The following is a 137175-nucleotide window of genomic DNA, read 5'->3' as shown; positions in this document are numbered from 1 at the left end:
ATATGATATTTGTCTTTCTCTGACTGACTTATTTCACTTAGCATAATACACCCTAGCTCCATCCATGCTGTTGCAAATGGCAAGATTTCATTCTTTTTATGACTGAATAATAGTCTCTCTCTATATCATATATATATATATATATATATATATATATATATATATATATATATATATATATATTTCTTTATCCATTCATTGGTCCCATAACTTTTAAATGCCATTTCTTCATTTAGGCCTGGGAATTCCCTGTTTACTAAAAAAAAAATTACAGCATTCTAGGTTTAAGCTTGTAAAATGGTGATGCTAGGTGGAGGGGCTTGTCCCATATAAAGATCCCATCAAAATCTGTAGGGAAGTACAAGAGTGGTAGAACATGAGGGGTTTTTGTTTCTGTGTTAATTAAAAAGGTGAAAAACATTACCTTGCATGCAGTGAATGAACCAGTGGACAGGCATGGGGATATCATTACACTACTGTGTATTTCTAGGGAAAAAAATTCAAAACCACTATACCATATAGCCTTATTTCCGTTGGTTTTGCTCTGTCATCTAGAACTGTGTTGAGTCTCACATAGTAAATATAACAAATAAGAGAAGTTGCTCCAGTTTCCCAAGTGTTACATACTTTAGTTTTAGTGACCATGGTTTCAGAAATAACAAAGTGACAGCAACACCATTCAGTTTCCCCAGATATTGTGCTGTGAACCTGACCCTACTTCTTCAGAAGATATTCTATTTATTTTTGAGCAGCCTTAAATCAATCTGTCCTATGAGGTATTGTTTCAAGAGAAGTTAGTTCTCTGTGAATGAAAGTTTCTATGCACAAATAAATTTTGGGAATGAGGCATATTATATCCTCTTTCATAGTAAAGATTCTGGGAAATTCTGCAGTAAAAACACAAGACACTTTGTTTAGCCTCAAATGGTATAGTATTCTGAAGAACGTTGGTTTGGGAAAAACTGTGGTAGGCAATTCTTCACTATGCTGAACTGAAACCTTCCTCTCTGAAACCTCCTACCCTTGGTTCTTTCCTTCATAGCTAACAAGAATAAGCATAACCCCCTCTCATGTGGCAGATTTTTTGCTATTTGGGGAGAGCTTTTATGTCTCTTCAGTCATCAAGTGGATATACATCAAGTTTAAGATTCTCAGTTCTGTTAATGGGCCTTCACAGGACATCTTTCAATACTCTGTTTTACCTCTTCTGAAAAATATATTAGCCACTCTGGAAAATGGTATGGAGGTTCCTCAAAAAGTTAAATATCCTACAACCCAGCAATTGCACTACTAGGTATTCATCCAAAGGCTACAAATATAGTGATTCGAAGGGGCACATGCACCCCAATGTTTATAGCAGCAACGTCCACAATAGCCGAACTATGGAAAGAGCACCAGATGTTTATTGACAGATGAATGGATAAAGAAGATGTGGTATATATATATATATATATATATATATATATATATAATGGAATATTACTCAGCCATCAAAAAGAATGAAATCTTGCCATTTGCAATGACATGGATGGAACTAGAGGGTATTATGCTAAGCAAAATAAGTCAGAGAAAGACAAATACCATATGATTTCACTCATGTGGAATTTAAGAAACAAAACAGATGAACATAGGGGAAAGGAAGGAAAAATAAAATAAGATGAAAATAGAGAGGGAGGCAAACCATAAGAGATTCTGAACTCTGGGAAACAAACTGAGGGTTGCTGGAGGGGAAGTGGGGGGGTGGGGTAATTGGGTGATGGGCATTAAGGAGGGCACTTGATGTAATAAGCATGGGGTGTTATATGCAACTGATGAATCACTAAATTCTACCCCTGAAACTAATAATACGATATATGTTAACGAAATTGAATTTAAAGAAAAAATAAAAAATGTAGCAGTGGCTCAGAATCCCTCTTAAGATGTGATACCTAGAGCCAAATACACTTCCAGAAGTGGTCTGACTAGAAGAACTAAGATCAGCCTTTCTCTAAACCATATACTTCTGTAAATACAGCCTTAGGTAACATTAGATGTTTTTGGCATCTATACCATAATATAAGCTTAGATTCCAACCAGATGGTTGCCTCAAATCTCCAGGTTTTAAGAAAGCTATTGCTTATCCAAATACATCTTTGAGTTCCACTATGTGCCATTCACCAAATTAAGTACTGGCAAAACAAAAATGAATAATATACTCTACCTGTGTGGGAGGTTACCTCACTTATCTTTACTGACTGTAAAGATCCTACAAAGTACAGAGGCCTTGAAGAAGTTATGGTATATTGAGGAAGAAGAAGAAGGACAGTATTACAGGGCTGCAATAACATTTAAAGAGGTAAAGGATGCATTTAGCAGAAGCTATGGACCAGATGATGTGTGCCTTGTGATTATGGTAAGACATTTTGATGTTATTCTAAGTGAGATGTGAAACCATTGGAGGTTTAGAACATGGGAATGACACAGTCTGATTCTACAGTTAGGGTAACTCTGGCTGCTGAGTGGAGAATTGTCTGTAGGCAGGAGGGAATGGAAGCAGGGATTCCAATTAGAAGACTTTTGTAATAGTCCAGGCAAAAAACAATTGTGACTTGGACAAGGTTGTAGCAGTGGAAGTAGGAAGAAATGGTTTGACTTGGAATTGAACTTTAAGTAGGACTGACATGATTTGAGTATGGTTTGCATATATGGTTTAAAAGAAAGAAATCAATGTTGACTCTTAGCTTTGGGGTCCTGAGTAATGAGGATGAATGATGGTGCAATTTGGGGGGAGTAGGAAAAGTAGGGTTAAGAGTACTTGTGGGGCATAAAGTAACTAAGAATTTTGTTTTGTGTATGTGGAACTTCAGATGCCAATTTGGTGTCCAGTTGGAGATGTTGAGCTGGCAGTTTCATGAATCTGAAGTTTAGTTAAGAGGCTGGAGCTGGAAATATAAACTTGAGAGTCATCAGTATATAAATGGTATTTAAAGGAATGAGATTTGATGAGATATCCCAGGAAGTGAATGTATACAGGGAAGAGGTTCAAGGACTAGTACTGGGATTTTCTAATATTAGAGGTCAAGAGGTATATGAGTCTAGACTTAAGTTATATTACAAAGCTGTAGTAATCAAAACAGGATGGTACTGGCCAAAAATAGATACATAGGGGCCCCTGGGTGACTCAGTAGTTAAGCGTCTGCCTTCAGCTCAGGTCATGATCCCAGGGTCCTGGGATCGAGCCCTGCATCAGGCTCCCTGCTCGGTGGGAAGCCTGCTTATCCCTCTCCCACTCCCCCTGTTTGTGTTCCTTCTCTCGCTGTGTCTCTCTGTCAAAAATAAATAAAATCTTAAAAAAAATAGATACATAGATCAGTGGAACAGAATAGAAAATCCAGAAATAACAATTATATGGTCAACTAATCTTCAACAAAGCAGGAAAGAAAATCCAATGGGAAAAAAACAGTCTTTTCAACCAATGGTGTTGGGAAAACTGGACAGCAACATGCAAAAGAATGAAACTAAACCACTTTATTACACCATACACAAAAAATAAATTCAAAAATGAATTGAAGACCTAAATGTGGCACCTAAACTGTAAAAATCTTAAAAAAGAGCACAGGCAGTAATTTCTCTGACATTGGCCATAGCAAATTTTTCTAGATAGGTCTCCTGAGGCAAGCGAAACAAAAGCAAAAATAAACTCTTGGGACTTCATCAAAATAAAAAGCTTCTACACAGCAAAGGAAGCAGTCAACAAAACTAAAAGGAAACCTATGGAATAGGAGAAGATATTTGCAAATGGCATAGCTGATAAACGGTTAGTATCCAAAATGTATAAAGAATTTATAAAACCCAACACCCCAAAAAACAAATAATCCTATTAAAAATGGGCAGAAGACATAAACAGACGTTTCTTCAAAGAAGACATACAGATGGCCAACAGACACATGAAGAGATACTCAACATCACTCATTAACAGGGAAATACAAAACAAAACTACAGAGAGATATAATCTTACACCAGTCAATGGCCAAAATTAACAAGACAGGAAACAACCGGTGTTGACGAGGAAGCAGAGAAAAGGGAACCCTCTTATACTGTTGGTAGGAATGCAAACTGGTGCAGCCACTCTGGAAAACAGTATGGAGGTTCCTCAAAAAGGTAGAAATAGAACAATGCTATGATCCAGCAATTGCATTACTAGGTATTTACTCAAAGGATAGAAATACTAATTCAAAAGGATACATGCACCCCGATGTTTATGGCAGCATTATTGATGATAGTCAGATTGTGCAAAGAGCCCAAATATTCAGTGACTGATGAAGGGCTAAAGAAGATAGTATATATACTAATGGAATACTACTCAGGCACCAAAAAGAATGAAATCTTGCCATTTGCAACGATGTGGATAGAGCTAGTGTGTATAACACTAAGTGAAATAAATCAGTCAGAGAAAGACAAATATCATATGATTTCATTTGTATGTGAAATTTAAGAAATGAAACAAACACAGAGGAAAAAGAAAAACCAAGAAAAAGACTCTTACCTATAGAGAACAAACTGATGGTTACTGGAGGGGAGGTGGGTGGGGGATGGGTTAAATAGGTGATGGGGATTAAGGAGAGCACTTGTGATGAGCACAAGGTGTTGTATGTAAGTGCTAAATCACTAAATTCTACATGGGAAACTAAATTTATACTGTATGTTAACTGGAAATTAAATAAAAACTTGAAAAGAAAAACACACATACATTTAGAGACACATAAAAAAATAAAAGAAAATTTAAAAAACAACAACAACAACAACACTTCATTGCTCTCTATTCACTCCAAAGATAAACTTCTAATTCCTCAACCAGGCCATCTGACCTGGCCCTTATTATAGAGTTTATTATAATAGCAGATGTCTCCTGCTATGATTATTGATTTGTCTACTTCTATTATACCTATCTGGGCTCATCCCCGCCACTGGCTCTTGTCAAGTTGCATACTCCCACCCTCAACAGAGATCCACTAAGATTTTCATCAGGATTTTATTGCATTTATAGATCAGTTGGGGGAGAGTCGGCATATTTACCATATTGAGTCTTCCAAACTTTGAATCTCTCTCTTTTTTTTAATGTCCTTCCTCTACTTTCTTTGTATTTAATTTGCTTTTCCCTTTCTAATTTCTTGAGATGGAGACTTAGATCATTTATTCTCATTCTCTCTTCATTTTATAATTTGTGTGTTTAGGATAGTAACGTTTTTTAACTTCATTAACTTCCTCTAATTACAACTTGAGCTGCAACCCATTAGTTTTATTTTTTGTTTTGCTTCTATCCTGTACCTCTCCATTTTCATCATATTTGTGTTTAAAATACCATTCAAATGTCACTATTTTTATAAGGTCTTCTCTAATACACCACTGAGATACCATGATTGTTGCAACCTCTCAGGCTCAGTAGTGGTCTGTTTGTTATTGGATGGAAGACATTCTCATCATTTTCTGTCTCATAGCACAGGTATGTTGCTTTGTTTTATTTCCTCTGCTCATCTGCAGGATCCTCTTAGTTTTTATATGTTGTATTTTCATTATAATCAAGTTTAAAATACTCTTTAATTTCCTTTGTGATTTCTTCCTTGACCTATAGGTTGTTTATGAATGTATCACTTAATTTTAAAGCATTTGAAGATAGTCTATATTATCCTTTTTATTATTAATGTCTACTTTAATCCCACTGTGATCAGAGAATATATTTATAATAAAATGAAATCCTACAAAACTTGTTGAGGCTTGTTCTATAAGCCAGCATATAGTCCAGGTCACTTTTGGTCAATAGTGCATGCACACTTAAAAAAATATGCATTCTGTCATTGTCAGAGGCAATGTTCCTTATTTGTCACAGCAAATGGCTCCTGCTATGATTGTAGATTTGTCTACTTCTGTCTAATTTTACTTTATATATTTTGAAACTATGTTGTGGGTGCATATAGACTTAAAAATTTTATATCATCTGTGGTGAATTGATTTTATTATTATTATGTCATGTCCCTCTTTATCTCTACTAAAGCTTATTGCCTTAAAATCTACTGTATTGAACATTAATATAGCTAAATCTGTTTTCTTTTAGCTAATATTTGCATGGGATAAATTTTTCTATCTTTTTACTTTCCATCTTTCTTTGGTTTTACCCTTAAGGTATGTCCCTTATAGGCACCATATGTTTAAAAAAAAAAATCCAGTGCAAGTCTTCCAACTGGAATTTTTAGTCTGTTTATATTTAATACAATCATTGGTATATTTAAGTTTTATCTACCATCTTTTTTTCTATTTTTTCTATTTTCTGTTCTACTAGCCTATACTATATCTCTTTTGCTTTCCTTTTCTGCTTTCTTTTTAATCGACTATTTTTGTTCCATTTTCTCCACTATTAACTTTTACTGGTTATACATTCTTTTATTTATTTTTTTTATCTAGTGATTATCTTTGGGATCATTACATATACCCTGGGCTTCTTACAGTGAATACACATGATTAATGTAACCACTACCATGGCAACTCTTATATTTTAGAACACTGTAATTTCATTTACTCTCTTCTACCTTTTGTGTTATTGTTTTTATGAATTTTAATTCTATATACATGTTGGATCCCACAAGATAATATTATTGTTTGATACACTCAATATTCATTTACATTTATTTACATATTTACTCTTTCTGTTTTCATTCCTTCCTTCATTTGCATGCTTTTATCTGGGATCATTTCCCTTCTTCCTGAAGAACTCTCTTTGGTTGCTCTTTAGTGCAGCTCTTCTGGGAATGTATTCTCAGTTTTTGCTAATTGAAAAAAAAATTCTCCTCTATTTTTGAAGGATATTTTTGTTGTTGTGTTTTGAGGGTTCACATTTCTAGATTAGTGGTTATTTTTTTTCACATCTTATATTCTGGCTTCCATTATTCTGTTAAAAAGTCAGCACCAAATCAATTAAGAATTGAAGGGAATATTTTCCCCCCTCTGGCTGCTATAAATTTCTTTTTACTTTGGTTTTTATTAGTGTTACTATGATGTGCCATGACGTGATTTTCTTTATATTCATCCTGCTTGGAGTTTGCAGGGCTTCCTGAATTAGTGACTTGATGTCTTTCTTCAGTTTTGAAAAAAAAAATTGCCATTATGTCTTGAAATATTACCTCTGTCCTATTATCTATCTATTTCTCTGTCTCTCCGTCTTTGTGTCTCTTTCTGTCTCTTTCTCTCCCTCTCTCCTTGTCCCACTCCCTCTTCTTCCTTCTTCCTGTCTCTTTTTCTCCCCTTCTGGGACTCTAATTACATGAAACTAGAATATTTCATGCTATTCTTTTTGTTTCTTCTGTTATTTTCTATACTTTGACATTCTTTTTCCTCTCTGTGATAAGAGCTACTACTGAAGGAAACTGACCTGACTTGGAGCACCTCAGAAAAGTTCTATGCTTTGACGTTGTTAAAAAAAAAAATCAACCAGCAGCAAAATGGTCAAGATCAGCATCACAGCTGCCTAGGACCACACTATAGGCTGAAGCAACAAGAGATCAGCAAAATATTTAAAAGGAGAGCTGGGGAACAAGAGAGCCATAGGGAGCTTCAGAATGCCCATTCCATTGTTTATTCTTTCCCGAATTCTCAAGCCTCATTCTGTTATCATTTCCTTTCTGTTTAGAGAATTTCCTTTAGCCATTCTTACTGGTAGGTCTGCTGATGACAAATATTCTTAGTTTTCTTCTTTTGAGAATGCCTTTATTTCCCCGTCATTCCTGAAGTATATTTTTCCTAGATATAGAAATAGGGTTAACAGTTCCTCTCTTTCAGCACTTGGAAACTGTTATGCCAGTTCCTTTTGGCCTCCATAGTTCCAGACAAAAATTTGCTGTCTAGGACATGGGCAGAATCACTTTGTATAGTCAATAAATGGTTTAATACATCAAAAAAAATTGCTGCCATTTGAACCATTTTTCTATTATAGACAGTGCATAATTTCTCTGTAACTGCTTTCAAGATTTTTATTCATTTCTGGTTTTTTTTTTGATGTGTGATTATGATGTGCTCTGGCTTGGATTTTTTTCCTTTTGGTTTCTTCTTTTTGTGGTTCCTAAACTTTCTTTCACCAAATTTGGAAATTTTACAGCCTTTGGATATTTCTTTGAATATTTTTCCAGTCTCATTCTCTTTCTCTTGTGTTTCTGGGACTCTGATGGCATGAATGTTAGATATTTTGTTATTGTGCCACAGGCCCCTGATGCTCTGTTCATTTGTTGGTATTCAGATTGCATAGCTTCTCTTAATCTGTTCCTTTATTAATCTTTTTTCTTCTGTCATCTCTAATCTACTTTAAGCACATCCAGTGAGTTTTCTTTCATTTATTATAATTTTGTTTTACAATTTCTCTTTGTTTTTTTTTTTAAGATTTATTTATTTGTTTGACAGAGAGAGACACAGCAAGAGAGGGAACACAAGCAGGGGGAGTGGGAGAGGGAGAAGCAGGCTTCCCGCAGAGAAGGTAGCCCGATGCGGGGCTCGATTCCAGGACCCTGGGATCATGACCTGAGCCGAAGGCAGATGCTTAACAATTGAGCCATCCAGGCTCCCCTCTTTGGTTCTTTTCTCATAGCTTTATTTCTTTGCTAAGACTTTCTAGTTTTTTTCATTTGTCTCAAGAGCATAATTGCTAGTTGAAACATTTTTTATGATTGCTGCTTTACAGTCCTTGTCAGATAATTCCAACATCTGAGTCATCCCGCTGACATCTGCTAATTGTCTTTTTTCATTCAAGTTGTAATTGGTTGAGGAATGAAAGTTCAACTTCCTGCTCAGTTCCACAGACACTGTAGTGGAGGAGACAGTTTTTCCATTAGTGTTTGGCTGGAGTAGGATGGGGATTGTCAAAATGTTTCATGTTCTGCTACATTGTTCTTTTTCCAGTTCTTTGGCGAGGGGGGACAGCCACTATGGAGTACATTTTTGGCTGCACCTGTTGGTAGTTTCAGCTAAAGCCTTCTCCATCCCCCTGTACCAGATATATAGAAAATAAAAAGAAACCCAGGGAATTACCAAGCCAAATCAGGAGCAAGAGTCCTGCATGGCAAAAAAAAAAAAAAAAAAAAAAAAAAAAGTTACAAAATTGCACTAATGTTTATTAGTGAAAACCTGGCAGAATATACATGGAACTGAATTCCGAGGGTACTGCATTAGGGGTGAAGGAAGATAAATTTCAATTAGGCTGAAATTATTAGATAGGTGCACTTACCAGAAACTCTGGAATCAATGTGCTATCACACAGTTGACAGAGTTATAATTATTTTCTCTTTTTGTTGTTTGTAGGCTGAAAATTCGATTCACTTCTGGCTTATGCGGAGTTGAGATGCCAGAAATCCTCTGTAGAGGAAGGAATAAACAGATTTATTAGAGAGTGGGGCGCCTGGATGGCTCAGTCAGTTGGGCATCTGACTCTTAGTTTCAGCTCAGGTCGTGGTCTCAGGGTCATGGGATTGAGCTCTGCCCCAGGCTCCCAGGCAGTGGCAGTACTGGAGATTCTCTCCCTCTTCATTGGCCCCCTCCCCCTCTCTCTCTCTCGTGCTCTGTCTCTCTCCCTCTCTTTCTGTCTCCCTCTCTCTGAGATAAATGAATGAATCTTTAAAAGAAAAAAAGATTTAGGGAGATAACAGCATAGAGTGGATCTGTCATGTATTACCTACTCAGCCATCCCAGCCCTGAGGACATGCCTGTCACAAATAACATGGAGAAATGCATTAATGAAGGTAGTACCAACATATTTGAAAAGCACCATAGTGGCTGTCTTCTGTAGGTCAGAGATGAAGGTGGCAAATACTGATATTGAAATGGGTTCTATGATTTCAATAAGGTATATGATATCTCAGGGTGGCAGAGACTAGTAAGTAGCACCAAATTATCAGAAACAACTTGGGCTGGTTACTTAAGTAGACAGAAGAGCTGGTGGGGCAATCATAATGGTTTGACTCACAGGGATATTTGGAATTAAATAAATGATCATAGGGTCCCCAGTGCTGAAATAGGAAGGTCATCATGTTTACCTAGGTAAAGAAAACTCCGTGGAGTAAAGGCCCTTTGGTGAGCATTATATAGGACACAAACATTCTAATACTCTGAATTCATTCTGAGAGATCCCTTCACATACCTTTTTCTCCAGACCAACTTGTTATCAATTCTCATATCATTCCTTTCATGTCCCTGACTGTGCTGCCAAATCATTAGCCTCTATCCATGTATTACTATAGAGCTGCTCCTTAGGCAGCTTTCATTTGGGCAAAATGGGCAATGAGGTGTCATGCTTAGGATTCTGCCCACTGATTAGAATTACGTTTCCTTTTTTGCAGGGCCATGAACTTGGGGGGGCTGCTGCATTGCAGAAGTCATCACCAACTGTCATACAAAACCATCTACAGAATAGGCTCAGATTTCTTCTGGCCATAGAGAGCACTGCATGTGGCTTAAGCCAAGAATGAGAGCAGGATGGCAGTGCAATGGGAATAGACGCACCAGGATTAAGAGCCACCTGCTCATCCAATTTACACTTGCTCAAGCTGAGTCCCAAATATACCACATGATAAAGGAGTATTGCTGGACATGACTGATTCTATGGCTTGGTAGATAAAACACTCAATTCATGTGGGGCAACTGGTGTTCCATAGTCAAATGAGTATTCAGTCTCTACCACAGCCCAGTAGCAAGCCAAGAGCTATATCTCAAAACGAGGATAATCACTATTTAAAACAGGCGTGATTTTGCTCCAAAACCCTATGGGCCTCTATGCTGAATCTCCTATCCGAGCTTCCAGAGTCCATAGCACATTTGATCATGGATATTTTAAAAACCACTGGGCTCGCTGGTCATAAAGAGGGTGACCATATAAACTATCATCCAAACTAGGACAGTCTTGAAAGTGAAAGGAGGCACTAGTAATAAATACACTGGGACAATAGGCATAAATTAAAACTATCCTGAGATATAATGTCATTCAGTCGTAGTAGCCAAGTGATTAATTTGTTTGCTTTGCATCCTTGACCAGCCAGAGTGCACACTGAAAGGAATTCAGGAAATTTTGACAGAGAGCTCTCAATTCTAAAATATCCTGGATTAGTGGATTAGGTCATTGAATTTCAAGGTAAGACATCTTTAAGTATCCAGGCAGAAAAAAGTAAATATTTAGTCAGTTCTCAAACAATAGTATGCATGAGAAACATCTCATAGTTTGTTAAAACGGTCCTGGACTCTCTACCCAAAGTTCCTAATTCAGTAGCCATAAAATGGGGTCTGATAATTTGCATTTTAACAAATTCCCATGTGATGTTGATGCTGCTGATCTGGGACCATATTTTAAGAGCCATTGATCTACAGAGAAGAGAAAAAATATCCCCACGGACCGTCCTCAGTCTTTTCCACATCAGAATTCAACACCAAAATATAATGGGGCAACTGCTACAATATTCTAAAGGAAAATTAGACCAAGATGTGGTTGAAATTGTAAGGACCTGACAGCTTTCATAAACATGAACAAACAAGTAAAATTGCCTTTATGAGAACCTCTTGCAAAAGCTATGCAATGATGAAGTCCTGATAAGAAAAGATGAATAAAAATAACTTGGGAATGGAGAAGTTGCATGAAATATAAAACCAATACTAATTATGAGAATTATGATTGTAAAATAAATGTTATAACTGATAAAATATATGTTTATGTAGACAAACTAACATATCTCATCTATAAGAAATAAAATATGTAAATTTGAGGTTCCTTTTTTTTTTTAAGATTTTACTTATTTATTTGACAGAGAGAGACACAGCAAGAGAGGGAACACAAGCAGAGGAAGTGGGAGAGGGAGCAGGGAGCCCGATGTGATCCGATATGGGCCTCGATCCCAGGACCCTGGGATCATAACCTGAGCTGAAGGCAGACGCTTAACAACGGATCCACCCAGGCACCCCTTGAGTTTCTTTTTTTAAAAGATTTTATTTATTTATTAGAGAGCTTGAGCAGCGGGGGGGAGGGGGAGATGCTGAGTAGTTCATATCTTGATGTAGTTGAACTTAAAATGAACTCTCTCCTCCATGATATTGAGACAGGAACTGCTTTTGATTTTTAAGATACCTGTATCTTTGTATCCGTTTTGTAGAATTTGAAAAATAACCTTGAATAAAAATTATATCTTCTTTGGGTTTTTAAAAATAAATATAACTGGGAACTATGTTTACTTTGACAACAAAACCAAATCAAGAGTTGAGCAGAGATTACAGGGAATGTGAGAATGGCTAGCATTTGAAACCTGGGGTTTTAAAGCACAATGATTCCTATCTGCTCAACATTTTCTTTTGTCTTTTTTCATAATACAGGAGGGCTCTTTTCAAAAATAAGATCTCTTCAAGTGAAATATTTGAAGTTTAATGATTCTTCCAGTTTTGCTTCAATTTCCCTTTTTCTGATAGAAAAGAAAAAATTTTTAAATTAAAACTAGTATTCATATGAACACATTTTAAAAGGATTTTTTATCACTCATTATATATCAGAGAACACGTTTTGTAATGACGTTTGACCTACTATACTTAAGATTTCTATTAAGGTATAGTACGTATCATAGAATTTACCCACTATAAGCAACACAGTTTCATGATTTTTAGTAAGTTTACAAGGTTGTGCAACCATCACCATAATCCAATTTTAGAACATTTCCATCACCCCAAAAAGAAACTTCTTGTCCATTTGCAGTCAATTCCTGTTCCAACCCCAGTCCTAGGCAACCACTAACTTATTACTATCTATATAGATTTGCCCTTTCTGGACATCTCATATAAATGGAATCATATGATTTGTGGTCTTTTGTATCTGGCTTCTTTCACTTAGCATAATATTTTTGAAGTTCAAACATGTTGTAATATGTATCAGTACTTTGTTTTTCTTTATTACTGAATAGAATTCCATTGTATGGCTATACCACATTTTGTTCATCTGTTCACCAGTTGATGGAAACCTGGGTTTTTTCTACTTTTTTTGTTATCATAAATAAGACTTCTATGAACATTCATATATGTTTTTATGTAATTTCCCTTGGGTAATAACAAGAAGTGGAATTTCTGTGTTGTATGGTAAATTTATGTCTAATATACATTTTTTAATTGCCAAAAGGCTTTCAAAGCAGCCACATCATTTCACATTTCCATCAGCAACTACGAAGATTTCCATTTCTTCACATCTATGCTACCACTTACTATTGTCTGTCTCTTTTATTATCGTCATTCTAGTGGGTTTGAAGTGGTGTCTCATTGTGGTTTAAATTTGTATTTTCCTAATGATAATAATATTATATAGAACATCTTTTCATGTATTCATTAGCCATCTTTATATTTTCCTTTGTGAAATCTCTATTCAAATCTTGTCTATTTTTAAAAATCTTGTCTTATTGAGTTGTACGATTTCTTTATAGATTATGGTTAGAAATATTTTTATCAAGGATTTGTGAGTATATTCTCTAAGTTTGTGGTTTGTATTTCTATTTCCTTAATGGTGTCTTTTGAAGTCAAAATTAAATTTTGATGAAGTCCAATTTATAATTTTTTTCCTTTAAGGATTATGCTATTGGTGTCAGATCTAAGGACTCTTTACTTAATCCAAGGACACAAAGGTTTTCTTCTATCTTTTTCTCTAAATGTTTTACAGTTTTAACTCTTACATTTAGACTGTTATTCATTTTGAATTAATTATTTGCATATGTATGAAGGGTCTAAGTCCATCTTTTTAAATGTAGCTATCCAAATGACCTAGCACCATTTGTAGAAAAGACAATCCTTCCCTCACTGTTGCCTAAACAGCTTTGTAAAAAGTAAAAATATCAATTTACCATAAATGTAAAGATTTATTTCTGGACTCTCAATTCTGCTCCACTGATCAGTATGTCAGTACCACACTCTCTTAACTACTATAGCTTTATAGTACATTTTAAAATTGGAAGGTATAAGTCCTCCAATTTTGTCTTCCAAGATTGTTTTTACTATGCTGGGAACCAGGATTACGTATCTGGACCAACTCCCACTTGTTCATGGTGTATAATTATTTTTATGTATTAAGATATTTGGTAATACTCTGTTAAGGATTTTTGCATCTAAGTTCAGGAGGGATGTTTGTTCGTAGTTTTCTTTTTTTTTTTTTTGTAACGACTTTTGCGATGGCTTTGCACTGTCCTTCTTAAATGAACGGGGAGTATTTCCTCCTCTTCTGGAAAGGATTGTGTAAAGTTAGTGTTAATTATACCTCTAAAGTTGTGCTACAATTCTCCAGTGAGACTATCTGGGTCTGGAGATTTCATTTCAGAGAGCTTTTAATTGAAAATCCGATTTCCTAAGGTGGCAGCGCTTGTGGTGACTGAGCAGAGCCCATGGACAGGATGTTGGTGTTGGTATTAGGAGACCCACATATCCCATATGAGTTTGCCAGCTAAAAAAACTCCTGGTGCCAGGAAAGATTCAGCACACTCTCTGTACTGGAAACCTTTGCACCAAAGACAATTATGACTATCTCAAGACTCTGGCCTGTGATATTCATATTGTAAGAGGAGACTTTGACGAGAATCTGAATTATCTAGAACAGAAAGTTGTAACTGTTGGGCAGCTCAAAATCGGTTTGATCCATGGGCATCAAGTTATTCCATCTTGATTTATTTATAACTTTTTTTAGAAACTTTTATTTATTTTTTATTGTTATGTTTAGTTAGCCAACATATAGTACATCATTAGTTTTTGATGTAGTGTTCAACAATTCATTAGTTGCGTATAAAACCCAGTGCTCATCACAACACGTGCCCTCCTTAATACCCGTCATCCAGTTACCCCATCCCCCCACCCCCCCTCCCTTCTGTAACCCTCAGTTTGTTTCCCGGAGTCCAGAGTCTCTCATGGTTTGTCTCCCTCTCTTGTTTCTTCCCATTCGGTTTTCCCTCCCTTCCCTTATGGTCCTCTGCACTGTTTCTTATATTCCACATATGATTGAAACCATATGATAATTGTCTTTCTCTGCTTATTTCACTTAGCATAATCCCCTCCAGTTCCAACCATGTTGATGCAAATGGTAGGTATTCATCCTTTCTGGATGGCTGAGTAATACTTTTGAGTTTGTCTCTCTGTATAATTTTCGTAGTGGTTGCTGTGGGTGCTACTTCTAACGATGTACTGGTATTTACATTTATCACTTTAGATGAAAAATAGAAACTTCACTTCCATTTAGGTCTCTTTACCTTTCCCACCTTTAAATATCATAGTTTTAGTATTAGTATTATAATTTTTGTTTCAATAGTCAATATGATTTATAAAACTCATAAGGAAATGAACTGTCTATTGTATAGACTCATATTTCGTTCTATTGTTTCTTCTTGATTCCCAATGCTGTAAGTTTCCTTTTGTCATTTCCTTTGTTTGAAGAACTTCAGTCTTTTCAGGATAGGTCTGCTAGTCACAGAATCTTAACTTTCACTCATCTATGAATGTTTTTATTTTCCCTTCATTCCTAAAAAATAGCTTTTCCTGATAATTACGGTTAACAGTTCTTTTCTTTCAGCACTTAAAAAACATTTTGTCATTTCCTTCTTCATGATTCTACATAAGAAATCCACTTAAATTAGTGTTTCCTTGCAGAGAATGCTTTGTTTTCTCTGGCTGCTTTCAGGAGTTTTTGTCCTTTTTTAGAAGTTTAATTATGATGTATCTTGGCATGGATCCTTTAGGTTTATCCTGTTTGGGTTCATTCAACTTCTAGGTTCATTCAATCTCTAGGTTTGTGTCTTTCATCAAATACAGGCGGTTCCCAGCCATTATTTCTTCAAATACTCATTCATCCCTAATTTTCTCCTCTACTTTCTGGGACTCTGATAATATTAGATATTTTGTTACAGCCTCATAGGTCCCTGAGACTCTGTTCATTTTTTCCAGTTTATTTTCTATTGTTCAAATTGAGTGAATTCTATTGTTCTGTCCTCATGTTCACTGATTCTATCCTCCCATTTCCACTCTACTGTTGAGCCCATCTGGTGAGTTTTAAATTTCTGTTGTATTTTTCAGTTTTATAATTTCCTTTTCTTTTTTGCATAACTTCTATTTCTTTTTTGAGATTTTCTATTTTTTAAGAGAATTTGTAATGATTGTTGCAGTATTTTTATAATGTCTGCCTTCAAATTCTTATCAGTCAATTCCAACATCTGACTCATATCAGGTTGGCATGAGGTGATTTCATTTTTCATTCAAGTTGTGCTTTTCTTGGTTCTTGGTTTGTATCCTGGTCATTTTGTCTGTTAGGATACTCTGGGTCCTATTTTAATATTTTATTTTACAGGAAGTTACTCTGCTAGGTTCAACATACAAGTTTTAGCCTACTTTTGCAGGCCATGATTCCAATGGTAGTTTAATTTTCAGAACGTTTGTGATGTTATGCTGGTCTACTTGGTGTATTTGGTGCTGGTGGGGCTCACTGTGGTCTCTGTCAGTGCTGCCTGAGGGGTCAGAAGGAATTTCCTCTGACTAGGTTGCCAGATATCACTTGGTGAGGGAGGGGTGTGTAGAAATCTTTCTCTTGGTGTTCCCCTGCTACCCTAGTTAATCTGGACCAGGGAGGAGAGCATCAGTTTCATGGAGACAAAGTGGCTTCCAGGCCTAGGCTGCTAGCTGTGACAGGTCCTTTTTCCTTTTTCCTGTTTCCATAGTCAGACCTACTATCTCTGGGCAGGGGAGGAGAGTCTCTGGCCCTTGGGAACAAAGAGCTTTCTCAGCTGGGTTACTTGCTTTACCTGAGTCTCTCTTACTGATTCTTCTTACTCACCACAGTATCTCTCTATGGAAGAGTCTCTGGCCCAGCAGGGAAGGATCGTACTTCCCCCTGGTCACTTATTTTTGGCAGGGCTCCTAGACGGTCCCCATTGCCTGAGGTTGTCAGAGGGACTCCCACTAAATCCAGAGGGAAGAATGAGCTACTACCTTCTCTTGCTAGGTGGGAAGTTGGAAAATGCCAGCTCTGGGTGGCTCTTTTTTTTTGGGTTGGGGGATTCAAGACACCCTGCCTCTGTGTTATTCCTCATGTCCTGAGTTCCCAAACTACCTTGCCTTCTTCTTAGCATTCTTTAGAGTTCTCCTTTGCCTGTTTCTTGTGCCATTTCCAGGGTTTATAAAGTTATGCTTAGTGGGGAGGAGCAAGGAAAAGGTCTATACCATCTTGTCCAGACCAGAAGACACTCACCTACTCAATTTTATGTCTTATCTGTTAAAATTTTTTATTTTTGTTTCTGTTTTGCTATTTTAGACCCAGTTACATTATAGACATCAAAAATCTGAAAGAAATCTTTGCCTGATGCACACATTTAACCTATTTTCTCCAGATGTAATTAATGAGGCTGGGGGGAAAAATGAGTGTCAACACAACAGGATCTAAATTGAGCTTAAGGCCATATACATAAAGATACTGTTGAGGAACACACACACACCCCTCCTTTCAGACCATCTCCTAACAATCTGCTCAAGAAGCATCTCTACATCAAGCAAAAATGGATTCATGAAACCACCAAAGGGACTGGGGAAAATGGGAGGGAGTGGTGGAGCTTACTGTAGAGAGGGCATAGCCCTGTCCTCCTGGTGTTCTCTGAGTGGCCACACCTACCTGGATGCTTCTGCTTGGGAAATCTCAACTCTGCAAGGCTGAGTGGTGCCAGCAGAAAGGTGGTTCCAAACTATCCAAGTTAGCCTGGCTCTTCTCTGAGCTTTAGTAGGGAAGAAAACTCAGTTCAGTCAAGTGCACCAAAGTAAATATTTATTTGGGACAGAATCCTTAAGCCAGTACATTTCCTTTCAAATTTATTTACATACTGTGTTGTTCTCAAGAAGCATTTAAAGTGATTTTAATGGATACATAATATATTCGGATATATAAATTAGATGTAGGCAAAAAAAAAAAAGCAAGAAGAAAACAAGGGACAGGCATAAGTTTGGTGCAAAACTGCTTCTTAGTGATTTTCTACACTTACATAAATAACCCATGAGAAGAGAGTACATCACTGTGCCATCTCTGACTTGACCCTCGGGTCAAGCTGGATCATTCCAGCACTAAGGACTGGGAATGGGTGCAGCAAGGTGGACTCCTAAAATGGAGATATGCTATAGAGATAGAGACAAGTTCCCATGGAAATTTCCATATTCAATAAATTTCCTGCACCTGAAGCATGTTTGATTTCTTCTTAAAGATTCCTGAATTCTCACTTTGAGAATGGCCATAGTTCTGAGCTCTGTCACCTAGTTGAAGACTCAGGCTACTAAGTTCCTGAGAGATCACATACCAGTTAGGGTCCATGACAAGTCAGACACTCTAAATGTGCAGAGTGTGAGCCAAGGCTAACACGACAGTCATTAAGTCCTCCAACTCTTGTTTTTAGTATTTTTCTATTTTGTTCTCAGAATCTAAGCCAAAACTATAAGATAGGGACTTGCAGTGTCCCTCCCGAGTCAGCTGGAAATCTGGGAGATGCTGATGATGCAAGGGAGCTGAGAAGTAGCCAAAGAAGTAGTGCTGTACCCGGTGGCTAAATGACCACACTCCTTCCACTATGGGAGCTGCCTCTCTCCTGGGGGATAGAACACAAAAGAATCCGGTCAGCTGGAATCTATTGTCTATGCACACAACATACAGGGTGCACTTGATTTGGGTGCAAATCCTAGGTGAGTGGTGGATGCTGGGGCAGCATAACTGAATCTAAAAAATACTTCTTGACTCCTCATGAAGCCAGTCTCTTCCCCAGGCTTAGGCTTCTCTTCTTTCATATAGAGCCTCCCTCAAATACCTTTAATGTTTGAAAATTTCTTACAGTCTCATTCACTTTGCCTCCTGCTGATTTTAACACCTTCAAGTCTCCCTTAGACTGAAAAAAAGTACCGTCCATTCATCAGCCCACCTCCCTACCATTTGTTCATGAAGACATGGCCCAGTTCTTCTTTTCCTATTCATAGTGTCCTGAACCATTGCTTCTCAGCCCTTTTCTAAAAAGTTGAGCTTCATACCTTAGTATTTCTCTCAAGTTATTTTTCAAAGATCATTATCTCTTTCTGACCAAACTCATGCCTTTTCTTCAGAAGTTAGTACACTTGATCTTTCGGCTTTTTCAACTTGTTCTGTGAGGGCAAGGACTGTCTATATTTCTCATATTTCTCTAACTATGTATCGTAGGGGATCATTTCTAAGTTTTCAATATCTGTAGCTGTAGTCCATGAAAGTGACCTTTCTTATCCTATTTGAAATGGCAAAACAAGGTACCTGTCCCAAACATAGTTAAATGCATTGTATATGTATATACATTCATGTTACTATAAAAAAATGTGTTTATCAGGAAAGTGAGTTTTAGGGGGCATGGCTTCTAATCAAAATGCTATGGGATGAATATTCTCTGATACAAAGGAAGGGAACGAAAGGGGACAAAAGGAACTTATGCAGGGCTTGCTGAAGGAAAACCTAGACATGATCAAGGAATAGGCATTGTATTAAAAGTAGAAGATTAAGTATACTGAGCAAAAAAAAAATTTTATTAAATCAAGTCAAGAAAAATGAAAAATCTTGGATTCTCTACCGAAAGTTTGAGTTTAACTTGGAGAAGAAGGAATGCAGTAGTTTTCTCTTGTATTAGAACAGGTAGGTATAGACCAAGTGTGCAACAAACCAGAAATGTCTTGGGAAGCCCTTTCTTGTAGGGCAAGATTGGAAAGAAAGATAATCCATCTGAAGGAGGCCAAGAACACAGGGGCAACCCAGTCTGAAACTATAGGAGTTTAAAACTTGATATTACAGTTTCTTATATTTCTGAGGTTGCAGCCTTTGATAGAATGAAAAAAACACCAGACTTGAGGTCAGATCTCTGCTGGAATCCCGATTCTGTAGTCAAGTGGGAGATTCCTCAGCATAAGTCCCATTTTCTCGTGGGCACTCTGCAGAGAACAGTTCTTACCTATTTTGGATGGAAGCCCTTGTTCCTCGGTATCTATTTGTTAAACATTCTTCTTCACAGAGAAGGTTCCGTGTAAGCCAAAAGGTTTTTTGATTAATGCATACTGCTCTGAATATTTAATAAAGTATTTTTAATAAGTATTTCATAAAAAGTTATGGCAAAGCTGTAACTGCTGAAAGCTTGATTTAAGAAAATGGTGACAACATTTACTAACTCAAGGAGCAAACAGAAACTTTGTTGTACATAATCAAGGATTGCCATCTAGTGGCCCAATTGTATTATAAGTTCTGAAGTTAACTGCAAGTTCTGAAAACTTCAGAGGTTAGGAAAGTGTGTGGGAAGTGTCCAGTCCCACCGAGGAGAGCAGCAAAAAGTAAGATTTTGGCCCTGGAGACTTTTGCTTCACTGGAGGCATCAAAATTCAAACTATAAACAAAAAACACTGTGCCCTTCAAACCAACCAATCTAAAGCCAGCCATGGCCCTGGGTCTGTAGTCACTCAGAATATGAGCAGACAGTGGAATGTAATAAAGTGATAACTCTTTGGGAGATAAGCTTAGAGAAATCCAAAACAATGAAGGCTTTCAAAATTATCTTGAGTGAAATCTTTGCGTCTCATGAGCAACTTTACAATAGAAAATTTGGTTTGCTTGTGGTAGAATTAGTGGTGTGTACATCTTAATGATAAAGGAAGCTGTGATACTTTCAGAAAATGAGGAAGAAATAAAGTTACCAGGAAGAAATATAGCAGGAAAACATCATTGCCCCAAATGATTCTTATTTCTTTCAAATGAGGCAGCATGAAGTTGCTGAAAGGGTAAAGGCTTGAGAGTCAGAGGGCTATCCATCCTGAAATTCTGGCTTCACTGCCTATTGGCTTTGTGACTTCGAGCATGATACCCGATCTCACTGAGCCTCACCTGTTGTTGCAAAGATTAAATAAATAAGGTTTGGAAAAGGCTTACCCCAATGTCTGGAACATAACTGGTATTCCTTTTACCCTCTTCTCACTTACAAGAAACCACATAATTTCACTTAAAGAGAAGAAAATGAAGAAAAACTTCAAAGAAGATAGGGTTTGGATTTGGGGCCCAAAACTGTCCTTCAAATAACATTCTTCTCTGTTAAAATGAAGATAAGAGACAGTTTAGTCCCTCTCTGACTAAAGTAGCAGCAGTTGTCCTGGCTTTAACTGGTTCCAGGTGTTCTTTCAGGATGCAATTTTCTTATTGGTAACATAGAAGAAAGAGTTGGATCCACTATAAAATGAAGATAACAGTACAAACCTCATAGGTGTTGTGAGAGTTAAATGGGATATGGCATCAATGTCCATAGTTAGGTACCATTTAGTAAGAATACTACTAAGTTTCGTTGTTGCTGGTTTTTGCCTCTCTCCTGGGACATCTGTTGAGGAAGGCCATTATTTTAGAATTGCCTGCAGGCCTTTGCTACCTTCCTCATGAATTACTCTCTCACCAAGGCTCTATTCTAGAAAGGTTAGCACTATAGTTCCCATAAGGTGCCTGTTTCTTTGCATACTCCATGCCTGTGATTAGTTTTTAAACCAAACACAGCAGAACTTGCATTTTCAAATATCCTTGAAAGTATATGGGAGACTAAAATTCTTCCTACAATATTCTCTACTCTGGGAACTTCCCTCAGAGCCTACTACATATCCCTTTATCTCAAAGGAAGCAAAACAGAAAAGGATTTTGGTCAAATAGAGAAATAGATTTTCATTTAAGTTGGCTCTGAAGGCAGTTCATGAATATTTGTGACTGATGGCAGCATAACTTTGCAAAGTGACATAAGGGAATACAATTGTTTCAGTATATCAATTATAAAATGGTTTTTTAAGTCACATCTTTAAAAAAAATTTAAGGCCTAAAAGGCCTATAATCCCTCTTTGTGCCCCTTTTAGGCTAGTAATCTATGACTGGCACCCATTAGCCCCTTGCCTGTTTCAGAACCCCAAAGTTTTGACCCATATTTGAGATATGAGGTTTTTTGTTTTGTTTTTAATCAGTTTAAGGATTCTTTCTGGGGGTCTCACAGTACCTCATCCTCGAATACAAGGCCTTGCACACTGACTTGCAGCCCCCAAAAGTGGCACAAAAGTCCTCTGTCAGGCTGTACGGTCTAATTTGGGGTATGGAAATAGGTTCACTAAATAAAGGCAGGCAGCTATGACAGGAAGTAAAGCCTTAGCCACGAAACCTGCATTTAAGTCTTAGCTCCACTGCGCACAGGCGCTGAATTATTCTGAGCCTCGTTCCTTCATCTGTGAAATGGGGGAACCCTGCCTCACGAGACTGTGAGGAGGGCTGGTCTGGGATGAGGAGGGCTGGTCTGGGATGAGAAGGCCCTTCTTTAAGCATCAAGCATTGAGCCCTCCTCCACCCTCTGCACACACTGGGCCCCTTTTAGCTCTGACAAGAGGTCTCACCATGCCCACCAGGCAAGCTCAAGGAGGAGATACCCTCATCGGTGGCACGTGGGGTGGCCTGTGTCAGCTGGGGCCAACCCCCGCTCTGCCCACACCCGACCCTCAGCAGGATGCCCCAGGCTCACCGAGCGCCTCTCCACACTCCCTTTTTTCCTGCCATTCTTGCCTGGCATGACATCCAGTGACCGGTAGCTGGGTGGCTTCTCCTCAGGCCAGTTTGAGGAGTATGAGCTGCGGCGGCGGTGGTTTCCCCAGCTCTGGGGCCGCCTCTCCTTCTCATCTTCCTCAGAGCTCCAGGAACTGAGGCCAGAAGGCAAGGGAGGGGAATAGCTGCGGTGCCTGCGCCTCGGGTGCCTCTGGGCATTCTCCCGGGGACTGGGCCTGCGAGGTCGGTCTGGAGAGCGGCTCCGGAGAGGTGGGTGGTCGGGCCGCCAGCGGGCCTCGCTTGATGAGGGGCCGTCACTGAGGCTGTCCCTGTCTGACCAGGGCGCAGGTGACCCGTGCAGCCAGGAGCGGTGGTGCCTTCCCCTCTGAAGTCGGTTCAGCTCCCGTCCCTCCAATGCCCAGCGGTTAGGCTCCCAGTCCTGAAGCTCCCGGTGGAAATCAGAGTAGTGGGCCTGCCTTCTCCTCTCCCTCGGATCCCAGGGTCCGGGGGGAACTGGGGTGAGCCACTCCTGGCGGGAGGAGTTGCCGGTCCTCCGTGAGGATGGCAGGTCTCTGATCAGTGGGGGCAGGTGGATGATTCTGCGCTCCACAACCTCAGAGCCCAGGGAGGACAGCATGCTGCAGGCTTGGCCAGATATGGCTTTAAGGTCAGGGGGCAGAGGCTGGGCTGGATTGAGGTTCCGCAGCTCTTTCTCCAAATACTCTAAGACACCATTGGCGATGGGAGGGTGAGCAGCGGTCTGGGTCATTGGCATCTGTGGGAGGCTGGATCGCAGGGACAAATCTGAAAAGAAACAAGGATCAGAACATGCAGAACTGCTGGCCCAAAACATGCTCCTCAGAACCAGGGCACCAAAATGCCACATTAATCAGCTTGCATCCATCCCGTCCCCATCCTCAATCACAGATACCCACTATATTGGCCACTAAGGCCCCGATATAGCCCTTGCACCTACCCCTGCCCTCTGCCCTCTCCCACCCCAAATCTCTGGCAAGGTTTACCTCGCTGCAGCAGCGGGTTCATTGGATAAGATGAAACCTGGGAGCTCCTGTCCGCCCCCCAGTATAGGGGTTTTTCCATCATCTGAGGGCCTAAGGCCCGAGCCTGCTTCAGGTAGCGGTGGCGGGCCAGGGCTGCAGGGGAAAAAGGAGAAATGCAGACCCTCAGCCAGGACAAGCCCCACACCCCCCACTTCTCTTCTCTCTACCCAGCAGCCTTGCTAAGAGGCCAGTTTCTAATCTATCTTGCATAGAAGTCAGAGTTAAAGGGGCAGTAACCCATCGGTCATCTGGCAAGGAGCTGGGAATGTACGCCAGGAAAGTATACCTATAATACCTGCCTTCCCAGCCTTGAAAACATTGCATCATCCTCCCATTCCCAGGTTCACCTAAGATGTAGGTAGATACATGGATATTAGTAGGCCATGAAATCTCAGGTCCCAGGCCAACAAGGCCTTCAGCCACAGGCCAAATATAGAAGATGCAGATGCAAAGGACTTGGAGGGGGCTGCCAGAGAAGCTCAGGGCTCCCTGCTCAGAGTAGAAAAGGAAAACAAACAAAAAAGGATGTAGGTGCTGAGGTCAATGGGCAGAACTATGGTAAAGGGAAGGAGACGGAAGAACCACCAGCCCTTGCGGGGAGGAACTAGTGAGAGGGAGGCAAGAGATGTAAAAAGCTGAAGTAGATCACAGTAGATCCTTTCAACTCTTCTCCTTGTCTCAATAAGTGTTGGGATTTTCCCTAAGTAGGGGGAATTTCTAAAGGGTGCAGCGAATGCAGAGAAGGGAGAAAGGAAATACTATCTCCTTTCAGGACAAAGAAAATCATGTAAAAAAGCAGCACAAGGAACCCATACACGTGTCACTGCGGTACCCCAGGAGCAGCTAGTGTGAAGCACACAGTCCTCTCCCCTCCACCCCTGTGAGTGCAAATTAAAAACAAAAGCATTTGTTGGTTTTGTTCGTGAATTTCTGTTTTGAGGTAACTGTCTCCCAAGGTCTCTGTCTATCCATGCATGCAGGAAATGTACTTGCATGTTTCAGGGCAGGAAGTGCCTGCCTCAGCCCCTGGCTTGACACTTTCACCTCCTCCTGCATTCCTCAAGCCCTGTGGCCACCTCTATAGCAGCAGGGCTCTGCCTCTCTGAGGCTTCTTCCTGGCGCAATAAGAGGACAAAAGACAGGTATTCTGGCCCCTACTGCAAAGGGTCGGGGATTTGCTGAGGCCAACAGCTGAGTGGCCATCTGGACCTGGTGGCTCTGGTGTGAAACACACTTTAGCACAAGTGGTTGCAGCTGAGCCCTCAGAAATGTCTGGAGCTGCAGCCCTGACAGGGCATCACGGCCTAGCCTGGAGGAAAGCAGATGCAAACTTAGAGCAGCTCACCCAGCTGCCACACCTTCAGGTGGCCAGCACTCCAGACCCTCCACGTGCTCAGCACCTTCCTCGCCCTCTTGCTAACCGATGCCTCCCCAGCTCCCTTCATGTGCCACCATCCGCACACATAATGCCCTGCTTACTTCGCATGTGTCAGTCACTTTACCTAAGCTAACTAATCCTCAGAGCAATCTCTTGATGTGGGAATTAGATGAAGAAGCTGGGTGCACAGAGGTTGGCTTCCCAGTTCAAGGTCCCATAGCTGGTGATGGACAGAGGTTCCTCTCTGATGCCCAAGCCTGTGCTCTTTCCGCCAAATCACTGAGTCCCCAGGCTCTCCTATATTTCTGTGATGAAGCAAAGCAAAGCAAAACAAAACAAAACAAAACACACCTTCCACAGTGGTAACTTCTTGCTTTATTTCTTTCCAACTTGGCTCCACACTTCAAAACCCACTCCAGACTAGTCTCTGCCTCTAAGGCCTGGGGCATCTGACTCCACTGGGAACAACCCTACTTGCTCCCCACCCCTCTAACTGAATCCTGGCCACTTCCTTCCCCTACTCCCCCAATTCCATAGTAGACAAAGGGAAAGTTGGGCTTACTCCTTGTCCCCCAAACGACTTTTTTTTTTAACAAACGAGACCCTCTGCACAGATAACTCCCTAGAGACCCTTCCAGAGCTTCTATTAGCTTTCCTGTCAAATTTTCCATACTCCAGAGATTAACCCACCTGCTCTCTTCTTAGTTGCCACACCCTTTTCCCCAGGGCCCCGCCTTTCCCTGATGTAATGGAACTGTTGAGATGGGCGTGGAAAACATAGCCTCTGAGCTTCTCCCTGGCCCTCTCGTTCCATGGGGATGTCAGGGTTTTCTGCTGTTCACCTAGTAGGGAATCAGGCAATAAAAGAAGAGACATGGAGAAAGTAGCTAAGCCTCAAAAGACTCCTAATAAGCTATCTCTGAACCTCAGTGGAGTAAAGTCTGCCTTGATCATGTTAAGGAGCTAGTTAAAAATACAGATTCCTGGATCCCACTCTCAGATACTGTCCTTCGGTCTAGTGCAAAGCAAGTGCAAATTGTGTTTTTGACAAGCTCCTTAATACGAGTGCAGGACGCCCAACTGGAATTGACTATTGAGGATTCTCAACAACCTTTTGAGAACTATGGTCCTCAGGGTTAAGTTTCCTTAAATACGAGCTTTGAGGGTCAGATGGACTTCAGCATGAATGAGCGAATTTCCAGGGCCTCTGGGCCCAGGCTCCTTCTCTGTGAGCTAAGGACAGAAATACCTATTTCATAAACTTGTGAGGTTAAATGAAGCAATAGTACACGTGCCATGCCTAATAGATGACAATCAAGAGACTGTCATAATAAATTATTGTAATTAAGTCCCTTCTTTTGCCTTAGATCCCATAGGAAACAAAAGTACACATTTGGAGACTAGACCACCAAAGGCCTATTTATCTTCATTTCTGAGGAAAACCCAGGGCATATTCTTTAAGACGTCTCTCCCGTGACAGGAATGGCACAGCACCTCCCCCTCCTCCAGAGCCCCGGGCCTCTCCTTGCCTGCAGCCAGCATCACCCGTGGTGCCTGAAACTTGCCTGTAACTGCTTCCCATCCCTCACCAGCCCCTCTCCACTCTTACAGAGCTCATCCTCTACCCTCTTTCGACCCATCGTCACACAGTCCTTTCACCTTTTCCCATACTACCAGTCCCCTCTAACTTGACTGGCTAGTCATTTCAGTGACATCCTTTGGAACTTCCTAGAATCCCGTGCCCTTGAACTCTTACTATTTTGGCTTTCGCTTCTGGCCCCGTGCTGCTAGTGCTGACTGCACAGCCAGGCAACTGACCTCACTCAAATAGCGCTCCCCAACATGGCTTCCCTTGACTGATCTATCGAGCCCACTTCCCTCCTCTAGAACAGTTTAAACATTCCCCATTTCTCATGTCTTCCCCTCCCCGTGAACTCTTGGCTGATGACATCATCTTGGTTGAGGGAGAGAAACCAGCCCCGGGCATGGAATCAAGAGACCTATGTCTAGTCCCGGATTTGTCACCAACAAGCTGTGTGTGACTGTGCTGAAGTCTTTCTAGGCCTTACTTCCCTCAGCTGTGAGGGGGATGGGGAGGTGAGTGACATAGATCAGAGATTCCCAGTGTGGCCTGTGGCCTACTACAGGGTATGCTTAGAGGTTCTGTGGGGAAGATGGCCAGTAATCGATCTAGTGTTCAGCTTCAAGAACTTTCATCTTTAAGTTCCACTGTGGGTCGTTTACCAGTACTAAGTGAATTATCAAGGGTTACTAAAATTTGCTGTCATTCTCATTTTTCTCCTCCCTGGTTCTAGTAACTCACTGGAAAGTGGGACCAAGTTAGGGAGGTGGGCTGTGGTCAGAGAAGGTCAAGAAGCACTGACATCATTCTCAAGCTCCCTTCTGCCTCTAGACTTTTGATTTGCTGAAATCGAGACAGGTTGTATGAGATTCCCTCAGCTTCCTGCCTTATACTTGGACCATCCCCCACATTTGAATGATTTTCTCTCTCCAGATGTCAGGCTGCCCTTCCTTTCCTTTCTAAAAGTAGTCCTCCTTCCTTCGTACGCCTGATGTCACTCCTGTTGCATCTGCTCAGTGATCATCTCACTTCATAAGGCTTCACTTTACTCATTTCCTACTGGCCTTGGTTCTTTGCCTACAAATATGCTTGGGGTTATCTTATTCTAACCAACAATCACACACACCCCTTTCCTCATTCAAGAGCTCTCCGTAACAACTTCTGCCCCCTCCATGTACTCTCTTCTTGTCATCAAAATTCTCAGGACAGTCAGCCACAGTAACTCACTCTGAAAGTGACCTCATTTGCTCCAGTCTAGGGATCTTTACTTGTGGCCTGCATTTCTTTATGTTACCAGTTCTTCTGAATGAACTCTAACCACTTAGGAGAAACCACTCTCCCCAAGAATCTGTTTATCAGCTTACTGAAACAGTGGATACATTTATCATTTGTGTTGGTCTCATCCCCAGGCCTGCCTGTTTTTCGTGCTCCACGGACCTAGGGATTCTAAGAAGGCATCTTGGGAGTGATTTTTCTCATCTCTTCTTGCATATTACTACTCCGGTGACAGTGACTTCTCCACGGCATCTCTCCCAGAGGCTCTTGAAAGGTAAGGAGATCCACAGCCCAATATGGAGTTCTCTGCTATTTTTCCTCTCTTTAAGGAGGTCATTGTATCTCTGCCAAGCCCACTGTGATCTCCACATAGAGGCTGTGGCAGCCTCTACTGTGTGAAATTCAGGCACTCATAAGTCAAATGAACCTGGATTCAATACCATACTGTCAATGCCACTTACTAGCTGTGACCACTCTGACCTTCAGTCCCCTCATCTGTTAAGTAGTGATGATATAGCCTTCTAGGGTTGTGAGGATTCATACAGGGAAATACATGCAAAGGGCCTACGCATGGCAGACTTCCAATAAAAGTTAGTTCTCTTTTCCTGTAAGACAACAACCCCGAAACACAGGACTGAAACCAGATGCAGGCCATTGACCTTCTTGACATTGTAGATTAAGTTTTGTTTCTATTTTAAGAGGTAATTCCTTATCTTTTCTTTTAAAAAATTTCTGTTCAAATGATCCAAACTGATAAGAATGATAAGAGTGATTATCTCTGAGTGCTCAGATTAGTCTTTACATTTTCCTGAATTTCTCAAATTTTCTACAATGTAATACGTTACTTATATCATCAGGGAAAAATGTTATTTTAAGAACACAAAACTCCTGGGGTGCCTGGGTGGCTCAGTCATTAAGTGTCTGCCTGCAGCTCAGGTCATGATCCCAGGGTCGTGGGATCCAGCCCCGCATCGGGCTCCTGCTCCGCAGGAAGTTTGCTTCTCCCTCTCCCACTCCCCCTGCTTGTGTTCCCTCTCTCACTATCTCTCTTTCTGTCAAATAAATAAATAAAATCTTAAAAAAAAAAAAGAACACAAAATTCCTTCCATTTAAAGCTGTTGATCCCACTCCATCTATTTATTAAGAAAAGATTTTTTTAGAATAATTTTCTACAAAAAAGATTGGCATTCCACAGCCAAATTTTTTAGGACATGTCATAATTCTGTTTTAAAAGGTCAAATTTCAGCCAGAAGAAAGATCACATTAAAAGCAAGGTCTTCTGCTCTCTCTCTCCTTCATGAAACCTTCTTCCTTCATCTAAAAAGAGGTTCTCAAATTGTGGCCCACAGATCAGCAGCATCACATCACTTGAGAACTTTTTGGGCATACAAATTCTCAGGCCTACCGAAAACCAATTAAATCAGAAACTCTGGAGGTGGAGCCAGCAACTGAGTTTTAACAAGCCCTAGGTGATTCTTCAGTTTAAGAACCACTGCTTTAAAAACTCTCTCCTCTATCTGTTCTTTTCAAGTCATCTCCAAGGGGTGGCTTCCTCTCTCACTGCTACATTCAAACCACCCACTCCAGCCACTCCATGTCGGAGCAAGGTGAGTGCTCAGCAAATACTGAAGCACAGGCCACTGAGGAAATGCCATCAGTAGGCAGAACCACTGAAAGGAGGCCTTAAGCAGGCTAGGATGTAGACAGGCAGCAGTCTTCCCCCTTGGGTCTACAACTTCCTGGAGCATCATTTTCTGGGTGAGCCTGTGATGGGAGAAGGGCACAGAGGAGACACTGGAAGGACCCAAGGTGTTGACCTGGTGTGTGAAGCTGGTCTACTTGGGACAGCAGTCTGCAGCATCACCCCCTCCCACTGCTCGTCCGTCCGCTCTCACCTTCCTCAGGGCAGCAGCAGCGGGCAGGGCAGCAGGGGCAGCGGATGTAGCAGCAGCAATGCTGAGGACAGCTCTGGCACCAGCACACCCCGATCAGCAGGACCAGGAGGAGGGCTCCCAGAATGATGAAGATCACTGTCAGCCAGTCTGCAGCGGAGACGCCAAGAGCAAGCTAACGAAACATGCCGGCAGAATGCTTCCAGGTCTAACCTCCTAGAGGTCTAATAAATACAGCTCTTGATCTATAGGTTACGTTAATCAATATAGTGGCAAAAAAAAAAAAAGTTTAGCTTTGGTAAGGGACCTTCAGAGGTTGGCAATCCAGCAATAACCTGGGCTTGCTTGCTTCTGTTGTTGTTGTTGTTGTGTTGTGTTGTTTTGTTTTTCTGTGTGTAAAAGTGTCACAGTGATGGGGTGGCTAAAGAGAAAGCTCCAGCAGCACTTACGCAGGACAATGAGCTTCACCTCCTTATCTGGGTCTCCTGATGTGTCCCCGGGAGCCTCAATGGTGCAATAATATACTCCATGGTCCCACCACATCACTTCATTAATCACCAGATCTGCTCCTGCAGGGAGGGAGGGAGAAAGTGCCAGGGGTTAAAGGAGAGGGCCCTGGTTTCTGACCTGTGGCTTAAAGACCCAGCACTGTCCTTCCACATCCTAAGAGGGCCCCTCGTAGTGCAGAGGAAAGCCTCAAGCCCTTTCATTGAGACCCTCCTCTTTCCCCAAACAGTACAATGATGGTAGAACTGACCATTCATTGAGCCCTACCAGGTATCCTGAAAGGATTTTGGACATCAGCTCATTTCACTCCCACCACAGCTCTCTGAGTGGGTGAGGTACACACTACACTGTCTCCCAGGGATATAACTTTCTCTCACAGTCATATAACTTTTGGTCATGGATGTGGTCATCCAGAACAAAGCCACTATTTCCTATCCTCTCTTAAAGGTGGACATGGACACACAACTCCATTTTGGTGGACAGAATGCAAGCAGAAGGGTCACATGATGGCTCCCAGGAACTTTCCTAAAACATTTTGGGAATATTTTTGTCCTTCTCTTCTTCTTTTCTTTTACTCTGTTATCTGGAGAGCAAATGTGATGGCTGCTGTCTTGGACCGTGAGGAAGAAAAAGACTTTCTTGGTGAGCTGGAGCTTGGGCCTATTCCTGAGGACTTAATGGAACAGAGCCACCACACTAATTTTGGACTATCTACCTCCAAATTTGTACATGAGAAGAAATAAACTTTATTGTTTAGTCACTAATATTTTGGGCTTTTGCTTACTCACAAACTCGATACCATCCTGATACAGTAAGTATGCTTATTAGCTGCATTTCAGATGAGGAAACCAAGACTCTGGGAGGCTAAGAAACTGGCCTAAGAACAGAGAAATAATGAGTAGCAGAGGTAGGTTCAAATCCATGTCTCTCTGCTGCAACGCTGGTGCTCTTAACCACTAAGTTCTAATGTCCTTTCCTAAGCGGGTGGAAAACTCCACAGCCTGGGTTCCTCACCAGCTGTGAACGGATCCCTCTGGATCTTGGAGGGACAATTTAGAAGATGAAGTTGAATAAGCAAGGATGAAATGCCCATATTTTAAGGGTAAATGTTACTCGATGTTCAAGAAAGGAATTTCAGTTTTCATGAGCACCAAGCGCTGGGCTACCTCATTAAGATAAATGAATGGTATGTTCAAGTTTAGTAAATGCAACAAATTTTCACTGAAGACCTTGTGTGGGTCCAGCTCTATGTCAGACCCTGAGGAAGATCTGCAGAGGAACAAGACTCATCTCTGTCCTAAAAGGGCTTAAAGTCCAGTCAGGGGCATCAGGACAGCCTCCACATCCCTGCTATTTCATCCACAGTAGAGTGCCAGGGGACATCTTCAAATTCCTTTTTAAAAACCCTTAGCATTATAGACTTGCTCCTGCTTACTTAGCAAACCCATCTATAATTCTTCATTATCTGTTTGTTAAAAAATATTTATTGAGGAAATGAAACAAAAATGCAAGGTCATGCACCACTGGAGCTAACTTCAACTTCTGTTTCCTTCTCTTTCTACGTCAATCTCTACGATTTTTTTCCTACCCATGATTTTCCAAACACACTACCTTTCCCAGAAAGAAGCTTACCCCAGAGGTGGAAGAATGGTGAAAACGCTTTGGAGGAAATTCTCTCTTAATGTTAATGTGCATTAAAAATCTGCCCCAATTTTTATTAGAGACAAAGATTTTTTTTAGGGATATCACAGTAATGAGGACATTCAGATATGTTGATATTTTAAATAATCCAAGAACTGACTTGACATGGTCATCTCAAAATGATGCACACACAGGCCTAAAGTGTCAGAAAACAAGGGCTTCAGGAAGTCATGACAAGTATGGAGGTAGAAATAAAAACCAAGGGGAAATACTGCTTTCCCATGGGTGTAAGGGAGAAACAAGAGTTTGATCCAAGGGTGACTGGGAGTAGAGATAGTGGATGGTATTACTCAGAATTAGAAAAAGAGAAAAGTGGGGACTGTCACCTGTGGGGACTTTCATCCTTCAAAAACTATAAAGGAGGCTTGCCAGTTGAAGAGAGTTTAAACTTTGGAGTCAGATGAGGGCTAATTCTGCAGGCTCTGGGAAAAGGAGAACCACCCTGAATCTTTGAGAATGTAGCTAGAGACCAGAAAAGGATAGATGTTCCTTAAGGCCGAGAGTTTAAGGGCTGGCTTGGGGGAATCAGAGATCGCATGTAAAAGAACCAGACTTAACTATTACAGCCAAAGTATTATACAAAAATTTGGAAGCAAATATTAAATTGGCTCCCTTTAAATGATCTACCTTTAAATGGTCATAGAGCATTCACTGATTTCCTCACATTGTTGCTACAGGTACCGAGTGGCCTGCTTCACGTATTCTCCCTTCTTTTTCCCCTTTTAATCAGTAAATATTTATTTAACACTGCATGTGAAGCTCACTGAAACAGGCTCTGAATTTTGTGCCAATAACCCATCACGGCCCTCCTGGATTACAAGATAGGAATGTGGGGCGCTAGCCCATCCATCCAAAAGTGCCCTCAGTGATCGTAACTAAAGTTCACTGCACATTTAATATTTGCTAAGTGCTTTATGCATATCATCTCACTTAATCCTGAAGACTCTCCAGGAGATGGGTAGTACTACGGCAAGTCTCATTTTGTAGAAATTGAGGCTAAAAAATTGAAGGGACTTGCCCAAGTTCACATACCCTATAAGTGCAGAATGGGGACACACACCCGAGTCTGAGGGCTCCAACCACCAGTCCCTGTACTAGGCACAAAGAATAAGTATGCTTTACACATAGCTCTTAGATAACACATTTGATATTTACTTCAGTGTACAGACACAGAGACCATTATGTCCACCTTTCAGATGAGGTAACAGAGGCCAGGGAAAACATCTGCTACTGGTCCAAGAGCTAGCAGGTGGAAGCAGCAGGACACCCAGCCAGGTCTTTAGATTCTAAGGCTAATGCTCTTTCCTCTACCAATGGGCAATGATGGTCTACCTGGTAGCCATCTACTTGGAAGCCCTTTAGACATGTACAACAGGAGTGGCCAGAGGGAAACTCAGGGGCCTGGGGTTCATGCAGGCCCTGAGAGCAATTTATGGGAGGGAGCGAACAAGCCTGAGCCACACCTCAGCCATGAAAAAGCAAAAGAAACCACCCACTCCCAGACCTTTAGCCAAAGCTGTAGGACATCTTCTCATCTAGAGACCAACTTCCAGGGGAGTGACTTCAGATGGTGGTAACAGCATTCTATGTATCTGGCACTTTCCTCAAACAAACACAAAACCAAAAAAAAAAAAAAAAAAAGAAAGAAAAAGAAAGAAAAGAAAAAGGAAAATCCCCACAATGACTCAGCCAGGCCCAGGCCCGGTGTCTGCACCTCTTGCCGCCCCCAGATCCCTGCCGCCTTCCCCTGCACTCACGGTTCTGGATGGTGATCTTGCGCTGCCGGTAATCCACGCCCAGCACGGGCTCATTCTGCCCCCGCCTCTGAGCCACAATGCGAACCTCCCGCTGGCTGTCGCTGCAGTCATTGGATGGGTCCTGGCCCAGGGATAAAGCCGCCTGATAAGCTGAGGAAAAAGGACACAGCTAGGTGTGGAAGGACACAGCGATGGGAATTCCCACGGAGAAAGGCGCCCTTACTGTTCCCTGGAGCAGGGAAGCAGGGAAGCTTCTCATTTTTATTCTGAGCTCATGTGTCTACTAGGAATCTTGCTAAACATGAAGATTCTGATTCTGTGGGTCTGGAGTGAGAATCTGAGAGTCTGCATTTCAGAAGAACTCCCAGGTGATACTAATGAACCTCTGAGCAGTAAGATCCAAACCCCTCTCAAAGGTCACCATTTCCAAATCCTGGCTCCATGCTCCTGTCTCCCATTCCAACTACCCTTGCTTCATTTTTGGTCACCCCAGATTCTGCTCCTATAGGGCTCATCCACCTGCCCTTATAATACATTTGCTGGTGGCAAATGCTTACTACCCTGGCCTTTCCTCCCTTCCGACTTTATCTGAAGAGTAACCCCCTGGAAATCATGCCTTGATTCAGAGATGTGTCTTTTGGGGACTATGCCAGGTTCTGTGGGTGACTCAGACATTCAGGTATCGGGGTTCATACTGTAAGACATTAGTCAAGGCTAAAAGAGGTAAAGCTGATGCCTCCCCCTTTTTCCTCACCTCTGGAAGCTAACTTCCTTCCTACAAAGACGGTGTCTACTTGTACTCTCAAAATCTCTACAAGGGTAATCGTCCAGGGCTGACGGTGAGGATCTGGGTTCCTTTGTTCCTTGAGAGAGGTAGAGGTAGACAGCTAAAAAGAGCTTTGGTTCCAGGGAGGAGAGCTGACATGAGTGGGGCGGCTGCTACTGAGAGGTAGAACTTGGCTAAGTGTGTGTGTGTGTTGGAGGGGGGGGCATTGTGCAGCACTGAGAATGTTTTCCCCGGGGGCAGTGGGCTCTCGCTCACTGGGAGAGTTTCCTTGGCCACTAGGAAGGCTGGCCACAAAGGGGAGTGTGGCAGTGGGTGGTGGGGTGGGGGATGTTCACAAACAGCCACTCCTCAGGGTCCTGGGGGATGTAGGAGGCTTCTTGTCCACCTTCTCAGGTGGTAAGGGGAATGGAGGCGGACTGCATACTCATCTCAGTGCGCCGGCATGCAACCAGGAATGGACCAGGAGGCAGGACTGGCACTGCCTTTTATTTTTTTTTTTTTTAAGATTTTATTTATTTATTTGAGAGAGAGAGAATGAGAGATAGCACGAGAGGGAAGAGGGTCAGAGGGAGAAGCAGACTCCCCGCTGAGCAGGGAGCCCGACGTGGGACTCGATCCCAGGACTCCAGGATCATGACCTGAGCTGAAGGCAGTCGCTTAACCAACTGAGCCACCCAGGCACCCTGGCACTGCCTTTTAAAAAACTTAATGTCTGAGCTACCTACATCTTTTTAGAACAAGGTAGGACATAAATCTTAAAATAAAATAGTATGTGACCTCAAATAAGTTACTTCATCTGTCTGGGTTGTTTATTTATCTATAAAATGAGGGGACTGCATTAAGTGACCTTTGTGACTCCCTCTCAGAAGGATTTGTGGTCCTATGCCCTGATGGCCATGCTTCACAGAGGGACGTGGGCTGAAGGAGGAGGGACTCACATGCAGAGTAGTAGTCAAAGATGGGGTCCTTGCAGAAGGACTTGAAGCGCCACGTCACCACGACATCCTGGAGCTGGGCAGAGGTGGTGTAGTCACATTTGAGGACAATGGAGGCAAACAGGGTGACATAGCGCTCTGTGTGCTGGACCGTCACCAGCAAGGACAGGCACCCTGCAGCCAAGAGCAAGAGACAATGCTGAAGGCACACTATGTCTCTGGGAGGTGACCTACTTCTGTTCATGGGGTAATAAAAGCAATGCAAATAAGCAAACACACTGGCTGACTAGTTGGGAGCTGGCAGGCAGAGTGGGAGGCAAAGACCACACAGACACCCCGGGAGAAATGGGGGAGAGAAAAAGCAAGGATGACTCATGAGGATCTCGTGATCCATTGACAGCGTTAACATATCCAACAACAATAAAGAAACTATATTAAAAGAAGGCCTATGGACAAAGGACTGATTTCCAAGATCTATAAAGAACTTCTCAAACTCAGCACCCAAAAAACAATCAAGTCAAAAAATGGGCAGAAGACATGAACAGACACTTCTCCAAAGAAGACATACAAACGGCTAACAGACACATGACAAAATGTTCACCATCATTAGCCATCAGGGAAATTCAAATCAAAACTACATTGAGATACCACTTTATACCAGTTAGAATGGCAAAAATTGACAAGGCAAGAAACAACAAATGTTGGAAAGGTTGTGGAAAAAGGGGAACCCTCTTACACTGTTGGTGGGAATGCAAGTTGGTACAGCCACCTTGGAACACAGTGTGGAGGTGCCTCAAAAAATTAAAAATAGGGCTACCCTATGATCCAGCAATTGCACTCCTAGATATTTACCCCAAAGACACAAATGTAGTGAAAAGAGGGCCGTATGCACCCCAATGTTCATAGCAGCAATGTCCACAATAGCCAAACTGTGGAAAAAGCCAAGATGCCCTTCAACAGACGAATGGATAATGAAGATGTGGTCCATATATACAATGGAATATGACTTAGCCATCAGAAATGATGAATACCCAACTTTTACATCAACATGGATGGGACTGGAGGAGATGATGCTAAGTGAAATAAGTCAAGCAGAGAAAGTCAATTATCCTATGGTTTCACTTATTTGTGGAACCTAAGGAATAGCAGGGAGGACATTAGGAGAAGGAAGGGAAAAATGAAGGGGGGGGAATCGGAGAGAGAGATGAACCGTGAGAGACTATAGACTCTGAGAAAGAAACTGAGGGTTTCAGAGGGGAGGGGGTGGGGGGATGGGTTAGCCAGGTGATGGGTAGTAAGGAGGGCACGTACTGCATGGAGCACTGGGTGTTATACGAAAACAATGGATCGTGGATCACCACATCAAAAACTAATGATGTATTGTATGGTGACTAACATAACAATAAAATTAAATTAAATTTAAAAAAATAAGTAAAATTAAAAGGGGGAAAGGAAAAAGAAGGTCATATAGTGAGCTTGCCAATACACGTATATATTTTTTCATGTTACTTTCTTTTAAAATGTTTCCCCACTTCTTCAGGGAAGTTCAACAGGCCTACGAGGCCAATCAGGTCTGCCTTCAGCCTTTCTCTGCTGCCTCATCTCCCTTATAGGCCCACCTCACACTCAGGGTGTCAGCCACCCTGAACTTGCTCCATTCCTTCCCTTGGCAGGATCACCATCTTCTCCAGGTCTTCCCACGTGTGGGCCTCTTGGCTGGAGCACTCTCCCGGAGCACCAGCCACCACTCTCTTCCCTTCATGAGGCTAATTACTATGTATTCCTTAGGTCTTCAGCAGCACCCTCACCTCCTCCAGAAGCCTTCTCTGACTGCAAATCTGGGAGAGGGGTCTCCCGTGTTTTCCCAAAGTGCCTCTTCCCCGAGGCAGGACATTTCACATGCCTTGGTGATGGCCAGTTAACTGCAGGCTCTGAGAAAGCTGGCCGAGTCTGTCTCTGACTCACCGTTAAAGCACAACCTCACACTGTACTTGTCACCTCCTTGGCACCCAACAAATGTTTGTTGAATAAATAATGGAATGAATGACCAAGAATCCATTAACAGTAGAAACTGGCAGTACAGGTGGTCAACATGAGCATAAAATAAATAAAAATGATCAGACTGTGACAAATTTTATTAAGAAAGACTTGAGGGTGCCTGGGTGGCTCAGTTGGTTGAGCGACTGCCTTCAGCTCAGGTCGTGATCCTGGAGTCCCAAGATCGAGCCCCACGTCAGGCTCCCTGCTCAGCACAGAGTCTGCTTCTCCCTCTGACCCTTCCCCGTCTCATGCTCTCTCTCTCTCTCTCTCAAATAAATGAATAAAATCTTTAAAAAAAAAAGACTTGAAGAAATTAAGAATTTTTCTTCTCTTTTTTAAGGCTCCTTCTCCCTAGCCTCCAAAGCTACAAACACACAGCTCCAGGTCTGCCTTGATGAGGAACCTAGTGGCACAGAAAGTCAGGTGGCACTTTGGCATAGTCAGAGGTCCACACATAACCAACACCTTAGAATGTTCCTATGTCAAGATGGTCTTTAGGCCAAGTTACAGGGGATCTTCTCATGGGAAGTTTAGCGTAGAATAATAGTACTCAAACTGGAGCATGCGCCACCAAGAGGACTTGTAATGGCCCAGATCACTTTCAGAAGGAGTTTCTGATTCAGGAGGACTTGGGTGGGGCCCAAGAACTTAACATTTCTACAAGTTTCCAGGAGAAGGTGATACTAACTGCTCTGGGTACCATGCTTTGAGAACCACCGGTGTGGACAAACAGGCTTTGGACGCTGATACAACTGGGTTCAAATAAAACTTCACTATTTATTTGGACGTTGTACAAGCTATTTACTGAGTTGTTGTTTTTTTTTTCTTTTCTCCCAGCTAGGACTGCAGATTATGATACTACTAACCTCATCAGGTCCGTGAAAGGATGTAATGAGATCATTCACTTCTGGCAATTGGCATGGTGCCTGGTACGTACGCTGTTGTGTTAGTGTCAGGGTCTGAGTCTGAGTCTCTTTCCTTCCTCCTTTCCTCTATGATGAAGGCCAAAAAGAAAGGGGTTCAAGCGGGGGTTCTCTCCAAGGGAGTTCTCAGGTGGAACAGCCTCATTTTGACTGAGATACACTCACCAACACAAAAATTCAGCCGCCACCCTCACCCTTTACAAAATAGCTGGGTGGGCCTGGCTCGAAGGCCACAGCCACATGGTTCTGGATCCTGCCTCATCTTCAGGACACAGCCCTCATAAGACAGTAAGCTGTGATTATGATGAGCACATGCACCCACTTTTCTCACGTCCACAGAGAAAGATCAGGGCGCTGCTCAGGACAGGTCCTTGCCCCCAGAAATGACCCAAACTGTCTCCGGGCTGAAATGAGGATGTGCCTGTGGCAGGCATGCTGAAGAGAGAGAGGGTCTGCAGAAATACGGGGGAGACCTGTGGGTGGGGAAAACTTCATGAAAAAAGAAATATAAGCTGGGCCCTAACACTGAAGTAGGATTAAGATTACACATGAAAAATAGGAAGAAGGCAGAGAAACTCATAGTTTCAAGAAAGAAGAAAAGAGACAGATTCAGCCCTTATCAGGAAGGGGCAGTTACTTGGGGAGCCTGGAAGGAACCAACCCCTGGCTTTATGGGAAACAGAGGGATCAATAAGGAAGGACCGGTGGTAGTGACTGGGGGTGGGGAGACCGGGTGGAGCTTAAATCTCACTGAAGCATCTATTTCTAGTTAATGGGTAATCACTGAAGACTTTTCTGTAGAGTAATAGGGTAAAGATTTTTTTTTTAAGGAAGACTGTTGACTTCCTCATCCAGTTGTAAAGATCATCATTTTGAAAATGAGCCTTGAGTAGTTTGGGGGGGGGGAGGGGAAACTGTGTCTCTGCCCACTATAAGATTCCTGGAAATTAGTCCAATCAGAATGGAAGAGCCGGTGACTAGCATCTCAAGCTTAACGTGGATTGTTTTGTAATCTGCTTTATTATTTTTGCCTCTCCACTCTCACCATCCCCCTTGCTTTTTTCCAGAACTGACCTGAAACAGACCTTGGAGCTTCCGCCCAACATAGCTTTAACTGAAGAGAAGTCACTGCAGGTAAGCTTTTGACAATGACAAGGATGGCAATGTCAACACTGGCTTATTCTGCTCAGCAAATATATGGATTAGAATAGAGATTAAAACACCTATTTATGGTCTAAACAAAATCCTATATTCACACCATACTTTCAAATATTGTCTTTTACACACTAAATATGACCCCTGGGAGTAGACAATCGGCCATTTTGCACACCACAAATCTGAGACTGGAAAAGATGAGTGGCTTGTCTGTGGTTATTCATTTTCTAAGGAGGTCAGAGTCAAGATTCCACCCCTGAGCAGTGCTCTCGCCACTCTGCCCAGTTATTCTCTAAATAAAAGAAAATGTTTGGTACTCATTAGCCTGCAAACAATCGGAGTGGAGAGCCAGGCGACAACTGGCATCAGTCACTCTGGTACTGTGATTAACAACCTACATGTTCTTCATTTTGCTGAACGGCAGTTCGACATAAATAGCAATTTATTCAAAGGGCGCTAGTTAACATTATTTGTGTAGAGGTGGGAGGGCAAGTTTGCTGGGAGTCAGAGAAAGGAATGTGGTTGGAGCTAGGAGTTGCTCCGGGGGGAGCTTTGAAGATTGCTGAATCTGACACTCTGAGCGAGGGGAATGGGGACAAGGATGGTCACCTTCATCACCAAGTCCTCCCTTAGCAACCCCTCCACGAATGCCTTTATTATGGCCAATACACCCCTGCAGTGACACGACTCACCTTTACCAACGCCAGCACTGGCTTTGCAACCTGGGTGCTATTCTTTCATCCTTCTCTTTGATTTCATCCCTTCGGTGAATTCCAAGCCTCGAAATATGTCAGGTTCCCATGATTTTGACCCTACTGAGCTTACTCACACGTTCTCCAGGGGTCTGCTGGCCCCACAGCAACCTGCCCAGCTCTCAGACCTTCACCCCTGGCCTTCCACAAGAAGAGCAGGGAAGAGTCCCAGGACAAAAAGTACCGAGCAACCAGCAAACCTCTCTCCCCTTAGCTCAGCTGTTGCTCTGAATCTCAGTATCTACTGTGTGCCAGGTGATATACACACCCTGTCTCTAAACCTCACAAAACCCCTGGGGGTGGGAACAGTCCTACTCATATACATGGGCAAAGGTTTAGAGACTATAATAAGCCAAGCCCTCCCAGCTTCAGAATATGGTTTTGCTGGAGTTTTGGTTTTGCACGTTTGGGTAAACATGATCTCTCCCACGCAGGCAAGCCTGACTTTCAAAGTGGAAGTCTGGTGCTAGACTCACAAAGCAGGAGGAGTTTCCAGATTGGGAGGAGGCCAGCCCATCTCAAAGGCAAAAGCCTCCCATCCTTCTTGCCCTTTAGCCCTGGACTTCTCGGTAAAACCAACCACATTGTGCATGCGCACGATTAGGCAGGTAAAGTTTTCAAGGAGAGACTAAGAACAACAGAATGTGAGCTGAAAAGAGGAACAGATTCCAAAAGGTCCTTTTGGATCTGTGCTCTTTAAACTGTCTTCAAATTCTTATCTTTCCTTTCTATTATTTTTTGAGGCGGGGGAGCGGCAGAGGGAGAAGGAGAAAGACAATCTTAAAGCTCGGGGCTCAATCTCACAACCCTGAGATCATGACCTGAACTGACATCAAGAGTCTGATACTTAACCGACTGAGCGACCCAGGTGCCCCTCTTTCTATTCTTACGTTTCCTTCATCCTGTGGCATCTCCTTCCCTTCAGCTAACTGCCATCTTATTTCCTAAATATCTCTATCATTTTCTTTTCAAAACTTTAATTCTGGAGACTGACTTCCTAAGTTCAGATTCTGTCTCCACTCCCCCACCAGTTAAAAGACCTGACAAGTTATTTCCAAACTACAGTTGCCTCTTTATATACAAAAGTGGAATGGTAATAATATTTCCCTGATAGGTGTGTCTGGGTGGCTCAGTGAAGTGTCCGACTCTTGATTTTGGCTCAGGTCATGATCTCAGGGTTCTGGGATCCAGCCCTCATCGGGCTCCCTGTTCAGCGGGAAATCTGCTTGTCTCCCTCTCCCTCTGCCCCTTCCCCCACCACACGCATGTGTGCACGTGCTCGCTCTCTCTCTAAAGTAAATAAATCTTTCAGTGTGTATATCCACAAGAGCCAAACTATGGAAAGAGTCCAGATGTCCACTGACAGATGAATGGATAAGGAAGATGTAGGGGGCATGTGTGTGTGTGTGTGTGTGTGTGTGTGTGTGTGTGTGTGTGTGTGTGTGTGTGTGTGTGTGTAGTGGAATATTACTCCACCATCCAAGTGTGTGTATGTGTGTAGTGGAATATTACTCCACCATCCAAAAGAATGAAATCTTGCCATTTGCAACGATGTAGATGGAGCTAGAGTACATTATGCAAAGCAAAATAAGTCAGAGAAAGACAAATATCATATGATTTCATTCATATGTGGAACTTAAGAAACAAAACAGATGAACATAGGGAAAGGGAAGGAAAAATAAAATAAGATGAAAGTAGAGAGGGAGGCAAACCATAAGAGACCCTTAATTCTAGGAAACAAACAGGGTTGCTGGAGGGGAGGTGGGTGATAGGAAGGGGTAACTGGGTGATGGGCATTAAGGAGGGCACTTGGTGTAATGAGCACTGGGTGTTATATGCAACTGATGAATCACTGAATTCTATCCCTGAAACTAATAATACAGTATATGTTAACTATATTGAATTTAAAATGAAGAATTTAAAAATAAATAAATAAATGGGAGGGGGATAAAAGAAAAAAATAAATAAATCTTAAAAAAAAATACTTCCCTGACAGTGTTGTAGTAAGGACTAAATGAGATAATAAAGGTCCAGCATTTAGCAAAGAGCCTGGAACATAATAGCCACCCAATAAACATTAGCTATTATTTGTATCATACGTACTTATCTTGCCCACCTTAGAGACTGAGGCCAATTGAAAACAGCAAGTAAAAGTATTTTGAAAGAATTAAAATGATACAAATATTATTATGCAGCCATCAAAAAAACCTGAAATCTTGCCATTTGCAACACCATGGATGGAACTAGAGGGTATTATGCTGAGCGAAGTAAGTCAGTCGGAGAAAGACAATTATCATATGACCTCACTGACATGAGGAATTTTGAGAAAGAAGGCAGAGGATCAGAGGAGAAGGGAGGAAAAAATGAAACAAGATGAAACCAGAGAGAGAAAGGAACCACAAGAGACTGTTAATCTCAGGAAACAAACTGAGGGTTGCTGGAGTGGTGGGGGGTGGGAGGGATGGGGTGGCTGGGTGATGGACATTGGGGAGGGTATGTGCTAGGGTGAGCGCTGTGGATTGTGTAAGACGGATGAATCACAGGCCTGTACCTCTGAAACAAATCATACATTATATGTTAAAAAAAAAATTAAATGATACAAATGTAAACTGGCATTAAAAGCTTTTAAAGCTGCATCACTTTGTACCCTGGCAAACCCATTCAGTTTGTCTCCTCTGAAAGAGGGAGGGAAACCTGTCATTTAAGGGTGGAAACGTAACTTCAGGTGAGATATCAGAGCTCGTGGGAAGAAGGGAAGGAGAAGGGGATTCTCTGTTTCCTACCATGAAGTACTTTCCAAGATGATGCCGTTGTGCAGCGTGGGGACTACATCCCATATTAAAGTCGAAGGAAAACATACCAACGGAAGAAGATTATCTTTACCATTAAGTGCTTTGTGTTCCAAACGCATGCCTATCTTTGTATATTTCTTTATTCAGTCTGTCTTCCCTGTGTTACGTCAGAGTGGGCAAGATGTTTTACAGTTTCTAGAATATTTTATCCATATAACACAGGGATATAGCTACAAATTTTTTTTTTTTTTACTAAGAACTGTTTTCGGGGGACTGAATGGCATTTCCCCTCCTCTACACATGAAGGCTCCTGCCTGGAAGGGAGTGGCGGGCAGCAGGGATAGCATGGTCTTTCTAGGCAAGGGGCAGGGCCTGGTGTTAATTCGTGATAGAAGGTCTCGATTCTTGAATGTTTTTCACATATCCAGGCACCTATGCTCCACTAAGCAGGTTAACAAAAAGTACACAGGTCTAATCCTATCAGAGTTTATGTCTGAGCAAGCTATCTCCCCAAGTATATTTGCCATCTGTACTTGTTGCATTTCCTTAGATAACAGTGCAAATATGAAAGGAATCAAGTGGAAGAGGGAGTGGCCGTTGAGTGTGAACCCAAAGTAAGGGATGGAGAGAATCAGGAGAGGAGGAAAGGGGGCAAAGAGAAGTGGGCTGGGGTGGGGGAGGAATTATGTCTATGTGTTCCATGTTGAACAAAGGACACATGTGCTACTCTATACTGTGCTAAGCGTGTGGCTACCCTGGGGAGGAAACTCATATAGACTGAGCACTTGCTATGTTGTTAGCCATGATATTGGGTGCTTTCTTACATAGTATCTCATTTAATCTTTGTAGAACACCCATGAGATAAGCCTTATTTTGTCTCCATTTCATAGATGAGAAAAATCCTCAGGGGGGTTAAGTAACTGGTTTAAGGCCTCACAGCTAGTGTTAGCCAGCATGCCTCGTATGTGGTATGCATTAAACATTTGCTCACCAGAAGAGCAAACAAATTCACACAAGACAGGCTAAACGGCCTGGAATAAATTTTAAGCACTCTAAAAGTACAGAAAATAAATAAAGTTAACCATCTGTGGGCATGGTCAGACGAAAAAACAAAGTGTGCTGCAGGGGAGAGGAAGTACCAGAGCGCGCCCATACCACTGGGGAGAAGGCTACCCGAAGTAGTGAGGCCAGAATGAGTGAGCCTTGAAATCCAAACAAAGGCCTTTAACCCACTCTTACAAGCTATGGAGATCCTGTAGGGGTGCTTGGAGGATTAGAGTGAAGGTGGGAAAGGGGAACGCAGGTAGGTAACCTATCATGGACGAGATAGAGACAGTAGCAGACCTCAAGGCAAGGAGATGGTTAAGATGCTTAAAATAGGCAGTGTGAGGTTTATCACCTGGAATAGAAAAGAGGGCACAGATCCTGGGATTAAGAAACAGAACATGGTGATTAACAGGGTTTGGGAAATGAAGAAAGTGTCAAAACTGCTTTCCTCTGACCCCAACTTACCCTAAGATTTAAAGATTGAAAACTACAGAAATAAAGATGAGGGGTGCTTGGGTGGCTCAGTTGGTTGAGTGTCTGCCTTCAGCTCCGGACATGATCCCAGGATCCTGGGATCCAGCACCGCATCAGGCTCCCTGCTCAACGGGGAGCCTGCTTCTCTCTCTCTCCTCTCTGCTCCTGCTCTCTCTTGCTATCTCTTTCGCTATCTCTGTATTACATGATGTAATACAGTACTGGGCTGAAAGAAACCCAGGCAGACGGTACATTAATTACCCAGCATCTCATTCCATGGCATCGTTGTTGGGGCAAGATGTTTAATAAAAAGCATTTAGTTAGACATCCAAGAGGCAATCTATTTCAATTTCTGCATACCAGGATTCAATTAGACAAAACAAACTTGCTCCACGGTATGAAACAGGGGAAAGAGCCATGGACTAAAAGCAAGGATGCCAGGGTTCTGGTCTCAGCTCTCAAACTAACTCCATTGTGTCACCCTAAGGCTCGTGACCTCCCTGGACATAGATTTCCTTATCTGCAAAACTGGCCCAGAGGGGAAGACAGACAAGGACTGGCTGTGATTTGTACTTGAGTTTAGCAGAGCCCTGGGATTCTGGTGAGGTACGTCAGGAGCCCCATGGAGGTAAGGAAGGACCTGAGTGGGCAGCTCCCATCCACCACCCACACCCCACTCAACCTGAGAAGCTCCATTTTCCTATCCACTATATTGGGGATTGAGATGTCATTCAGTTTTCAATGTGATCCCACACTTTACCCTCACCGCCAAGGGAAAATTACTGGCCTATATGCTCTCTAAGAATCATGTCCCTTAGGAGTCAGCTGGCTGATTCCCCGAAGAATGATAATACAAGTTGAGAGCTGCGTGAATCTGTAAGTTAGAATGATAATACAAGTTGAGAGCTGCGTGAATCTGTAAGTTAACACCACTCTATAAACTTAAAAAAATTCACAGAAGCCCCAATGAGACACATCTTTTTGGAATTTGAGTGGAAAACTAAAGTTTCATTCCAGGAATAAACTTTGAGGCTGGATGGAGGTAACCAGAACTATTCGCCAATAACGCAAAAGGCTGCAAGTACTTACTTTAGATTATCTTAAAGTTTTGTTTTAAGGAGTAAGTATCACTTGTGTGCTCAAAGTTTCTTTTTAAAGAAAAATACTCTGAAGTACAAAAACAAACAAACCAAAACTCTGACAAGTGATCTGCCCACAGCTCAGAGCACAGGGACTGCGGTAACTTCCCAGGACTCCCTGACCTGAGAGGCTTCCTCAGGGCCTCTGGTCACACTGACCAGCTAGCCAGTACCCAAATCTGACCTAATTTCACTAATGACCCACACTCCACAACTGCAGAAACTTGGATGCTCACCAGAAGCTAGGGTTAACTCTTCTTTAGAAACAGAAGAGAATGGGGTGATGGACGAAAACGAACATACTCTCGGGTTTTCCAAAGTTCATAATGCAATTTGCAGCAGATCTTGAGAAAATCAACTTACTGGATTTTTCTATTTCATGTTAATTTGGGGACTATTTTCTACTAATTTGAATGTTATTAAAATAATATATGATGTCAATTTGTTATTCTTTTATACAGCATCGTAATGGGCATGTGTGTACACATATTTTTGTTTCTGTTTTATAAATCTTATCTATGTGTACATGTCACAACATAAACTGTATTTCTTTTTATAGTGAGAACTGTAAAAAAATGTTTGAAAAGCACTGCTTTGGCAGATACTGGAAGTAAGAGAAGAAACTTGATTTTCAGTTTGATCTTAGAGAATTTTAGGAAGTTTGGTCTAAAAATAAAGAGATGGGGGCGGTGGCGAGGGACCCAATATTTCCTGAGTAATGACCATTTTGTAGACACTGTGCTTGATCTCAACTCACCCAACATGAGTTGGCCTTATGGGGGTGGGAGGGTGGAAGGTGTGAGGGGCTCATCAGGAATTTTACCTGTTTTCTAGACGAAGAGAATTGAAGCAATTCCTCTAAAGTCACAGCTAGTAAGAGGCAGAATCTGAATTTCAACCTGAGAGTCCATCTAATTTGACTATTAATTGCAATTTCTTAGCCATAGGGGAAGGAGGAGGAGGAGACACTTAAATTGATTCTTTAAAGTTAGCTCTAAAAATCCTCCTTGGGTCTAAATCATGAGTATCATTATCACCATGGCTAACATTCATTAAGCCCTCACTGTGTTTCAGCCACTATCTTAAGTGCCTTAAAAATCTTCATTTTGCTTAATCCTCATAAAATCCTTGAGATAAGTACTATCATCATCCCTGTTTACTGCAGGCTTTCAGCAGTTCAGTAACTTGACCAGAGTCACACAACCATTCTGGATGTAAAATCCAAAGGCATATTAAATAGCTGAATGCAGCTTTTTTTTTTTTTTTACATTTCCTACACACATTCGGGGAATATATCTGCTAAAGTAGTTATTTCCTCTCAAAATGTTAGAGTCTGAAGAGTTGAAGTGTCAATTTTGCACCTATGAAATAAAAGTGACATTAGATGTTCACTTATCGTATTCAGAGAATTCAGCATTCTCTGGTTCTAAAATAGGTCATGCAGGTAGGTTTCCAGTTAAAGAATGGCAGGAAACACGACAGTCTGTATAATTTTACCACTTCAGCATCCTGGTACTAATAATGCATGGCTGGTTCCTGAACAGTTGGAACTTCATTTTCTAAAGTCCCTGTCCAGGGACACTTGGGTGGCTCAGTCAGTTAAGCATCTGCCTTTGGATCAGGTCATGATCCCAGGGTCCCGGGATCTAGTCCTGCTTCGGGATCCCTACTCATCGAGGAAGCTGCTTCTCCCTCTGCCTGCCGCTCCCCCTGCTTGTGCTCTCTTGCTCTCTCTCTCTGACAAATAAATAAATAAAATCTTAAAAAAAAAAAGTCCCTGTCCATTTAGCAGTCTGCTTATTATTATACCCTTTGGTCATAATCACTGTATTTGAAAAATGTTCGGTGTTCAATATTCCTCATAAAAATCAAATAGATTTTAAAACATTATGCTGATGATTTAAGGATTAGGGTTTATATCCTAATAAGATTTTTGTCTGTAAGGCTTCCTTTCTTATTCTATTGACCTGGATGGCGGCTGGCTACAAAGTCCTAATCTGGGGATGAGGTGCTAGGAGGCAGAGGTGGGAGTAGACCACCATTTTCTTGAAAAGGCAGCTCAAGTAGCTTCAGAAATCCCTAGCTGCTGTGGAATTTGAGCTAAACAAATAAGGCAAAGGAGAGAGGACTGTGAGAAGCTGGGATGTTTAGGATTTTGCCGTCACAGTCTAAGCAGGTAACTGCTCTGGTGGAATTTCGGGCACTTCAATAGGTGAGGTTTAGTCCATTTCCTTGTGTATCATGTGTCCAATATCTACCCTTGTCAGTTTCAGATAACTGATGGGACACAGAGCCCCCAGAAAATGGCATGAGCCAGAGGATCTTAGGAATACTGATTTTCCAGTTTTCTCACCCTTTTGCAATTCTCCGCCTTTTTTATTCTCAGCATTAAGCTTAAGCTACTGTAGAATCTTGTCTGAATGAGATTTAGTTACATCCGTGGGGTTTTCATGTTCTATCAAGTTGGTAAAAATGAAATTCTGCCCACAACTTCATATTACATCTTTTCCCTCAGAAAAATACAAGACTCACATTGGTCTGTGAGCAAACTGAGCAGACTTCCCTCTGACAACTTCGAGGTAAGAGAGCAGTTATTCCTAAAAGAAGGGGTGGGGAATGGTGAAATGAAAGACAACAGGACATGGGGTGCCTGGGTAGCCCAGTCGTTAAAGCGTCTGCCTTTGGCTCAGGTCATGATCCCAGGGTCCTGGGATTGAGCCCCGCATCGGGCTCCCTGCTCGGCGGGAAGCCTGCTTCTCCCTCTCCCACTCCCCCTGCTTGTGTTCCCTCTCTCGCTGTGTCTCTCTCTGTCAAATAAATAAATGAAATCTTAACAACAACAACAAAAAACCTTAAAAAAAAAAGACAACAGGACAGAATTTCCAAGGGAACTCACACCGTTCTGTTTGCAAGGTGGCACTACATCGTAACTGAAAGGGGCTGCAAGCCCTGCACAGTCAGTCACTCAGCTGTCCTTTCCTGATTTTACTCCTGCAGATACACACTCCTGTCACATTTACAAGAGATACACTGAGACACAAAAACCATGCTTTCCAAAGCAGACAGGGTGGGAGGGTTAAGAGAGGGGAGGGGACGGGGGGGGGTGGGGCACCTGATGGGGAGAGAACTGAGCAAGGGATAAAGTTAGGAAAGTGGGTGGATACAAAGAAAGTAGAAAAAGACGACACTGAACATGATGAGCAAAGAGACACATGGTTCAGTCCTGTAAAATAGGTTCTGAATCATTTCGAACATCCCATGATACTGAGGACGCGTTATAACCTCCCAGGAGCGACATAAATGCATTTCCGTCACCATATTGAAAACCTAAAAGCAAGCATCAGATGAAAGGGCAAGGTAATGAGGGATCAAAAGAGTTGTGCTTCCACGTTTATCAGTGCAGCTTTCGAGACCAAGAAGTGCCTAAAGACTGCAGGAGGGAGGCCCAGAGGCTCTGGGTTTCTTCCTTAGTTGCACCTGTTTGGGAAGGGCCGGGGCTAAGAAAAGAGGAAAACAACAGGTTCCCTCCCACAGGCAGAAACTCGAGCCTGTGCCAAGAGCTACCAGAGCGCGGCCCAGGCCTCCACTGGCCTGCCTGTGACCAGTTCTGCAAGGCCAGGCAACAATGGCTTCCTGTCTCCCTGGGCCCAGGGGGAGACCCAACTTTTTCCCAAGGCTCACCTGCTGGGAGCCCGGTGAAGAGCAGCAGCCAAGGCGCAGGCAGCTCAAGGCCCATGCCGGCCGCTCTCTGGCCCCTGCCAGCTCAGGGGCTCGGGGGGCACTGCGTCTCTCTTCAGCAGCGGCCGCCCCAGGACGCGCCACTTCTCCGAGGAATCCCTCCGCCTTCCCCTCTCTCGGCGCCAGGCGAGCGGAGGACTGGCCGCGGTCGCCGAGCAGGTACGGCCCCGGCTCATCCCCACCTGAGAGCGCCGGCGGCTTCGCCTCCCGCCCCGCGCCCCGCCCTTTCCTGCTCCGCCCCCCATCCCGGAGGACCTTGGCCACCTTGCCTAGCGGCCAGCGCCTCCTCCCCGGGCTGCCAGGTAATTCGTCTCGCTGGAACTGCGTCTCTTGCCACACCCCTCCCGCCTCTAGAGAACGTTACCATTTTTTTTTTTCCCCCAGAAGTTCTTGGGGAAACTTATCCCTAGCAAATTTCTTCCCCTCTTTGTAGAATTACGTGGATATAACTTTCTGGGGTGTATTTCCTACGTTATCTTTCCATCCCCTCATATATGCTTGGAAAACTTTTTCCCCCCACTAAAAACACACCAACATGAAGTTTGCACATAACGTCTGCTCAGGTTTTCTAGAAACTAAAGATGTACAGTATAAACTAGAGAAACATTTAATTTTCCACAAATATTAAAGTCATAGATGCTTATTATAGAGAAGTTAGAAAAATATAAATTATTGGAGATAAGAAAAAATCCTGCTCCCACCACTTATAGTTAGGCATTGTTAGTGTTGATGTATTCCTTGTTCTTAGTTTCCATCCCGCGTGAAGTGCAGCTCAGCAGCCCCTCACGGAGTCAGCCCTCCCAATGGCAAAGGTTCTAGGTCTCTTTGCACCAGGACAACTAGGATATAATCCAGTCTCTCCTTCCTTGGTAGCAACCCACGGGGAGGGGTAAAACACACCTGCCTTCAGGAACCAACCAACCAACCACATGAACTCGGAAAGGCACCTAAACCCTGGTCAGTGTAAATAGCAAGATATTTTATACACCTCTCCCTTACTAGGGATTATTCATTGTGCTCTCTCTCCTAGCCACCATCTTTTTCCTTGAGAAAAGAATTACAAAGATGCATTAAACATGGTTTCTGCCCCTCAGGAAGCTCCCATTCTCATCACTGCCCTTGGAAGGCAATATTATTTCTCTTACGTATATCTCCTGACCTGCTCTGCTGTAAAGGGTTCTCTTTGTTAGAGCTACTGGTGTCCCCCATCTCACTTCCTCGCAGAGGAACATCCTTGTCCTGAAACTGATTGGAGGTCAACCCAGTCCCTTCTCCCAATTTCCCCTCTTCCCCCTGAGTCTGGCCTCTAGTTCCCCAATTGGGCCTCTCCACTTTAAATGTTTTTCCTGTAGCCTCTTCTCTTCAAGAAAGTAGGAAGTAAAATCAGGCAGTACATGGCCAAAGGCAGATGGTACAGTTATGTTCAGGGGCCTTTAGACCTTCCACAGTGGGATCTCAGCACAGCAGCTGAAGCAGGATATGATGTGTGGGATGCTCCCCTAACCCCCTCCAGAGACTGTACACTTTGCTCCCAGGAACACTGTATGTATTTGAGTGTTTGTGACCCTGAGGGATTTGTGTGGCCCCTGGATTTGTAAATTACTCTAGACAAATTCTCAATCCCAGTCTAAAAAAGTATGAGCCCTCTCTTTCCCAACCCTACCTCCCATGGCCCTCAGCCCTTGTTTTGATATAAAGGTCATTTTAATACTCATCAGAAGCCAGCATTTCTCCATGTTTATTCCATGGCATGTTAATAAACAGCATATAGAAAAAAGGCTCTGTGATCAAATTCAAGAAATGCTGGATTAAACTAAATGAAACATTTTCGCAGCATTTCTCAAGCCCTTAGAGTGCTACTATACATTTGGAATGTCTTCTTTTTTTAAGATTTTATTTATTTATTTGATAGAGAGAGACAGAAAACACAAGCCAGCAGAGCGGCAGGCAGAAGGAGCACAAGCAGTGGGGAGGGGCAGAGGGAGAAGCAGGCTCCCCGCTGAGCAAGGAGCCCCATGCAGGACTTGATCCCAGGACCTGGAGATCATGACCTGAGGTGAAGGCAGACTCTTAACCACCTGAGCTAGCTACCCAGGCACCCTTACATTTGAAATTTCTAAGGAAATAAGTCATATAGCATTTTTCAACATTATTCAACCCCAAAGCCCTTTTTCTTACACATATCTTAGGGCAGATGTTTCATGGAACATATTTGGGGAAGTCCTGGAGGTCTAAACCCAACATAACTGGAGGCATACATTGAAGGCTTCTATAGGAACAAAATATGACTTTTACAAAGTAGAATTAAAAAGTGCAGTAGAATTAAAATGGCCTTATTTTTTCTTGGGATTACTCATTCAGTTGAACATCTACCTCTTGGTAGATGGAGTGAACACAGATTTCTTGGAGTGAACACATAGATTATATATTTCTCTGCCTACTACATGCATCTTTTTCATTCACCACTTATATTCTGTACCAAGCAATGTTCTAAGTGCCTTATATGCATTATCTCATTACACTTCTACAATATATATAATAGGGACTGTTTTTCTGTTATTATCAATTCCATTGATAATAATGTGGCCGCTGAGGTAGAAAGCAGTAACTCGCCCAAGGTAACAAAGCTAGTAAGTGGTGGAGTTATGAACCTCAGTGAAGCAGTCTGACTCCAGGCCTTCTGCTGTTAGCTTTACACGATACAGTCTCACCTAGGTATGCCTCAGTCTGAATTTACAACTAGTTGACTCTACTGTAGTTTGTCTTCACATAGATCATTTAGCTCTCCATGAAGTAAAACTCTTCCACTACTGTGAGCTTTCCTGGACCAGTTATTCTGCCAACATATGCCCTTGGTTCAGTAAAGATTTGATAAGAATATACATTTGGCTCAGAATAACAAACAGTTCTTTTATTGCTCAATATAGATGTAAAAATCACTTGACCTGCTGATAGGGACTGAAACGAAACTGTCTCCATATACAAAGTAACAATAGATACCATTTATTAAACACTTATATTGTGCTAGGCACTATTCTCAGCACTTTTGTATTAACTTCAATAATTCTCCCAACAACACTGAGGCAGGGATTATTATTGTCCCCATTTTACAGCTGAGGAACTTGAGGCACAAAGGTCCAGTTACTTACCCAGGGTCACCCAGCTTGTTAAGTAGCTAAGCTGAGATGCAAATTAAGGCAATCTGCCTTCAGAGGACATACCCTTTATTACTACCCTAGCCATACTCTATTTCTTTGTGTTCACTGGTCCAGAGTCTAACCACAAAGTACAGAGATTATGGTTTCATCATTTATAACCACACTTTCTAGTTAAAACTGTCATAAATATTACTGAATACTGTGTCTATATATGCATGTGCATCTCTTCTTAAGAATAGTGTGATATTTGTACATCTAACTGTGTATTTATCAAGAGTGAAAGAGAGAGGGGCACCTGGGTGGCTCAGTCAGTTAAGCCTCTGCCTTCAGCTCAGGCCATGATCCCAGGGTCCTGGGATCGAGCCCCACATCGGGCTCCCTGCTGAGCCGGGAGTCTGCTTCTCCCTCTCCCTCTGCCTACCACTCCCCCTGCTTATACTCTCTCTCTCTCTCTCTGTCAAATAAATAAATAAAATATTTTTTTAAAAGAGAATGAAAGAAAGAAAATAAGCATGTAAGTAAAAATGCTGCTCCAGGCAGTTAAACCTAAAGGGAGGCAAAAAATGAAAGTAACTGATGCCACAACATTTGGAACACATCTTATTCATTTTGTATGTCTGGCATCTAGCATAGTACCTGGCATATAGGTAGTGCTCAATAAATATTGTTGAGCTCTTTATCCATAGTTCCTGAAAGAAGTGACATGTGAGCTGAATCTGAAAGTGAACAAGACTTTGCCAAAGCAATCCAAACAGAGAGACTATGTTCAAAAATCATAGCACCAGGGAATAGCACAGCTGAACTATAAGCACTTCAGTTTTGCTAGGGCAAGTGAGGAGTGGTAGGAAAATATGTTAGAGAGCCAGGGTAAATAAAGGGCCTTGCATCACCAGCTGGAGAACTAAGACTCCATACAGTAGACAATGAGGAAGCTGTGAAGGGTTTTAAGCTGTGTGAGGCATGATCAGACTTGCATATTAGGAAAATAAATTTGACAGCAGTGAGAAGAATGGGTAAGCAAGAATTGAGATGAAATTGGAAAGATGAGTTAGGAAACTGTTACTGTGGTCAAGATGGAAATACTGAGGGCCCAGTATTTCCCAGTCACTGGTGTTGAGAGTGGAGAAGAGAAAATACTTTGGCAGATACTTAGAATGTGGAATTGACAAGATTGATGGTAAATTAGTTGTGGGAATTGAGTGAAGAATATAGGTTTCTGATTATTGAGTCTGTGTGGATGGTGATGCCATTAAAGAACACAGATATATAGAAAAGTTTTGAATCATTTCAGACACATTGTATCTGAAAGAATAGTGGAGTATCCAAATGAAACTCCTCTGGATGTTTGGACACCTTTATTAAGTGCAACTGGTTGAATGAGGTTGGTAGGAGCTGCATGCTTGATAAGGGAGGTCTGGGTCAGCAGGGACTGGGAGACCTACTTTTTGGTCAGTGGGATATAACCCAAGATACAGTTCATCTTAGAGTAGGGCTAAAAGCAGGAGGTGGTGGAATCTAGTGAAAGGAGTCTGGGAACAAATTTGTTCATTATTACTACTCCTATTCAACATTATGCTGAATCTTCTAATTAGCACAATAAGAAAATTAAAAGGCCGAAAATGAAGAATAAAGATGTTGCTATTCACAGTGTTATGATTACACGGACTACTGAAAAGAATCTATATATATAAGGACTAACGAGAGGTTGCTGAAAACAAGGTCAATATGTTAATGTCACTGGCATCTGTATATATCAGTAATATCCATTTTGAAGATATAACTTTAAAATATATGTTTGTAATAGCAGTAAATCTATAAAGTGAATAAATCTAACAATATATGTGAAATAGCTCTACGGAGAAAATTGTAAAAAGTTAATGAAAACAGTTTTCAAAGATGTAAATAAATGCAAAGATGTACCATATTCATGGATAAAAACAACTAAAGACAATAATTTTTTTCAAATTAATAAATTCTAAATATTTCTAACACAAACCTGAAAAATCTCCCCAGAACTTCACAAGATATTCCTAAAATTAAATGGAATACAGTGGTAAATAGCCAAGATAATTTTTGAAAAAAAATAAGAAGGAAGAGGGGAATTTGCCTCTTTAAATGATAAAGCTAGAGCACTTAAAACAATGTGGCACTGGCATAGATAGGCAAACAGACAAGTAGAACATAAAAGAGATTTTGGAAACAGATACCCATATGGCTGGGAACTTGATATATAACAGAGGTGGCATGATTCAGTGGGACAACCGTAAACTATTCAATAAGTGATGCTGGGACAATTAGTGTTTGTTATGTTAAAAGGTAAGATATCTCTTCTTCATACTACATACAAAATTCCAAAGTGATTAAAATCTAAATGTTAAAAGCAAATATTTCAAGCTTTTAGAAGAAAATATGGTAGATTACCCGTATGACCTTGAGAAAAAAAATGATTTCTTAAACAGAAAACAAGAAGAATAATTCATTGAGGAAGGCTGATACAGAAGACTATATTAAATTTAAAAGTTCTGTAAACAAAAGACAATAAACAAAATGAAAAAACAAACCACAAACTGGAGAAAGATATTTCCTGAGCATTTAAAAGGCAAACAAAATATAACAACCGTATTTTTTAAAAAAAAACTCCTAAAAAGTAAGGAAGCAACCCAATGGTAAGGGAGATGAATAGCCAATGCATATAAGAGGAAATCTGATTCACTATTAATTATATTAAAAGATGCTCAACTTGACTAGTAATCAGAAATTGTAAATTTAAAACAATGTTATTTCACCTGTGACAAATTGGTTAAAATGTAAAAGTCTGAGTAAACCAAGTATTGGTAAAGATGTGAAAAGTGTAAATTGGTTCAACTACTTTGGAGAACAATTTGAGAAAATATCATAACGTTGAAGGTGCATATATCCAGAACCTTGTGATTTCCCTTCTAGGTCTCCAATCTATAGAAATTCTCACTCTTGTATGCAGAGATACGTGTCAAGGATGTTGGCTGTGAAACAATTTGTATAAAACCTGGAAACAACTTTCCATCAGAGGGGAATAAGTAAATAAAATGGGGTTTATCAATGAAATGCAATAAAATGCCACTGTTAAAATGAATTAACTAAATCTATACCATGGATGAATATTAAAAATATAATATATGAATGAAGAAGTCGCAAGATACTATTTACAGTATTTTGTCAAATGTTAAGACAAAAAACAATATCATATAGTATTATGGAAGATTCATATATATGTAGAACAAAGTATAACAAACATTCCAGGGGATAGGATTCACCAGTCTTTGAGTGCTGTTACTTGGGAGAGGGAGGGAAGAGAGGTGTGGGTTAGGAGGGACTTCAGCTGAATCTGTAACATTTTATTTTTAAATATCTGAAACCAATATGCTAAAAATGTAAAATCAGTTAAATTTTATATGCTTTTCTCTATCTTTGGCATATTTTGTAATTAAAAATACTTTTAAGATAAAAAAGAGTGAGCACTGGGTACAGAATCAGACCATGTGTATTTGTGCCATGACATTTCCACTGACATCCAGTGTGACTTTGAGTAAGTCACTTATGGCCAAGAATGTTTTTATCAAATGAGAAACTGGGTGAAATAACCCCTTTGGTCCTTTCCACTTTTAGCATTCTAAAAAGGTGAGAAGGACGCGGATTAGGAAGATGTCCCTTGACTGGACAGAGGAATACAGAACTAATGCATCTCTAAGGGTAATCTTTCTCAGAGAATGGACTCTACCCATTCTAAGCAGAAGCGTAGACTCCATGTTCTGCCCAAAGCCATGCATGAAACGAAGGTACTTTAATTGCACTTTTCACACAAGGCCTAAGAATCTGGTGTTCCCAATATTTTATTATAAGGAGAAAAACTAGGGACAAATGGGGGGCTGCTTTCCCAAGGCTGGAGCCACAGAGAAGAGGTCCAAGTTCTCATAATAATGAAGGTAGGCAGCCTAGAGTTTTGCTACCACCAGAGGAATTTTTCTCTCTCTCTAGTGTTTTTTCATCTTGTGGCAAGGCCCAATTTGTTGTTTAGATTCAGAGCTTCTCTGAGATGATGAGCTCTGTCAATACACAGCTCAGTAAAGCTCAATAGGGGTCAGAATATCCAGTTCTTTCCAGCCCACTCCGGAGAATCTGATTCAATTAGTCTGTGGGGAGACCCAGAACGCAGTATTTTTCAAAAGTTCCCAGGTGGTTCTAATGTACAGCCAGAGTTGAGAAGCTAGTTGAAGGGTGAGCTAGATGAGAGAATGCCCCACATCTTGTTAGCAAATAGGGCATTCCCCAGGGCAGTCCCTAAACAGAATAATTTCCAACACATTTCTTATCTCAGCTTATCTTTGATAATTCTGCTTTGCCACCACCTTGAATGACAGAATTGGAGAGTTTCTACTCCAAAGACCAAGGTCCTGAGATATGTAACTTTTCCCTTTTCGGGTTTCTTCTCCAGGGCAGCAAGACAGACTCATGGTACCTTCACGTGGGAGTGAATCTCAGGACATTACCACCAAGCAGCTGTTTAACTCTACACAAATAACAGTCTCTCTAAGCCTCGGTTTCTTTATTTGTAACACAAGGGCATTAGGCTAGATGAGTGGTTTTTACACTGTGTTCTGAGAAGCACTTGCAGTCTGTGGAGTACCTAAGGGGTTGCCTCTGCCAGAGAGGTTGGTTTGAAAAATCACTGGATTAACTGATCCAGAAGGGCTTTTCCATAATGAACATTTGACGATTCTAAATTCTATAGGAATAGATTTATGCTACCATCAAAGTCTAACATAACCCATATGCTTTGAGGCCTACTGAAGATCATAGTTACCATCCTGGTCTAAAGCAGATATTACAAACTGGCTACTTGCATACCAAACAAAACAGACATGTTTTGTTTTTACTTGAAGAATACTTTCTTTCTTTGGCATCTTTTTAAAAATTTTCCACATTTGAAGTGTAAGACAATTCTGAAATCTGCACAAATCAGAGTTATGGCTCCATGAACTATAACAATGTAAACATATCTTTGCAGCTACCCCTCTGGGCATGTTATAGATCAGTAATGAAATGGTGATTTCAGAAGCATCTCCTCAAAACTCCTCTTAATCATTCCCTCCCTTCTCCTCCCCAAAGGTAACCACCATCTTGACTTCTTACAGTATAGTTTGGTTTTGCCTCTTTTAACATTTATATCAAGAAAGTAATGTAGTACACATTTTTGGAGTTTGTCTCTTTTGCTCAATATTAGTATTAGCAAGGTTCATCTGTGGCTTTGCATGTATCATAAGTTTGTTAATTTTTATTTATGAATAGTATTATATTGTTAGAATATAGCACAATTTATGTATCTATTGTATTGTTGATAAGCATTTTGTTTCTACTATTTGGCTATTATGAATAATGATGCTATAAACATTGTTGTAAATGTTGGAGATCCATACACTCACCTATTTTTGCTTCAGTAACTCCTGGTAAAATTGTTTGGTCGTGGAGTATGTGTGGTGATTTTAATATATGTCCCCAAATTCTCTGACCCTCCTCTCTTCAAAAGGGGGAAGCTTAAATCCATGACCCTTAAGTGAAGGCTGAACTTAATGACTCACTTCTAATGAACAGAACAGCAGAAGTTACAGTGTGTTACCTCCAAGACTGGGTCATAAAAGGCATTACAGCTTCTTCCTTGCCCAGTCTGGGGGAAGCCAGCTGCAATATCATGAGGATGCTAAGGCAGTCCTATGAAGAAGTGCTATGGTGAGGAACTAAGGCTTCCTGCCAGTAGTCATATGAGTGAACCATCTTGGAAGGAAATTTTCTAGCTGAAGTCAAATCTTCAGAAGAGCTAACATTTTGACTGTAAACGCATGAGAGACCCTGAGCCAAAACCCACACAACTAAGCTATTGTCAAATTCCTGACCCACAGAAAGAGAAAGAATATATGTTTGTTATTTTAAGCCACTAAAACAATATTGCTGTTATGCAGCAATAGATTTTCTGTATAGTAAGCATATGTTCAAACTTAGGTTTTTCTAAATTTACCTACATACTACTAATATGTGTAAGTGTTAATGTTCCACATCCTTGGCTATATTTGGGATTGACCATCTTTAATTATAGTTCTACCACTGGGTGTGTAATGGTATTGCATTGTGGTTTAATTTGCATTTCCCTGATGACTAATGAAGTTGAACATTTTTTCATATGTTTATCAGCCTTCAGGACTTTGGGATATCCTTTTTTGTCTTTGGTAGCATCTTCTGCTTATTTTTTCTATTCAGTTTTCTGTTGTTTTCTTGATTTACAGGAGTTTCTTACTGTATTCTGGATATGGTCCTTTCTGTGGTTATACAGGTTAAAAATATCTTCTCCCAATTTGTGAGTTGCCTTTTGCTCTCTCAATGATATTGTTTGATGAACAGATATTTTTATTATTTATTTTGGAGAAGTTTAACTTATCAATCTTTTCTTTTAATGTCTTTAAGATTTTAGTGTCTTATTTAAGAAATACGTGCCTTTCCTAGGGTCATGAAGATATTCTCCTCTGTTATCTCCAAGGAGCATTATATTTTGCTATTTACATTTAGATTTACAATCCACATAGAACTGACATATGAAGTAGTCATGTCTCTCTCACTCTTTCTTTTTTTTAAGTAGGCTCCACACCCAACATGGGGCTTAAACTCATGACCCTGAGATCAAGAGTCACATGCTCTACTGACTGAGCCAGCCAGGTACCCCTCCGTTTTTTCTCATACAGATATCCAATTGACCAAGCCTAATTATTGAAAATTAATTCCTGTGTTTGCTTGGGCAGCACATATACTAAAAAGGAAAGTAAGAGAGAGAGAAAGAAAGAGAGAGAGAGAGAAAGAAAGAAAGAAAAGAAAGAAAGAAAGAAAGAGAAAGAAAATTCCTTTCCCTTCTGTGCAACAATGTCAGCTTTTCCAAAAGTGAAGTGTCCATACATGTGTATATCTTATTCTGGACTCTCTATTTTCTTTCATTGGTCTTTTTATTTGTTTGCCTACCCTTGTGCCAATACCACACTCTTTTAATTATTATAGCCTCATAACAGGTCTTCATACCTACTAGAGCAAGTCCTTTCATTTCATTTTCTTCTTCAAGAATGACTTAACTATTCTCAGTCCTTTGCATTTCCATACATTCTAGAATCAACTTGCTAATTTACACAAAAATCTGCTAGGATCTTAACTGGGATTGCCTTACATCAATAGATCAGTTTGGGAGGAATTGCCATTTTTATATTTTTTGAGCTTTCCAGTTTATGAACTTAGTATATGCCTCCATTTGTTTTTATATTCAATTTCTCTCAATAATTTTTTTTTTAGATTTTTGGGTAGAAATATCATACATCTTCATGAGGCTTATTTGTAGGTATTGATATAATTTGATGGTAAATTATATCAATTTAAAAATCATTTTAAAAATTTTATTTTCTATTGTTTATGGCTGGTGTATAGACATTCGGTTGATTTTGTATATTGACCTTGTATTCAGCAAACTGGTATGTCTGGTTATTTTGGTTGAGCCCCAGAAATTGTATGAAATATATGAAAAATATATAGAAATTATTTCTGGTTTCACCTCAGAGGTATAGAGAGCTATGAAGAGAGTTGTTCCCACCCCTACAATAAGAAAATGCTGGACAAACTGCAAAACTAATAGATTCTTGAACCCTTAAGAGAATTGCTATCACAGGGCAAAAATGTAACCCAAAGTTGGGGAGAGACACCTCCTTTATAGAAGAACAGAATCAAGGCATTTGATTATCTGGGGGCAGACGCCGCCCAATGCCATATAAGCCAGTAACAAGAATAGCTGGAAAACTGTAATAAATTTTTAAAGGCCCAGTGTGGGCCAGTGTGATACAGTGAAGCCCCTGAGGGTTAGTACCTTCTTGAAGGGTTTTTCTGTGAGAACCTTACCACGAGCTCACAAGGAAAATTAAAGAAAACTCTGAGGACATTTTCCTTACAGCGATGGCTGGATGAGGGGAACTAGCAGTCATTGCCAAAACTCTGCTCAAACCCATCTATTCTATCTCTTTTATGAAACAAAAGGCTCAATCTGCAGGGATAATGTAAACAAAAACTGTATCCTTAGGGCACTGGTGGAAGCCCATTGCCACTGAGGGAGGAAAACAGGAGAATAAATGTTTACCCCTAGGAGTAAGTCAAGAACAGGTTCTGGCCCAGCACTAGGTCCAGTGGAAGGCAAGAACACTAGTGAAGGCCCACAGGTTCACGATGTCTGATGAAAACTGAAGCAATTAGAACATCAGAGAACTAAGCCTTGCCTACCCTCCTCCCCATAACCACTCTAATAAACATTAAGTAAAAATAAGAATGGAATACAGGTAGGAGAGCTTCAAAAGACAGATTATTTTGGGGAAGCAGTTCAAAGGGAAGACTCAAAGGAAAGCAGAAAGACATGAAGCCAAGTGTAGAGCAGACACTGAGAGAAACGCTCTGACAAACATAAGGTATTGCTAGAAAATTTGAAAGCCTATGGTACACTGAGGTTAACCAAAGCAACACCAAACTTCCAGCCCAACTCAACTCCAGGCAAACTTAAACAAATCCCCATATCACTAAGGGCCTAGCAAAAGGAAAGACATGCATATCTCTAAGCATAAAACATGTAGACCTCAGTATCTATTATCTTGTATAACACATCTGACTTTGAACAAAAAATCATGAGGCTGTCTTAGTCTGCTCAAGCTATCATAACAAAATACCACAGACTGGGTGGTTTAAACAGAAATTTATTTCTCACAGCTCCGGAGGCTGACAAGTCCAAGATCAGGATGCCAGCATGGCTGGGTTCTGGTGAAGAATTCTTTGTGGGTTTTAGATGAGTGCCTTCTCACGGTGTTCTCAGATGGTGGAGACAGAAAGAGAGAAAGGTCCCCAGTATCTCATCTTATATGAGCACTAATCCCATCATGAAATCCCCACCCTTATGACCTCATCTAAACCAGATTACCTGTCAAAGGCCTCATCTCCAAAGACCATCACATTGGGAGTTAAAACCTCAACATATTAATTTCTGGGAGGATACAATTCAATCTATAGCAGAGGAATACAAAATGGCAAGAAAAATCAAAATCCGAAGAGACAAAACAATCATCAGAACCGGACACAAGGGCACCTGGGTGGCTCAGTCGATTAAGTGTCTGCCTTTGGCTCAGGTCAGGATCCCAGGGTACTGGGATTGAGTTCCACATGGGGCTTCCTGCTCAGCGGGGAGTCTGCTTCTCCCTCTGCCCCTCCACCTGCTCGTGCTTCCTTTCTCTCCATCAAATAAATTTAAAAAATCTTGTTTAAACATCTTAAAAAAAAACAGACACAAATATGACATATGTTGGAACTATCTTACAGGGACAACATGCAGGATCAGACAGATAATTTTAGCAGAGAAATGTAAACTATAAACAAAAGAATCAAATGGAAATGCTAGAAATAAAAAAAAGTAGTAATAGAGATGAAAAATGCCTTAAACAGGCCCATTAGTAGACTTGACACAGCAAAAGAAAAAATCATGGAACTTGAAAATAGGTCAATAAAAATCATATAAACTAATAAGCAAGAGGAAATAACTCGAATGGGGGAAAAATAAACAGAACAGAGCAACCAAGAGCTGAAGGAAAATATCAAATGTTATAATATACATGTAACTGGAATCTTGGAGCAGAGAAAAAGTATGAGATAGAAGAAATATTTGAAGAAATAATCACTACGAACTTTCTAAAATTAATGCCATACCTCAAACCACAGATCTAAGAAGCTCAGAAAACACCATGAAGGATAAATACCGAAAACAAAACAAGAGAAACTAAAACAAACCCCACTCCTAGACATCATATTTGTATTAGTTTCTTAGGGCTAATAACAAAATATTATAGACTGGGTGGCTAAAACAACCAAAATTTATTTCTCACAGTTCTGAATGCTGTGAGTTCAAGATCCAGGTGCTGGCAGGGTTAGTTTTTTCTGAGGCATCTCCTCTTGGCTTACAGATGGCCACCTGTTTGCTGTATCTTCACATGGTCATCCCTCTGTCCATGGATGTCATCCATGGTGTCTTTTTTTTGTGTCCAAACTTCCTTTTCTTATAAGAATACCAGTCAGATTGGATTAGGAGCCATCGTATTGGCCTCATTTTAACTTAATCACCCCTTTACAGGCCATATCTCCAAATACAGTTACATTCTGAGGTACTTGGGGTTAAGGACCTCAACATTTGAATTTTGGAGTGACACAATTCAGTCTATACCAAAATCAAACTGCTGGAAACCAAAACCAAAGGAAAATCTTGAAAATACACAGGCGGAAAAAAATTACCTACAGAAGAAAAAGGATAAGAATTACAGTGGACTTTTTCTCCCAGAAACTGTGCAAGTAAGAAGACAGTGGAGTGACATATTGAAAGTGCTGAATGAAAAACTGTAATATACTTTGAAATTGGGAAGTGCGATGCTTCCGTCTTTGTTTTTCTTTCTCAAGATTGCTTTGGCTCTTCAGTCTTTTGTGGTTCCATACAAATTTTAGTATTTCAGTGAGAGTTGGCATCTTTATCTCATTCCTGATCTTAGAGAAAAAGGCTTAGGCTTTTTACTGTTGAGCACGATGTTAGCTATGGGCTTGTCATGTATGGCCTTTATTATGTTGAGGTACATTTCTTCCATACTAATTTGTCAAGAGTTTTTTTTTTTAATCAAGAAAGGATGTTAAATTTTGTCAAATGCTTTTTCTGCATTTCTATTAATATGATTATATGATATTTACCCTTCATTTCTGTTAATGTGGTATATCATGTTTATTGATTTGCATATGTTGTATCATCCTCAAAACCCAGAGGTAAATTCCACCTGATCAGGGTGTAGGATCTTTTCTTTTTTTATTTTATTTTATTATGTTATGTTAATCAGCATACATTACATCATTAGTTTTTGATGTAGTGTTCCATGATTGATTGTTTGCACTTAACACCCAGTGCTCCACGCAATATGTGCCCTCTTTAATACCCATCACCAGGCTAACCCATCCCCTCAGCCCCCTCCCCTCTAGAACCCTCAGTTTGTTTCTCAGAGTCCATAGTCTCTCATGGTTCGTCTCCCCCTCTGATTTCCCCCCCTTTAGTTTTCCCTTCCTACTATCTTCTTCTTCTTCTTTTTTTTTTAACATATAATGTATTATTTGTTTCAGAGGTACATGTCTGTGATTCATCAGTCTTACACAGGGTGTATGATTTTTTAATGTACTGCTGAAGTCAGTTTGCTAGTATTTTGTTAAGAGTTTTTGCATCTAGGGGTGCCTGGGTGGCTCAGTCGTTAAGCGTCTGCCGTCGGCTCAGGTCATGATCCCAGGGTCCTGGGATCGAGCCCCGCATCGGGCTCCCTGCTCAGCAGGAAGCCTGCTTCTCCCTCTCTGCCCCTGCTTGTGTTCCCTCTCTCGATGTCTCTCTCTCTTTGTCAAATAAATAAATAAAATATTTCAAAAAAAAAGAGTTTTTGCATCTATGTTCATCAGGAGTATCAGCCTGTAATTTTCTTTTTATTGATAGTGCACTTATCTAGCTTTGTCATGAGAGTAAAGCTGGCCTTGTAAAATGAGTTTGGAATTGTTCCCTACTCTTCAATTTTCTGGAAAAGTGTGAGGAGGATTGGCATTATTCCTCTTTACATATTTGGTAGAATTCACCTGTGAAGCCATCAGGTCCTGGGCATTTTCTTGGTTGTGGTTTTTGATTATTGCTTTGATCTCCTTACTCATCATTGGTCTCTTCAGATTTTCTATTCTTTGTGATTCAGTCTTGGTAGGTTATATGTTTCTAGGATTTTATCCATTTCTTCTAAGTTATCCAATTTTTTGGTGTATATATTTTTTGACAATTCTATCTATTCATTTTTAATTGAAGGATAGTTGACACACAATGTTACTTTATTTTCAGGTGTACTTCAAGTTTCAGTGATTTGACAAATTTATATGTTATTCTATACTCACCAGAAGTGTAGCTACCATCTGTCACCATACAACACTGTTATAATACAATTGACTATATTCCTTACCCTGTACCCTTTATTCCTGTGACTTATTCATTCCATAACTAGAAGCCTGTATCTTCTATTCTCCTTTACCCATTTTACCCATCCCTCTACTACCCTCCCCTCTGGGAACGATCAGTTTGTTCTCTGTATTTACGGGCCTGTTTCTGCTTTTTGTTTATTCATTTGTTTGGTTTTTTAGATTCTGCATATAAGTGAAATCATACGGAATTTGTCTTTCTATGTCTGACTTATTTCACCTAGCATAATACCCTCTAGGTCCATTCATGTTGTCACAAATGGGAAGATCTCATCCTTTTTTATGGCTGAATAATATTCTACTGGGCATATATACTGTATTTTCTTTATCCATTTACCTATGGATGGGCACTTGGGTTGGTTCCATATCTTGGCTATAATAAATAATGCTGCAGGGCGCCTGGGTGGCTCAGTCATTAAGCATCTGCCTTCGGCTCAGGTCATGATCCCAGGGTCCTGGGATCGAGTCCCACATCGGGCTCCCTGCTCGGCAGGAAGCCTGCTTCTCCCTCTCCTACTCCCCCTGCTTGTGTTCCTGCTCTCGCTCTCTCTCTCTGTCAAATATATAAATAAAATCTTTAAAAAAATAAAAAATAAAATAAATAAATAATGATGCAATAAACATAGGGATGCATATATCTTTTCAAATTAATGTTTTCCTTTTTTGTGTAAATACCAGTAGCAGAATTACTGGATTATATGGTATTTCTATTTTTAATTTTTTGAGGAACCTCCATACTGTTTTCCACAATGGCTGCACCAATTTACCTTCCTACCAAGAGTGCACAAGAGTTCCTTTTTCTCCACAGCCTCACCAACACTTATTATTTCTTGTCTTTTTGATTCTAACCTTTCTGACAGGTGTAAGGTGGTATCTCATTGTGGTTTTGATTTGCATTTCCCTGAAGATTAGTGACATTGAGATCCTTTACATGCGCCTGTCTTATTGGCCTACAATTGTTTATCATATTCTCTCACTATCTTTTGTATTTCTGTGGTATGAGTTGTAATGTCTCCTCTTTCTTCTATAACCTTACTGATTTGAGTCTTCTCTCCTTTGTTCTTAATCTAGTTAAAGATTTGTCAATTTTGTTTATCTTTTTAAAACCGACAATTAGGGTACCTGAGTGGCTTAGTGGGTTAAGTGGCTTCCTGCTCAGTAGGGAGTCTGCTTCTCCCTCTGCTGATGCATGCTCTCTCTCTCTCTCTCTCTCTCAAATAAATAAATAAAATCTTAAAAAAAAAAAACCAACTATAAGTTTTGATGATCTTTTCTATTGTCTTTCTAGTCTCTATTTCATTTATTTCTGCTTTAATCTTTATTATTTCCTTCCTTCTGCTAACTTTTGGGTTAGTTTGTTCTTTTTCTAGGTCCTCGTAGTGCAAAGTTAAATTGTTTATTTGAGATCTTACTATTTTCTCAATGTGAGCATTTATTTCTATGAACTTCCCTCTATGTTTTTGCTACATCCCATAAGTTTTCATAATTTTTGTTTTCATTTTTGCCTGCCTCAAGATTCTTTTTTGATTTTCCTTTTGATTTCTTTGATCCATTGGTCACTTCTGATATAGTAATTTGAGTCTTCTCTCTTATTTTCTTAGTCTATTTGTAGCTAAAGTTTTGTTAATATTTTTTATTTTTTCAAAGAACCAACTTTGGGGTTCATCGATCTTCTCTATTGTTTTTCTATTCTCTATTTCATTTATCTCTGTTTTAATCTTTACAGTTTCCTTCCTTCTACTATCTTTGGGTTTAGTTTGTTATTTTTCTAGTTCCTTAAGTTGTAAAGTTAAGTTGTTGATTTGAGATCTTTCTTTCTTTCTTTCTTTTTTGAGATTTTTCCTCATTTTTAAAGTAAGTGTTTACATCTATAAATTTCCACCTTAGCACTTGCTTTCACTATGCCCTTCCTCCTCCTCCATTTTTCTCTTTTTTCTCCGTTTTGGAGCCAGGTAATCAAGACAATAGCTTCTGTATCCTTCTGCTTTCAACCTTAATTCATTTCTTACTATTCTGGAACACATCTTCAAGTAATTTATTTAGGAAGGTTATCTTTGTAGTGGTATTTTTGTTATTCTATCTGCTTGGTAATATATTTCTATTGACCTTCATACTTAATTGGTATCTTCTCTAGGTAGAGAATGCTACCTCAAAACTCTATAGATCTTGTTCTGTAGCTTTTTGACATTTAGGGTTGAGTAAGAGGTCAAGCTGGTTTATCTTTCTCTGTAGTCATCCTACTTTTTCATTTTACTTTTAGCTTTCAAAGTCTTTGTAATTTAAAATGCTCATAGTGATTTATCTGGAGGAAAATCCATTTTCTTAAAGTTTTTTCGATAGTCCGAATCTTTTGAATTCCTTCATAGTGTCCCTTTCAGTTCATATGTGGAAATTTTTTTCTTCTGAAAATAGTTTCTACTTGATGAATTTTATGTTTCTCTCTTAAGTGCATCTCTTAATATTAGGATACTGCTTTTACTTTTCAGGCCTCTATTTCAGGAAACCTCTCTTTGACCAATTTAATCTTTGCCTCTAGTAAGAATGAAATAATAAAAGCAGTTGTCTTTGTTTGCCTCCCTTGGTTGTGCAGCTCTCACAGGACTTTCCCTTGCCCCCAAAGTTCAGCGAAATCCTCTATTATCCCTGTGGTGGAAATCAGTAGGAAGAGACTACTCACTCCCAATCCACATCCATAATAAATCATGCTTTTTACTGTCTTACCAAAACTGCAGAATATTTTTTATTCTATTTATAAATGCAGAGATTTTTCTTTCTTTTTAATTATTTTATTTTCTAGGTTTTTTGAGGAAATTTCCAGAGGGGGAGTTTTAGTCAGTCTCATCTTAATGTCAGGTCTGGAACTCAAGCCACTGAATTATTTAAAATATATATATTTAGACGTAGGTCAGTGAATTCAAATGCAAGGAAATGGTTAAATTTCTTCCACAAGTGTTGGCAAAATCTGTAGAAAAAAAGAGGAACAGCCTTTATTAAAGAAAGTTACAGGATATACAGTCATTGAGAGGAAGGCTTTCACAGGCGTAAAGGGGTTGCTCCTCCTTCCACTGTAGCACAGGCTGGTACAGACAGACAAGAATCATTCCCAGACGTTAGCACAACAGCCGACGCAGCCAAGATGTATCTCAGATGGTGAGTGATCATTCTCATTATTCTTTGACAGGCAATTAAGAGTTAAGCGACCTCAGGGGCACCTGGGTGGCTCCGCGGTTAAGCACTTGGTTGAGCATCTGCCTTGGGCTCAGGTCATGATCTTGGAGTCCCAGGATCCAGCCCCAAATAGAACCCCACATCTGTATCCCTGCTCAGCGGGCAGTCTACTTCTCCCTCTGCCCCTCACCCCACTCTTGTGCTCTCTCTCTCTCTCAAATACATAAAATCTTAAAAAAAAAAAAAAAAAAAGGAGTTAAGTTACTTCAGCAGCAGGCTGAGGTTGAGGCTGGTGCTCTGTTTTCTGTCCTTCCTGCTCAAGCATGCTAATATGTATTAAGGGCATAGTTATGCACAAGCCAAAAGCGCAAACCCCTGGGATAAAGAACAACCTATGCTGTGAAAAATTAAATGAAGTCCCAGAAGCCATTCTCCCCTTCTGAGAGCATCTATTCTAGGTTGATCCTGTAGCTGCAAGGCAGGGGATCTTTTTTTTTTTTTAAGATTTTATTTATTTATTAGAGAGAGAGCACAAGCAGGGGAGAGGCAGGCAGAGGGAGAGGGAGAAGCAGGCTTCCCGCAGAGCAGGGAGCCGGATGTGGGACTCAATCCCAGCACCCTGAGATCATGACCGCAGCCGAAGGCAGACGCTCAACGGACTGAGCCACCCAGGCGCGGCGGCAGGGGATCTTTTAAAGAAATTTCTACCGAAGGCGTTTCACTGCCACTCAAAGTTAAGAATTATTTGAGGTGCCAAAAAGTTTACCGATTGTTGGGGTTTTTTTAAGTGATGAATTTTGATTTTGTAAATTTGTTTTTTGAATATTTAAATGTTGCAGTTGTTGATTTTAAGAATCAGAAAAATTTAAACGTCTGTGTAAGCATTACAAAGTCTAGAGAGTAAATCTTGTGTATACCAAGGCCAGTTTGGCCTGGGGGCAGAGGAATAAGAGAAGGTAGGAAAGAGACCAAGGAAAGGGAAGAGGAAAAAGAGTTGTAAGAAGAAAATGCAGAAGCCAGAAAATGAGTCACAAACAGGCCATGGGAGACTGTGAGCAGGGTGAGGTAGTAGAAAAAGTAGAGTAATAATTCAACTAACTCCCCAGTATTGAACATACATGATGTATTGTGTACTTTATTCATGGTATGTCATTGGATTTTAATCTCCACAATGACTCTCAGACAGATAATATCATTCTGTTTTAGAGATAAGATAACTGTGGCTTAAAGAGCCTAAATAACTTGCTAAGATTACACTGTTCATATCGGAGTAAAGCTAAAATCTTTCTTGCTGCTTTGCTCTGTACCACAAGGTTTCTTCATGTGTGGCATGCCCCCGTGGCTGTGACTTACTGGAAGCAGTCACATCCACCCTCCAGCTGGAATCAGTCATTATTTATTATTGTTCTTTGAAAATCTAAGTAACCCTCATCTATGCAGTGCTTACTGGTTCCGGAAACAGCTTTGCTGATTTTATTTCAGAAGATTAGAATTTAATTTCCAAGGAGAGTCTTTTTCCTTGCAGTAGAATTTTGAAATATTACACATGTATAAAAAAATTCAGAATTTATCCTTTTTGTGAAACTATAGCAGTGATACCATTTAATTATGCTAACTCTGCCTGCAGACATCTATAGAACCACAGGCCACTGTCTATATTGTTCTTGTTAAGATTTGCTGTTTCACAGTGCTTGAAAATTGATAATGAACAGAAAATTTTAAAATACAAATGACCAGGAAATAATATGAAATCTCATCAGAAATAAAAGAAATGCTAATTAAAACAGTGAAATGTTATTTTTCTTTATCAGAATGGCAGGTTTCTTTTTTAAAAGTAACTAGCATGCAAGCAAGAAGCCTACATGTTTCTAAGGAGGGAGGAACATCTATACCCTTATACCTGCTGGTGGTAATATCTTTCTGGATAAAAATTTGGTGATACAAATCAAAAGCCCTTAAAATGTATATGTTCTTTAACCAAGAAGTTCAAATTTTAGAAATTATTATAAAGACATAATCATATATATTTGTAAAATTTTAGTGACACAAATATTTTTATTGGCATTGTTCCTAATAGTGAAAATCTTAGAAACAACTTAAATGTCTTAAAATAGGTAATTGGTTAATTATGGAACATCCGTAATGGGATACCACGAATCATTAAAAATTCTACCGTAGAACAATTTTTAATGTGTTTAGCTAAAGAAAAAAAAAAGCAGACTGTACAGTGCTACTACTTTTATGCATGATACCTGTATATACACAATGTTAACCAGAAATACAGATGATTTCTATTTTCTACTCTGTGCTTTTGAACTTGGGTCACATCTGCAGGCAGAAAAATAAAGCTAGATAATTAAAAAATAAATCAATTCTTGGCTTCTCTCAGAAAAGCAGACAGCTGTCCAGTACTACGTGATCACTCATAATTTGTGGAATGCCATTTTTAGGGTTTTGGCCTTTTGTGTTTCACTTTTTTCTCACTTGACTCCTCTTCAAAATATACTCCCTAGATCCTAATAGGCTGGTTTTCACAGAATGTTCTATGTGGAAAGACCGGAGTGCTTACTTCCGTAGTTTACAGATGTGATGGCATGGCTCTGGAGTGAGCTGCATATTGGAAGGAAGAACAGGGCAATGGTTAAGTGGCCATGCTTTGGAACCAGAGTGTTGGGACTTGAATCCTAGGCTCTCCTACTTTCTGGCTGTGTGACCTTGGACAAGTTGCTTAGAAATTGTGATCCTCAGTTTCTTCTCTGTACAATGGGGATAATTGTGATAAGTCATAAGCGGTTGTGAGAGATAACCCATGTAAAGTGCTTAGAACCTTGCTCCGATAAGTACTCAGGATTTATTATTAGTTGTTTTTATTACTATTACTATTAGGATTTAAGAACTAGAGGGGAAGTGATTCATCCAAGATTACACAATTACTTGATGGCAATGCTAGAACTAGAAATCAGGAAGGTGCAGTACCCTCTGGGCCTCTTAAGACAGGCTTGGCTCCCATTGAAGCTGACTTGAAACAGACAGAGCCCAAGGACAAGGCCAGCCACTTCCAGGGAATGACTCTGATTACAATGAGAAGACAAATACCAGAACTGAGGGTAAAGCTAAGAAAGCAGAGAGTCATTTTGGTTGCAGGGATGAAGCCTGGAGCAGAGATAATGCGGGAGAGAAGAGATGGGACAGAGATCTGCAGAGGCTTTTACAGACCTCCAGTTGTGGGTTTCATGGGGTTTAAAGACCCAAGATCTGGGTGATTAAATAGACGGATGGTGGGTGGGGGTGGTTTCCAAGTATAGCTGTGAGAAGATACCTGACAGATAGTAATAACAGAGGATGAGGTAGAAACTAGGAGGGGCCAGAACAAGGAAACCCAGAGCCCAGGTATCCAGCCGTGATTATCTCAAAGTTAGAGCCTAAGTTTGAAGAATAATAAACAAGCAAAGATATAATAAGAATTGACAGGATTTGGTTTCTGACAGATGTGGAGCTTGGAAGGAGAGATCTAAGTACACAGTGGCATCCTTCATAAAACGGGGGATATAGGAAGTGGATTGGGTCTGAGCCAGGGGAAAGAGAGAACCGAAGGGAAGTTCATCTTGCTGTGAGCAGCTGCATGATGATGCCCAAGTAGACAAGTGAATATACAGGTGCAAAGCTCAAAAAAGAGGTATAGGTTGAAATAGATGTTAATCGTATTCAGCATAAGTACAGCTGAAGGCTGAAATTCTCACTGTGGGTGAGCTCACCAGGGAGAGGATGATGGAGTGAGAAGAAGCCAAGAATGGGAGCTGGAAAACCTTGACATTTAAGGAGGGAGATGAGGATGAAGAGTCCACAAAAGACATCACAGAGGGACTAAAGAGACTGGAGCAAAGTACGAGAAAAGCGATGTCATAGAAACCAAGGGAGGAGATAGATGCAAGCAAGAATAGGACGTCCCAGGGCGCCTGGGCGGCTCAGTCGTTAAGCGTCTGCCTACGGCTCAGGTCATGGTCCCGGGGTCCTGGGATCGAGCCCCGCATCAGGCTCCCTGCTCGGCGGGAAGCCTGCTTCTCCCTCTCTCCCTCTCCCACTCTCCCTGCTTGTGTTCCCTCTCTCGCTGTCTCTCTCTGTCAAAATAAATAAATAAATTCTTAAAAAAAAAAATAGGACATCCCTAGGGAAAGGCAAACTGTATTTACCAAACTTCTACATTGAATAAATGAGCTACAACAGAAAAAATGTGTCTAAGGACTAAATGTTAATGAATGAATGGTGTCCCCTCAAAACTGATACGTTGAAGTCTTAACCCCAGTACCTCAGAATGTGACCGTATTTGGAGATAGGGTCTTTACAGTGATAATCAGGTCAAGATGAGGTCATGAGGGTGGGCCCTAATTCCCGATGATAGGTGTGCTGATAAAGAAGGGAAAATTTAGACAGAGAAACCTGCATAGAGAGAAGACAATGTGAGGACACCCGGAGAACAAGGCCATTCTCAAGCTCAGGAGAGAGGCCTCGAACAGATCCACCCCTCACAGCCGTCAGAAGGAACCGGCGCTGCCGACACCTTCATCTAGGACTTCTTGCTTCCAGAACTGTGAGACAATAAACTTGGGTTTTTTAAGCCACAGCTTGTGGTACTTTGTTGCTATGACCCTAGTGAACTAATACAGTTGGTGAATGTGCATAATAATACCTTGGTGAGAAGAGTGCATACAGCCAGAGAAAGGAAACTAGGCATAAGTGTATAGGGGAGGGAGGGAAGATAAAGGATCATGTCACCTAAGCTAAGAGAAGGAAAGTATTTCACAAAGCAGAGGGTAGCCACAGTGTCAAATTCTGTAGAAAGGTGAAGTAGGAGAATGACTGAAAATGTCAGTCCAGAGGCCTTTGGTGACCTTTGCAGAGATCTCCCAGTCGAGTAGAGGGAGTAAATCATCATCAAGAGAGCTGACAATACAGAGACAGCACAGGGACCACTCCTGCAAACATTTGGTGATGAAAGGAGACCTCCTCTCTGGACCAAACTCACTCCTGCTATCCATAACAGCCACGTGGAAACAACCAAGAGTCCAGTCAGCCAGACCTGGAGTTTTCCTTCCTCTACTTTAATTGCTAAAAATGCAGATACTTTTTCCCACCAAACTGGTTTGAGAAGGCTTTCGGGAAGAAAAGGATTTTTGCAGCTATCATTTTACGAATTAGATTTTTAGTACTGACACAGATTCCATTCTATTTTGTAAAGCCATAAGAAAGTTGTTATTTGAGCCTTCTCAGAGATGAAGACTGCGGTGAATCTGGCGATGTAAAGAAGAAAACAAACACAAGTGGAATTTTGGGGCTCACTCATCATTTAAACAGAAAAATATAGTAGCATTTGAATAAAGAAGTATCAAAGCATTTTTTTTTTTAGAAAGTTCTGAAGTCAAAATGAGTCTAAAATTTGCTTTCTATAGTCTCAGGGATATCGGCCAGACAATCCAAATGTCACAGTTCTATATCATAGGGGATCAAATTAATCCAATTTGACTGTACTAAAAGATCTAATAAAATAAAAATAAAAAGTAATTGATAGTTAAGTAAACGAATTAGTATCAGCCAGAAACTAACCATGGGATAAGATCCGAAAAAATAACTACCCAAAAGATAAACCCAGATCATCACCCTCATGTTGCAACTATTTTCAACCAAGAAAACAATAAATCTTTATCAAGAACCTGATTGTTTTAAGGAACCGGGTAAAATACAGAAGAAGAAAAAAAATAGCCAACATGTAATCTTTATAGTGTAATTAGGAAGACAGACCAACAATTATAAAATGAGAAAAGCATAGACCACTACATCAAAAACTAATGATGTACTGTATGGTGACTAACATAATTTAAAAAAATAAAAAAATAAAATCATAAAGCAATCCAATGCAGTTAATAACTAAGCTATTTTAAAAATTAAATATAAATGACAAAAAATCCCTTTTGCTAGGTATTAAAGAAATGCCAATTCAAGCTCCAATGAGATATTTTCTTTTTTTTAAAAAGATTCTATTTTATATATTTGTTAGAGAGAGAGAGCATGAGAGGGGGGAGGGTCAGAGGGAGAAGCAGACTCCCCACCAAGCAGGGAGTTCAATATGGGACTCGATCCCGGGACTCCAGGATCATGACCTGAGCTGAAGGCAGTCGCTTAACCGACGGAGCCACCCAGGTGCCCCTCCGATGAGATATTTTCATTTATCAGATTAAACAGTAAACAATCCAATTCGAAAATGGGCAAAAGATATACACGACATTTTCTCAAAGAGGATATTCATATGACAAATAAGCACATGAAAAGATGTTTAACATCATTAGCCATTATGAGAATGAAAATTAAACCCACAGTGAGGTATCACTACACATCTAGTAGAATGGCTAAAAAAAAATAATGGTAACATCAAATGCTTGCAGAATGCAGAGAAACTGGATCATTCATATTTTGCTGTTGGGAGTGTTAAATTGTACAGCCACTCTGGAAAACAGTTGGACAATTTCTTACAAAACTAAACATACACTTACCATATGACCCAGCAGTTACAGTCTTGGGCATTTATCCCAGAGAAATAAAAAGCCTATGTTCACAAAAAACCAAGACATGAATATTCATACCAGACTTATTCATAATAGTCAAAAACTGGGGGGAAAAATATCCATCATTGAGTGAATGGTTAAACGAACTGTGGTACGTATGTACCATGGAACACTACTCAGCAATAAAAGGAAAGAACTACCGATATACACAAAAACTTGGATGAATCTCCAGAGAATTATGCAAAGTGAAAATGCCAATCCCAAAATGTTACATATCATATGATTCCACTTATATGTCATTCTTGAAATAACAAAATCATAAAGACAAGAAAGCAGATCGGTGGTTTAGCCATGGGTGCTAGAGAAAGGACTGTATGCAGCTACAAAGGGTTAGCACAGGGGAGCCTGGTGGTAATGAAATATTTCCTTATAACATGAATGACAATTGTTACATGAATTTGCACATGTGATAAAATTGCATAGAACTACATAAAACATAAAACTGGTGAAATCTAAATAAACTCTGTGGATTATACCAGTGTCCATTTCCTGGTTTTTAACTGTTGTACCGCAGTTTATACAAGACATTACCATTGGGGGGAAGTGGGTGAAGGGTACACAAGACCTCCTTATACTTTTTTTTCAACTTTATTGGCAACTTAATTAATTCAAAATAAAACATTTAAAAAGCAATTTAAAGATACAACTCAACACCCAAAAAACAAATAATCCAATTAAAAAATGGGCAGAAGACATGAACAGACATTTCTCAAAAGATGTAAAAAATGACCAACAGACACATGAAAAGATGCTCAACGTCACTCTTTATCAGGGAAATGCAAATCAAAACTACAGTGAGATATCACCTCACACCTGTCAGATGGCTACAGTCAAAAACACAAGAAACAAGTGTTAGCAAAAATGTGGAGAAAAAGGAACGCTTGTGCACTGTTTGGTAGGAATGCAAACTAGTACGGCCACTGTAGAAAACAGTATGGAAGTTCCTCAAAAAGTTAAAAATGGAACCTCCCTATGATCCAGTAATCGCACTACTGGGTATTTACCTCCAAAATATAAAAATGCTAATTCAAAGGGATACACGCACCCCTGTTTATTGCAGCATTATTTGCAATAGCCAGTTATGGAAGCAGCCCAAGTGTCCATTGATAGATGAATAGGTAAAGAAGATGTGGATAAAGAAGATATGTGTTCAATGGATTATTACTCAGCCATAAAAAAGAATTAAATCTTGCCATTTGCAACAACATGGATGGAGCTAGAGAGTATTATGCCGAGTGAAATAAGTCAGAGAAAGATAAATTCCATGTGATGTCACTCATATGTGGAATTTAAGGAACAAAACAAACAAGCAAAGGGAAAAAAGAGAGAGAGAGACAAATCAAGAAACGGATTCTTAATTCAGAGAACAAGCTGATGGTTACCAGAGGGGAGTTGGGAGGGGGAGATGGGTGAAACAGGTGATGGAGAATAGAGTACACTTATAAGCACTGAGTAATGTATAGAATTGTTGAATCACTATGCTGTACACCTGCAACTAATACAACACTGTATATTAACAATACTTGAATTAAAATTAAAAACTTAATTTAAAAAAGTAATCTAAAGAAACCCAAAATGTTCATCTTCACTAAATATTAAAGAAATGCTAATGCAAACACCAATGAAATATTTTTATTTATCAAATTAACAATTTATGTTTTGTTGGGGTGGAGATAATAATGCTAATGAGGGGGTACCTGGGTGGCTCAGTCACTTAATTGACTTCGGCTCAAGACGATCTCAGGGTCATAAAAGCAAGCCCTGTGTCGGGCTCCACACCCTGCTTAGGATTCTCTCTTCCTCTGCCCCTCCCCTGTTCACTCTCTTTCTCTCTCTCTCGTAATAATAACAATGATAATGAGTGTACAAGAAGAATGGTGTTTTCATATACTATTGATTGTGGGATTATGAATGACTAACCTTCCTGGAAAGCAATTTGCCAACAATCAGAAGCTTAAAAATGCTTAAAGACACCTCTTCTGGCCAACTGCCTGTTTCTCTATTCCTAATAATTTTTCAGTTCATTCAGCATCTTTGTTCCAGGCCCTTGGCTACATATTAGAAATATGCCAAAGTGAGTAACATGATTTCTCAAGGTAAATATATCAAATATGATGATTTTTAAAAAGTAACAGTGAAGTGTGCGAGGTTCCACATAGCTGCTTTCCATTTGTCCGTAGGCAGTACGCCTTGGCTAAGTGCCCGAGTTTTGAGTCAGTCCGGCTGGTGTCAAATAGTAAGTAGTTAATGAGTAGTTCTCTGTTTACCAGCAGTGTCACCTTGGGGAAGCTACCTTGCCCCCTGAACTTCAGTGCCTTCATCTGTAAAATGTGGGAATGAGTACTTACCAATGCCATGAGGCTTATAGAAATTTATAGTGGATGTGAAGTCTCATGGAAATAAAATATTTCAGTCTTCACATTCTTTTCTTTAAATCTATTGTTTTCTGTATTTTAAATTGTCCTAAATTTCTTTAGCTCCACCTTTTCTGATTCCGTTCTAGCAAATGGAGTCTTACTTAAAACCCAGAAGTCACTATAGTAAACCTCTAATGATAGATAAGAGAAGGGCAGGCTCAATGCAGGTGAAGAAGGTGAAAGCCAAACAACAAAGCCACGTAAAATGTATTTTATGTAAGGTAGGATGTCAAAAATATTAAAATAAAATCCTGTCCTGTAGTTGGTAATTATGTATGTCTTCATGCAGCTATGAGAGCACTGTTTTAGCCTTCTGGACTTCAGATATGTTCCATCTGCTAATGTCTGCTCTGATTTTATAGACTTGTTCACTTATTAGTCATCATGGGTAACATATTCAAATTTGTACTTCTAATTCTAGAAGATGTATAAACTACCACTTTTGTTTATCATAAAAATGCTTATTCCTCTTCTGTAATAATTTCACCTTTAAGAATACAGATAAATAATAAGAGACATGGAAAAGATTTGTGTACAAAAATGTTTATTATAGCATTATTTAATATAATGAAAAGTAAGAATCAACCTAAATTTTTCATAGGAGGTGAATAGTTAAGTAAATTAAAATGAAGTTGATGATATGTATGTGTGTTTGTGTGTGTGTTGATGACTTTTTAATGACAGAAGGAATCATAAGCCTGTGGAATTATAAGGAAAATAATGCATAGAAACAACATAGCAAGCAAGTATGTCAAAATAGTCATAGTTGTTACCCCTAGATTGGTGGGATTACAGAAACAGGTTTTTTTTCTTTGAAATTGCTAAATCTATAGTGAATTTATGTCACTCTGCTAAGCAGGATGAAATCAAGTTAAAAAGCAATCTAGTGGTGAGGTACAGTCTCTAAGTCAGGAGTGGCAAACATAGAATGCCTACAGAGACCCTCAGATGACAGGAGTGTGATGCAGGCCTAAAGTTTATTATACCCTCATGGCGCATGAATGGTGGAAACTTCATTACACAAGCAGATGAGCCCCATGTTGAGCAAAGCTTCTGGTCACCACTCTTGTCTTTTGTGCAGGAGTGTGGTCCAGTACAACCTAATCTTATTTTTTGAGAGAAGTTAGGAAGGTGGACTTACAGGTGAAATCTCCTGATTTTTATGTAATGCCTCAATGTCTAGAGGGGCAGGTTTGGCTCAGGCCACCAGTTTTGACCTCTGACCTCTGTTAGTGTAACAGAGGTTCAGAGGAGAGTGAGATCACTGTGGATGGGGTGGTTTAAGAATATATCGCATTCCAGGCTGCAGCGAATCAGGACTAGAAAAAAGGGAGCTAAGACTATTAGCTTATTCACTTACTCCATAAAGTTTTATTTAATGTTGAGAAAATGAAGACGAATCAGATAAAGATCCTACTTGGCAGCTACTAAGGGAGAAGGTCTCACCATAGCTAACATTTCTTACCACATGGAAGGCATTATGGCATACTATATCACATCATATATTATTTCATTTAATCCTTACAACTCCAGGAGGTAAATAATATTATTATCCCCCATTTTCCATAAGTGAAAACTAAATCTTAGAGATGTTAAATAACTTGTCCAGGTCACATAGCGGATACAGAGCCAGGATTCCAGACCCCAGTCTAATTCTAGACCAAAGCTCTGAACAAGCATTATGAGAGCATATATTATGGGAGATCAGGAGAGGATGAGATTACTCTTAGCAGCAAGACAGATCTGTGGGTGGAAAGAGAGAGCTGTGTGGTGTCAGGGTCCGAAACAAGCTCTGGCAACCAAGTGATAAAGCTAAGAATTAGGGAGCAATGGTCCTAGGGCAGAGGTTGAAAACCAAAGGTTGGTAGGCCAAAAATAGTACACACATATATTGTAATCTTTAAAAATTATTATTCAGCCATCAGAAAAGATGAATACCCGCCATTTGCATCAACATGGATGGAACTGGACGGAATTATGCTACATGAAATAAGTCAAGCAGGGAAAGACAATTACCATCTGGTTTCACTCATCTGTGGAACATAAGCAATAGCGCAGAGGACCACAGGGGAAGGGAGGGAAGACTGAATGGGAAGAAATCAGAGAGGGAGACAAACCATGAGAGACTCTGGACTCTGGGAACCAAACAGAGGGTTACAGAAGGGAGGTGGGTTGGGGGATGGAGTAACTGGGTGATGGGTATTAGGGACGGCACGTGTGGTGAGGAGCACTGGGTGTTACACACAACTAATGAATCGTTGAACACTACATCAAAAACTAACGAGGTACTATATGTTGGCTAATTGAATATAGTAATAAATTAATTTTAAAAATAAAAATAAATTAATTAAAATTTAAAAAAACCCTTAAATTATAATTAGTTACCAATACTTAAAAAATCTGGAGAATTCACATAAATCAGAATACCCGGCAACGCTGGGCCCACATTCCCGTATGGTAACAACTGGTGAATCTGGAAGAGGCTGTTCAACTTCCAGTGGGGTATAAGTTCTCCTCCTATGTGGCCTACTTTGCTCATTGATTTTCATTACCTGCCAGGACTCTGCTGGCCCTTGAGTCTAAAAGCCTAGACAGTGAGGCATCCACAGGTGGGAAGGAATAACCAAATGGAATAAGACAGGTGAGAGCTGGGAGTTACAGAAGCTAGGGGTTTTGAGAATGTGAACCCAGCAAGACACTTCCCCCAGGGCACCAGATCCTAAGGCAGAGAGCATTACCTCTTCCCTTCTGACTGGGCTGGAAGTGGTCCCAAGATCTTTGCTTGGGGGTTGGAAGGAAGTGGATTGGCAGAGAGAGGGGAACTTGATTGAGGGCTCAGTGGAGAGTTGGAAATTTGAGGGACATGGAGAATTTAGACAGCAGGGAGCAGAATAGTTAATATGTCCATGCAGTGGCTCACCCAAGATTCTGTTTTCAAGAGAATTCTCTGGCTTGTTAAGTGTTCATGGTTGCCCGGGGGGGAAAAAAAAGTTAGAAAACAAATGCAGACTCAATCTCTGTAATGCCTCTAGCTGTGATTTCTCACACATACGGGCAGGGTGATCCCTTTATACACCATTTAGGTATTGATCTGAGGGTCCTACTTAGTTCTGGGGGACCCGAGGAAAAACATTTCCTGGGACTAAAGGAACTTCGGGCAGGTTACTTGCTTCTCTAAAGCCTGTTTCTTCATCTGTTAGAAGGTTTAATAGTTTCCAATTTTCAGAGGGTAAGGATTAAGTGAGTGAATGGAGGAATATGAAGTACATGGCTGAGAGCAGGAAGGAATCGGTGATTGCTGTGATGAGCAGCGGTGGGGGCTGGGAACCTTATATAGGTGTTGTCCCTGAATCTTTACGATAACCATACAAATTAGGTATTACTTTCCCCATTGAAAAAAAATGAGGAAATTGAGGTTTAGTAACTTACTCAAGGTTGCAAAATTAGTAAAAGGTAGAGTGGAGAGACTTACATAAAAAGAGCCAACCACACCAAAAAAGTACACTGACATTCTAATCATAGTCATATAGCATTATCAGCTAGAAATGAAAACAGATTCAATTTATATCTTGCTGAAACCTTGAGATCACCAGCTGTGTGTTCCTAGGCAAATGGCCTAACTTCTCTGAAACTCAGCTTCCCTATCTGTAAAACTTTGTACGTTTATTGTATAGATTAAATGAAGTAATGCACTTAAAGTACTCAGCAGAATAGTTAGCTTATAAGTGATCGGTTAACAGAGATTAACTTTAATAATGTTTACTGGACCTGCACTAAGTATCAGGAATGCAGAAGGAATTAAACATGTTCCCTGCCCTTGTGGAAGTCAGGACAGGACATCCATATGAGCAGTGAAATTTTAACACGAGGAGGGAACTGTTAAAATGAAAGAATAAAGTATGTGATTTGGGAGGGAGGAAGATACAGATATGGTGAAAAAGCAGGGAAGGTTCCACCTGTGAACTGTGGCGTGCTCTGGATCTCAAAGGAACAGGGGAGTTTTGCATACAGAAAAGGCAAGAGAGGCATCCCAGGCAGAAGGAATAGCTCGTGCAAAGGCAAAGAACGCAGAAAGTCCTGAAAGGTCAGGACAGTGAAACAGTTCAAGTGTGACTAGAAGGTAAGTTATGTGAGTTGACCGATAAAAGCAGAAGAGACAAGTTGGATTCAGGCTGTGAGGAGCTTTGTGTGTCTTCCTAAGAATTATGGCCACTAGCCCATGAGAGAAAAGGGAGCAAGTCTTCAAAGCAGGAAAGTTTCATAATCAGGTTGCTTTTGGTGAAGGGTAATGATGGGGTAAAGGATAGTGAAAGGGAAACAGCCAGGAGGTTATTGCAATCGTCCAGACAAGAGGTGACAGAGACCCCAAAACTGGCCACCAAAGAATTGGAAGTGGGTGGTGAGGAAGAGAAAGTGGAGGATGACATAAACACAATGTGTGAAATCCAAAGTATGAAAAAGGCTTGCTCCCTTATTTACCACAGTCATCCCAAAGGACCAAAACAAAAACACAGAAAACCTCTTGTAAAAATAATCTCTTTTGTTTGTATGCAAATAGGCCATGCACAGTGAAAATGCAACTCAAGTATGGTGACAAATACAATATTTTGTCTCCAATACGTGAATCCCAAAGATTGGTTTACAAATGCTGTCCTTCTTAAGAATTCCAACTCCTCACATTAAAACTGTAGCCAACCAGTACAAGGCTTATTTGAGATTATTTTCCGTCTTAAACCGGATTTGAGGAAAGCTATTCAAGGCACTTGTCAAAAGAAGCTGTCCTTTACTCACATGGCTGAAAGAGTAGGAAGAGTGACATCTTGTTTTACTGGAAAAATTTTCCAAGTAGCAATGTGTCTGTGTGGTGGTGGACCTTCAGAATCTTCCAGACAAAAGCACGTGAAGGGAGCTGCAAAATTACATCTCAATGGTTCTGCACCATCAACTTGAAAATTGCAAATCCAGGTTGATAAATGCATATTTTAAGGGTTCCCAGAAGTCTTATGTGCATTGCTTTTGGTTATGGAGATGCCACAGGGAAGTGAGCCTTTGAGTGTGCAATGCCTCCTCCCTCAACCCTTGTGAAATGGAAGCTTTAAAAAATCCAGTGGTTTTTGGTTTTGTTTTGTTTTGTTTTTACAAGCTTAGTCATATTGGCTGTGTTCTATTTGCCCCAATGTATTTCATTTTACTTTGCAGAGCACATTTTATTTATGCTCTTATATAAATATTTTGCATAAAAAGGTGCTTTCACAGATGATGCTTCCCTAAATTTGAAATATGCTGCCATTTGTTAAAATGTGTTAGTTTTGTTATGTATTATATTCCCTCCTTTGCACAAATAGGAAAAAGCATATGGACCGGATTCTTCGAGCCACTTTTACATTTAGAATATTACCTCATTTTATTTTTTCTAACTAAGGTTTAAAGGAAATGGTAAATGTCAGATGCTGTGTGAAAGAAGTGACGGTTTCTCAGAATGTGTAAGCAAATGGGCCACCTTAAATTCAGAGATCACAATCTTCTGAATTTGGGTTTCATGTTCCCAGGTAACACTAAAGATTGAAAGGATAATACATTTGGAATCATATGTTTACTTTGTTGAATTCCACCATCACTGATGTTGGTAGTTTATTGGTATCAATTTTTTTAAACTTGCTGCTGTATGTGTTTCCTCTGTTTTGGAAAGATTTTACATCGTTTTGTTATTGGTTAACTAATAGGCCATCTTTTGTGTAAACTCTTGGAAGTTTTGAGATTCTATGATTGTATTGTAAACATTACTAGATAGCTAGAATATAGAATTATTAAATTAGAAGTATCACTTTAGTATCACTTTAGGTCTTTACTGTGCCATCCATGACTGATGGTCATGCAGACACAGTGACCATTTAAAATATGAACTGAAGAAGAACCAATATTTCTTAGAGAAGCCTATTCCTTTTTCTTAACTGTGACCTATACAACATAGTTAGAATCTACCACATGCTCTTAAGAAGTTATTTAATCATTAGGACATCCTATGTAACTTAAGTTTTTATGTTGAAAATCATTCGGTGGCAGGTCCCTTGACATTGTTAGATTGGTATAGGTCTCCTGCACTCACCTGCAGGCTCTGGCAGAGCAGAGACCCTCTGCTTTGGCTCATCTTGTATCCTAGGACCAACCCAAGGCCTATGCTCAATTAAGGTGAAGCATTTATTGAAGGGATGAGGGCAAATTAAAAAGTAGAAATTCCAAGTGGTGCAATTATATCAGTGGATTTTAAAGTATTATTGCAAAATGGGAAATACTGTTCGGATACAAACATGGGTAGAAGCAAAGGTGAAGCATAAAATATGTGTATTTGTTTGTCACGAGAGTCTATAGTTATTACCGGTCCCCATGGACACCCTGGAACCACCTTGAAGCTCTGCCCAGTCCCTTTTATGATGTGTTTGTATACATAGCAGGCAGGCCCGGTGGGAGGTGTGCTCTGGATGTGGTCTTGCTACCATAATTCTGATCTCTTGTGTCCAGGGGGTGAGTTGTGAGTCCCTCAGTTCCCCAAGCTGTGATCCTTCTCTGGCTTGGCTTGTTTCCTGATCTGTGGTCAGTTCCCCATTGGCCCTTTGGGCCTATCCGCCAGTGATGGGCCTTGTTCCATAGGGAGAAACAATGAAGAGTCTCCACCCACCACACTGTAGATACCACACTTCCCAGAAACTCCCAATACTGGGTGCCCCACTGCACATCTCTACCCCACTCTGCCATGTCTCCACCAAACCCCCGACACTTCTCAGAGCCTGGGTTTGGGATGGCTGGCTCCTTACCTGCCACCAGGGTTGCTGTCTTTAGCCTGAGTTCTGCGTCGCGCCACATTCTTCATCTTCCCCACTTGCTCATACTGCTAAAGTAACAGTTCATTTAAAGGTCACGCCCACCCTGGGTACAACAGTACTTCTTTTTCTAAAATGTGCACATCCTGGGGCGCCTGGGTGGCTCAGTCGTTAAGCGTCTGCCTTCGACTCAAGTCATGGTCCCAGGGTCCTGGGATCCAGCCCCGCGTCGGGCTCCCCGCTCCGCGGGGAGCCTGCTTCTCCCTCTCCTACTCCCCCTGCTTGTGTTCCCTCTCTCGCTGTGTCTCTCTGTCAGATAAATAAATAAAATCTTTAAAGAATAATAAATAAATAAAAAATAAAATGTGCGCATCCTGATACTTGCCTTTTGACAATTTTTCCTTACCCTACCTTTTACTACATGCTAATGTAATCTTCAGTCGGAATAAATGTATCTTGTTGCTGAAGTTCGTATATGTTTTTATTAAGCCACCATTTGGTTTTGAGAGGGAGTGCAGACAAGGATCTTTTGCATTCACTTGACAGAATCTGGTAAATAACTGTTGGTGTCCCTTGCCTTTCTGATTCTCCTTAGAGGACATCTAGGCAAAAGTGTGTCACTGAGTCCTAATTTCTGTGCTCAGAAGTTGATTGAATTTAAATTAAGAAACAATACATGTTCCCTCTTTCTTAGCACGCATGAATGATGGGTGTGAATTTGCATCACGAGAAAGTGAATGAAATAAGACACCCCGGGGCAGCTAGGGACACCAGCCCAGGACTAGAGAGGAGCCTGTGCTAGAGGTTTTAAGAGTGAGGGTCTCTCCCTACCTTGGTGACCCTGTTCTGGGACGTAAATACAGAGGCTGCAAAACTTTGGCTAAAAAAAAGAAGACTCAACCTCTAGTGCTTAACTGTATAAAATTGCTTTTAAATGTAGGCCAACACTGTATCTCCCCTTCAAAGAAAAAAGAAACTTACTACGTTTCTAAGAATGTTCCTCCAGAAACATGGAACTGAAAGCTATTTTTTATTGATCTGGCCCTTAGAAAACAATGGGGACTTTTTAACGTACCTAAGGAACTGATATAAAGACATAAAAACATATGATTCTGCACCAGAAAGATGCAGAAAATGTCAAAATAGAGGGCAGAAGTACAAAACTAGAGATGTTTTGCAGCAATGTTTTATATATGGTATTTGATTACAAGTGTGCAACATGGAGACGTGAACAGTGGACTGAGAAATTGATGCTAATTTTCTTACCCACTAGTGTAGAAGCCCTCTAAAATATCACGTTATTAACTTAGTTGCTTTACCAGGAATTAGTGCATGTGGTTAGTGTGTGTGTATGTGTGTTTGTGTGTAACTAATAGACCTTATTTTTAGAACCGTTTTAGATTTACAGAAAAATTGAGCAGACAGTACAGAGAATTCCATATACCCTCCCCCTTGCACACAGCTTCCCCTATTATTATGATCTTGCATTAGTGTGGTATATTTGTTACAATTAATGAACAAATATTGTTAATTAAAACTCATACTTAAATCAAGTGCCCCTCTTTGGGTTCTACAGTTCTGTGGGCTTTGACAAATTTAAAACACATATTCACCATTACAGTATCATGCAGAAAATTTTACTGCCCTAAAAATCCCCTGTGCTCCGCTACTCATCCCTCCTCACATTCCCTGGCAACCACTGATTTTTCACTGTCTCAATGGTTTTGCCTTTTCCAGAATGCCATCTAGTTGGAAGTATACGGTATGTAGCCTTTTGAGGTTGGCTTCTTTCATTAAACAATATGCATTTAAAGTGTGTCCATGTCTCTTCATGGCTTGATAGCTCATCTCTATTTATCACTGAATAATACTCCATTCTATGGATGTACCACAGTTTGTCTACCCATTCATTACTGAAAGGCACCTTAGTTGCTTCCAGTTTGGGGCAATTATGAATAAAGCTGCTATAAATATTCGTATACAGGTTTTTGTGTGGACATAAGTTTTCAACTCATTTGAGTAAATACCTATGAGTATGATTGATAGATAACATGGTAAGCTTATGTTAAGTGTTGTAAGAAACTGCCACGATGAATTCCAAAGTGCCTATACCATTCTGCATTCCCACCAGCAATGAATGAGAGTTCCCATTGTTCCACATCCCTGTCAGCATTTGGTACTGTCAGGGTTTTTTTGTTTTTGTTTTTTTTTTTTAGCCATTCTCATAGGTGTGTAGTTGTAGCTCACTATTGTTTTAATTAGCAATTCCCTAATGACATATTATACTGAACATCTTTTAATATGCTTATCTTCCATCTGTATATCTTCTTTAGTAAGGTGTATGATCAGATCTTTTGCCCATTTTTAGACTAAGTTGTTCTTTTTCTTGAGTTTTAAGAGTTCTGTGTACAGTCCTTTATCAGGTATGTGTTTTGCAAATATTTTTTTCCACTTTCTGGCTTATCTTTTCATTTTCTCATTAGTTACTGTGTATAGGCTTTCAAGAGGAAGGGTTTTAGAAATATATTTTACAACAGCAGTAAAAGAAAAAATTTACAGCAAATATTTTACACTCTCTCATAAAGAGGTATCAGGGAACCCTGTCTGTTAACCCAAAAGAGTTTTGTTAAAAGGGAAGAGTCAGGTCCTGGGAGTGGTGGCTGGCTATCCTGTACTATGAGAGTTTGTGCAGCAGGGCTAAGAACAAGAACAGAACCACCCTGAGCTGCATGACTGCTAAACTCAAAACAGTTTAGGAACTATGCGTAGGGTCTGAATTTCTGCCTATGAATCCAAGTATGTAAGAGATAATCACTTTCCATATTTCCTTTAATTCAATCTAATCTCACCTGTAAGACCCATTCTGCCAGTTGGACAAGAGAGTCCATCTTGATCATACAGGGGTGCCGCTCCCTTCCTGCAGCCCAGCCAGAATTCAGGAAGCTCACCTGATGCCTAGAAATGGAGGAAGGGCTTTAAATCCCAAGTCTGTCTTGGTTGCCATTGGCAACCTTACCATCTGAACCATGGTAGACTGTGAAGTCTGGCAGCTCTCTGCCCCCAGGCCACAGTGGGGAATGAGGTTATCACCTGAGGCCCATGAACCAACTGCCATCACTCCCAAAGCTTTTATCCCCTTGGGAGCACTGAGAAGGGGGTGCTTGGATCCCACTGCTCACAGGACCCAAACACCTCTGCCCTTCCTTCCTCTTGCATCTCAAAAGCACTCTTTTTTTCTCTTCCTCTCTAGGACACCTGTATCTCTTCCATGGGCTTTCACCAAAGTCCAAAAGTGCCTTGACTTTAGGTCTCTTCTGCTTTCTCCCCTGCAAAAAAATTATGTGTCAGGAAATTTCAGAAAACAGGGGCACCTGGGTGGCTCAGTCTGTTAAGCATCTGCCTTCGGCTCAGGTCATGATCCCAGGGTCCTGGGATCAAGCCCCATGTCGGGCTCCTTGCTTAGCAGGGAGCCTGCTTCTCCCTCTCCCTCTGTTCCTCCCCCTGCTTATTCTCTCTCTCTCTCTCTCTCTCTCTTCCTCTCAAATAAATAAAATCTTGAAAAAAAGAAATCTCAGAAAACAAATGCTAACATTTCAATAAATAATGCTGCTACCATTATTTGTGGAAACCATCTTGTTCTATACTGGAACCACCATAACCTAGAATATTTTTAGATTGCCTCTTGACCAGTGACCACAGGAAGCCACTTATGTATAGCAAACAAATATATGGCTGGAATTGGAAAATTTGAGTAAGTGTTTGATCTTTCCAAATGCCCACAAGTTTTTAGCTCTGCCTTTCCCTGCCCCCAGAGTAGATCCTAACTACGTGGATCCCAGAGGAATATCTCTTGGGCACAGTTGAGCAAGAACATCAGGAAGGTATCTATTACTCTGACCCAGCTACCATCCATGGCCACTCCACTCCTGCTGCTTTTTCTTGTAGCCTTGGCCTCCTCAGACATGAGAACATCTGGGAGTGAGACATGGAGGAAGCAGCCCCACACAGAAAGCAGCTTTCTGAGGTTACTGGTAACTTCCTCCTTACTAAACACAAGGAACTGATCTTCATTTTGCTTAACCTCATCTCAGCATTTGATACTGTTGACCACCATCACTGCTGAACCCCATCCATCCTTGGCTCTGATGACCCTTGGGTAAGGCTTCCTTATCAAATTTTTGAGTGGCACAAGGCTTGGTGGGATGACTAATATAATGAAAGGCATATATGGGATTCAGAGTAATTCTGATTGACTGAACACTGACACACAAATAAGATGGGACCAGGAGGTGGTGATCTGACATGACATTTGAAAAAAAATCATGTTCAGCCAGTCCAATACAACTGTTTATGGGCTTAAGTGATCTCTGACTCATTAATGAAAGTGATCTTATCACTGTCCATTCCATTCCATGAGCCCTCTCTGCAAAGAGGTATATTGATAAATTCAGGGAGTCAGGTGCCAGTGGGAGAATCACCAAGTTGATCAGGGTTCTTAAGACCACGTCACATGAGGAACAGTTGAGGACACTGATACTATTTAGCCGAGAAAGGACACTATTAAGGCAATTTATATCTGCTTTCAACTATTTGGATGGTTCTGTGTAAAGGGATTAAAAATACATATACCAGTAGTTTTAGAAAACAGGACAGGAACAACAGAATGGTACTTATAGGGCTGGGGAGGGAGAGGTAGGAGACGTGGGATTATTATAAAGAAGACCTTTCTCTTATAACTGTCTTATCAGGCAGTGAGTTTTCCAACATAAGTGAGAAAGCAAAGACTGGATATCTATCTACTAGAGATAATATTGAAAGGGTCCTTGCTTCACGGTGAGGGACGGGGATGACTTCTGAGGTCCCTCAGACAAGCCTGCAATGCTAATGAAGTCATAGAGTAAGAGAATTCCATGGCACCATGTTATCCTTTATTTCTGCTGCTGGCCTCACCCCTTATCTCCCATTAATTCGATGTTGCAGTGCATTGGACCCTGCTCTAAGCAGGAGCTGAAATGAGGAGATGAGAGAAGACATGGAAAAGAGAAAACAATAAAACTGTTTTTAAAAGAACCTACTGTATGTTAGGATCTGTGTGAGGCACCATATATACGTCTTCCTATTTAATCCTCATAATAAAAAAAAATCCTCATAATAAGCTTCTGAGATATCTAGTATTACTTCTGTGATGAAACTAAGGTTCAGAGAAGTTAAGTGACTTCCCCAAGAACACACATGTATCAACTGGTGGAGCCAGAGTTTGAACCCAGGTCTCTGTAATTCCAAAGCCCTGTGTGAGGTGTTATTTTTACTCACCCTTTATTTATGGTAAATGATACTGGTTTTTAAAATTTTTCATATTGATACAAAGATTCCTTTTTAAAATTAACTGACTCAAAGTAAGTGGAGAGAAAAATAAGTGTATAAAAATAATACAGATTTCAGCTAGAATGACTGAAATTTGGGAAATACTATTCCAAATATTTTGACAGCAAGACTTTCTGATTTAGTCTATATTTGGATGGCTGAGTACAAGGAAAAGAAGAAAACTTGAAAACTGAGTGGATTATAGATTAATTCTCCTGTGCCCTGATACATGGGTAATTTCATGTGTTACAATAAGGAAACTTGGACCCTTTCAAATAAAAAAATATATATATGATTGTAAAATCCAGAGGAAAACCCCAGGTGGGGCCTATCCAAATAAAGGATGACGTTTCCAAGGTATGCACACAGAATGGCTGAGAGGAAGTGAAGACCCTGTGAGTCAGGGGCCAGGACCCATGCAGGAGTCCTATGACTTTGAGAGGCCCTGGAAGGCAGGTGAAGGAGTTGACAGGCCAGTTTGGGGAAGAATGACCATCACCCTTCCAGTGGTTAAGGATAATCTTTGTGGTCAAAAAAGGTCAAAATGAGAACTGGAAAGTCTGAAAGGAAGACAGAAAAGTAATAATGAAGACTAGGTAGCTGCATGGCATGCTCTGTGCCAGGCGATTTACATGTAAGATCCCATCGGTCTTTCAGAGCAAGGCAGCAAGGATGCTGGTCACCTTTCCCGCACAAGAAGACTGAGATGGGGAGATGTTTAGTAACTTGTTCAGGGCCCAGGGGTCAAACCAGGATTTGACCCTGGGCACCAGGTCCAAACCCACGCTATGCTACTTTCCCTGCATCACACGTCCTTGCTTGGGTGCTCCTTCTCAACCCAGACAACAAACAGCTTTCCCTTTGTTACTTTTAATTTCTCCAGTCCTGCAGGGCACAGCTAGCCTCCAAGAGACTGGAGGAGGCATGCTTAGAGGGAGCTGCTTCTCTCCTGAGCACAAATGCTGCAGGCTCAGAGGCACATAAATGCGCCCCCCCCCCCGCCCCGCCATTGAACAGAGGGCTTTTCAGGGCCCGATTGGGTTAGAAAAAGAAACCATACATTTGGGGCAGGATTATTATATGTGTGAAGCTTGTCCCTGCAGAAGCACTAGGTTTGGAAAAATCCATTTGGCATTCACATAGCTTTCACTCTTCTGCCTGTGACTTGTTCCCGGGCTCGAGAGTACCACCCACTTCCAGGAATAGGAGCCAAGGTTAATAGAAACATTCTAGATTAGGACAATTAGGATTAGATTAGAATAATTTTAAAAAGGGCCATGTATGTTAATTGGCTTCTAACAGGATCCATGGAGGTATACTCAAATGAATGGTTTGGGGGTGGGGGGTGAGAAGAGAAATTCCCAGTCTCTGGGTTCTCTGGTTGCAGACCGCCTCCTGCAGCTCTGCCAAGCCAGAAACAGTCCGGGGTACATGGCTGCCCAATAAAACACTCGTTAAACTGAGCTGAACCTTTACCTTTGGGCCTCAAAGGTTGCACTCCTGGATCTCTGTCAGTCTTTGTCATGTTTGTGGCTGGGCTGTCTTTGGGGAGTTTCCTCAGGGCTTTACATTCACTCACTCTCCACCAGTGCATTTGTAGTCATTTTCATCGGTGGAAATGCCCACCTGCCATCAGAAGTTATCTGGAACCAGCCCCTGTCTGTGGTGCTATTTCTTTCTTGTCAGTTCCCCTTTCTGCATTTGAGTTCTAGCTTCAGCCCTGACATTATTTCTTTCTCTACAAGGAGTGTTAGGAGGTTATGGGGAGCTCACAAAGGCTCCTCTTCGTTTATTCTTAGTACCTTGCTTCTGCGTTCCTCGGGAATGCCCCTGGGCTTATGTATCTGGTCTCCGGGAGCTGCAGTGGATGGGCACTTGTGACAGGTATGTTCTTATGAAGCTCGTATGCCTGGGGAGCTTGGTGTTAGATAAAGCTGCGTGTGGGGCAGATGTTCAGAGGTGGGGCTGACGGCTGGGAAGGGAGTGGGTAAGAAGTGTTGTGGAGTACATGCGTAAAACTTTTGAGCATCAGGCTTGATTCTGAGACTGGCTACGGTGGAGGCAGGACATTACAAAAACATGTCTCTTCCAGCCAGATCCCTTTGTCTGCTTTGGTGAGCTAAGAGACAGGACAGGCAGGAAACAGAAGGCGCCACTTACCAAACAACCAGCAGCCGCCCTTGGCCTCAGGGTGCTGGGGGCTCCAAGTAGCTCTGCTGCAGGAGAAGCTATCCAAGGATCCTGGCCCTGCCTGAGCCCCTTGTGCCAGTGAGAAGTTCAGAGGACTGGAGCAAAACCCACAGCCTCTGCAGTGGTCTCTGTTTTCTTATTTGACCTTTCTCTTCCTCTCTCTCTCTCTTTTTTTTTTTCTCTCTTTTTTCCATTTCTTCTTCCCATCTAAGTGTCCTATCACAATATTGGCTCCTCTTGGCACCAGAGACCAAGAGCTCATTTGAAAAGCAAGTCTTAGGTCAAAAAAGAGCCCAGGCAGTGGTTTCTCGTGTTCTGTATACCATGAACATATTTGCATTTGCAAATAAGCTTAAAATAGTGCCTCCACTAAAAGTTATTTAAGGAGAGACACGTGAAAATAATTTTTGGCCAAGGGAACTTCCCACTCCTCTCAAATTGTAATAACTGAGGAGATGGTCTATTCCTCTGACATGCAACCTCAATCTTGGGACCAAGGCTCTAGACTTAAATGAGTCTAAGTGCACAAACTCGTAGTTCTGTATTATTTCATCCGTTTGCTGTTGCAGGTACCATTAATGCTATTTATATGAACTATCCTGTGTATTAGCTTTTATAAATCTTTGCTCATTGGTGTGTTCTAAATATATTTATTGAGTGCTTAACTATGTCACAGGTAGTGGGTTTTTAGCAAGGAGCATAAAAGACATGGACCTTGTACTCTTGAAGCTTTCAGCCTAGTGGGAAAACGTTACTATTAGATAGTCACACTAAAATGACTATATGGCAACAGTGCTTTGAAGACAAGGAAATGGTTCCTTGTGATTGTGCTCACTGTTTAATAACTATGTCTTTGACCTTGATATTTTGGTTACTCTAATATCCCTGGATATCAGATGTCTCTTCCTGGTGGAGATGAGGATTGGATGTTATGGAGTTGAGGTTAAGGTGGGAGAGGAAAGAGCATAAAAGGTGAAAAGGTAAGCCAAGCCGGATTCTTTAGGAGAAAATCAAGATTCAAATACCATGTTTCAAAAATTGGATAGAGGTGGGAGGTAAGTTTAAGGATCTCTGGACCGGGAGACTAAAGCTGTGAAGAAATAGAACAAGAACGAAACATGTCTGAAACAAGCAAAGCGGGTGGTGGGAAGGTACCAGAGTCCAAGCAAATGTTGCCAATTCGCCTTTCTTGGTCAGGCAAATAAGAGTATTTAGGGACAGGACAGAAGGATAGCGTCATAGGCTGAGCACACAATCCTTTATTGGACCTTTATCCTCATCTCTAACCTAATATAGCGACTTGTTTCTGAACCATAGATTGGAGTACACTCAAGGTGAGGTTTGAGAAATAGACGCCATTTTGATTATGTATAGAAGAAAAAACGTGTCTTCAGCACTTTCCATCTCCCCATCAGAATAGGAAGGTTCCCATTCACTATTCTCCTTCTTTTTATGAGTATGATTCCATTCTGAGTTCCTTTTCTTATTTAGATAAATTAACTTGAACTTAATGGCTAAAAAAAAAAATTGCTCCCTTCTAGCTAGCATTTGCATTTTAATAGGGGCTTTCAAAAATGCCTTAACCCAAGGAATGAGTAATTTGGGAATTCCAAGCACCAGGGTAGGGTTGGTACACAGAATGGGGAGAGGGGACGTCCCTCAAATTGTGCCCTTGAAACATTGGCTTTCTCTCTTTGACCATGATTCTGGTTCTGAGAGAACAGGAAGGGGCCCTCTTACAGGGCCAGGATTGGTATAAATGCCTTTTAGTGAGTTCTGTGGGTCTTATTTGTGGTAGGTGGAGCCCTTGACCAGATGTGCACAGACTCACCTGTAAACTTCGCATGATGCTTACCCATAGGCACTTTTTGGAAAAGGGATGCTCCTTGACTCAGAAAGATCTGATTCTAGATATGACTAGGAGAACGGGACATCTGTCTTGTACACAGACTTGCTATAAGGAGACTGGAAAAGCTAAATGCTCTCAACATGTTATGCTCCTTCTTTTGGGTGAGTGAGGGGAATGGCCTCTTGATTTTAATACTTAGTTACCTACAATAGCAGGGAATGAATAAAAGCAGCCTCTCCTCCTTATGAGTCCACATAGACATTTCTTCTTTGTACCTATGCATCTTTGATGCTGCTCCCCTCATATCTGTGTGGAAACACCATGCTCCCAAATGGGTGAGGGGAAAGACAGCTAATCAAAGTAAGGCAGTGTTAAGTATGAAAAACTCTCCACAAATGGGGGCCCAAGAGGGTTTGCTCCAAAAAGAGATTGGAAACCAAGTCAGACATATGATCCAGCCTGAGTTAGAAAGAGACACGGCTGCTAGGGGAATTCAGTTAAGCTCAAGATGGGTGACATACATCCATAGCCAATCATCATCTCCTGTGTCCATCAGACACCAGGAAGTGTTCACATTTTCATCAAGGTGGCACTCTTGCTCATCTCTTTCTTGTCATACCCACTTCCACATGCTGACTCAGCCTCTTCATCTCAGGTCTATGAGACTTTAATATTGGCTTTCTTGATCACCCTAACACCAGCCCTCACCTCCTTCCTCAGGTCACTGACAGGCTTATTTTCTTTCAACTTTCATTACATAGTTTTTCTGCTCCCAAACCATTAATCCCAAACTCTCAGTGTTCTATCACATTAAACACAAACTCATCTGACATTCCCGACTCCATTAAGCTATCCTACTCTACTTACGGAAATGAATTTCCCATTATTTGTGCAAGTGAAAAAGTAAAAAAGCCCTGTAGCATCCACTGTGTTAGTCTATTAAACAAGAGTGATTCCTGGCACTCAGTTGTTGAATGAATGAATGAATGAATCAATCAATCAATCAATACCTTATCCTCATCTTCACATCCTGTTGATTATAATCCTAAATATTGCTTGAACCTATCCACTTCTATGTCTGCTACTACCAACCTAGACCAAATGGCTATCTTCTTTCATTTAAATGACTGTAGTAGCCAACTGATTGGTCTTCTGGCATCTGTTCTGGCTTCCCTACCATCCATTTGCTACACAGTAGCCAAGTCATCTTTTCAAAATGCAAAACTCATTATGTCACTCCTCTAATTTCTTCAACAATTCATGTTGCACTCAGAATAAACACCAAAATCCTTTGCTGACCCCTAGGATAAGTATGGTCTGGCCCCTGCTGACCTCTGCAGGTTTGTCTCCCCACTCCTCTAGTCATTTAAGCCACATCAACCTTCCCTCATTCTCCCTCTTGCCTCAGTGCCTTTTCACCTGCTGTTCCTTTTGCCTAGAATCCTTCCAAGCCAGTCCCTTTCACCTATGTAACACTTATTCAATCTCCTCTGTTTACCTATTAGTGCATAATAAACTGCCCCCAAACTTAGCAGCTTAAAACAATGAATATTTACTCTGCCTGACAATGTTGTGGGCCAGAAATTTGGGCAGGCTTTTGAGTGATTTTTCTGTTCCTCATGGCATCAACTGAAGTCACTTTGTGGTTAGTATTAATCTAGTGAATGGGCTAGTCTAGGGCTGCACTGTCCAATTCAGTAGGCACTAGCCACATGTGGCAACTGATCACTTAAAATGTAGCTCATTTAAGTGCTATAAGTGTAAAATACCTACAAGATTTTATACAGAAAAAAGAATGCAGAATATCCATTAATCATTTTATATTGATTATATGTTGAGATTATAATTTTTAGATACCCTGAATTAAAGAAAATATATCATTAAAATTAATTTTTATGTATTTCTTTTTAATTTTTTAATGTGGCTCCTCGAAATTTTCAAATTACACATGTGGTTGCATTATATTTCTATTGGACAGTGCTGACCTAGAGCAAGGGTCAGCATTTTTTTCTATAACAGGCCATATAGAAAATATTTTCAGCTTTTCAGGCCATATCATTCCTAACATAGCTACTCATCTCTACTACTGTAATGGAAAAGTAGCCATAAACAATAATTAAATAAATGGGTATAGCTGCATTCCAACAAAACTTTATTTGTAAAAATAGGTGGTGGCCAGATTTGGTCTGCAGGCTGTAATTCGCTGACCTCTGATCTGGAGGATAGAAGATTTTATTCCTGTGTCTGGTGGCTTGGTAGAAATGGCTGGAAGGCAGGACTCAGCTGGGACCGTTGACCCAAACACCTGCACATAGCCTCTTTGGCATGGTAGTCTCAGAGTAGTTCCCATGATGTTTCAGAGCCCAAGAGACTATTCCAAGAAAAATAGAAGCTGTAAGGCTTCTTATGATCTAGCCTCTCAAATCCCAAACATCCTTTCTGCTGCATTCTATTGGTCAAACAAGTCTCTGAGGCCAGCCCAGATTTAAGGAGAGGAGATTAGACATCACCTCTTCATGGGAGGAGTAGCAAAGAATACGTGTCCATCTTTAATCTATCACATCATTCTTCAAATCCGTTTAGACTAGTCCTATAATAGGCATTCAAAATACCACAAACCTCTCCTTTGTAGCACTTGTCATCATTACAAGTTTACACTTATTCGTGTGATTATCTTGCTTCTCCACCAAACTATAAGCAGCCCTGTGACAAGGAGCTGTTCCTGGTTTTGGTCGTCATTATAGTCTAAGCACCTAGCAGGATGCCTGGCTCCATAAATATTTGTTGAATGAATGAACGATATTAGGGCATTGCTTTTCAGCCATTAACTGTACTAATACCAATCCCACATTTCTCCACATTGCTCTCAAGCATATCACGAGACGCCCTGTCAGAAGCCTTGTTAAAATTCAAATACATCCCATTCCCAGCAACCTTATTATTTTGTAGTTCAGAAACTTCATAAAAAAGGAAATAAGCCTATTCTATCCCTCCCAGGACCTCAAAGGCAATGGTAGCTGCTCTAACAGTATAGCTTCGGGTTCTGGTGCTCTGAGAAGTAATTCATGCCATGTCAACCAGAGGCAAGCCAAAGCCCCGGGCAGCTTGTGGTCCTCCCAGACCTCACTCACAAGGCCAGCCCAGCAAGCCTGGCTTGTCCAGTGACAGGATGAACTGACAGAAGGCCCTGAGCAATGGGCTGAGGCTGACCTAATCCTCCCTCCTTGGGGGCTGTAGCATCATCTCCTGCTTTGCTTGAAGCAAGAGCTCCTAAGTGTGTCAGGAGGAGATATGCATTGCCACCTTCCACACTGATCCTACAGCTTAAATTGTAGTTATATGTGTACACCCTATCGTTCTTCTTAGTACTGGGTGAGGGAGCAAGGCCCGCATATCCTTATTTCCCCCACAACCTGTAGAACAAGCCTGTCACTGAGTAAATTCAGTCAATGCTTGCATGGGAGCTGGTCTCAATGAACAATTTTCCTAAGACACCAGCAAACTTAGCACTTTTTCTGGATCCCCTGATCCCCACTAGTATTCTAGACAAAGTTGTGAAACAGGGACCATTTTTCTACCTTGAATTCTTTTTTTAAATTTTTTTATTGTTATGTTAGTCACCATACATTACATTATTAATTTTTGATGTAGTGATCCATGATTCATTGTTTGTGTATAACACCCAGCACTCCATGCAGAGCGTGCCCTCTTTAATACCCATCACCGGGCTAACCCATCCCCCCACCCCCCTCCCCTCTAGAACCCTCAGTTTGTTTCTCAGAGTCCATCGTCTCTCATGTTCGTCTCCCGCTCCGATTTCCCCCCCTTCATTCTTCCCCTCCTGCTATCTTCTTCTTCTTCTTCTTTTAAACATATATTGTATTATTTGTTTCAGATCTACCTTGAATTCTTGATCCCCAACTTCTACCTTGAATTCTTCTGTCCCTTCCTGTGTCACAGTATCTGCACCCCATCCCACCCTCAGGCTGCCCACCCCCACCCCACATCCCTTCATACCGTCTGGTGCCTGAACTAGATCCCACAGTTTCCTTCAGATCTGAGACACAAAAGATCCCTTCTTTATCCCCTTCTCTTCCTGCCCGAATACACGTATTTCCCCAGAGTTCTTCTAGGTGAGACTTGTTGAAATCCACTAATGTGTGCCTGGAGCTAGGTCCATGCTAGAAAACTGATAACCTGTCCAGTGCTGGAGTGGAGAGGAGCATTCTCTGCCTGGCACATAAAGGGTGCTCAAGTAATATTTGTGGAATGAATGGAGGCTTAGGACAGAAACTCTCCTGATAGGGAGGGACGCTTTGACTCCTCCTGCCCCCAACGCAGCCTCTTTCCCATGAATGTGCCCTCCGATCCCAGGAGCCCTCTGATCCCAGGAGCCACCCTCACACCTGGCCTTTGGGACGTGCTGCTCCCTGGCTACCTTAAGAGTGGAGTAGGTAGAATCAGAATCCTATCTTCTTGCTCCCACAGCCCAGTCTGAAACTAGCTGGAACTTTTAAAGGAACTATCCCAGTGTTAAAAAGAACAATGAAGCTGTGTGGGTTTAAACCTCAACTCTATCATTTACTACTGGGTGGCTAGGGCAAGTTCCTTAACCTCTCTGAGGCTCCATTTCTTCATCTGTAATGTGGGGGGTAAGTAATCCCACTTTGTCGTGAGGGATAAGAGTGTAACTAGTCATTCAGCTGCCTCTCACTCACAGTCTATGATGGGCCAGGCGTATATAATAAGGAAAAGTGCTGTACAGTGGGTGCTTTTTGGTTTCTGTAGTGAACCTTCAGGTACATGGAGGCTACTTGCTTCAGGTTTTTGGCCAGTTCACCCACATACAGACCTTATTCTGAACACAGCTGACAGAAATCTCTTCTCAGAGAATCCCCCCGTAAATTCTTAGGTTCTTTCCTCTCCCATTCCCCTTTTTGCTCCCTCCCTTCAAAAGCCAGAGTTTCTACTCAGGCCCTCTGGAGAAAGCAATGACTCGTGGTTGTGGTTGAGCGTTCATTCCTGAGGGAACAGTGACATTTCTGCTCTTCTTCAGAGCCAACAACATTGAAGAAACTAGTTTCCTAACCCAAGCCCCCATCTTCACACATATGCCATGGCTAGAGTTGAGAGAAATTCTTCACATGGGGTATAGAGGACCATGTCAATCTCAAGTATTTTAGCACCATATTTTATTAGGGTCTCTGACAAATGAAGTGTCCAAGGTGTTGCCCAGGACAGTGTCCAATCTTCAAATTAATGTTAGTAAAGTTTACTAGAAAGCTCCTTGCTGGGCCAGGATTTTGAGGAGGAATGTGATCTCTGTCCCCAAATTCTTAAAGGGCTTTGCCAGAAGCTCCAGAGAATGACACCAGTATTAAGAAAAGGAAGTTACAGAGAGGCAGTTTCTTGCTCAGGGGAAGAGAGGATTTCCAAATAGAGAAGTTAAAATGGTATTGATTTCCTTGTCATACCCAGTGCTTCTTTCCCAAGTGCATGAATTATAGGGACCGTTTGTCCAAGATATCGTGGGCCATACTGATTCATGTAATAATTTGAATTAAAGGTGATTTGTTAAATTTATAGTGAAATATAATTTGATTTTGTGTCCCTGTTCAGTACATCACCCCAAGGAATAACAAATCTTTGGTTAGGTAAGCATGCTGATTTGGGGGGTTTGCAAACAATGGGAGATTCCTATATTAGATGGAAGTTCAGATTCAAAGGATTCTCAGTCCTCAGAGTCTATGACAAACAGGATGCTGGTGGTGACTTAGTATGAGGAAGTGCACAGGAATCAAATAGAGCACCCTCTTTCCAGGCTTTACCACTGAGTGCTGTCAGCTTTGGCCCAAGAGTTAATGCCCAAGCTCTGTAACCTATTGAAATCATTAGAAGGGAGGAAGAGAATAATCAGGAACAAGTGTGAGGTTCATATACTGAACACCTACTATGTGCTTCAGCAACTGAATATATGTGTAACTCATTGTCACAAAGCACTACCTTTCTAAGTAGTTACTAATTAACACTAATTTTTTAAAGATTAAAGAGCTCCTACAAATTAAGAAAAATTTGTAAAAAGTCCAGAGACTCAAATTAAAAGTAGGTAGAAGAAATGTATGGACAGTACATGGAACAAGAAATGTTATCTCTTGGGGCGCAGGTGACTCAGTCAGTTGAGCGTCCAGCTTTTGATTTCATCTCAGGTCATGATCTCAGGGTTGTGAGATCAAGCCTGAGTCTGGCTCCACCCTATGCGTGGAGCCTGCTTGGGATTCTCTCTCTCCCTCTCCCTCTGCCACTCCCCCATCTGTCTCTTCCTCTCTCTAAAAAAGAAAAAGAAAAAGAAAGGTTATCTTATACATTTGAAAAGATGTTCAATCTCATAATAAAAGAAATTCATTTTAAAATTACAGTGAGCACCACCTCGCATCTGTTAGGACGGATACCATAAGGAAAAAAAATAACAGGTGTTGACAAAGATGTGGAGAAATTGCAACAGGGCAATTGTGCACTGTTAATGGGATTAAAAAATTATGCAGCTGCTGTGGAAAACAGTATGTCAGTTCCTCAAAAATTAAAAATAGAATTACCCTATGATCCAGCAATTCCACTTCTGATTATACACCCAAAAGAAATGAAAGCAGGGCCTCAAAGAGCTATTTGTACATCCATGTTCACAGCAGCATTATCACAACAGCCAAAAGGTGGAAGCAACTCAAATATCCATCAACAGATGGATGGATAAATAAAATGTGGCATATATATACAGTGGGGATGTTACTCAGGTTTAAAAATGAAGGAAATTCTGACACATGCTACAACATGGATGAACCTCAAATAAATTATGCTAAGTGAAATAAGCCAATCACAAAAAGACAAGTTCATTCCATTTATAAGAGGTAGCTAAGTACTTAAATTCATGGAGACAGGAGGTGGAATGGTGCTTTCCAGGGCCTGGGTGGAGGAGAGAACAGGGAGTTAAGTGTTTAGTAAGTAGGGAGTTTCAGTTTTGCAAGATGAAGAGTTCTAGACATGGATAGTGGTGACGGTTGCACAACAATGTAGTTAATACCACTGTACACTTAAAAAATGAGTAAGATGGTAAATTTTATGTTATGTGTATTTTACCACAATGAAAAACTGCAATTACCCTTTGACCCTTTGGTCAAGCCATTTCTACTTCTAGGAAGATAGCTTATTCCCACATAAGTGTTTTGGCATGTGATCAAGGTTTTTCATTGCAGCAGAATATTGGAAACAGCTAAATGTCCATTGATAGAGGCTGGTAAAATAAATTATTGTCATTCAATAGAATACAACAGAATATGCAACTGTTAGAATGAAGATACTCAGTACATGTGGATACAGAACAATCTCTAAGGTAGTGGCATGTGTGCAAAATTGTGTATAAATTGCTACCATTTGTGTTTAAAAATAAAATGAAAAAAAATATTGGTCTATGTTTTTCATTTTGTTTTGCCTAAAATAACTGCAAGTAGAGGCAAGAAGCTGTTAACAGGTAACAGTGGTTTCTCCAGTCATGTCTTCGGGGGAAAACTTGATAGCTAGGGCACAGGGTTGGAAGAAAGACTTGCTTTCCACGATTTATCACCTGTACCTTTTAAATTTAGTACCATGTGCAGGTATGATCTATTCAAAAATTTTTAACTAAAAAAAGAGGTTATAGTCTAGAAGGGAAGAAACCTAACAGACGCTTTTAGCCCAAAACTCTGTGCCAAGTGCTATGGGAGTAGGGAGAAAAGGTATCTAGCAGAGCCCAAAGGGATCAGGAATGACTTCTAGACAAATCACCCCCGAGGAAGAAATTTCTGCTATTGGATCACAAATTGTTGTGCATCTTCTCCTGAGCATTGGTTTGTTTTATCCTAATGGACAGATCTGTAAGTTAATTCACTGATTAGGTTTTCATTTTCACTTTGGTTGTTAAAAAGATATAGGCCAAAATTGTGACCTGAACCACGCAGGGTGGGCAGATTTCTAAATGGTAAACATTTAGCATGGAACTTATACCAGGCTCCACTTCATATTCTTGCATTTGGTTTGCTTTTTAGCTGTTTCTATTTTTGGTCATGCTCCCTTATTCTGTGCTCCCCTGTAAGCCACTCTCCAGGCTTTTTGGTCTAAGTTGGAGTAAGTGGGTGAGAGAAGAGGGAGGGAGGGAGGGAGGGAGAGAGGGAGGGATGGAAAGGAAGAAGGGATAGAAGTTATAAAGCAATGCCTGCTGTTTTCCTTGGCTTATCATGTTCTCAAAGTGGGGTCCTTAAGCCAGCAGCACAGTATCACCCGTGAGTTTGTTGACATGGGTTTCACTGAGTCTACTAAATCAGAATCTCTGTGGACAAGGCCCAGATAATGGCTTTAACATGATCTTCCAAATGATTTTTATGCACAGTAAAGTTTGAGAATCACAGGGAAACCAAAGGCAAGTTGATTTCTAAACATAAATACTCTCCATTTGTCCCATCATACCCATTGTCTTGGTCAAGATAAGTAAGCTCGCTCTTCCAATAAACAATCCCCCAAATTTCATTAGCTTGACACAATAAAAGTTTGCTCATGTCACAGTCCAGTATGGATCACTTTAGGGTAGAAAGAGCTGCTTTATTAATTTGTTCACCAATCCAGCTTCCTTTCATAGTGAGGCTTTGCCATCCTCTAGGGGCTTGGACTCCTCTGAATTCTCTGCATCCAAGAAGGCAGTAGAGGGAGGAAAGAGAAAGAGGCTTTAGTGGCAGGTCTGGAAGTAACACGAGTCTTTTTTTGCCCACCCTTCCATTGGCCAGAACCCAATCACATAGCCCACCTAACTGCAGGGGAGGCTGGGATGTAGGGCGGATCTGTGGAGCTAGAAGGAGAAGGAAATGGCCTTGGTGAACACATAGCATGGTCTCTGCTACACGCATGGGCCTAAGTGATTCCCAAGCTTCACTTGTCATGTTTTGGTTTTTAGTCATTTTCTAATCAAGTTTTATCTTTTCTTTTTTTAACTCTAGCACTATGGGACTGAGTAACACTCTCCTTGTGATGGCCCTCCTGCTCTCTGGTAAGAACCTTTTGGCTTTATAAAGTCCTAGAATCCTTCTATATCTCCCAATGAACTGGCCATGCAAGCCTAGGCCTGAGACTTGGTGGGTTTTATTTATTTTTATCCAGTTTTGCATAATACCACATGCAAAAAAAAAAAAAAAGACTTTCCTGGAGAAGAAAGAAGCATCATGATAGAGAACTCGTATCTCAGCTGAGGGCAGGTCTAGCCTGGGATGGTGCACCACCCCTTTGCCATCTTACTCCCATGGTACTGGATGCACAAAGTAGGGTAGACTGGTCTGTCCAGCAGCGCCCAGGGAGCTAGGGGAAGGCCCCTGCTCTGACACCCCTGAGGCTTAACTCTTTTGCTCCACACATCCTTCCTTCTGGTCTTCTCTGTTCCCATTCCTGATATTCTCGGGCTTTTAGAAAACAGCTGACGGGCTTCTAAAAGCCTTCCGTTGGGGAGCATTGGTTTCCATATTCCCTACTGTCCTCTCCTCCTCCACAGCCTTCCCTACCAGTTGAGGCCCATAGATCACAGTTGCCCCTGCTTACTGGGAGGATCAAGAACCCCAGCCCTCCTGCTCCCTACTTCAGTGACCGTCAGCTAGGTGCAGCGGCTGACTCACCATAAAGTGAATGAAGCTGAGCTTCAGGGTTTCTCACTTACACAAGCCCTTCCCAAAGTCCCCTCCAAGCCTCCATTAGGGGCCCTAGCAGTGAGGTCACATGTCTTATTCTTTGGCAAAATCTTCATAAGTATGCTATTTTAGCCACAATAGTTGAGACCATGTGTCTTTCCACTGTGACTTTTCCCTCCATCACATTCTCCTGCTGGGTGGCACTGTAGTGGCCACGGGCATTTTGTATTTGAATTCCATATTCTGTCTCTTAAAGAGTACTCCACACACACACCCAAAAAAAGAAGTTTTAGAAAGGTCAGCCTCACAAAACTCAGATGTTCCCTGTTTGCTGCTCCTCCCTGAGTTTCAGTTTCTTCATGTATAACCTGGGGTTGGCCAAGGTTCCTGCCACACATCCTGTGACTGGGCGCCTTTAGTTTCAACTCTCCCGCTGCCCCTTTCTGCTGCACATCGTCCCCACCCTCAGTACTGAGAGAGAAGCCATCCCAGTCTTGATATGGGGCACGTGGGGTGGGCGGGGTGTGAGCGTGAGCTTGGCCACGGCAGCAGGCAGGCTGCCACTGACTGACTGGCCTGCCCACGAGTTCACCTCCTCCAGATGGCTACGCACCAGGCCCTCGGCCACTGTCCTGCTGTGTGTGGCAAGGAGTCAAGGCTCTAGGGAGAGATGCCCCTTCCGATTGATGCTGATTGGGACGGGCCTTTTGTGATTTCTATTTTCTACTTAGCCCCTTGGAGCTTGCTGAGTCCATGAGCGTGAGGTATATAGATGTGCTAACTGACCACTCCACTAATGGAGTGTCTGTTCTGTCAGAACAGAAGCTTCTACTCCCCAGGGTCAATAACCTGCTAACTGTAGCTCTTGGGGAGGCAAACTGTATGTGTGAGGAAGGGGGTAGGACAGGGCTCTGGAGAACGTTATCCAGCAGAAAGCCCTTCCCATTCTACTTCCTATTCTATTTACTTGACAAATACTTAGATATAGCACCTACTTTGTGCCAAGTACTGTTCTAAGCGTTTTATAAAGGATAACTTATTTAAACATCACAATACCTTGCTTATAGATGTGGAAACTAAAGCCCAGAGAGGTTAAGTAATATGTCTAAGATCAGCATAGCTAAGGAGTGGCAGAGCTTAGATTCACCCCACGCAGTGGAGATTCAGCATCTGTTCCCTTAACCTTGACATTATACTGCTTCTTCCGACTCTTGCTCATGAACTATTCATAAGTGGTAGGATTTGTTCTGTGGAGACCCAAACAACTTTGGTAGATAATGTCACTTATGCCTCAGCCAAGTTCACAAGCTCCTCACGAGCACGTCCATCACCTTCCCTACAGCCAGTACCTCATCTGGTACCATACCTAATGTTTGGGCCCCCACCTTTCTCACTGCAGTGACCAGCCTAGCTCTTTTGACTTGGGAAAAAAATGAAGAAAAATGGCCTAGAAACAAATTTTTAGGAAAGTCTGATACCATTTTCCCCCAAACTTTCTGACTCTGCACACTGAAAGTGAGAATAAAGCTGAGAAGCCTTATCACAACTGAGTCCAGATGTCACTTTTGCCCTTGCCTTGCCTTTGAAGTTTCAAAGTACCCTGCCTGGATACTTCTCGGCCTCATAAAAGAGAATTACCAATATTGAAACCTTAAAAATAACCTCCCCAAACGGTAACTGCTTAAGTTTTATGGCAGGAAAAGAATCAGTGATTATATATTTGTCAGTATAAATGTCAAACCTGAGATAGGAAATGGTGATACCAGATTAGAATATCACATTGTCAACACTTCCCATGCTATTAAAACAGCAACAACAAGAAAAACAACAAAACAGATACCATTCTTTTTTAACGAAGGAAAAGAATCAACTTGGATTGTATCTTTCTTCTCAGGACATATCCCTCTGCGTACTGGGCTGGTGAGCACTGACCTGGCCATAGGCAGGCACCCAAGGGAAGAAAGGAGACACAATTGGCCCAGTTAATCCTCAGCAAAAATGCAGGGCTGAATAATTTATTTGATGGCAGAGATAAAACAGTGCAGCAAAATAATTCTGTTTTTCCTCTCTCCCATAGGTTCTGTGTCCTCCCCCAGTCAGGGAACTTAGACATCATAGTTGCTGCCCCTGCCCTTGAGGTGAAAACTGGATGAGAGTTTAAGACTGAAAAGGGCAGGAGGGCTTTGCTGAATTAGGTTACGATTTGTGCTTTGTATTTACAAAGGTAAAGGAATTTCTAAGTGCAACTTGCAGTGGCACCTTTAACCGTCGAGTTCTGTTTGCTGCTAGCCCAGCACCTCTGTAACTCTCTAAAGCTGGGGCCAGAGTGGAATTTGGAAAATCACTAGTCCACACGTCCGAAGGAAATTCCTTTCTAGTTTGACTTTTGATGACTTTCTAGTTTGACTCTTTCAGTCTGGGGGTTCTCTGGGCCATAGTGCTTCCCATTTCTCTTGACCAATACCTCTAGTTCAATAAATGTACCCAGAGTGTCGCTGAAAATCTTTCTTCACTTTAAAATTTACATAAAATTAGCTCAAACCCTCATTCCACATCTTATGGAAAGGTCCGCTGTTTCCCCCCAGATTTTTGCAGGTTCCTAGTGGATGACTGCATGGGTATTATATTTATATGGTTACTTTTACTCCTATTTCCTGCTACTGTTGATAGTGGTTACTAAAATCACCCCCTGGAGGTGAACAGATAATTCAGACTTCATTCCAAAATTCCCAAGGAATTGTCATGAAGCCTAATAGTTCTCCTATCGGAGTCACTCCTTTGTGGTAAGCTACTGTTTCAGGGTCTTTCGAAATACATGTATGCTACCCAGTAGGGAGTATCTTACCCCCAAAGTAATTAATCATTCTAGTAGAGTGCTTAATAAGTTCCAAAGAGTATGGGCTGTCAGCCCTGATCATTTAGTGGAAGACAGTCACTGAATAGGATAAATTTAGGGTTGTTTAGAAGCAAGAATGAAACTGGGAACAGAGACTTTTTCTAGGTGTGGGCTTATTTTCATTTATCTTGGTACTTAGATTGGTACTTAGAATGGTACTTAGAATGAACGCACTTTTGATCTGAGGACTCATGTCCTGCTCCATTTGATTAGGGAATACAGAGGCTGCAACGGTAGATAGACTACTTCAAAAAGGAGCAAGAGTTTGATAGACTGTAGTTCATTTTTCCCTTTGTGAGAGATCTTAATATCATTTCCAGAATATGTAACTCTGGATTTTGCCACCCCCCTACCCCAGGACTGTTGAGATTTATGGAAACAAAAACAAACACTTCTAGCCCTTACTATATAGGCAAGATTTTTACCTCTAGAGCTTATCTATTCCACAGAGGTGACCCTTCTTATATGCCAGGACACAGGGCCAAGTTCCAGGACCTCAAAACTATAAAAACAATTTTAACACCCTCTAAGAGTATTTATCCACTCTTGGTTTCATTTTCACTTTCCTTCATTTCTTCTTATAGATGTCTTTATTAAAAAGTATTCAACTCATTTCTCCATTTATTTATTTATTTATTTATTTCATTATGTTCAGTTAGCCAACATATAGTACATCATAAGTTTTTGTTGTAGTGTTCAACAAATCATTAGTTGTGTATAACACCCAGTGCTCATCCCAACACGTGCCCTCCTTAATACCCATCACCCGGTCACCGTTCTCCATTTAAAAATCACTTTTCTGTTCTTACTATAAAACAACAGGCAAGAGAGTAAAAATAGTTATACATAGTTATGATCATAATATATATGCAATTTCTGAATATGTTTTACTCAACACTGTTTCATACATATTTTCTAAAGTTTCTAAATGATTTTCACTTTTAGAATTTTTGAAATTACATTAGTCCATTGAATTGAAGATGTAATTTGCTTTATTTTGTGTGTGTGTGCATGTGTGTGTGTTTTTTTATTTAGAAGTTATGGCCCCACTGTCTTCTTCAGTTGCTAAGGAGCTTAAATCTAATTGTCATTGTTTTATAGGTATTCTTTCTCCAGTTTTTAAAGAATGAGCTTGTAAGTTTGAAAAAATATTTTATGCTTTATGTTTAGCAGCTTTACCACAATATTTCTAGGTGGTATTTATTTTCATTTATCTTGCTTGGTATTCACTTTTGATCTGACCACTCATGTCCTGCTCAATTTGAATATTCACAGTCTATCTCTTCAACTATTATTTATCTACCATTCCCTCCATTCTCTTCTCAAGAAACTCTAGAGCTTCTCAGACTAACTGTTCATGACTCTTAATCTGTTCTTCCACATTTTTACTTCTTTGTACAGCATGCCAACCAAGGGTCAGGTGGATCAGCATAGATGGGGGGTTTCCCTCTCATTGTTGAGGGAGCCCAGAACAAAAGATGCCAGCAGTGTTGTGGACCCTGAGGTAGGGGGGTAGGGAAGAAAGATGAGGGGAAGGGCTAGGGGCGGACATAATGAGTCATCATGAAGAAAAGTGTCTTCAAGGCTCTCGCTCCTCCCCAACATAAGGAGGCCTCAGCAGAGGCACCTGGAAGAAGACCTCTACTAGAGGCCTCAGATAAAGATATCTAGGAATGAAGGTGCCTGGACTATGAATGTAAATATGTGAATGAGCATGACTGGCTACAGATTTTGAGTTTTGACCATGGCTCCCGTCAGATACTGCTGTGCATGGGCTGTGCACTAAGTCTGGTGTGGGGAGGACAGTTTTCCCCCAGGAAGCCTGCTAGGTTAAACCTTTATAATTGCCTAGGGTCAGGACTAAAAAAAAATCAACATAGGTTTTTAACTAGAAGTTAGATTACTCAGGAGAAACAGACAATAACCAACATACCACATCATGTCAGGTCATGATAAGTACTCTGATAAAAAATAAGTCAATGTAAGGAATAAGGAGTGACAAGGATGCTATCTTCAATAAGATGGTCAGAGAAATCTCCCGAGGTGGTAACATTTTATGAGAGACTTATTCAAGTGAAAAAATAACTATGAGACTGGATGGAGGAAGAGTCTTCTAGGCAGAGGGATTAATATGAGAAAAGGCCTTGAGATAGAGTGTGCCTACCTTTTGGAGGAATGACAAGGAAGCCAATGTGACTGGAGCTGAGTAAGTGAGGGAAAGAGGTTTGAAAAGTACCAGGGACCAGATTACTTAAGACCTTGTAGGCCAGGGAAGGATGTTGGATTTAGTTCTCAGTGTGATGGAAAAGGATTTGGATTTAATTTTCAGTGTGGTGGGAAGTCATCTGGGAATTCTGAGCAGGAGAATTATGTCATCTGAGATATATTTTAAAGGATGGTTTTGGCTTGAGGAACCAGACTTGGGGCAAGGATGAAAGTGGGCAATTAGGAGGCAATTGCAATTATCCAATCAAATGGTAATGGAGGCTTGGCCAAGATTAGTATCTGTAGACCCAGTGAAAAATATTCCAATTCATAATCTATCTCAGTGAGGCAGAAGAACTGATGGAGTGGTGGCAGGAGAGGGATGAAATGAAAAGATGGGAGGTGGTGGTAATAAGGTGAGGTGCTTGATATTGAGAGTTTTTGGGAGATAAAGAAGGAGCACTTTGTTCTGGGGTCTGGTCCAAGGAGGAGATGGCTGAGGCAGAGTGGACAACAAGACCACTGGAGAGGAAAAGCACAAGAAAATGAGAGGCTCGGCACTGTGCACATGAAGCTGAAAGCACCTAGACAGGGTCAGTGAAGGAGAAGGCAGGAGAAGTTGGCTGCAGCAAGCCAGGTACTCAGATCTTCAGTGAATAAAGGGCACCTAGGAGGAAGATGAACAACAACAGCCGTGAGGGCTTAGGGGTAGTATAGCCTGATGGCTTGTACTTTGAAGGAGCTGGGTTGTTTTATTTTAACGTGTAATGATGTGTTTTCCATTTTACCCTATGTGATGCTTCATAAACCTTAATAGATCATATTTCATCAAACATATAGTATACTTTTATAATTTTACAAAATATATACAGATATTATGTATAATATATAAATATATATAATTATATATTTATAAAGATAATAGGATACATGTTAAACTTGAAATAAAAGCAAAGCTAGTTTTAACAGAAATATCATGTAGGCCATGAAAACTGCTGAAAAACCATACCTGCTCTACAACAGAGGCTCTCTCTTTAGTTTACTGTTAAAGAAAAAATTAGATGACACTTCTTAAAGCACGGTAAAGAAGACTATCCAAGGGGTGGAGGTGCTATTGAGATAGGCATATGGACCACTGCAAAGGGATTTTACAGTGAGGGAGAGATATTTGGCTCAACTCCAAACATAGCATGGGCAGGTGGGAATTTATAACCAAGGAGTAAGGTGGGGGCAGGGTGGGGGGCAGTCGGTGGATGGAAGATTACTAAGGGGAAACAAGGATAGGAGGGATTCTGCCCAAACCCACTTAACAGGATTCTTGCTAAGGCCAGGCCAAGGTAATCAGACACCCCCTGGGGGATGGTAGAGGATAAGGAACCTGATTAGATTCAGGCATAATCAGGTAGCAAGGCTGGGGATTCTGGGTAAACTGGGTGCTTAGCAGGGTTCTTGCTAAAACTGGGTTTTACAAGGATGTGCACGGATGGGCAGAGGAGTGGGTCAGGAGCCTGAATACATTTTGATCAAGCAAAGAGTCTTTGTCATACCTAAAAGATAATGTCTCCAAGATCTCTGGCTAAATACAAGTCCCTTTTTCTCTGGTTGCCCGGTTCTTGGCTTCATACTGTCTCCTCACCCTTCCCTTACCTATATTAGAGCTCGGCTTTGGTTATCACAGTTCTACATCTCCTCAGCCACATCTGTGCAGACCCTCTCTGGGGCATTTTCTACAGATGATTCAGATCAGTACTGACAGCAGCAAGTGGGGGAACCTTTCTTTGAGATGGAGACAGGGGAGGAAGAGAGTATCTGCTGCTATATAAACAGCAGTACCCAGCAGACGGTTGAATATGGATATCTGGAACTCAGTGAAAGTGATTGGCTGGAAATAAGCATCTGTGAATTATTAGCTTACAGTTTGCAGTTGAATCCATGGGGATAGGAGAGAAAAACCAGAGAGAGTGGAGAGTAAGGAGAAGATCAAGAACAGGCACTTGAGATAATCAGCATTTAAGGAGTGATCAGAGAAAACTGACAAGGAGGTCAGAGAATGGGAAGGAAGAGAGTTTCCAGAAGGAGATAGGCCAACACTGTGACATTCAACAGAGTGGTCAAATAACATGCCTGAAAAGAGCTCTGAATTTGGCACTGGTGGGAAGTCAATGACAACCTTTGAGAGGGAAGTTTTGGCACAGAGGTGGGGGACAGAGGCTAGGGATGGAGGCAGCAATTGCTACTTACTCTCTCAGGGAGTTTGACTATAAGAGAAAAAGAAACTAAAAGCAGTAGCAAAGGGAATTGCTGAAGTAACTGCCAGGAGGAAGGGAGAGGGTAGTAAGCAGGGTAACCAGCTCACAGAACAAATTAAATGGGACAGGAACAGATTTGCAATATCATCAGTCTGAACAATTGAATAATTTCCTCCAGTATTGCTCAAACATATAGTTGTAAGAACAGGCAGGTAGATCAAAAGGAAAGTGTTCTTCAGATGAATTCTGCAATGGCTACAGTGGCTGGTGACCATCCTGTTGATCAGCACAAATATAGAACATTTCCATCGTTGCAGAGAAGCCTTTTGGAAAGCACTGCGCTACAGGGTCTAAACTGGATAGAGCTGAGGTCTTGATGAAGTAAAAGAACAAATGTTGGTGGAGTAATAAAGAGCAAATCTTGGAGGAAGATATCTTGCAGACAGAGATAGGTACATTGAGGTTTAAGATTTTAGGGGCAGAGCTGTTCTTGGTGAAAAGGTTCAGGGTTATGTCATGGGAGAGGAGCTGCTGAACTAGCCTGTGGATAGAGATTTTTGAAATGGAAAAGCCCAAAGAACTTTGAAGCCAGGTTGTTGGTGAACTTATCCATGCTGAAGTAGCTCAAATTGATAGTAATGGTTGGTTGGAAAGAAGAACCTTACAACTACTGCCAAAATCTTCAGTGAACAAAGAAGTAATGACAAATGATTAGTAGCTAAAAGCAGTGAGAGAGGTGGGCACCTCAAAATGGGAAGGATGTTGTTGCTCAAGTTCCTTGTGAAGTGTGCTAAAACAAGCAGTGACTGAGGACAAAGGGTGTCCTTTAGGTAGGGCCAGATTTCAATGAAAGCATAACCTTGGGGGAAACATTTGATGGAGAGGCTGAAGATGCAGAGGAGTTTATTACAATGGAATGAGATTTGAAGGAAGTTTAGTAAAAGAAGAAAAATCTATGAGTACAGATAACCATAGTAACATGAGAAAAAGATGGTTCTTGAATGTCTAAGACGTGCATGTGGGGTAGTGGCCAGGGAAGACTGAAGTCCCAGGTGTAGTCAGAGATCTCATAAGGTTAGAAGACTACAGTTTTTGTGTGACATTCAAACAGTATATTGCTAAGGAACAAACTTGTCTATCTGATTAGGGAGGTGTCTAGATGGATCTTGTATGCCTAGCTCCTGACATCATCATAGCAACCAGTTATGACTAGACCCAGACCTTTTCTATTAACCAAGTCCTGGGCAAGGGAGAGAATCTCGATGCATACCCACCAATGGAGTCCCAGTGAGTTCAGTAGCTGGGTGACCTAAGATGTGGAGTCATCACAAGGGACGCCTGAAGCTGCCTAGACCCTGAGCTAAATCTTCCCCATGTCATCAGAAATTAGCATGTGTACTATGTATAGCTCTGAGTGATGTCATGGAAGGCAGTGGTTGGTGAGGAACTATAGAGTACAAACTACGAAATACTTTCAGTTCCACTCGAAATGGACCTCAGAGTGATTTCCACCCCAGAGTGAAGGGAGAAGGAGGAGAGACAGATAGGAACAAATTTTTCCTATCATTACCTTCTCTGTTCTACTCTGGAGACAGAGGGAGAGACACTCTCCTGCAGCTTCTCAGACTGAGCTATTGTTAAAATTCAGATTCTGACTCAGCAGGTGTGGTGGGGGAGGAGCAGAGATTTCACATTTCTGACCAGCCCCCTGGTGATGCTCATGCCTTTAGAACACAGATCACACTTTTGATTGGTAGGTGAGGAGGGGGACAGTCAGAGGGGTGTAAGGGAAAGCCCCTATAATGTTTGGGAGGGGGGACCCGAGTCAGAGAATTTAGACCGGTCTGTTACTGGAAAGAATGGGTGGGAAGGAGAGACGATACTGTGAGGTTCTGCAGAGAAACAGTCATAAATCAAGGAGAGAGAAGAAGCCAAAGGTGAAGTCATTTCTGGGCCCAGTAGGCAATAACATAACATTGACCGTTAACTGGCAGAATTTTCAACTATGAGTTTGGTTTCTCCCTTAGGTCATCTACCCTAAAACCAGAATGAGTTTCCCCAGAGATATAGCTGCTAGAAGTTTTTACAGCAGGTGGCACTCTTACATTATCATTCGGAATTTAGCAAAGAAGCAGCAGGAGTCCCAGGATCGCCTTGTAAGGCAATTGCTGAATACAGTAAATCTTCCTTAGGTTCCCCTTTCACAGTTCCAGGTACTCAGGTAAATTTTCCCACCACCCTCCAGTTGGGAACACATCCTGTACATATGCTGCATTTTATATCTGCCAAGGGCTTGAACACAATGCAATAGGCAGACTTGTGCTGACTCTCACAGGTGCCTGAGTCCTCTGCCCTTAGAATTCAAACCACCACCAACCCTCCTGATTATGTGCTCTCACTCTGTGGACAGTTCAGTTTTGCCAAGTGCATGTCACTGTTATTTGTCCTACTCCCTCTGAGAAGAGAAACCCATTGATCAGATCAATTTACTTTCTTCTACCGCCCTCAAAGGCACCTCAAAGGAACTCCTCTCATCTCTCTCACCAACCTACCTCCTCTTTCCTCCTTAATGTCAACAACTCTTCACTGAAGTCTGGAATGATGAAGCTTTATTCAAAACCCACCCTAACATGTTCCCCATGGCAGCATTTAACTTTATATTAACTAAGAAACAGCACTTCCCACTAACCCTGCACTTCTCACCCACCACTACTTAATTTCTTGGCCAACTCTCAAGTAATTCTGTGACCCAGAATAGGTCCCACAAAACCCTATAATCGATCACATTTAAGGAGCTAGGTGGCACACATCCCTTCCACAAACTTCAGTATGTGCTCAGGGGTGAAAGCCTTCCTCTGAACTCTCCCAGCATGTCCTCCAGGGGTTGTAAAAATTTCCAGTGGCAATGCGTACTGGGAAGAGCAAATGTCTCGTACCTGGGGTTTCCCCAATACTCCAAGAGCACATCCTCACCTTCTTATCTATGATTCATTTCCAGCATTTCATTCATGCACCTTAAATTGTCTTTGACCACCACAATGCCAAAACAACCAACAGAAGGCCCAGTTCTCCTTCTGATCCCTGAAAGAGCTTAGAGAGGTCACTGAAAATAGAGGCTTTCGTTGGCTGTGTCATTTCCAAACTGTTTTACATCCTTGGGCAAGCTGGCCATGGAAGCAGCATTCATGAGGAAAACTCTATAAAGGGAACTATTTGAATTTCAAAGATATTACTCAAGGTGATACCCAACTAGTAAAGCATAATGAGGGGGGCGGATATTAAATTTGTTACCATTATCAGAAATCTTTTCACTATAGAGGGGCAAGGAATAAGGGGATGGGGAGGGGAAGGGAGAGCTTTTGGTGATGGTGTAGAAGTAATGGAGCTTGAAACAGCTACAGTGAATAGAATCAGTGTTCAGGTTATAGGAAGGTTAACAGATGGGTGGATGCATTGTCTAACTCTGCTGTTTTTCCCTGGTCTGGGATTTAAATTCACAGAACCATAGGACTAGAAAGATTCTTGGAACACTTAGTCCACCCCTTCATTAAACTGATAAGGAAACTGAGCCTCATGGTGGTTGCAGTTTGCACAAAGGCCCACATTTATTTATCAGTGGAGTGAGGACAAAAGTCCCATTCTCCAGATGCCAGTATGTAGGCACATTCCAGAGTTTAATACCTAGTTCTTCAGTATCATTACTGATAAGATAGCATCCGGGTATTGTATAAAGAGAAACGGAGTTGTTTTTTTCTTCTTCCTTCTTGTTTCTCCTTCCCTAATCTCTACCTCTCCTTTTTTAGGTGCTGCTTCCATGAAGAGTCAAGCATATTTCAACGAGACTGGAGAACTGCCATGCCATTTTACAAACTCTCAAAACATAAGCCTGGATGAGTTGGTAGTATTTTGGCAGGACCAGAATAAGCTGGTTCTGTATGAGCTATTCAGAGGCAAAGAGAACCCTCAAAATGTTCATCCCAAGTATAAAGGCCGCACAAGCTTTGACAAGGACAATTGGACCCTGAAACTCCACAACATTCAGATCAAGGACAAGGGCTCATATCAATGTTTCGTTCATTATAAAGGGCCCAAAGGACTAGTTCCCATGTACCACATGAGTTCTGACCTATCAGTGCTTGGTATGTAGTCAATGGCACGTTCAGATCCCTGGCCTTCTCAGATGAGACTGCTATGAGCAGAGAAATGTGGGGGGGGGGGGAGGGGGTGGCGGGTGGCGAGGGAGTGGGAGGGTTTTGGGTGGTACCTGTAGAGAGAAGGCAGGAGACAGCCATTTCTGGGAAGTCCATTTGAAGGGAATGCAGGGTTTGGTGATAGGGAACTGAAAATCCTTTGTACTTTTTATAGTTTGCTTTTGAAGGATCAGTAAGAATTTGCTTTGGGGACAACTTAGGGCTAACTGAACAAAGTTGATGTGGCTAAGGGAAAACCACGGGTAATTTGGCCATTACTAAGTTTACGTAACTATACAGGCCTCAGATCTCTTTTACATTCATTTTTTTTCCTTTGGTCCAAGATTTCTCACCCACTAAATCTTTGCCTAGAGCTCCTAGCAAAGGTGACAGCTGATTGATTTGGGTTTTTCCTTCAACCTCCTGGAGGTCACTTATGAACTGTTTGCTGCCCAACCAAGAGCCCGGTAGACAGAAGGGAAATAACCCAGCACATATAATCCCAAAACTGACAAATCAGCTCCTCTTTTTTTCCAGGCCTTGAAAAGCCTAAATATCACTACAGACTTTTTTTTATTATAATGCAGTAAAATTATTTTTTATTTTGATGCACAGTTCTGTTAATATACATATAGATTTATGTAACCACCACTATAAATAGGATACAAACATTTCCATCACCCTAAAAAAATTTCTTCATGCTATTGCTTCATAATCATACCCTCTCCATACCCAGAAGCCCTGTTTTGAATCCTACATTCTTATCTTTTTTTAGAACATCACATAAATGGAGCCAAACAGTGTGTAATCTTTTAAGATTGGCTTCTCTTTTTTTTTTTTTTAAGATTTTATTTATCTATCTGATGGAGAGAAACACAGCAAGAGAGGGAACACAAGCAGGGGGAGTGGGAGAGGGAGAAGCAGGCTTCCTGCTGAGCAGGGAGCCTGATGCAGGGCTTGATTCCAGGACCCTGGGATCATGACCTGAGCCGAAGGCAGACTCTTAACAACTGAGCCACCCAGACACCCCAAGATTGGCTTCTTTTATTTAACATAATGCCTTTGAGACTTACCTAAGTTGTTGCATGTATCAGAAGCCTGTTCCTTGTTATTGCTAAAGAGGATTCTATTTTATCCACTCAACCCATGGAAAGACATTGGGATTTTTTTCAGTTTGGGGCTATTATAAATAGCTGCTGTAAACATGTGCAAGTGTGAACATAAGTTTTCATTTCTCTAAGGTAGATACCCAGTGTAGGATTACTAGATTCAGATTAACTTCTGATGAAACTGGAAAAGGCAGATCAACAGTGATTCTGAAACCACAGAATAAAGAAAACGCAAAAATAGAAATAGAATGAGGAGTCCTCCCTTTAAGCCTTGTGTGATTCAAACTAGGCTGCAAGAGTTTTGGAACATTTTACCAAGTGATAAATAAGTGTTTTTAAGGTATGGCCAGATACCATTGAAGAACATGGTGTGTTTTAGGTGGGTCACGATCATTTTTTTATTTTAACAATTTTATATTTATTTTAATGTATTAGGAAAAACAATAACTAACTTATCCAACCTGTGATTTCACAGATATTGTTAAGGAGGCCAAAGGAGGTAGCACCATGGCAATCTACTTTCTACAGACCACACAAAATACAAGCAGAGTACTTAAGTAATGTGTTGATACAGCAAAACTTAGAAAGGTGACATGCAAATCACTGGTTTTAGAAACAATAAAGTAAATTAGAAATTAGTATGTAGAACCTGAAAACTACAGTAACTATTGAAGAACAACAGATTTTGGCTAGCAGAAGGCGCTAGGTGCAGTGATCCTTGACAGCCATTAAAATCTGAATGGCAAACTAAGGCGAGAGAAGCTCTGTGTTTATCAAGATCTTACATTTTCCCTAAAAATGGCTGGGTTTGGCCTTCTTCTTATAGTACGTAATGAAGAAAGCTTGACAGTCATGCCCAAAACCAATATTCTGAATTTCTAAATCCAAAGTCCCCATCCACTCACTTATCAGTATCCTGCTCAGGTTTCTAGAAGATATGGCCCAGAGCATGCCAGCACCATGAACTCTGTTAGTGTCAGTCCCTTTCTGCTTCCTTAGTCTGGCAAGCTGCAATGTACCCCATGACACAGCTGGGTTCCAAGGTCAGGCTACTTCTCCATCCCAAAACTACACTCCTCAGAACAATGGTCTCATTGTGAATCTTTAGTGACTCAATTTCAGCCCTCCTGTTACTCAGAAAGCACCCCCCACCCTGATTTGGGTAAGCAGGAAATAAGCATGGCCCAAAACTCCATTCTTGAAAAATACATGTGGGGTATTTGTGGCTCTCACCATGGGCTGAGGTCCACACTTTAGATACCGAAGACACTCCTCCCAAGTGTGCCCCCAGTAAGTTCCCAGATCAGAGCCAGTTATTTGCAGTTCTCTTCTAGACACTCTTCTAGACACATCTAAATTTAGACTGATTTCTTTTTTTGTATCTTTATTCTGCTTTCAGCTAACTTCAGTCAACCTGAAATAATGGTAACTTCTAATAGAACAGAAAATTCTGGCATCATAAATTTGACGTGTTCATCTGTACAAGGTTACCCAGAACCTAAGGAAATGTATTTTAAGCTAAAAACCGAGAATTCAACTACTAAGTATGATACTGCCATGAAGAAATCTCAAAATAATGTCACAGAACTATACAGCGTTTCTATCAGCTTGTCTTTTTCAGTCCCTGAAGCAAGCAATGTGAGCATCACCTGTGTCCTGCAACTTGAGTCAATGGAGCTTCACTCCCTACCTTACAATATAGGTAAAGCTGCTTCCCAAGACTATTTCTTTCATCAGGTGTTATACCCAAAATGTTGAGGCAGATCATTCAATGTTCCCTGCTTGCCAAGAAGCCTCCAACAGGGCCATTTTGTGGTACTATTAGGAAGGAACCAGATGGAGGGCTCCTCTGAGTGCTGCTACAGGGTCCCAGAGACTGTGAACTTATACTGCACTTAAGGAAGTATGCTCTTAGCCCTGAAACTGACCCAGTCTTTTGGGCTACCTTTGGATAGAATATTCTGAAGTTTAAGTCAGAAAATGCAAGATTCCTCCAGGCTAGAATTCTTCCATTCATACACATACCACACCCACCCACCCACACACATACACATCATCATCATCATCATCATCATCTATACATACATACATACATACATACGGTACATGCTCTGAGTACAGAGCCACTCTAGATGTTGTTGGCTGCAGACATGAAACCTAAAATGTATAAGACATGCTCTCTGCCCTCAAGTATCTTCCAATAAAATCAGAAGTCCATGATGTACACACATGAAAAACTGGATTTTAAAAAGATTGAATTGGGATCTAAAGCATATCCCATGGAAATATGCAACTAAATTTAAAAACAAGAGAGAATGGTAATCAGTTTTATAGACATTTGGAGGTAGGTAGGTTCCTTGAGAGCCAGGGAAGTCTTCCTAAAGAAAATGGGACCTTAAAACACCATAAAAGATAACTGGGCTTTAAAAGTACAGTGAAGGGGTGCCTGGATGGCTCAGTCGTTTAAGTGTCTGCCTTTGGCTCAGGTCATGATCTCAGGGTCCTGAGGTCGGGCCCCATGTCCAGCTCCCTGCTCAGCCAGAGAATCTGCTTCTCCCTCTCTTTCTGCTCCTACCCCCACTCATGCTCTCTCTCTCTCTCGCTCGCTCGCTCACTCTCAAATAAATAAATAAAATCTTTTTAAAAAGTAAAAAATATAAAAGTATGGTGAAGAGATGACAGGTGTCAGACTTGTGGTTTCCTGAACAGAAAGAAAAAATTCTCAGACAGCATCCAGGCTTAGAAGGTGAGAGGACCAAAATCAATTAACAGTATTTGATATGGGCACAGGTGGTGATGGTGGGCAAATGTGTCAAGGAAAGACTAAGAAGCAGAAATTCTTGTGGCATGTTGACAGTGTAGTATAGGGTCCAGTTCAGCTGGAGGAAAGGGTTGAAACTAAGCAGTGTCTGCTAAAAGAAGTCTAACATTTTAAAGTCCTGGCTTTGCCCTGGGGAAAATGCATCCATGTTTGAGACCCCACTTTTGAGGAGCAGTAACTGCAAGATTCTCCCCTGGAATAAAGACACTCTGCACCCACATCGCCCCTATCCCTGCTTCTTCTGATCCTGACCCCCCCTCTTCCCACACATCTACCTTCTGCTTACCTTGGCCCCTTCTCCAATTCTGGCCCTTTGGTTTTTCCTTTCCTAAGGCATCCATCCAACTCCTTGCTTCATCCTCTAACTTTGCTGCTTCCTTTCTCCTGCTGTCTCATTGTTCCAACATAACTCGGTCTATGGACACATTCATATGGGCAGCCCCTGGAGCCAGTCCCTCTCAGTAAGCTTTACCAGTGGGCCAATCCCTTCTCTTGGTACCGATTGCCTTCCGCTAAGACATATCTCTGCCTCTGAGAACCCAGTAAATAGGCCACACAGAAGCCTGGTTGCTTCCACTGTAGCCTCTCTTGGCCTAATAGAAGCCTCTCTTTCAAAAAAAAAAAAAAAAAAGAAGAAGAAGAAGAAGCAGCCTCTCTCAAGCTATCCCTGAGGCTCAGCACCTGTTTGGAGCCAGCAACACCACTGCACATGACAGGCCTTGGGGCCTTCTGTCATGGCTCCCACAGTCTACAAATGAATAGGGCCTTGCCATTCCTGTAGCTTCATCACGGCTCCCCCTTTCTGCTCGTCCTCGACTACTGCCCAAACCTTCCCAGCTGCCACCATCTTCAGAAACATTTCAGCTCCAGCTGCCTCAGGAAGCCAGGGCTTGCCTCTCTCTATCCCTGTTCTACAGCTTGACCAGAGATAGTGTTGACCCTGAATCAAGGAATCTTTTTGGGTATCAAGAGGTAGCATTCTCCATGTTATCAAGTATAACCCCCGTTTACTGGGAATGCTAAACAGGCTCCAGTGGTATAAACCCAGGACAGACTCAAAAATTGTTGAATGTGGGTTGCAATGCAGCAACTCCTTTTCCTAATGTCCCAGGAATGGGGTATGTGTCTACAAACTGCAGCTAAACTAATAGGTCAGCTGGTATTATTTTCCTGTAATTTGAGATTAACTATCAGAATGAGTCCCATAAATGTCTATAAAATGGGCCACTCGGTTCTAAGCTTTCCCCTCAAAGTCTATTTTTCAACTTCCTGGAAACTTAGAAGTCTCCAGGCAAGGAAGAAAGTCCTGACCTCCCAAGAGCTAATTCTAACCCTGCTTCCTCAGGGCACAAAGAGATACCGAATGTATCAAAGATACATTCTGAAAGCCCTGTTTCTTCCACTGTGGCCTCAGTGGGAAAAAAAAAAAAAAAAAAAGCAAAACTGGAGGTAGGCAGCTGTTATATTTGTCCAAATGAGGTGTGTCTGAAGCCTGATCTAGAGATGATAGTGGATGGAGAAATTATTACAAGGGAAACTTCAGGACTCCAGGCCTGGCTATACATGGGCTGAGGGAGCAGGGTGTACAGATGACTATACATTCAAAGTTTCAGCATGGCTACCATACCCATATGCAGAACTAAGGGCCAGGTTGACTTTCTTCTTCTAGATCATAGTCATTGTCACCCCACCTCTAGGAAGGGAAGGCAGCTTGGTCCAGGCTTTTGGCCAGAAGCACTGGCTTGGTTCTAAGCGGCTAAGGCCCTAAGCCTGGGACTTTCTATGGCCTCATATTGTGGATTTCAGGCTCCTCTGGCAGTAGAGCCCTGGGGAGAGGCTGACTTGTAAATGAAGACAACAGTAATTATAAACCTTTTATAATCGATCTTCCTGGCTGATTAAAAACTTGTGGTCATTTCTAGATGCACATACGAAACCCCCCCCTGCCCGAGACCCCATCCTCTGGATTGCAGCTGTACTTATAATGTTGGTCATTTTGTGTGGGATGGTGTTGGTGCCCTTTCTAACACTAAGGAAAAGGAAGAAGAAGCAGCCTGGCCCCTCTCATGAATGTGGTGAGTCAGTGCTTGTCCCCTCTGCAGATTGCCATTTTGCAGCTGCCTCCGGTCAGCTGCCTTCTGGAGCTCATTGGCTGAGCTCAGATTAGCAAAAAGTCAGCAAGTGGTTGGAGGAAAAGGTTTTCCCTCAGGTTTGGAGCCTGTATGGATGGGAGTCAACATTGTTCTCAATTTCTAGGAGAGGCAACATTTCTAAACTAAGGTCTACAAATGTACTTCCGGTTTCCAGACAAAACTGATTATTCCTTGCTTTAGCTACCTCATTTCATGAAGTTACTGTGAAAATTCAATGAAGTAAAATCATGAAAATACTTCTAAATGTTAATGACTATGGACCTGGCAGTGTTCAAGCAGGGAAGCTTGGGGGGGTGGGAGGGGAGGATTAGATGACCATAAGATTTACTTCCATTACTCTAAAAGTCTAGGTTTCTGAGAAAAAAAGTGGGATGAATTGTTCCCCATTGACTTTTTAAAAATAATACTAACTTTTATTGATTACCAAGTATAACATACCCATTACCAAATATGCTGAAAAAAAAAATCTATAGTACCACTAATAAGAAAGAAATGGTTATACAGACAACATTTTGGTTTATATCTTCCAGATTTTTCTGGAATCTATGTTGTTTTCCATAAGTGGAATAATACTATAAAGACTGTTTTTCATAGTTTAGATAATACCATGTGTACTGTTTTTTAATTTATTTGTACTAAACATAGTAAGAAAATTTTCAGTGTCACTAATTATCATTCTATAGCAACATTTTAAATGGCTGTGAGATATTCCATTTTGTGGATACACCTTAATTTATTTAACTAACTCCACATTCTAGGACAGTTAGGTTGTTCCCGTAGTTTTGCTATTATAAATAGCACTGCACTGAGCAGCCTCCTCATTGACTTGTGTAAAAGTGGCACTGTGCTTAATGGGGGACAAAGGGGTCCCTGACTTTATAAAAATCTTATGCTTCTTTATGGTGTAGGCTGGTTTGGGCGAAGTTGCAAGGTAAGGTTGGATTTTATCTCAGTAATGGCTGTAGCAGAAGTTTGGTTGGTGCTTATAATTAAGGTAACCTTCTTACTCGCTTTGGTAAAAAGCACCAGATGAGTAATGCTTCTGATGGGCATCTTATTTAAGATTTCAGTGTACTGATTTTAAGATCCACTAGAAAATAGATGGATGACAGTAACAGTCACTCATTTCATCCCGCTGTTTTTAAAAACAAGAAATTGGGGAGTTGATTATCCAGTTTCAAGAAATGAATACAAAGCTTATGGTAGAGTCATATTCAAACTGCCAAAACATAGAAATAGATTTCTATGATATAAAGGTGTAAAATTCAGAGCACAGGGCCAGATGTACAGATATATTGTGCTTACTGAAGCTTTGACTTTTCAGGGTGAGAATTATGAGCTGTTTCTTTCAATCTCATTGCCATTTAGAATTAGGTAACTATGCAGAAGCACCTTCAGCTTGGAAATAAGCTGTTTCCTAATTTGCTTTCAATTGGAATGATTAGCTTACAATGAAACAAAGAATAAGGGGTGGAGAAAAAGAGAGGAAGAATGTTTCTTCCCCCAAGAGGCAATCAGAAAAATTCAGGAGACAAGAGAGTTAAAGATGTGTGTGTACACATGAAAGAAGCTGAAAAGGGGTTCAAGAAGCTTGTGTATGCATAGGAAATGGTCAAATTAAGCTATGAGTGGTAAAAGGCAAACTATAACAAGACACTATAACATAAGACCTCCTCCCCACAAGAATGTGATAAAGAATATTGCTAGGAAAGTTTGGTCAGATGGTCACCTGTGCTAGTGAGTTTGGTCAAAGAGAAGAGTCTTAATATCATTGGAGGAGAAGATGTACCAAGTAACCATGCCATGTAGATATGTTTGTAAATTTGGGTTCTGTAATTCAGCAATGTCTGCACTTGCTTTGTGGATACTTCTGGCATTTTCTGTATGATAGACTGCATAATGCCCCCAACAAGATGTCCACCTCCTATTCACAGAACCTATTATATGTTACCTCACACGGCAAAAGGGACTTTGCATATGTGCTTAAGGTACTGACTTTAAGATGATAAGATTATCCTGGATTACCCAGGTGAACCCCATCTAATCACATGAGTCAGAGCACCTTTCCCAGGCTGGGTTAAAGAGACGAGATGGAAGGAGGAGAGATCCACATCTTGAGACAGACTTAACCCACCATTGTTAGCTTTGAAGATGGAGGAAGGGGCCATGAGACAAGGAATGTGGGTGACCTCCAGAATCTGCAACTGGCCCTCAGCTGAGAGCCAGCAAGGAAATGGGGATCTCAGTCATACAACCAAAAGGAACTAAATTCTGCTAAAAAACAGACATGGAAGCAGTCATGATCCATCCACAGAGACACAAGCTTACTGATAACAAGTAGGAATTTCTCCAAAAATGGAGCTTCCCCCAATCCAATATTAATCTGTTTCTCAGAGGAGGCAGCCCTCAAACTAACTCGGCATCAAAAGTCCTTTCCAGGATTTGTTTGGTAATTACAGTTTTTCAAAGCCCCAACCATCCACGTTTACTCTGTTCAGGCTGTTAAATGAATAAAAGGGAAATGCCACCATTATTCTAGCTGGTTTCTAGTCTCTCTTCTCGTTTTTGATTTGTCAAATAGGACAGATTAGGTATGAGAAATTGTAACCTTGAATTACAGTCTTTTCCCAATCAGAAGTTACCCTATCAACTTACCCATCAGGGAGAGAGACTAAAATAGCTCCTCCTGAAGTTTTACTTCCTCATTTGGGTCTTGTGTGACTGAAATCTGTATGTAATAGCGCCCTACCAACCAACAGTTTTTACAGTTTGCTGCCCTCTACCAAACCTGGAAGAGTCTCTGCTCTTTCAGGAATGATTTTTTAAAGGCCAAGTGTCTTTTCTGAAATAAATAATTTTAACCACTATTTAGACAGAAACCTTCACAGGACTTAAAAACTGTAAGTTGATGATATCATCACATCTGGCCTTCAAAATGCTAAATTTGTAATCAAATCCACAAGTTTAGAATCTGCTTTTTTATTGTCTGCTTTCATTTTAAAACAGAAACCTTTTTTGAAATGGTGATGATTTTGTCATGGGTATGAAAGGACAATGTAAATATTCTATGTTGGTCTACGGACTTCTGAAATACTATATTTAGTTATAAGTAAGCATTTTTTTTGCATTGAACTTTTTTTCTTATTTTATTATGTTATGTTAATCACTATACATTACATCATTAGTTTTTGATGTAGTGTTCCATGATTCATTGTTTGCATATAACAGCCAGTGCTCCATTCAATACGTGCCCTCTTTAATACCCATCACCAGGCTAACCCATCCCCCAGCCCCCTCCCCTCTAGAACCCTCAGTTTGTTTCTCAGAGTCCATAGTCTCTCATGGTTCATCTCTCCCTCCGATTTTCCCTCCTTCATTTTTCCCTTCCTACTATCTTCTTTTTTTTAACATATAATGTATGATTCGTTTCAGAGGTACAGGTCTGTGATTCAACAGTCTTACACAATTCACAGCACTCACCATAGCACATACCCTCCCCAATGTCTATCACCCAGCTACCCCATCCCTCCCACCCCCCACCACTCCAGCAACCCTCAATTTGTTTCTTGAGATTAAGAATTCCTCATATCAGTGAGATCATATGATACATGTCTTTCTTTGATTGACTTATTTTGCTCAGCATAATACCCTCCAGTTCCATCCACATCGTTGCAAATGGCAAGATTTCATTCCTTTTGATGGCTGCATAATATTCCATTGTATATATATACCACATCTTCTTTATCCATTCATCTGTTGATGGACATCTTGACTCCACAGTTTGGCTATTGTGGACATTGCTGCTATAAACATCGGGGTGCACGTATCCCTTTGGAACCCTACATTTCTATCTTTGGGGTAAATACCCAGTAGTGCAATTGCTGGGTCATATGGTAGCTCTATTTTCAACTTTTTGAGGAACCTCCATACTGTTTTCCAGAGTGGCTGCACCAGCTTGCATTCCCACCAACAGTGTAGGAGGATTCCCCTTTCTCCACATCCCCACCGACATCTGTTGTTTCCTGTTAAGTAAGCATTTTTTAAGAGCAACTTTGAAAAAGATAGAACCTAACCAGATTTTAAAGTATCTAGAAGCTCAGTCAAATAAGAAATAGTTCAAGTAACTGAGAATGCATAGCCAGAAAAGAAGTCTTGGGGAGAAGAAAAAGTGTTCTCTTCAAATATCCGAAGAGCTGCCATAGGGTACAAAGATCTTACTTAACTGTGACTCCAAAGGGCATCTCAGTGCATGAATGTTATGAGAAGATGTAAAGAAATAAGACTGAGTTTTCCAACAGCTAAGACTCTTTTAAAATTATATAGAAGACAAAAACTTCTTCCTCGCATGAAGGATTAGCTACTAGAGGAATGTCCCTCCTACTGAAAACAACTAGAAATCAGACAAAATATGAAACAACTGTTTTCAGACATTGGACAATAAGCTGTAGAAAATTGTAGCCCCTGAAAGAAGGAAAAAGATGAGGTGAGCCCTATGATTGCCCCCAATTTACTGCCTGAAGTCAGTTTCCAGGCTGCCCTAAAAGTAGGGGGAGCCCTGATACCAAAACTGGAAAAAGACATTACAAGAAAAGAACACTATACCTATATCTTGTGAAAATAGATGTCAAATTCCTTAACAAAATTACCAACTAAAATCTAGCAATCTGCTAAAAGTATGATACATCACGATCAAGTGGGGTTTATTCCAGGAATATAAGCTAGGTTCAATATACAAAACTCAAGAATAAAATTCACCATACTGGCAAACCAAAAAGAAAAAACATGTAATCATATCAGCGGATACAAAAAGGCATTTAACAAAATTAATATCCATTCATAATTTTAAAAAAGAAAGAAAAACTCTCATAAAAGTAGGAATATAGAGGAATTTCCTCAATCTAACAAAGGACATATACCAAAATCCTTCAGTTAGCATCATATTTAATGATAAAAGACTGACTGCTTTCCCCATAAGATCAGGAATGAACACTCACTACATTTCTTCAACATTGTACTGGAGGTCCTAGCCAGTGCAACAGTCTAGGAAAAAAATAAAAGGCATTCATATTGGAAGGGAAGAAGTAAAACTTTTTTTTCTATAGATAACATGACCATGTTTGTAGAAAAGCCTAAGGCAGCCATACAAAACTATTAGAACTAATTGTGTGGGCTCCTGGGTGGTTCAGTCGGTTGAGTGTTTGCCTTTGGCTCAGGACATGATCCCAGGGTCCTAGGATTGAGTCCCACATCAGGCTCTCTGCTCAGCGGAGAACCTACTTCTCCCTCTGCCTCTGCCTGCCACTCCCCCTGCTTGTGCTCTCTCTCTCTCTCTCTCTCTGTCATATAAATAAATTTTAAAAAATCTTAAAAAAAAAAAACAACTAATTGCCTGTAGCTAAGTCTCCAGGTACAAGGTCAATACACAAAATCAAAATCAGTTATATTTCATGAAAAAATTGCCATTCTTTCCTTGAAAGAATGGGATCAAAATAATAAAAACACAGATCTTAGTATATAAAAGCAACACATTTACAAAAGAAATTCGCATATCTTAAGTAAATGGCTAGGAAAGTCAAAAATATATTCAGCCCTTCAAATTTCCCTCCCTTCCCCTATGGTCCTCCGTGCTATTGCTTATGTTCCATATATGAGTGAAACCATATGATAATTGTACTATACAGTGGCTAACTGAACATAATAAATATATATATACATATTTAGCCTCCTTCCTAATAAAATAGTTGCAAATTAAAAAAAATCAGTTATATTTCTATATACTCACAACAAACCATTTGGACACTGAAAAAAGTTTTAAATACCATTTATAGTAACATCAAATAATATTAAAAGCTTGGGAGTAAGTTTTTTAAAAACAAGTAAAAGACCTACACACTAAAAACTAAAAGACATCACTATTGACAGAAATCAAAGTAGGCCTAAATAAATGGAGAACTATAACATGTTCATGGATCTGAGGAGTACCTATTAAGATATCAATTCAGCCCAGGGGTGCCTGGATGGCTCAGTCTGTTAAGTACCTTCAGCTCAAGTCATGATCTCAGGGTCCTGGGATCTAACCCTGAGTCTGGCTCTCTGGCTCCCTGCTCAGTGGGAGTTGCTTTTTCCTCTCCCCCTCCCCCTCCCCCCTGCTTCTTCTCTCTCTCTCTCTCTCTTTCTCTCAAATAAATAAATAAAATCTTTTAAAAAATTATATCAATTCAGCCCAAACTGATCTATGGATTCAGTGAGATACCAATCAAAATCCTGGCAGGCTCTTCAGTGTAAATTAAAAAGCTAATTCTAAAAGTTCTATGGAAACGCAAAAGACAGACAACTGCCAAACAATTCTGAAAAACAAGATCAAACCCATACAACTTATACTACCTTATTTCAAAGTTTACTATATAGCTAAAGTAATCAAGACAGTGTGATACTGGTGAAAGCACAGACATACCAACCAATGGAACAAGATGGATAATCAGAAAGTAAACTCACATGGTCAACTGATTTGGACAGAGGAGTCAAGGTAATTCCATGCAGAAAAGGATAGTCTTTTTGACAATGGTTTTGGGACAATTAGATATCCACATGGAAAAATATAAACCTTGACACACAAAAAATAACTTGAAATGGACAATAGACCTAAAAACAAGAGCTAAAATTAAAAGACTTAAAAAATTGGAGAAAATCTTTGTGACCTTAGGTTAAGCAGATCTTAGACAGGACACAGTAAGCACAAAGCATAGCATAAAAAGTAAAAATTGATAAACTTCATCAAAATTAAAAACTTTTGCCCTTTGACTTTGTTAAGAAAATTAAACATCAAGCCAGCCACAGACTCGGAGAAAATGTTTGCAAAATGTATCTCTCAAAAGGACTTATATCCATAATATATAATTATATATTACTACCCAGTACAGAAGACAATCCATTTAACAAAAGGCTGGGAGCAAAAGATTTGAACACATACTTCATAGAAGAAAATACACAAATGGCCAATAAGCACCGTCCCACAATCACAACACCATTAGTCATTAGGGAAATACAAGTTAAAGCTATAATGAGATACCACTACACATCCACTAACATGACTAAAATTAAAAGGACTGGTAAATATCAAGTGCTGGAGAGGATGTGACACAATTGAAATTTTCATGTACTGCTGCACAACCCAGGAATCTTAGATATTTGCCTATGAGAAATAAAAACATATGTCCTCACAAAAAGACACACAAACGTTTATAGCAGCTTTCTTCATAATACTGAAAGTCTGGCATCCTAAATTTTCCTCAGTTGGTGAATGGATAAACAAATGGTGGTACATTCATACAAGAAAATACTGCTGAGCTATAGAAAAGAATAGACTACTGGTAACATGCAACAACATGGATGAATTTCAAAAGCAGTATGCTACCTCCATACTGTTTTCAAGAATGGCTGCACCAGCTTGCATTCCCACCAACAGTATAAGAGGGTTCCCCTTTCTCTGCTTCCTTGTCAACATCTGTTGTTTCCTGTGTTGTTAATTTTAGCCACTCTGAATGGTGTGAGGTGGTATCTCATTGTGGTTTTGATTTCTATTTCCCTGATGATGAGTGATGTTGAGCATTTTTTCATGTGTCTCTTGGCCATTTGTATGTATTCTTTGGAGAAATGTCTGTTCATGTCTTCTGCCCATTTCTTGACTGGATTATTTGTCTTTTGGGTATTGAGTTTGATAAGTTAAAATAGATCTTGGATACTAGTCCTTTGGAGATATCCAGCCTAGAAGAGTACAATCAATCAAAATGATTTTTCTTTGTAAATATTAAATCCAGAATTACATTAGAACATCAAATATCAAACATAAAATTAATAACTAAATTTTCCCTGAAGAATATAACAGGAGATGGTGCATTTTCTGAGCATTTTGTCTAAATTTGTAATGTAGTTGTATCTTGTTTTGTGTTACCAATAGGTTTTAAACTTGTACAAATCAGAAACATTTAGAATTTTCTAAAACACTTCATTAAAGTATCTTTATGGTGAAGAAAAAAAAAAGCAGTATGCTAGGAGAAAGACACCAGGCACAAAAAGACCAAGGACCACACATTTATGATCATTTAGAATTTAAAATTCTCAAAAATGCAAAACTATTGTGACGTTAACCAGAGTTATCAGTATCAGATACTCAGATAACTACAGAGTATCAGTAGTTATCAGCGGGTGGGGTAGGGGAAAGATACTGACTGAAAGCGGGCAGGAGGGAACTTTTGGGGCTTATATAAATGTTCTATATCTTGGTGATGGTGGTAGTTACATGAGTGTATACATTTGCTAAACACACCAAAATCTGTTCAGAAAATTATTGGATTTTATTGTGTATTAATTATACCTCAATAAAGGTGATTATTTTTAAACACACACACACACATGTGCACACACCTGAGAACTGCCAATGATAGCAAGTGTTCAAAACCATCAAGGGTGTTGTTTCACTCCCTAAAGTCCTACACGGACACCCAGGTTAACAACCCCTGCTGCAAGTGCCCAAAAGCACGATCACAACAGTCAACTGAAAGGAATTTAAACCCCAAGTTGCAACAGTGATAAGCCCATACCAACAGCAACTCAGGCTTTGGGAGGTCTAGCTAGTTAGAGATTTCCCACTTGGGCCCATCCATACCACACTGGTATGTACCAGCAGACTCATCCATTTAGGTATCAACATCTCCAAGGTTTCCTTTTCTTCCTCCTTCTAAACCTTACTTTCAGAAAAGGATTGAAAACTTTTTCAATCACTAAATGATTGCTAAAACTAAGTTTGTTACCCCTCCCACCAGTATTTTTATTTTAGTAAAGAATAGACCTGTAAGTGAAAAACCTATTTCCAACATTAGAACTTAAGACACAGTGAATAAAGGAAGGCATTTGCTTTTTGGATGCAAAAAAACTCCTCAGTTGCATCAAAGTAAGCATCTATTTCCACATATAAGGATATAGTGATTTCTCTCTGAGTCCTAGGACTTTGGATTCTCTTCAAACTTTCCGTCTTTTACTATCTACAGGCAATACATTTTCTGAAGTTGTTTTGGTCTCTTTCAGAAACGAACAAGGTGGAGAGAAAAGAGAGTGAACAGAACAAGAAAAGGTGAGTCCTGACCTTCCAACATTGCTGAAAGAGGTACCGTCTCCAGCGGATTTATAACTTCACCATCAGTTAAGTCTGAGGCATGCTGAGACCTCAGCAAACATGAACTAATGGAGAGGAAAAGGAAAGTTAGTATCTGGAAGGAAATATTCTAGCTATAAATGGATGGCAGGATGTCCAATGCACAATGCTCAAGGGGCACGGCAAGCTGAGTCAAGGCAAAGTAAAAAATTAATACCAAAAGGGTCTGTGTCATGTGCATGAGCTTTATATTATTCACCAGTAATTATTCATGGTAACCCCAGTACCTATCATGGTGCCTGGACTAGTGGGAATCCTACATGTGTGGAATGATTAAATAAATAAGTGAGGATTGATAACATGTTCCCTTTAGCTTCAGTGTCTTTGCACCTGCTGTGTCCTCTGCTTGGAATGTTTTTCTGCCACTTCTTTATCTCATTCTTCAGATCTTGGTTCAAGCTGCACTTCTACAAAAAACCAACCCTTTCTTAGAGTATGTTAGTCTGTTATTGTCATATGGATCCCTGTGCTTTTTTTTTCATAACACCAGGTAATACTTACCTTTTTGTGTAATTACTTATTAAACTATGAACTATACCAAACTTTATAGACAGTAGAGATCATATCAGTTAAGCTTATCTTTGTATTGCCAGCACCTAACACAGTGCCTGGCATATAGTAGGTGCTCAATAAAGTTTTTTTCTATTGTGAAATTGTAGCAGCAGATATTTTTAATTCATAGAAAGTAGCCTTTTTATAATACTAACAACTTTCTCTAGTTATAATTTCATGGCATCTATTGGTTTACAGATAATAGGACTTATTCATAAAATTTACACTGTCATGATTTGATAAATATATAACATGTTGAAAAAGAGTTTCATGGAAATGGAAATGCTATTCATCAGGATTTAGCTTCTCTTACATTTGCTTTCAGCTGAGCAATATTATAATTTGTTTGATTTTTATTTATTTTTCATTTATTTGCTTACTTTCCAGATTCTTTACCTAATCAAATCCAAATAAGCAACCCTAAATATGGCACAGGGGAAATGTGTATGTCTTTCTCTTTATATTCTCTTTTGTCCACATACTAGGGGCTACAGAAGACAAAATGTGGTGAGGTGCTTTTTTTAAGAGTTCACGTTTTCAGTTGTTTTTAAATTCAATTTATTCAAACTAAAAACAAAAAAAGTTCACCCATTCTCCCACCCCTCATCCCCCACTTCTGGCAACCACCAATCTCTTCTCTGTGTATATGAGGTGGGTTTTTATTATTTATTTTTAGATTCCACATATAAGAGAGATCATACGGTGTTTGTCTCTGTCTGACTTACTTCCCTTATCATAATACTCTCAAGGTCCTTCGGTGATGTCACAAATGGCAAAATCTCATTCATTTTTATGGCTGAATCATAATTCCATTATATGTGTATACCACAATTTCTTTATCCATTCATCTATCAATGGACACTTAGGTTGTTTCCATACCTTGGTTATTGTAATAAATAATTGTTGAACGAATGAATGTATGCATGAAGGAATACATAAAGATTCCTGGTCATCAGTTGTTTCACAACATGATGAAATCAGATTTTCTGTATCTCCATCCTCCCCAAGGAACAGGGATCTCAAGAATATATCAGGGCTCTGGCCACACAGTCATAGGGTCAGGCAATCCTAAGTCAAAAGCCTGGTCACAAAGATACAGTCATAAGCCCAGGGTTAACAGCCCCAGAGTGCCCAGCATCTACCCAAATACGCATGCTGCTGTGAGGCTAGGCATCCTGGATGGTGAGCGCAGGTGCTGAGTTCTTGCCTGCCCTCTTAGACTCAGTTCAGGTATGGTCCAGAAGAACCTGCAGGGAGAAGGCAGCAAGTAATCAACATATGGCAGGGGCAGGTCCAGTCAAAAATAAAGGGTAGTTAATTGAAGGAAGCATGAACAGCACATCTCTACCTCTCTCTTCAACAGTTTGTTTCTCCTTGTTGCTATTTCAGTGGCTCCCTGTATTCTGCCCTATCACTGAAATCTAGAAAAAGAAAGTGGCTGTACTGCAAAATCTCACCCAATTCCTTTTCTGTTGTTGTTTTTCCAGAGTACAATACCATGTACCTGAAAGATCTGATGAAGCTCAGTGTGTTAACATCTCGGAGACAACTTCAGGCGACAAAAGTACTACACATTTTTAATTAAAGAGTAAAGTCCATATGACCATCCGTTGTTTATATGCCTTCGCTTTCAAATTTTGGCTTACATTTTTTCTTGTCCATTAATATTATTATTACCATTAATAATAGCAGGGGCTCCAGGACTCCTTGTAAGTGAGATGACCTCCCTATAATGCCAGTTCTGCTCCCTATGCCAGGAGCAGATTTTAACTGCTTCTTTTCATTTTGGAGCACACTTGTAGGCCAAGCTCACCTGACTGGTTCCTGGCTCAGGACTAATGTTTAAGACTAACACCTCCTGTTTCAGATTCAGCCTTCTTTTCTTAATTTTATAAATTGTGTTTTATGTAGAACTCCCAGTTACTGGAATAATGGCTTTTATCTATGCTTAATTCTAAAACAGCACCTCATTCCATCTTGTATATTTGTGACTACCTCTTCAGTCTGGGTGGGAGTTATGTATGTTATGGCTTTATAGTGTTGTTATTAATATTTTGAAACATAAAGAGATGTGTACTATAATAATGTAATTACTATGCCCTGAGAAAATTTACCCACTTCTTTGTGAGGGTCAGTAGGAAAATGGTGGCTTGGTGTGCTGACAACAATGAGCAGACCAACTCAAAATTTGGAAAATTAGGTATGATGGAGATAGAACCAGCTTTGAATCCTGGAGCCACTTCTATCTGGGGTGCTGCTAATCTGAGGAGGATCCACCTGCCCAACAAGCTATTGATAAGCCTTAGCAGAGAGGACTGTGTAAAGCAGGAAAGCACTATGCACTGTGAACCCTACTTCTCTTCTTGAAAGAAGTGACTGAGATAATGGTCCAGGGCAATTGTTCAAGAGACAACATGAGAGATCACAATACTCAAAAGAGAGAAAGAAAGAAAAAAAAGGGAAAGCTCTTGACCGACAGAGATGCACATGAATGTCCTATCTGCCCAGCCCTCTAGCAAGCAAAAGGTGAACAGGCTGTCCAAAAGAACTTCAGACAGACAGCACCTTCCCTGGTGGTTGGTGAGAAGTCTGGATAATACTCAAGTTACCGTGATGCTCCATCTGGCTGGAGGCAGAGCTGGGAGAGAGAGCTATCATCTTGATAACGGGATAAACAGAAGGAGGCTTAGGACTCTTTCAACTCATGGCTGAGAAAGAAGGAGCTAGAGTGGAATTAGTAGGACCAAGATGCAAATCATCCAGAGGCCAACATAGTTGGCAGGTGTCCTAGGAAGGGATCAGCTGGCTCAGAGCAGGGCTCGCAAATTTGTGTCTGATACTGTCTATGTCATTCTCAACGATGGGAAAACTGGATGCACAAGAGGACTATGCTAGCCCAGTAGAAATGAGTCAGGTGACACTGGCTCTAAAGCAGCATCACTAATGGATGGAGCAGCCTCAGTCCAAACCGAGAGAGAACTTTGGGAGGTCCAACACACAGAAATATTTCTTCTTATTCTACAAAAAGGAACCTAGAAGATTGTAGACAGTTGTGCTAGCCATGCTTACCTTGTAATATTACCATTCGTGGGACGTGCCCTGCCTCTGCCTTCATTAGGCCAAGGCATCTTGTTGGTTCCTAACATGTTTTATACAGTGAGCTCTTAATAAATTTTTCTTAAATTGATTTAAAAGTCTCCATTTTCTGCTTTACTTCAACAGCACTACTCAACTCTCGTAGTCCGACATTACTTCCTTTGTCCTCCTAATGTACTTCCTCCCTCTTAATGTCTCCATGGAAGCTTCATTCTCCAGTCACCCTGGCTAGATGCCTCTGACTCATCCCAAACTCTCTCCTTTTCCCTTTTCTCTTAACCATTATATAAGAAAGGGGGGCTTATATGATTCTAAATGTTTATCTCAGTTATGAGACATAAAAAAATCAAGCAAACAAGGTCCTTTCTGAGGACAACTGCGAAATTTGGAGTTAAGAAAGCGATACTTGCTTTTCAGTTTGTAACTTTTTATATTCTGTAATTTTAAATTATGTGCTCATATGTACATTAAACAAAAACTTAATGTAAAATATTCCTTAAAATACCTTGATTATAAAATGAATGCATATAACTATATTGTATATTTCTAAAGTTGCCAAGAGAGTAAATCTTAGAAGTTCTCATCACAAGAAAAAAAAATTTGTACCTATGTGTGGTGATAGATGTTAATAAAACTTATTGTGTCAATCATTTCACAATATATACATATATCAAATTATTATGTTGTACACCTAAAATTAGTACAATGTTATATGCCTATTATACTTCAACTAAAAATAAATAAATAAATGCATATATATATGCACTTAGCATATATTGCTACATGTAGCATATATATATATATATGGCATGTGAGAAGACCCAGGAAAAATCTGGAAGAAAGAAAATTCCAGGCTCTGTGAGGGCAACAATATGTCCTATGATTCCTGGGCACCTAAGAGTACCTCAAAGCTATTTGTTCAAAGATTGAATGAAGCATTAATGTGCCCTCTGGTGAAAACATCCCTCCTTTGTATGTTAAATTCTCTAGATTTTCTATGTTCCAAATCTGGGGAAAGAAAAGCCAAGGAAAGTTAAGAGGTCATTAAGTATAATAACAGTACTAGTTAACATTCCTGGTACTCACCTTGTATCAGGGACTCTTCTAAACTGTTAAATTCATTAACCCATTTATTCCTCACAATGACCCTGTGATGTAGATATGTGGATAGTATGACCATTTTGCTGATGAGGAAACCTAGACATGGACAGGTCAAAGCAATTAACCCAAGGTCACTAACTTAATGAGAGAAAGAGCTGGGGAAAATTTTGCAAAGTATCACTCTTTCTACCCCTTTGTTTCCCAGCCATAGAAGAGACAACACTTTGGCTGGTTGTAGGTTGAGTGTCTACACCACATCCTGCACTAACAGCCCTCCGAGGCGGTGCCTCCAGAGGATTCATCAGTGAGTTTTCCAGAAGCCATTCCATCATCTCATAAGGCCAAAAGCTGTGGATGATAAGGCGCATGACATGATCAGCAGAAATGAGTTTTGGGCACGTGATGGAATGAGCACTGGGTATTATATAAGACTGATGAATCACTGACCTCTACCTCTGAAACCAATAATACATTATATGGTAATTAACTGAATCTAAATTTAAAAAAAGAACACAGTAAAACTTGCATAGATGGGGAAATTTTAATCATATTTTCCCCACCCTCCCCAAAGGGTAGACTAACTAAATGGACTTTGAGACAATGAATTTAGGAAGAAACTATTTGCCACGCTACAAGTTTACATGTGGAAAACTTTTCTATTCATCATTAAAGAAAAACTGGCAAACCAAAAATAAAAGGGGGGGGGGGAGAATAGAAAAAATGAGTTTTTGCTCAGAGGGAAAGCAAACTACAATGGCTGCTTCCAACTCCTCCCCCTCCACCCGTACCACTTACTCTTTTGCAATCCACCCTCCTCCCTCTGCCATTCTGAAGCCAGTTTAATCCACTCAGTGGTCTCACATTTGTTAACCTGGGCTAGAAAGCAGAGTCAGCTCTGACTACTGCCCTCCAACCTTTCCCTCAGTACCCACTGCTACCTACCTCCCTGCCATACTTGGTTATCACAAGACCAAGCAAATATTTCTCTGACTTCAACAACCACCCTTTCTTTTCTCATTCAGGTCCTTATTTCCTCAGTCCAAGAGCATGACAATCACTACCCAACTGATCCCAGTCTACTGTCCCCTTATCCTGCATTCTGTCTAAAACATCGAAACGAACAAGAAGATAAATAGTGAAAAAAGGTCTCCTCACATTCCTTTTCCCTAGCCACGTAGAGACAACTATGATCTCCAGGTTCTTACATATCTTTCCATAGACACACTATGCCTATGTGTGTGTGTGTGTGTGCGTGTGTGTACATATACATACATAAAAATAATGTACATACGTATATACATATACATACATAAATGTATGTGTGCGTGTGTGTGTGTACATATTTTTCCCCTTATTCAGGTAGATGTGGTTTTATTCTACACCTAACTAAACAGCCTAAACATAAAACTTCTGCTAAGACGATTAAGAGAGAAACCAGCCTTCAGTATAATCTTTCATATTAAAACCACATTACTGTATCAGTTTTCAGTCTCATCCATATACCAGCATTATTGTGGATCTTATAATAAAAGTGAGATTCCATTGGCTTTCACCATGGCTGCCTGTTCACTCCATAAGAAAAAATACTTACAGATATGGAGTCCTGCACTATCATTAGACACAATTTTTTTTTTTTAAGAGAGATCATGTGCAAGCAGTTGGGGGAGGGAAGGGGCAAAGGGAGATAGAATCTCAAGCAGGCTCCACACCCAGCACAGGAGTCCAACGTGAGGCTCAATTTCACGACCCTGAGATCATGACCTGAGTAGATACCAAGAGTCGGATGCTTAACCAACTGAGTCACCCAGGCATCCCTTTAGACACAAATTTTTGAGCCTGCTCCAATTTGAACAAGTTACACCCTCGGTCTGGTCTACAATAGTCACCCTGAACTGGATCTCCCATTTCCTGTGTATCATTTTTTTGTCTTTCGTGATTTACTCCCTCACTTTGGTGGTACATATATCCCAATAGCTTTCTGAGAAAGGATATATGGGAAATTAATTTAAAAGATTTTGTGTATCTGAGAATGTCTTTATCCTACTTCCCACTTAATTAATCATTTGCCTTGATAGGGAATTTTGAACTGGAAACTATTTCCACTGTTTTAGTTTCCAGTGTTGTTCTTGAGAAAGCTATAGAAATTCTGACTCCTGGGGCGCCTGGGTGGCTCAGTCGTTAAGCGTCTGCCTTCGGCTCAGGTCATGATCTCAGGGTCCTGGGATCGAGCCCCGCATCGGGCTCCCTGCTCAGCAGGGAAGCCTGCTTCTCCCTCTCCCACTCGCCCTGCTTGTGTTCCCTCTCTCACTCTGTCTCTCTCCGTTAAATAAATAAATAAAATCTTTAAAAAAAAAAAAAAAGAAAGAAAGAAATTCTGACTCCTTATCTTTTTATGTGGAAGCTTTTAAGATCTATGTCCAGTGTTGCTAAATTTTGTAATGAAATGCCTATTCATCTACTGTGATTTACACTGAGGTAGACTTTTGTATTTGAAAATGCATGTCCTTCACTCTAGGGAAATTTTCCTGAATTATTTCATTGAGTAATTTTTCTCCTCTATTTCACTGATCTTTAATTCTAGGATATGGATTCCAATGTTGGATCTCCTAGATTGATCCTCTCATTTTCTTATCTTTCTCTCCTCTTTTCCATCTTTTTGTCTTTTGTTCTATTTCTTAAAGA

General features: G+C 40.8%; 2 protein-coding genes across 8 annotated transcripts; one reads left to right on the top strand and one right to left on the bottom strand.

Annotated features, from left to right (window-relative positions):
* Positions 1–17775: 17775 nt before the first annotated feature.
* On the bottom strand, positions 17776–49726 carry ILDR1 (immunoglobulin like domain containing receptor 1). Of its 3 annotated transcripts, XM_027587242.1 has the most exons (8): positions 49461–49726; positions 35461–35631; positions 33736–33885; positions 30220–30339; positions 29774–29920; positions 23605–23736; positions 22563–23386; positions 17776–18620 (listed from the first exon to the last, which is right to left on the bottom strand). In XM_027587242.1, exons 1-8 carry the CDS (start codon positions 49513–49515, stop codon positions 18579–18581), a joined length of 1641 nt encoding a protein of 546 aa, XP_027443043.1. In that variant the 5' UTR covers positions 49516–49726; the 3' UTR covers positions 17776–18578. The 3 variants fall into 3 exon arrangements, with proteins under 3 accessions (XP_027443043.1, XP_027443044.1, XP_027443045.1); XM_027587243.1 differs by lacking the exon at positions 23605–23736; XM_027587244.1 differs by lacking the exon at positions 35461–35631.
* Positions 49727–67819: 18093 nt separating this feature from the next.
* Positions 67820–133483, top strand: CD86 (CD86 molecule). Of its 5 annotated transcripts, none has more exons than XM_027587761.1 (7): positions 67820–67942; positions 102233–102282; positions 114064–114399; positions 116959–117261; positions 120303–120455; positions 129618–129663; positions 131784–132737. In XM_027587761.1, the coding sequence occupies exons 1-7, from the start codon at positions 67929–67931 to the stop codon at positions 131875–131877; spliced, it is 996 nt and encodes a 331-aa protein (XP_027443562.1). In that variant the 5' UTR covers positions 67820–67928; the 3' UTR covers positions 131878–132737. The 5 variants fall into 5 exon arrangements, with proteins under 5 accessions (XP_027443562.1, XP_027443563.1, XP_027443561.1 ...); XM_027587762.1 differs by lacking the exon at positions 67820–67942 and adding an exon at positions 87794–87968; XM_027587760.1 differs by lacking the exon at positions 67820–67942 and adding an exon at positions 90805–91060 and having other exon boundaries at positions 131784–133483.
* Positions 133484–137175: the final 3692 nt, after the last annotated feature.

This window comes from Zalophus californianus, chromosome 1 (assembly GCF_009762305.2).
Source record: "Zalophus californianus isolate mZalCal1 chromosome 1, mZalCal1.pri.v2, whole genome shotgun sequence".
NCBI lineage: Eukaryota > Metazoa > Chordata > Mammalia > Carnivora > Otariidae > Zalophus > Zalophus californianus.
This window is presented reverse-complemented; position numbering and strand designations above follow the sequence as displayed.

Coding starts and splice junctions, on each gene's coding strand:
- ILDR1 (XM_027587242.1), bottom strand. CDS start 49,515: ATGGGCCTTGAGCTGCCTGCGCCTTGGCTGCTGCTCTTCACCGGGCTC. Junction 35,632..49,460: donor CTTCACCGGGCTCCCAGCAG/GTGAGCCTTGGG, acceptor TCTTGGCTGCAG/GGTGCCTGTCCTTGCTGGTG. Junction 23,387..23,604: donor GAACCCGCTGCTGCAGCGAG/GTAAACCTTGCC, acceptor GTTTCTTTTCAG/ATTTGTCCCTGCGATCCAGC.
- CD86 (XM_027587760.1), top strand. Junction 117,262..120,302: donor CTCCCTACCTTACAATATAG/GTAAAGCTGCTT, acceptor GGTCATTTCTAG/ATGCACATACGAAACCCCCC. Junction 129,664..131,783: donor AGTGAACAGAACAAGAAAAG/GTGAGTCCTGAC, acceptor TTGTTTTTCCAG/AGTACAATACCATGTACCTG.